Genomic DNA, 101,456 nt, shown 5'->3' on the forward strand with positions numbered 1-101,456 from the left:
TGTAGGATAAAAGGTGTTGGAGAAACACCCCCCACACCCCCACACCCCCCATCCCCAGCTCCCGGGCATTTCAGTGCATCAGAGCTGGGGGGGGCAGGCTCCCCCCGCTGCCCTGCACCCAGGGGACTTTTCCCCATCCGAAGTGGGCACAGGTGGCATCGATGCCCAGCTGGGTGTGGCGAGGTCTCCCGCAGCAGAGCATCCCCGGCCGCAGCTCTCTCCCAGCCAGCGCTGGGGCTCGGGGGGACAGGGGACCTTGGGGCTTTCCAGGGGGCTGCGGGGGGCAGCGAGGGGTCACAAGCAGGCGGGGCACAAAGCGTGCGGAAAAGCTTTAATGTCCCGCTCCACCGCCCCCGGGCCGGGGGGCGGCTCCGGCCGTGTCCCCGCGGCGGGCTGGTGGCACCGCAGGGACGGAGCGGCGCGGGGCTGGTGGCACCGCAGGGACGGAGCGGTGCGGGCGCATTTACCCCGCGCGGGGCGCTCAGAGCCGGGCGCTCGGCTGGTCATAGACGTGGTGGGTGTTGTACCGCCGCACCGTCACCGACTCCGGCTTGCTGAAGGTGCTGCTGCCGCAGGAGTCCGAGCTGGGGAGGGAAGGCGGGCCGAGGGATGAGGGTGGGGACCAGGGGGTGACGGCGTCACCCTCCGCCGCCGGTCCCCGCACGCCCAGCTGGCGGCACTCACCCGCAGAAGACGAGCATGGCCACCAGTCCGGCCAGGAGGATGGCGAAGAGGATGGAGAGGATGGTGGTGATGGCGATCATGCCGGCGCTCTGCCCGCTGCCCGTGGAGAGGCTGCTGGCTGGCTTGGCTGGGGAGAGAGCAGGAGGAGAGGGAGCAGGATGCAGGGATCACACCCCGGCGTGGCTCAGGGGTCTGGATGGTGACGGTGTGTTCGTGTGTGCCATCCCAATGTGCCATCACACGGTGCCACCGTACACGAGTGAGACCCGCGGCAGAGCCCTACCTCAGTTTCCCCAGCTGCTCACAGGACCCCTCACCCCAAATCACTGTTGCTCAGCATTCAGCCCCCAGGGACCACCCCACACGCCCAAGGCCACCCCACATTGCCCTGGACGGCTCTGGGCTGGGTGTGGGGGCAGGACGAGCACTGGTACCTGTCCTCAGCACGATTGGCATTGACCAGTTTGTCTCAGCCACGGGCTTAGAGTCCTCCAGGGCGAGGAACTTCACCCTAAGATGGGAAGGGAGGTTGGCCACAGCCCTGTGAGCCGGGGGGCTGCTGGCGGCCCTTGAGGGGGGCCGGTCCCAGAGCAGGCTCACCAGTACGGCCCGGGGCCGGGCAGGGGGCCATTGCACGTGGGTCTCGTCTCATCCATTGCACAGCTGGTCTCGCTGCCCACGCGCAGCACCGTGATGTCCCCAGGGGCTTTGGGGCAGGGGTAGCTGTCCAGGGTGACATTGAGGGTCATGTAGGCAGAGGCCTTGTCAGGGAACTTCTGGAATGCGATCTCGGGAGTCCCCGGTATCAAGCTGTTGTTGAAGGCATCTGCAGGGATGGGGATGGGGGTGAGGAGGGACTTGGTGGGGGATACAGGGACCCCTGCACACCCCCTGCCCTGGGCTGCTCCCACCTACCCTTGTCCATGGACACCACCAGCCAGACGACGGCGTTGCTGTAGTTTTCGAAGACGCAGCGGGGCTGGTCCAGCACGAAGGTGGAGGTGGTCGTCACCCCCTCCAGCGGGGGATCCTTGGCCAGGGTTGGCTCGGGCCCCACCACATCTGCGGTGAGAAGCCAAGGGGGTGCGGTGGAGGGTGTGGATCCCGCGCTGCAGCCCCGGAACGGAGGCTCCGAGCGGCGGCCGCAGTGCCGGGGATCGGAGCGGGGACAGGGGCAGGAGGCAGCTGAACCCTGGCATCCCGGCAGTGCGGCCTCTGCTCCCCTGCCACCCCCAGCCTGGGCTCAGACACGTATTTCGTTAAAAGAGGAAGCAAAGACACTCCATGTTCCCTTTGGCGGGGGGAACACCCGTGCGGGACTCCCTCACCAGAGGACTAGGGTGGGTGACACCAGGGACACTTGGGGTGGCACCAAGAATGGGGGGGCATCAGCTGCCCTACACCTCCAGGCTCAGGGGAGTCCTGGTGGACTCCAGTGGGGACCCCACACTGTGCCAGTCAGCCAATATCAGTGACAGCAGAGACTGGAGGTGACACCCAAACGCGACCCAGAATTGGGGGGCATCAGCTGCCCTACACCTCCAGGCTCAGCGGGGTCCTGGTGCCTGTGCACGGGGGGACCCCGCAGTGCCGAGGGGAGCCCCGAGCCCATCCCGGTGGCGTCCCGGACTCACCTGTGCCGCGGGCCGCGGGCAGGAGCAGGAGCAGCAGCGGGAGCATGGTGCGGGCGCCTTGGTGCCGAGGGCGGGAGTGCGGCTGCTGGAGCTCCGCGTCCCCTGGGACCCGCCTGTGGTCACCATCCGCCCACATTCCTGCAGCGGCCGCAGCCCCGTGGCAAACAGGTTGGGCTCGTTTCCCCGGGAGCTTTTGTTATTTTTGAGCGCCCGCCGGCGAGGCGTGCTGAGTGAGAACCGCTGAGTTTGTGGCATGGCTGGGTGACAGCTTCACCCGTGGTGATGCGCCCCACAGACCCCACCAGCGCTACCAAGTGCCCCCCACACCGACACCGAGTGCCATCAAAACCAGGGCCCACGTGGGTCTTGAGGTCGCCCACCTTCCCAGTCCCGCCCTGCATGGCCAAAGACCAGGAGGAGACAGCTGCAGTTGGAAAATCAGATTTTAATTGACAGGACAGTTCATGTCTATTGGAAGGTGGCCCTGCCTGTGGCAGGGGGGTTGAAACGAGGTGGTCCCTTTATGGTCCCGTCCAACCCAAACTGTTCCATGATTCTCTGACACGGAGCAGGGGCTTGGGGGACAGAGCAGCACAGCCCTGGGGGGCTACACCCGCCGCCGGGGGGCAGGGGCAGGCCCGGGGGGATGTGGTGGGTCCGGTAGGATCTGCGGATGAAGGAGTCGGTCCCCAAGCCCGGGTGGCACAGGGAGCTCCACACCTTGGCACTGCAGGGAGACGGAAGCAGAGGCATCAAGTGGGGTCTGTGGGGCTCTGCACCAGCCACCCCCAAGGAGCCCTTTCTCTTGCAAACTATGGCAACCCCCCAATTTAGGAATAAAAATACTTTTTCATTGTTAAAAAGATTTCTTTGCTGACGGGGTTGCCACGTTGGGGTGTTCTCCTGAGGCCCTGTAGACACTGCCCCCCCATAGCCCCCCGTACCCCAGGGCTCCGAGCACGGCGGTGGCCAGCACGGCCCCCAGGCTGGCCAGGATGGAGGCGATGACCACCACGGCACTGCCACGGCGAGCGGGCACAGGCTCGATGGTGCTCGGGCTGACGGCTGGAAGGAGGCGGGATGGGGGATATGGGGTGGATGTGGGATCGGGGATCACTTCATCCCGCAGGTTTTGGGGTGATGGCACGGGGCTGATGCTGTGCCACGTGCCAGCACCCCAACCAGGCGGGTGCCGGGGACCCGCGGGGGGGGTGGCAGTGCCACAGGTACCTGTGCGCAGGAGGATGGGCTCGGACCACCGCGTCTCCGCTTTGGGGCCGCGGCAGCCCATCAGCAGGAACTTCACCCTGCCACGGGCACGGGGGTGGTACCGCGGGACGAGCGAGTCACCCCAGCCGGGATTTGGGGCTTCTGGCCTTACCTGTAGGGTCCCGGGGAGGGCAGGGGCCCATTGCAGGGGTCCTCCCTGCCCTGCTCCCCGCACGCCGTGTCGCTCCCGACCCGCAGCACGGGCGCGCTCGCTGCCCGGCAGGAATACGCGGCCGCCGCCGTCTCCAGCGTCATGTAGGAGCGGGCAGTGGGCAGCTGCTTGTACGGGGGCACGTCAGCCCGGGACGGGGGGTTTCGGAAGGTGCCTGATGCTGCACGGCACAGATGGAGGGTGAGCGACTGCCGTGGGGTCCCCCATGTCCCCTGCCACAGGGGGACGTGCGGGACCGGCGGGCGCTCACCGTTGGCAAAGGCCACCGCCAGCCAAACGGTGTCGGAGGCTTCGGCGTGGCCGTCAAAGACGCAGCAGGGCCTCGCCAGCGCGAAGGTGGTGGCAGTGACCTTGCCCAGCAGTGCCATGGGGGGCACGTGGGGCACGTAGGGCAGCCGGGCTGGGGGAGCGGGCAGTGAGCGAGGGACCCCCCGTTCCACACGCTCAGCAAGCGCCCGACCCCGCACCCACACCAGTGCTGGCACACGGGACTGTCACAAGGAGCCAGCACGAGGGGGACAGCACCCCCCAGCCATGCCCAGCCCCATAAACCCCTCCCTGGCACAAACGCCTCGCAGCCCCTCCAGGCCCCTGTCCCCCCTGCCCTGTCCCCCAGGGAGTCACCCAAATCCGCGGCCGCGCCCATCCCAGCCAGAGCCAGCAGCACCCACGGCAGCTCCATGGCGTCGTCCTGCTGGTGCTGGATGTGATGTCCTGCTCTGCTCACCCCGTCCCGCTGCCGAGGGGACGAACTGCCCCCAGTGCCCCCGCAGCAGGGACCGCCTGTCCTGGAGCTGGGCCCTCCCAGCCCCGCATTCCTGCACCGGCTCTGCCGGCCCGGCCGGGCCCCGCGGGCAGAGGGGACAGCTGAGCATCCCGGGCCACCCGCTGGTCCCCAATCCGCTGGGAACCGTCCTGCAGGACCCCCGAGGCACCTGCGAGGAATCAAGGCACAGGACAGTCATGTGAAAGGGGAAACTGAGGCACAGGAGGCACTGGGGCAATGTTCCAGGATGGGTTGGCAGGGTTCGGCCTTTGCTGCCGCTACGGGGGCAGCCGGGCAAGTCGTCCTGGAACCCCACTCGCCCCACCAAGACCCAACTCCTTGTGGATGCCGTGTGCCCACCAGTCCCCCGGAGCCAGGGGTGAGCCCGTGCCCGACTGGTTCGGGTGCAGCCAGCCCTGCCCCGCGGGCAGGGAAGCGCTGCGGAACATCACACCCAAACGAACCCAAATCCCAGCGTTCAGGTGAATGGTCCCACCCAACACCAGAGCCACGGAAGCCTTTTCAGCTCAGGGGCCACCCCACACGCTGACGTTTCCCCATCTCTCGTAGCCCTTCCAAGCCCTTGGGATGGGGGCAGGACACGGCCCTGGAGCGGGAGCGCCCCGCGGCCGGGAGCCCCGAGCGCCGCTCCCCCCGCAGAGGGCTCGGAGCGCTCCTTCTGCCGTGTTTGCCAAGGGGAGCGGCTGCCCACTCCTGCGTGGGAGGAGATTTCCCCCCCTTCCCAAGGGGCCGGGACCGCGCCTTCAGATTAAGTGGAAATGGGGCATTCAAAGATTACACGGTCCAGCTGCAGAGGGGAAAACCAGGCGCAGCTGCAGCCTCCCTCCCTCCCCCCTTATCCCGGCCTTATCCCCCACACCTGCCCAGCAACACTCGCCCCGGGGACCCCCCCAGGTCCCCCCGGCTCTCCCCTGGTGCTGCCCGGCCGGCAAGGTGCCAGCAGCAAGGTGAGGGGCAGGGGGTGACGCAGGGGGGTGACGCAGGGGACACTGAGTCACAGTTTCAGCTGCCGGTACCCAGCATAGCTGCGGGGTCAAGGCTGGGCTAATAATAACCACCCTGTGGCAGATGAGCCACCACCGCAGGGGCTGGGAGACACCCCCCTCTCCTCTCCCTGGGGCTCCAGCTGGGGAGAGGGGACACAAGGATTTTGGTTAAATGTGCCTGGGGGCAGCAGAAGCTTTTATCTGGGACTCTGTCCCCTCCTGGCTCCGAGAGGTTATATTTTTACGGTTATGCTTTCACCCCACCTTTCAAAGCATTTCCCTACAGCACCGTGCCTGAGCTCCTGGCTCTGCTCCCTTCCACCCCTTGGATCCCCCTGCCACAGGGGCTAGGCCACCTTGGGCCCAGCACAGAGAGGAGAAGGATTTTAGGAGATGCTTCGTGTCCAAAACCAGTCAGGGATGAGCTGCTGAGCTTGGCTGGCTCACCCAGCCCCGTGCCCCTGCCCTGGACCAGCCCAGATGCAGGGAGGCTCCAGCTGATTCACACCCAGCAGCAGCTGCTGGAGATGTCTCAAGCCAGGCTCAGCAGGAAATTCTTGCTTTGTACAGGGTTGAGTGAACCCTGCTTCAATCTTTGCTTCAATTCACTGCTTTGGTTGCAGGGACAGCATAATCCAGGGATACAAAGCTTAGGTTTGAACTCAAGACCTCTCCCTTTTGCAACCAGGGTGGGAGAAGAGCAGACAGAGCCCATTTGTGTAGAGCTTAGCAACACAGACACGTCACTGCAGCTCCCATGGAGCTGCCATTCCTGCAGCATGCCCAGATTCCACTGGATATTTGAGGGGTTTTCTTAGAGCTTGCAGGCACAAGATGGACACTGGGGAAAGCTCCACCACTCAATGGCTCAGAAAAACCGTTTATCTTCATATTGGCATGACAGGAAGCAAAGTGCCCTTTATCTGGTCCAGGATGTGCTGGTCCCAGGTAGTGCTGCCACAAAGCCCAGCCCCATCCCAGATTTCCCAGGAAGGAGGTGAAATGGCAGATGGCACCAGTGCCAAAGGGATGGATTGGATGGATTTAATGTGCAGCTGGGTCTAGTGGCTACAGGGAGAGGAAGAGCCAGAAACAACTCTTCAAAATATATCACTCCCCAGGTGACAAGAAACAGCTCTTCAGCTCCCATCTGACAAGGAGCCTGGGGACAATGTACAGCAATGTACAGGGACAATATCCCACTTGCAAGGTGCCAGCAGCCAGAGCAGGAACAGGCTCCCAGCCAGAGCATCGCTGCTGGCACCTGGGCTGTCCACCAGTGCTGCTGGGAGGAAGGTGACTGTCACCAGCTGGTGGCACCAGCATCCCTGCAGCAGCAGCACAGAGCACAGCAGCTCCTCCCTGCACAGGCTTCACTGAATTGCTGCCATTTCACCTGAGAGGAGAGGCACAGGTTCTGCCTCTCGTCCTTGGGATGAGAGAAGTGGGGCTGCAACTTCGCACATGGTGGACACTGCTAAGTCACCTCTGCTGGCACCATGGCCACAGACACCAAACTCCAGTGGCCAAGCACTGACAGGCAGGAGCCACAACCCCTAGGAGCAGTGTTCTGCCTCCACTGAGATGTGTGTCCCTCCAGCAGAGCTGAGCTTTCCCTCCTGGCTGGATTAATTGTCTGTGGCTCCATGGAGGAGGCTGGTTCCCCAAAGAGACCCACCCCAAGCCCTGAACAGCAGGAAAGCAGAGCAGGGTCTTGCTGTGAGAATGAAGAGTTTATTGGGACCCAGTAGAGATACACAGCAGGAGGGAGGCAAGAGGTGCCTCAGACAGGGAGATGATGTGTCCCAAAAGGAGGACCTTGTTTGACTTCCAGGTGGTCTACTGGAAGCAAGGCACTCTCCTCTCCCACCCTGTCCCCAGGCATAACCAAAGGAAGGGCCTGCCTTCCCCAGGGGATCTGTCACCTCAGTCCCATCCCTGCTGCTCCTGGCTGCAGCCATCAATCCCACCCAGAGACACAAGCACAGCTTCTACAAAAATATCCTTCCCTCCCCCACACCCCCCCACCAAAAAACTGTGAAGAGCGGGCAGGGCTCCCACGGAACTGTTATTGCTCAGTGTGACGGGCGCTCGGACACGGGAACTTAAGGCATCAGGAATAAGTGCACTAGGTGGCCCCTGAGGCTCACTGGCCCAGGCAGTCCTCGGTGACACCCTGGGCAGCCAGCTCTGCCAGCACATTGTCCAGGTAGTTGGGGTCAGGGTAGCCATGGCCACTGAGGTTTGAGTCCATCTCAGTCTTGTGGTGGATCTCGTTCCACACCACCGTGTTGCTCTCGCCCGTGGTGTTGGAGGTGCCCACTGTGAAAATCAGGCGTCTCTTCCAGGCCACCTTCAGGAGCTCCAGGACCTAGAGGGGGAAAGGAAAAACAAAGCTAGGAGCAGCAGCTAGGAGATTTGTGCCATGAATGCAGCTTGTCAGGAGCTTGACAGCTTAAGGGTGGTGTTATCAGGGTGTGATACCTCACCTTCCTGCCCTTCTCGTTGTCTGGTAGGTAGCAATAGCGAGGAAAGCCTCTGGCTGTGTATGGCATGCCAGGGTTGGGGTGCTCCGGGCCCTGCAAGAGATGAGACAGATTTGTCATGGACATATCCATCTTCCTGTGAATTGGACATCAGCAGCAAGATCTGACACAGGCCCATCCCAAACCAGCTCTTCCACGTAGAGGCAGCAAGGCATTGCTGGTGAGTACGTGTCTGTTGTTCTCAAGGACACATGACTATTACAGATCCTCCAAAAGCAGCTGGGATACAAAGCCAGATGTAAAATCTACCTAAATTCTGGTGAGAGACAGCCCCAAAACACTGCTTTTCCCATGTGCTCTGGTAACACCTTAAAAAGGCCACACAGCTCAAACCTTTGAAAGTTCACTCCCACCACTGAAACCAACATGAGCTGTGAAACCAGACCATGGGATGCTTCCCACCTTGTGATCATGGGCATCTCCTCCCTGCTTCAGGCAAACACCAGACTTTACTGCAGGTGAACAGCTGGGGCTGCTCAGGGAAAGATCTCTGATGGAGGAGGCCCTCACATGTTGAAGAGCAGCCAGATCAGCTGCTGGCTCCAGGAACCACAGGCTACTCAGCAAAGGGCTGCCAGCAGGTGCTGCACTGGCTCCCAGGACTTCTCTGGGAGGCTCTCCCAGCTTGTGCTGTCTGCCAGCATGCTGGGCACTCACCTGGATGCCCCTGCTGATGTGATACACAATCCGGATTGTCCCACAGTCCTTGTGTCCTGGGAGGGACTGGGGGAAAGTGGAGACCTCCATCTTCCCTTTGGGCTGGGTACCAGTTTTCTCTCCGTAGATGGTTTTACAGGAGGGGCACTGCAAACTGCCATCCTGCCAGGGGAGAGAAGCCACATCAGAGCTCCCCAGCACAGCCACCTGCAGGCAGGGCTGCTGAGATGGGCCAGCTCAGTACCTTGTTCCCGTTGGAGTACATGGCCAGCATGCAGAGCATGTGGAAGGAGTGCTGGCAGTTCCTCAGGCGGCCGACTGCCTCCGGCCTGATGGTGCTGGACTGGCAGGAGTCGCTGTAGCCCGAGGGGGAGGACAGCTTCTCCATGCAGATCATGCAGTCCTGCAGGAGAAAACACCACGTGTGTGAGCACAGGCTGGTCCTGAGGACTGGCACACCAAGGAAGCCATCAAGGAGATGCTTCAGGAAGATTTGCCTTCAGCCCTTCAGCTTTAATTGAGATTTAAGGACACAGAGACAGGTTTCCTTATATGGCTGGTATTGCTCCACTCCACTTCCTGCATTGTCCAGGAGGTGGAGAGCTGGCATCAGTCAAAGAGAACAGTATGGCTACATCCTGCTTCTCTGCAAAGGAGCTCCAATGCAGGGATTGATCTCTAGTTTTGACCTCTCAGCGCTGAGACCAAAACCAAACTCCATCCTCCAAAGGAAATGGGGGCACTGTCAGGATGAGCTATTCCACCCACACTGAGCCTTCCTCACAGTCCTCTGATGAGGACAAGTCACCTGCTGTCACATGTGAACTTCAGGCAGTGCTGAGGACTCTCCACCTCACATCAACAGTGCCACTGCAAGCAGCACCATGCACCACACCAGACACCCATGGAGGCATGGCCCTTGGGCACTGCTGTGGCTTCCTTGGCACCCCAGTGAACTGGGCAAGCTGCAGTTGCTTCACTGTCCTCTTACCTCATCAGCAGGAGCACCCTTCAGCTCTTCCAGGTATTTCTTCACCACGGATTCTGGCTCTGTTGGAGTGGCTGCACAAGGAGAGATGAGACAGACAAGTCAGAGACTGCATGGTATGATGGCCCATGTGGGGTGAGCTAGAGAGAAGGCAGACAAGCAGGTCACTGGCCAGGATGCCAAGGAGAAAGGTCAGGGTTAGAAGGGGAGAACAGAACACTCCAACAGATCCCTACAAGCCCAGCAAAGGCTTTGCTTTGAGCCATGGCTCCCACCAGGGCTGTGAGTGTAGCTGGTGTGCTCCTGTTCTTGTCACACACCCCAAGTGACACCAGGCACATCCCAGATGGACTTTCTGTGCACAGCAGAAGACAGCTGGGATCAAACCCAGCAGCCTTGATGGGACAGAGGATCACACAGTCTGTGTTGTCAAAGGAGGAAAAAAGGCATTCCCACACCACCCCAGCTGGTGCCCAGCAAGGAAACCCAGCAACACTCTGAGCTTCAGGCCCAGTTTTGAACACAGCACAATGAGCTCCACATCCTTAACATGAAACAGTGGCCTTGGTCCTGAGCTTCCACACCCTCACACCTGGCAAGACACAGCACAAGTTACCAGGTGTATAAAATAAACCAGCTTTCAACATGAACCCTATCTGCAGCATGAGACAGTATCTTTGCATCTTCCCAAATATAATCCCTGGTCCCATCCACCCAGGCACAGAGACCTGAGCAGCCCACCAGCCTGGTCCCTGGAGGCATTATGGGATGAAGCAACAAACATCACACAACACCAAGAGCAAATTACCACTGAGTGCATCCACTGTCACCTCAACTTCCAGCCCATCCTCCTGGAGCTGCCTAGCAAGGCTTGGCTTAAGCCAGGAGCACCCCATACCTCTGGCAAGGCACCTGGTCCTTACCAGGCATCAGGCCTGCCACAGGAGCTGCCAGGCTTTTCCACCAGCCTGGGAAAAGAAACATTTGCACAAGTGATGTTACAACTCGACCTGGCAGGAGGCAAAGAGAGATCAGACACTTTGCTTGGGGGAATCTCATCCTTCCTTCTTGAATCCACTTCTGGGGGACACTAGGAGAAAGCAATGCTGTGACAAACAGGCTGGCCAAGGCTTAGCTCTCCCTTCTCCAACTCCATCCTGTCCAGGAGGATGCTTTAGCATGGAGAGCACTGCTGCTCCCAACTCCATGCTCCCAGGAGGACACACGTGGACCAGCCAGGGATCAGAGCTACAGCTGAACCTGCATGACCCATCTTCAGCTCTCCCCATCCATTCTGGGGCCTTGAGGGAAGACAGAGGGTTCACAAGCACTGGCTCTGTGGTTCAAGAAGTTGCACACCAAGAGACAGCCACTGGAGCTGTTATTCCAATCCAAAAATCCACGTCTGTCACGAGCAGGAAGGAGGGGGTGCTATTTTCTGGATAACCACTTTTCATGGAGAGACAAACATGAAACAGAAGGGAAGGACTGCTCATGTGCCACAAATGGTGTTGAACCTCTGCCTGGATGGCACAGATCCTCTACCAGGTAGAAGTCCCTCATTCCCTAGAACAGCATGGAAGAGAGGAAGGCAGAGCATCAACATCCTTTAGCTAAGAAGGCTGAGGAACTGTGGGCTGGACTCTCCTAAGTGAAAACACAGTCATTAAGATGAGTTATTTTCAGAAGGGGATTCCTGGCCAACCTGAAACCCGTGATTTCTGCCAGCAGCAGCAGGAGGAAAGGATGGCTGAGCACACAGAGCAAGAAGAGGAAGCCGGAGGTGAAGGATGTTCACTCCAAGTGCCAGTGCTGGCCAGGAGGGATGCCTGACATCTCAGCCAGAGCAGGGCTGTGAGGACCAATCTCTGGAGATCCCAAGTCAGATAGGCGACAACAGGATTAAGCATTAAGCCAAAGAACAACACAGAAGCAGATGTTTTCCTCTTCAGGGGCCAAAATCCCCTGAAAATGCATTTCCAAGAACTGTCCCAAGAGCAGGAAACAGGGAGGAGCCTGGGCAAGCCTCAGGCTTCCACCTTTGAGGCCAAGGGCTCAGCAGTGCCAGGAGCTGCTTCAAGGCCTCATCACCAGATCTCACAGGGGACCTGGCTCCTTGTCTTGTCTTTTCCAAAAGAAATTCCAGGAATTCTCTGCTGGGACCTTGCTTGCATGCAGAGGATCAAGAGGTAGGAATGAGTCTGAAGGGGATGTGATCAGTCTGAGCTGTCCCAGCTCACTGTGCCTGAAACTCCCCAGCTGAGTGTTCTGTCACATCCAGCTGGCAAAGACAGGGTGGCACTTCCCACGTGTGGCACTTGGAATCAGTCCCTGGAGACCTTCATGGCCCTAGAGGAGATGGAGGTTTCAGCTTCTCCTGCTTCACAGGTTTCAGAAAGAGTGCTGTGGGCAGGACTAGCTATTATCCCCCTTAAGGCCATCCACTCCCACGATGATCACTGTGTTCTCATCCTTGTGGATCCTGTGCTGCCTGGCAGACAGACAGACAGACTGACCACCAAGTCCTTCTCCACCCAACCTGCATTTTCCAGGTGGCTCTTTCTGAAGTGACCTTCTTGTCTCCTCTGGCTTTGGGCTGGAGGAAGAAAAGCCAAAAAGATGCACAGCCAAGGTGAAGACAGCAAGGGAAGGGAGCAGGGACAAGTGTTACACCAGCAGCAACACCTGCCCAGCACTTGGCAGAAAGCCCCAGCTCACCTGCTCCCACCTGCACAGCAGATCCGAGCAGCTTTAGAGCAAGCAGTTCAGCTTGTTCAGGGTGGTGGGGGTTGCCCCTTCCACAGAATGCCTCGTGACTTTTCTTCTCTGGAGCAGCTCCAAGGAACAAAGAGATAACTGACTCAAGAACTGGCCAGGCTCATTCAAACGAAATCGATGAAAGGAGACAAAAATTCTGGTGCAGAGCTGGATGACAGTGAGACAGGAAAGGCCTTGGGATTTTGGGCATTACACCACTTCACCAGCTGGCATTAGGATGGAGCTGGGGGAACCAAACAGGCAGAAGGTGATGCAGCCCTCAGCTGCCCTGAGGAAACCCATGCCTGATGGATTTGCACTGTGGCATCTGCAATCTGTCCCTGTCTCTTTGCTGTGACGATGCTCTAATGCATTTAGAGCCACCAAAGCTGCCTGGAGAGAGAAAGGATTAGGCAGCCTGGTATTTTAGAAAAATCCCCCCCCAGCTGCAAGGATTTCAAAGTCCAGTCCCAAAGAAGGGACTTTTGATGCTGAGAGCTCTTTTTCAGGAAGGGTAGCAAAGTCCACATGGCTTTCCTTGGGCAGACCAGCTTGTCTGGCTGGCCATATCCCAGCAGCACAGGGGGAGCCAGGAGGCAGCTGGGACCATGGCACGAGCTACGTATGCTCCAACACATGAATCACTTCCTTACAGGGCTGTTTATTCCATAAAAGTGTTTGCCTCCAAATCTTTGTTCTGGCCATCCCCTGGGATCATCAAAGCTTGGTCAGTCCCCAGAGTCTTCTGGATTCAATAGTGGATTGAAAATGGACTGGAAGAATCGACCAGTGCCATTTATCACCAGCTGGCACAGAGCTGTGCTACATTTATCCAGGATGCCAAAAAATGTTTACCATTCTTTCTTTTACAAAGAGAGGAATATCAAATTGTTTTTAATGCTTCCCCTTCCTCCCTGTAGATAATTATCTGCTTGCTGCAGCAAGGGCTTTCCATGGGCAACATTTCACAGATGTGTTTTGAATCCTTGCACAGCAACCAAATACTTGCATCAGTAATATCTCCTTCTGTAGCCCAAAACAAGCCATATGGTTTCCAGCAGACTTTTTTTTATACCCTCTACAGGCCAGACACTGGTTGTTCCTAGTTATTGCCATGGACAGTCACACAGCTCCCATCACCTCTGCTCCATGGACTTGGAAAAGCTGCACCTACAGATTTCTCCATATTCAGCATTTCAGCAGGATAATCCAGTAACCAGGCTGCTCTGGTCAGAGCATCCCTGTTTCTGCAGCCTGTCTCCTTCAGCAGATGTTTCCCCATGGGAATAGCAAGATCTCCCAGCTCTGAGGGACTCCCCAGTCCCACAGGCACTGGCACAGTCTGTACATCCAGCTGCAGGTGGATGGCAAGGAAGGATGAGCATGCTCCTCTCCTTCCTCACTGCAGCACCTGCAGTGACTGCCCTTCCCAGAGAGGAGGATGTGCAGGGAAACCTCCTCACCAGGTAAAAGTGGCTAACAAGTGACACAGCAGACCCAGGCAGTCCCTGGAGGTCCTTGGAAAGGCTGGGGAGCCCTGTGGTGGCCTGCAGCATGCAGCTGCTCCAAGCAGCACTTGGAGAGAGCAGGACAAGCCACTTGTCTTCCTGCCTCCCAGCCAGCAGTCAGGTCCCAGCAGTGCTGGCACGGGGCAGCGAGTGGCTGCAGCATCCCAATCCATGGGGATGGCAGAGGCTGCCAGGCCCCGTGCCAGCATGGAGAGCACAGAACCTGCCCAGAAACTACGGCTTCCCCAAGCCCTGCAGCACCTGGCTGTGCCAGAGACATCCCTGCCAGAGCAGCAACAACGCTAACGAGTCCTGACTAATTAGCGCCTCTGTTTAACACACCCCAGCTATTGACAGAGCCAGCTGCAATTCCACCAGCCCTGCATCACCCCCTGTGGGACCAGGGCTGGCAGCAGCAGGAGGGAGGGAGAAGGGGCTCAGCAGGAGCACAGTGCACCCACCACCAGCTGGTTGTGGTCAGTGCAATGCTGGGGCTAGTCCTGGATGCAGAGCTCTTGCTTGAGCTCTCCATGATGCAAAATCCTAAAGGGAAGTGGCAAAGAACAGACCATGCAGAAATTCAGGGCATAAATGAGCCCATCTCTGTCTGTTGGCAGCATCAGGGTCTGTGAAGGGAAAGAACAGTCTGGCCAAAAGTCAGGCTCAGTACCTGCACTGCAGAATAATGTTCCTAAGCCCTGAGGGGTGTTGTACAAACACAGCTTGTTCCTAGAAGGGACTGAACACCATTATGCATCCCAGAAGTGAGGCACTCCACAGGGGCATCCCAGCGCCCACTGACAGGAATCCTGCTTTTTAAAATAAGAGGGGGGATTTTAACACCCAAAACCACTGAAAGGCTCCTCTTCTCATGGGTCAGTGTAGGAGAGGGCTGATCTCAAGCCTCCTCTGCAGCACATCCTGGGCAGGATGAGGACAGCTGGGACAAATCCTGCCATGCTGGATGGGAGAAGGAGATGCTTGATGTCCCTTTCCCATTCCATCCCTCCTGTTGGTGCTGCCTCTCTGCTCCTCCGGAGGTGTCCCAGCCCCAGCAGGTGGCATTGCAGGGCTGGCAGGGAGGTGACAGCAGCCCTGGGGCTGAGCCAGCGCTGAGGAACTGAAGAAGTGATGCTGATGGGGTGCACAGATACAGCTGCGGGACACCCAATGCGGTGTGTGCTGCTCTCACCTCCCAGCCCATGTCCCACCTTCCCATGCCCTGCATTGCTGCTGTCCCACGATGCCAGGGAGGGTCAGATGCTGGGAGCAGACAGCACCTGGACCAACAAACAGCACAGAGGAAAAGGCAGCAGCCAGCCAGGCTGTGTCTGTGGCCACCCTGTGACCTAAATACAGCTGTTTCATGTCACTAAGCCACAGCAGGTGACCAGCATCAGTGCAGGCCTGGCCCTCGTTGGTCTGGGCTCCAGTGCCTCTTGGGAGGGTCTGGCCTCCCCACAGCTCCCTTTTGGCACTGTTTCCAGGGCATCCCCACCACCCAGCCCTCACTCCTGCCCTTGCATGCTGCCCATGCCAGGAGTGAAGCACCAGGAGCCACATAACCCCAGCACACTGCCAGCTGGCTCCATGGAGCAGGATCCTCATCCAGCCCCTCTGCCACCCACCTCTGCTCAGCTCTTCTCCTTCACCTCCCATTTTCCTTTGCTCCTCCTGTTCTTTGCTGCTTCTCCTGCTGCCCCTGCTTTCTCCTCCCCCTCGATCACACATCCTACTCCACATTTGCTTTCTCACTCCTTCTCACAGCTCTCTCCATAATGCATTTCCATAAAATACCTCCCTCCTCATTTCATTTCTATTTTCCTTCCTGCCTCCTTCAGACAGCTTTGGAGCTCACATACTCCAAAGAGAGATAAAGGTACGACAAATCTCTCTAGACAGGCACATGCCTCTTCCTCTCCAGGTCTGGGCTCTTTCCTTTCTTAAATGTAGAGGTCTGTGTTGAACATCTCCAGTCCCCACCTGGCTCATCCAGAGCGGGGCATGCTGCAGGTTAGGTGGTGGTTGACACCCCTGTGCCAAGGCTGGCAAACAACCTCTACAGCTACACCAGGCTGGATTCACACCTACCCCTGCAGAGTCCCAGGCACACGGATGGGATCCAGGCTCTCAGCTGGGAGCCACAGGCTCTGTGCAGGTGAGGAGTGCCAGAGATATGAAGAGGAGAAATGAAAGCCCTGCCCTGGAGAAGACTCCACTCAGCAAGTGAGCTGAAGGAATCCATCCCTTCCTGCCAGTGCACATCCACCTGAGAATGCTCCACTTCACTCCCTTCCACCCCAGACTGAGGTGGAGAGAACAAATCCTCTGCAATTTGACCTCAAAAGGCCTGCACAACTCAGGGGTCTGCTTGTCTGGGAGGTCCTTGTCATCCCATGACTCAATCATGACAAGCATGGCTCACTAGCAAATCTTCTCTGCGGAGAACATATGGATTTGATGTTCTTCTTAATGGTTCCTCAGCTCTCAGACTCGTTCCACCGAGAATTCAGAAGGTCCTGGTATGTGGACACTCCCCATGTGGGTGTAGCAGGATCACAGGGGAGGCTGGAGTCTGACATGCAGAGCACAGATCTGTTCCAGCTTTCATTTTGTGTGGAAACAAGCTGACCACACCTTCTTTACCATGTTATTTTAGAGCCTGTCAGAGATGCTGCAGTTCAGGGGAGATGTGTCCTGCTTCTCCCCTCGCTGGGATGAACATCATCAGTCAAACCAGAAGAGCCACGAGGGTTGGGGGGGAGAGACAAGAGGAAAAGAGGGATGCAGAGAGATAAAGAAAAGGAGATGGAAGCAAATATCAGAGTTTGAGCAGGAACTACCTTTCTTGGACACTTTCCTCCCCTCCTTAACTGAGCTGTGTTTTTTAGTGGCCTTATGGGTGCTGGCAGCTTGCGGCACACGGGTGAGGTACACGGGCAGTCCGGCGGCTGACATCAGAATAGCTGTCATGCCTACAGTGGGTACGAGGTCAACATGCAGGAAGGAAACAATGGGGAAACACATTCATTAAAAAAAAAAAAAAACCTTTAACCTTTCAAAGAAAATCAAAATAAAGTAAAATAAAATAAAACCCAAGCCCTTAGTTCTGAGGGCGTAAAACATCTGAGAGGTAACAGGGTTGGAGTCAGCACAAGGAGAGGATCTGGAGGTTTTCAGAGGGAGGAGCCCAGGCAGTGAATTAAGGGGGGGAAATGTGGGCACATGTCTTGTCTGTGACCCTTTGTGCTGGTGTGTAAAGAGGACCTTCCTCTCTGGGCTTCAGGGCTCCTCAGGCACTGAGCCTGCTGTGGTGCCAAGTTCTCCTGCTGACCAGAGCCCTGGAAGCAGCCCTGAAGGATGAAGGGCATCACCTGTAACCCCTAAAGGTCCTGCTCAGCTGCTCCCCACTAAAGCCACACATTTCAACAGTGTCACACTGAACTAATCCCCCTTCAAACACCAGGGTAGAGCTGCCCCACACAGCCCCCACAACCTCTCCTCCCTGCACTCTTGTTTTCCCTTGCTCCCAGCAGCAATGCAATCCTCATCCTCCCCCATCCCAGCCAGCTGTATCCATGGGATGCAGTTTGATAAAACTAATGAATCATTAAAAAGGACAGCTATTCCCTGAAGGTAAAATTGGCACACAGAAAGCTACAGGACTGATCACGCTGATCTGAGATGATGTTTGCCTATGAAATCCAGGCTGGTTACAAATCATTACATTTCCAAGGTACCATACTGCTCTCACACTTACATCCAATAGAATACCCGATTTTGGTTTCCCAAGAGCAACTTCCCACCTGCAACCAGCACCAGAAACAAGAAAAAAAAGCTTATAGTTGCAAACCAACAGCAGAAAACCTAAAAGCTAGCATTTCCCCAGAAATCCCCTCTGAGGGCAGACACACAAACCACATCCTAATGCTACAGACATTCCTGCTCAGTAATGCATGGCCAAAGATGAGATTTCCAAGCATTTTATTTTTGCAAGCCTCTATTCAGTCATATGGAGAAAGGAAGATTCTAGAGCACATTTGTTCAGGACAAAAATGAGGCACCGTGCCCACACATGACTGAAAAATCAAGTTATGATGGGAAGCATCAGCTTTGTGTGCAAGTGGTAAGACTATTTTCTGCCTCAAATATGCAACCAGTCAAGAACGTGTGTCCTGTGACTGCAAATCCCCTGTGCAAAGTCTGTGTCAGTGCTTCACAAGCAGAATTACTCCTACACTGTGCTGACCACAATTTGTACCTCCTTTTCCTAAGGTCTGAGCACAAATATTCCAGAAGCTGTTCAACTCTTTTCTTGACAGCCACAGTTGAATGTTTTTACTAAAACTTTCCCATCTAAGGGCCAAAAGACAGAAAGGGTTTCACCAGAGAGGGAGTGGGACAGATATGGAGGAAAAAGTTTCCCCAGGGTTACCAAGAACTTCTGGAAGAGCTGGGCTGAGCACAAGACCAGGCTGCCCAATGGATGGTGAAATGCACTTCCAAATGGAAATAGGTAACCAGGCAGCAATGGATCACCCTCAGAGGGATCCGGATCTAGAGTTCTCCCAGCTCCCAGGAGCTGCAGAGCCAGAGGAGAACCTCCAAAACATACAAAGACTGGGTTAGTACCCCTTGCCCTACTGGCAGCACCAGGCACAACCAAGGAGAGTTCATCAGACCCAGAAATTTCACCACCAAAGTAACTCCCTTTAAATCCTAACTAAAGGCCACAAGCCTATTGCAAGCTCTCAACCCAAAGTCAGCAGCCCACCACTCCCAGGGAGCATTAAAGAAGAGCTTAAATGTCCCCAGAACAAAAGCTACTTGTTTTTTTCATGAGTGCAGCTGAGACCCAAAGCCCAGCAGCAGCACCAAAGCTGCCCCCTGCACCTTTCAGGTCCTTTTCCCTTCCAGCAGGGAACAGTCAGAGGTATTCCAAGAAGAGCAGCAGCTCTCCAGAGAGGCTGGAGGAACAATATTCTTGAGAGACAGGGAAGGTCTCCCTCCACAGCTGGGGAAATCATCTCATCTGACCCCACTGAGGCTGCACAATACTATTCCTAGAACTGGTGCAGAAAAGGAGCAGGAAAGTTGTCTCTAAAAAAGCTGTTTCTAAGCACTGCAACAGCGCTGATGGCACAGACTGACATTTGAAAAGCGAGTCCAAAGACTAACAGGGATTATCACCACCCACGCACAGCTGTCTGATAGGCAAATGCAAAATTAATGTGTTCTTCTGAAGAGATCAATACTGTCTTGCTAACATTAGCAGGCAGAGCCCAGAAAAAAGAGAAAACAGAAGCACAGGCTGAACAACTGGCTTCAGATTCTCAATGGCAGAGGGCAACAAAATTCAGACCAAACAAAAAGCAGGAGCCACAACCTCAGGTGAGCTCAGATAGTCTGTAACACAGCCCCCTTGTACCTAGAATAAGATGTCTAAAACTGTCTGCCAGCAACATGAATCATCACAAAACAAAAACCAATCAAAAATCCACCATTTGTTCCACAAACTTTCTTTTGTTTTTCTGAGCTGCATACCCATCTACTACTCCACACAGACCCCAACTCAACATTCTCCTATCTTACACCTTTTCTTGACCAATGTAAGTGGGAAATCACCTTTTCTTAGCCAATTTTAAACCTTCTGCTGCCTTAGGAGCTATGTGCAATGAATCATCTTCTGCAGATTCAAGTCAAGAGAGCATTCAAAAAGGTTCTGGTGCTACATTGCTCTGCTGCCTTATGTCAACCCCCAGCAGCAATGATGCCTTTAAAGTTCAAATACAATACTGGAAATCTCAGCATTATTAATCCTCCCACAAGTTTGGGGACTGCAGTCTCCAGGAAGAGACATCCTTAACCCAGGCCTTAGGCTGGACTGTGTTTTCCTACAAGGTGCCAAAATAATACAAAATAATAATAACACATCACATCTGCAAATTGAGTTGCTAATTCTCACAACAATTTCAAGTCAGAACCTGTTCCAGGCATCTGTGGAGTTATGCCAGGAGCAAGTGTAGCCCTGGACCTGGATAAATTCTTACTGAATACAAGTTGCAACATGACAAGTTTGCCCAGACCAAGATCTGCTTTGGATATGTTCCTGTGAGAGTTCCTGCTCTCACTAGCCAGTCCAGGAGCTTGAAAAATATTATTTTTTATATTCCTACTTTCCACTGGGCTCTGGGTTTCTTTTCTGCAAGGACTGCAGGAGGGAGGAGACAGAAAGCCTTACAAAGAATCCTTTGGGATCTGATCTGATTCTATGTGTGCAATAACCACATGCAGAACTGCCTTTTTTTCCTCTTGCTCAAAGCCTGTTATTTGGCCAGAAATACAACATTAGTGGCTCCTTGGGGTAAAATTATTTTCACTAGAGCTATGACAACATCCACCAACTTTTTTCAGCCTGCTGTGTAAATAAGGGACTTTTTGTAATATCCTGTGCAGAAGCTGAGCACAGGAAAAACAGCCTGACATTATGTAATGAGTGTTGGCCACGCAGTCACTCACACCCAGCCCAACATGCCCCTCTGGCCACTGACCTGGATTTGCACAGGCCTCAGACTGGTACAGGGCAGGGCTTCCCTTCAGAAAATGTGAGATCTCAGAAAAGCATTGCTAATTTGTACATTTATATCCACCAGCAAAATCAGTATGGTTAGTACATCCCCAAATGCACCAGCTCCTGGAATCATGCAAACAAGAAGCACCCAATTTTATTTAACAAAAAGCTCCTTTTCAGACTTCATCTTAAACATAGCATTAGAAGGGCCTTTATATGAGCACCTTGCCACCCCTCAGCTCCCAGGCACAGCAGCTAAAATCCATTATTCCCAGGAAATGCCAGCCCAGCTGATCCTCAAACACCAACACTGCGGTTAAACACTTTGCTTAGACCTGTTTGGCATTTCAGTGTACTGATCAAATAGTTGAGGGAAAAGAAAAAGCTTAAAAGACAAGTTTCCACATGCACTTTGAAGTATTAAAATAGCAGAAAGCAAGGAAAAATTATACTTTTTTTTTTTTTTTGGTAGAAAACATGGTTTTAAAGCCAGCTTCATGATTTCTGGGATCCCAAGAGGTGCTTTCAGATGATGTGGGGTTATCAGTGTTACAAATCCCCAAGCACCCATCACACAAACAAAACCCAGCTTCTAATTCAGACTCACAGGACTTCTCATCTCCTGTTTAGCCACCAGAAGTTCCCTTTGCATCCAAGAGATGCACCTGCAGCATTTCTCAATATCACCCATGAGATTTAGGGGTTGTATCTGCCCAGCTTCAAATCAGAGCCAAAGCTGCCGAGATGCCAGGGGATGAAGATTGAGACATTTCCCCCCCAAAAAAAAACTTCCTTCATTTACATCTGAGACTTCTCTCCCCGCCACAACATTGTCTCCCCAGCCTTCTCCACTGATGTTGTAGGAAGCAGTCATGCAGTGGGGACTGAAAAAACAAAAGGAGCCCAGTTTGTGTTAGAGAATAACCTGAATAATGAGTAACCTGGACACCATCAGCAGGATTTTAATTATGAACAAAATATCACTTCCCAGAAGAGGTTCTAAAAACAGAGAGCAGGGCATAAAGGGGAAGAAGGTGTCCCTGAAGACCCAGCCAATTAATATTTCAGCAAAACTCTTCCTTTTTACCAGAACTCCATTGCTTGCTTTTCACCAGAAATATCCCCAGAGATTTACTTTCTTCCACTCCCTAATTAACTTGTATTAATCTTTCCTCTGCTTCTATGTGACTTTGAGGACTCAAATTCAGATGTCTCTCCTCCCTTGCACATCTGAGGTGTGGGACACCTGGCAGCAGGCAGCACAGCACCCAAAGCTGTGTTGTGTGAAGACCTGGATCTGAAGGAGACCCTGGCTGCAGGGAGCTCCTAGTGCACTTCCCTACATCCCCTTGTGCCTCGTGCTGGCTGCCTCAGGGAAAAGTAAAGAATATTAAAATGAGTAATTATCCCTTCTTTTACACCCCCAGACTGCAACAACAGAGATAGCAATTACAACTGTAACCATCTTATTGTATTAAATGGTGGCAAATGGTTTATTCTGTTGGGACTTCCTGCTGCCTTTTCCATCTAAACGTGGCACCAAAGGCATGAACAGACTGCACATGGAGAATGAGATCACAGGTAACAACATTAACACAGCCTGCATTTATCAGCTTTATTTACCTTTATGTGATAATGTACCTAATTACACACAGTGCTAACAGGCAGGGCATGAAAGGCAGAGCTGTCACAAGCAAGGGGAGTTGTGCTCAGGTCACCCACCCAGACAAGGTCTGAGCTTGACTTTACACCTCGTTTCCAAAGTGATTTGCTAAGGAGGAGACAGATGGGCTGCATGCTGCATGTCAGAGGCCACCTGTGTTAGTCTTCATGCAGGGCCAGAATGGCTACAGACACGTGCAGGGCAGTTCTCAGGATGGTGCCAATATTCCCTTCCAGGTGAAGGGAAACATTAATCCTGGGGACCCTTTTTAGCCAGGGTAAAACCTGGCACTCAAGAAGAGACCAAACACCTTTTCTGGAATAAGGTGGGAACCACTGTCTCAAAAAACAAGAATGTGACTGTCTCTGCTCACTCAGGAGCAAAGTCTGGTGTCCCAGGAGCCAAGAACCTCAAGAGACCATGCATGGCCAAGTGACAGAGGAAGGAGAGGGTTAACAGACATTCTGTAGTGTCTGAAACAGAGCAAACTTCTGTTATCTGTTATTTTCTGAAGTTTAGCACTCCTCTCCCAGGTAATGATATAGTTTTGAGAGCACAGCTGGTACCAGGTCACCCAAATCCCCCAGTACCACCACACCAGGGTCGTTGGTTTGGCACTGGCTGAGCCAAAACACAGCAGAGATGCCACTGGCTTTTGGCACAGCAACTCTTCCATGGGAAGCTGACAGCACAAATTGTCATTTTCTAGGCAATGCCATTTCAACTTTAGCAGGCCAATATACTCTGAAAAGGAGCATTGAAAACTGGCACTTTCATTCCTCCCAGACATACTCCTCAGTATATTTAGTAGTGTGTCCACAGGTTTGGATAACGAGCAAACCTGTATTCTGCTGCACCAGGAGACAATGTCTGATTCAACTTCAGTCTCCATTTCCCCAAGACAAGACATCACAATCCTCTTTAAGCTAAAGACCACCTGAGCTTTTTCAATATAACCACATTGTAAAAAATCATATTAAAAACCACAAAAAAATCTCACACCATTCCCCTCCTTTGACTTTAAAAACAGCAGAAAATAGCAGCTAGCATTGAACTTGATTCACATGCCCTTTCCTTTGCTACTTGCTCATCCACACGTACAGAAGATGAACAGCCGTGCCCCAAATAATCCCAGTTATTTTGAAAGACTCAGGATGAGAAAAACAGTTAATAAGGTTTGTCTATCCCATTCTCCCCCAAATCTGCCCTCTTTGCTTTTCTGGAAAATCTTTGGGTCTAAAACCTTAAACATCATCAACATTTTTGACTCTTTCCAAAAGTCAAAAATAGAAAGTAAGTACTACAGAAAGGCAAACTTCTCATTCACCTACTCCTAAGGACTAAGCAAATATAGCACAGGGGAGTTCTTACCTGCCAGGGCCTGGCTCACCCTGCTGGGTTTGGACATCTTGACAGGCAAGGCCTGGACACTAGAGAGAAAAAAAAAACAGGTTACTTTTAACAGCAAGGATCAGAGACAAACAAAGACAATTCAGCAATGCAGTGCTCCCTCCTGAGTGCCAGGGCCCTGGATATATTAACAGGGACTAATTGCTCAGATGAGCCCCAGCTGGGACCCTCACCCCTTCTCCCACTGGTCCAGCAGCTGTACTTAAGGAGCTGTGTCTGCCAGAGCTCTCTCCTAGACTTACTTACCTGCAAGGAGTGTCTTAGAGCTATGCTACATGTAGCTGCTGCCAGCCCCATCTTCTCCTAACTCATCCATTCCTCCTGCTGGACCCTGCTCTGCTCCTGTGCTAGATCCCTGCTCTTGCCACTCCCCCACAGAGCTTCCTGTGAGCAGCCAACCTGCACTACACATCCAAGGGGATGTGGGAAGAAAGGCTGAAGGAGACCTAGAAGAGCTTGGCCTGTTTTCATTTGGAAATGAAGAGAAGATGGACACCAAACATGCCTTCCAGGTCCCTCACCTACTTGTTTTGGCAGTGCTGGCAGCTGAACTACTTCAACTTTGGAATACATGGGCAGCCAGGGTTATGCCATTAGCTGGCAGCAGGAGCTAGGGAGGAAAGAGGAGCAGCAGCATCAGTGCTGATGGGGGGTCTCTAGAGAAGAAACTGAGCTGGATCCACATTAGCAGAGCAGGAACACTTGAAATCCAAACACTGGCACAGAGAACACAACATGGATTTTGTCTCAGGTGGCTCATGTGCCTGGGATGGATGAGGCTCATGGCCCAGCAGCAGTTAATATATGGTGCATTCAGACAACAATCTCCAAGGACTCTCCAAAATTAAGCAAAGCTGGCCAGCTGCTTAGGAATTCAGAGACTAAGGTGGTCAAGAGCTTAAATCTCACCCACTATTAAGGGGAAACCTTCTTGTGTCCAGCTGGGATGCAGAGCTGCCCTGCCCAAAAAGGTACCACAGAGTTTCTTCCTTTCAATCTTACTAAGTCTCTGCTCACATTCACATAACAAGGACCAGGGCTGAAAAGATTTTTGAGTGATACAAGGCTGTTTTCCACCCTGCCTGTCCCCTCTCCTACCTGTCACAGTTTGGAATAGGCTCCCACATGTGTGCTGGCCTCCCTGAAGAAGCCTGGGCAGGACAGAGGGCTTGGTGCAGCTCTGGCAGTCTGGCCAAGTGAGATCAGCACCCCAGACCCTTATAAAGCTCTCTGGACCACAGAGATTTCCCTCCTGCCTCTTTCAAAGGCTGTGCTTTCCCTTCTGATGCCCCAAATTTTGCAATGCCTTCAAATGATGCAACAGATTCTTCTGGCAACATTTCAAACCCATCAAACACAGGGAAAATCTTCCCCATGATTTCAAAGGGCTCTGAATCAAATGTCTTTATGACTCTGTTTTCTTTCCTGATTCACCCTCTTTGTCACAGCTCTTTCTTAGGTATTTCTCTACTTTATCTCATCCTGTTGCTTCATATCTGCCCTTATGATCCTCTTCAGAAGATGGCAAGCAGCAGGACTCTTGTTCTCCAGCTGCAGACATGAAGGATATTTGAGGACCAGGCATTTGACGGAACTGCAACCCAAAAAAATCAGAGACATTTGACCTTCCCTCATTTCCTCCTGAGAAGCCAAGAAGGCTCCACTGAGCCTGGGCACCCCCTCCACCCCAGGCTGTGACTGATACAGAAGTTTGTGTTTTGTTGTCATGCCCTGAGATGAAACATCACCTTGGGTGCTTTCACTTCCCCATGGAAGGTAAAAATAAAATAAAGCAGAAAGCTAAACCTTCCACTGTACCAGGAAAAGAGATAGAGGCAGGAAATCCTTCCAATGGGCTGGAACATAGGGTCATTACACTTGTAACCATGCTTTGAAAGGATGACAGAGAAGTCCTTCACTCTTCTTACTGTGAGATTCAAATCCAAGTCATCCATGAGTTAGAACTTGTATCAAGTTGTCCTGGTTTCAGCTGGGATGAAGTTAATTTCCTTCCTAGTAGCTGGTATAGTGCTGTATTTTGGATTTAGGATGAGAATAATGCTGATAGCACAGGGATGTTTTAGCTGTTGCTGAGCAGTGTTTACACTAAGTGAGGCCTTTTCTGCTCCTTACCCCACCCCAGCACTGAGGAGGCTGGGGGGCACAAGAAGCTGGGAGGGGACACAGCTGGGACACCTGACCCCAAGTGACCCAAGGAATATTCCAGACCACAGGATGCCATGATCAGTAGCAAAACCAGGGGAAAAACTGACTGGGGGCTGCTGCTTGGGAATGACTGGGCATTGGTCAGTGAGTGTGAGCAATTGCTTAGTGCATCACTTGTTTTGTACGTTTCAATCATCATCAGCATTACGATTTTCCTTCCCTTCTCTGTCCTGTTAAACTGTCTTTGTTTTAACCCACAATTTTTACTTTTCTTTTCTTCCAATTGTCTCCCCCTTCCCCCGGTGGAGGATGGAGTGAGTTGATGGGCTGTGTGGTGATTAAATGTCTGCTGGGTTAAACCACAACAGAAGTGAGAAGAGCCCTTGAGATCTGCAGAGAGAAACAGATAAGCACTTGATGCATTTGCAAGCAATCAAGTTTGGGAAGCTGTGAGTGCACTGCAGATAAATTACCATCCATGAGCCAAGAAACAGTCACTGATCAGCTGCACTCCTGGTGTAAAGGCAAAGTGTGTCAGCTTTGGCTGCTGGAGGATTTGAGCCAACTGATGTGACGATGGAGAAATCAAATACTTGTTACTTCACTAAATACACACATTCATTAGCAGTATCTCAGCTAACAGTGCTGGGGGTTATGCTGACCCATCACTCTGCACCGTGGGAGCAGTGCTGCCACGCTCCCGGAGTTCTGTTACAACTGCAGAAAGCCCAAAGGCTGATGAAATCAAGGGAAATCCACACTGCTCTGAGGTACCACAACGCTGTCTGGGCAGGTCTGCAGTCACAGTGCGTGGGAGGAAGTGCTGCAGTGCCAAAAAAGGTGAGGAAATGCTCCTCAGAGCCTACCCTGGGATTGAAGTAGGGGTTTGAGAGGAGGAAGGGGATGAGGTAACAAGGAAGGCTATTGCTATTGTAGTGTGATGTGAACTGTGCATCCAACAATGGAACAGCACAAGCTCAAGATATTCCAGCATTGCCATATTAGTGCTGGCTTCTGGGGAGAGGTCGTGCTCATTTATTGAAAACAGCTCAGTTAGGGGAAAAAATGATGTTTTGGGAGAGGGAGATCTGGATAGCATCAGTGCAAGAGCAAGCACTGCAGTGTGGAGAAATGAGGAGCCACAGAGACACCTGCTCCTGCTGCTCACGGAGATTTCTTACCAGGCAGTGCCTTTGACTCCTGGCCAAATGTTCTTGCAGGTGCTTGCAACACCTGACAGTCAATGCCAGAATTCTCTGACTGTGTCCTGGTATCAATTCCTCCTTCCTGGTTCCATTTTTTCCTGTTGTTTGCTGCAGCTCCTGCTCTCCCACTGCTCTGTGTGCTGGATGTTTCTGAGTTTAACAGGGATCACCAGGTTGTGAATAAAAGGATGTAAAATATGACAATGTTCTCAGAGATTCAGCAAGAAGATCCTGGTAAGATTTCCTACCACTGGTTCCCAGGCAGTCTGCTACAGGAGGCAGACAGGGCAGACAGATTTCAGCATGACAAACCCACTTGCTTCTCCAGAATTTCAAGAATCTGCAGCACCAGTGAGACAGCAAAGCACAAGTCCAGCAAGGAACTGTGTCAACAGCTTGGAATCCAGGGATGCTGCCACTTCAAACGTTGGGTGGCCAGGTTGGAGCCATCACCTGAGCCATACATACACAATACCCCAACGGAGCAGAACTGGGGAAGCCTGTAGGAACTCACCCTCTCCACCTGATATGGCCTTTTCTTCCTTCCTCTCCCCTGCACACAACCAGCAGGCCACAGATATCTGTATCATGGCGTTTTTGTAACCCTCTGGGCAACAGCCAACGCTTCTCCTCACAGATCAGGGCAGCATCCAGCCCTACTTCACACTACCACAACACCTGAAGGTCCAGACCCCTTCCCAGGGCTCACTGAGTGTGAGATGACATTAATGACCACACCTGGTTTAGCCCCATGCTGGCTAAAAGGGCTGCAGGACAGCTCACAGTGGGCACAGTGGAACCAGCACCAGGAGAGCTCCTCACCACCCAAGGAGCTCATGGGAATGTCTATGGACAAAGCTGAAGGATACAAAGGTGGAGAGAAAGAAGGAAAGGCCCTAGTTAGGGTCCTTTCTGATCCTACAGAGCACTGACTGTGTGTTGTTCCCCATGGGAGATTTGGAGTGCAGCACCTAAACACCCCAATTCTGTCAGCATCCTTTTCCAGCTCCCAAGACCCCCACTCCCCCTGATTTTATACAAAATCCTGCCCCCATGAGCTGCCTGTCTTATTGGTAGGCACAACCCAGGCCAGCAGCTAAAGCCACATAAGCTCAGAGAAGCCTGCAGAACTACTGTAGGGATTTGCCTGGCTGGGACACTAATTAATATCCCTCAGAAGATTGCTTCCTGCAGCTTTACTCGCTCATATTACAAGCAGGGCACTCCTTACTGTTCTTCAGGAGTGCCTTACTCTGTAATTAGACAGCACAGTGCAGGGAACAGGGGAGCTCTTGCCCTAGGGAATTGATGCTTTCCCATGTGGGGTGGGAAGGATTTGCCAGGAGGAGGCTGGGATCCTGGTTAACAGTGCTGAGGCAAGGACAGCCCTTGCCATGGCACACTCCATGTGCAGATTCCAGCCCTGTCCATGACAGAGGCCAGATTCATTAACTGTGTTTAATCCACAAGAGGAAACTAATGCACCAAAAAGCAAAATAACTTGCCCACATGCATGTAATTTATTATAAGCGTAGCCAAGATATTAGCATCTAGTTAAGCCTTGGCACCCCTCTCTGGGTTTTCCAGTGGCTTTGACCCTCTTGAGAGCAGGAGGAAATTAAAGTGCATTTGGCAGTGCTGGAGTTCCGCCTGCTCTCACACCAGCATCCGCCCTCCAGCAAGCAGGAAATGCATTTAATCACCCTCAGTGGCACAGCAGCCTGGGCATGCCTGTTCTGGGGGCTACCCCTGCCTGCCTGCCTGCTAGAAGTAACTGCCACAGCCACACAGGGAGTCAGGCAGCTTTCCAGCACAAACTGCACCTCGTTTCAGCCCTGCAAGAGAGGTGCTGCCATTTTTAGCTGTGTTTCCTAAAGAAACTGGGTGTAAACAACTGCACCGCCTTTCAGGCTCTCTTCTGCCAGTTGCAGCTCAGCCACCTCTGCAAGTCTTATGGAGATTAGCAGTTTTGTAAAAGCAAGTAATCTGTCAGGGCTGCTTTGGAGCCAAAGCTTGTGGGGTAAACACAACACAGCCTTTAGCAGACACCAGAGGATCCACTGTGGCCCAGTGCTCCCTTCCCTTGGGTCTCTGAGCATGGGCCAGCATGGGAATTGCACATCACAGCTAAGAGAATACAGCCAGAAACCTGTAGCAGGATAATTAATGCAGGATAATTAGCCAAAATGGTTAGACTGTAGGGTGATGTGGGGCATTGACTGCAAGGGAAGGGGAGCTAACCACCATGCTGTGTCTGAGCGAGGAAGACAGGGAACCCAGTGGATAAAATAACCCAGGAATGCTCTGGGCTTAGGAATTAAATGAAACACATTGTTAGAGTTTGCTACTCAGGTTTCCTCCAATTCACAGAAATTAAAGGATTTTCTGCTGGGACATGGGTTTCATGAGCCCAAGACTGTAACTCCAGCCAGGAGCAATTACACCCACCCAGTGGCATTTCCGACTCAACGCCAGCACAGGGCTGATGAGGAAAAGCCATCCCAAGCTGTCAGCTGGGAATGAAAAAGTCCCTTTCACATATGGCACGCTGCTGGAAGACAGACTGCCCCCCTGTGTGCACTTATTGTCCTGGCAGGGATAAAGGAGAGTTGCAAAACTAATCCCAAAGGACAGGAGATCACACCCCAAGGGAAGAGACAGCAGCCAGGGGAGTGGGGCTCACTGGGGGTGGGGGTTTTACACAAGTCTGGCAGCACTCACACACTCCCAGGTATCCAAAGAGCTGCCACCTGCCCTGTGTGGCATGTCCTGCTGTCCTCAGCCTAGATTTAACTGCATAATCCCTTTGCATCCCCCAGAAAGGCTGGCTTGGCTAGGGATGATTGCCAGGACACCAGCCACATCACCCCCTCCACAACACAAACAGATGAGCTGCAAAATAGGCTCAAACAGCCCAACCTCAACCAGCCATGGGCACCTCCTGGCATCCCTTCCTCCCAGTCAGCATTGCCTGGGCCATGGGCTCAGTGCATGGTCAGGAGCCCATGGCAACCTCCTCCAAGCATCTCTCTCCCATCCTCCCTCCTTTCAGGACAGCCTGTCCCCCCACCAGTAGCACACAACATACCCAGACCCCGATCAGCTCCAGAAAGGCTTGTGGGACAACTGCTGCAGCACTTGGCTCTTCCTTTTCAAACTCCCCACCCTGAGTCACTCTGCAAATCCTCTGGGGAGGGATGGGGCTTCAGGCAGCCCAGTGGCCCCACGCACCCACCAGCAACTCCTGCAAGAAGGGGATTTTGGCAGCTTCTTCAGGGGACAGCAAGAGCCTTACTGGGGGCTCCTGCAGGCAGTGCTGAGGTCAGATTTTCAGCCCTCCTCGAAGGTGACTGGAACAGAGAAGCACTGTGGATGCCTAAGGCAACACAAAAAGTCACCAGGTGGAAAAAAAGCCCCCAAAATAAGACTGTGAGAAAGAAGAACAGGATGTGAGAAATCATTTCACTCGGATGACCCCAAAGAGGAAAAGTCCCAACACGATACTCAGAAAAACATCTCAAGATTCACAGTGTTGTCTAAAACACAAATGAGATTCAAAACAAACCTCAAACCCCAGTGCCTCGTGCAATTAGCAGAAGAGATCTCTGCTAGATCTCTTATCTCTATACTTACTTGGACAGGTAAATCAGCCCTGGCAAGTTCCCCTGCAGTTTCTCAGGGGTTCAACAGCTGGATTACTCCCAGTGAAGTGAGTGTAAGGCTCTGCCATTTCCAGCCATTCACAAACAGAGGGAGCAGTCAGCCAGCCCTTGCTGGATCACTCTGGGTGCCAGCACTGCCACAGACAGGCCACACACACCTCTGCCAGCAAGGGCTTGAGCACAGGAAGAGTTAAGATCCTGAAAGTGGAATAACCAACTGTGGCTTGCCCCAGCAGCCCATGCCATGGAGAGGAGCCGGGCTGTCGGACCACAAGCCTCTGCTCTTCATTGAGCTGGCAGCAACCAAAAGGCCTGAAGATAAGTGAGGCTCTTCCTCCCCCACCAGAAAGGTGCAAACACAGCCCTCCTTTGGCTCTAGCTGACAGGAGGTGAAATCCTGGGCTGAGAGATGCACACTTGTTCCAGCCCGGTCAGAGAAGTGCCACAGAGAAAATGAATCCAGTGGTACCTCTGCTCTTCATCACCACTTAGCCTGAAAAATAGCCTGGACACCTGATTTTGACAGAGAGGTCATGAGGTCTCAGCCACATACAATGAGACCTGTGATCCCTCCTTGAAGGGGAAGAGCTTAGAATGAACAGAGCAGTGTTCCAATCCATTTAATTTGAATTAAGTGTGTTTACACGTTCCCTTTTCCTTCCCCATGAATTCCCCTCAAAGTTGCTTTTTAACCTAACCCAAAATACCACTGCACACTATTAATTTTTTCAAACCTTCAGAATCTCAACTTGAGTGAACTGCCTTGTGGTTCAGGGAGACTGATAGACAGGGACTGTATTTAAAATGGGAAGAAATGAGGTAGAAAGTAGAGGGGAAGTCTCTTCATCCACTGCACTGGATATACAGGCACAAACCTCTCCCTCCTAGGGAGAAGACCCTTGTAAAGTCCTCTGGGACAGAGAGGCTCCTGGATGCAGACCTGAGCACAGCAAATCTCTTGGACATAGATATGGTATTTAAAGGTGAATTAGGATCTGTACCTGACTCCATTAGATGCTGCCAATGCTGCACTGAGGCTCCCAGTCTGAGCCAAAACCAAGGTGTTCTGTGCATTGAGTCTTGGTGTTGACCTTGCTCCAGTCAAAGCGGGTTTGTTATAGGGCACGAAGCCGACGTTGGAAGAACTTACTGACGCTGTCCTCCCGGGAACCTGATGAGTCGTGGAGGAGTTGGGAAAGTTTGTCATGGAGTGACGGTAGCGTGTGGTGATGGGGCCAGTCCCGCTGTTTGGCCAGCACTGCTGGCAAGAACATCCCACCCCTGTGTGAAGGGGTGTGGTGGCGGTCGTCACCGGGTACGGGGCATCCAAACGCCTCTGAACGCTGCGGCGGAACCTCGTGCTCTTGTTGGTCTGCACTTGAGCCACAAAGTCAACTTCGTAGTTGTAGCCCAAGGGCCCGAGATCCACTCGCTGGTGGTTGGTGGCACGGGCCTGCTCCAGGAACACGCAGACGTTCATCTCGTACGGGGACCACCCGCCCTCGTCGTTCTGCCACTCCCAGACAATGCCCTGCCCAGCAGCAGAGTCCCCTGGGAAGACGTGCCTGCGGACAGCCCGCATCGTCCCTGTGTGGGAGAGGAGGGGAGAAGAAACACAATTTAGCCAGCAGAGAACTAAGAGAGAGGTTGTTGCAGGGATTTGTTTCTGCACAGATCCATGCTGCCTACTTTGGGGTGGCCTTTCTCATTCTCCCTCAAGAGGGGCACTAAAAGACCGTCTCTTCCCAACAGGGTTGGGTTTGCTCATGAAGCTTAGAAAAACACATCCCTGAGATCCCTGTTCCTCTGCCAAATCTGATTGTGGGCTGGCAGCAGGTTCAAAAGCTGCAAAGAGGAAGGGTGGGAAAGGAGGGAAGGAGAGAGGATGCAGACGCAGACACACCCAAGCACAAAGGCACAGTGATCACATATGCCTCCCTGACGTTAAAAGGAGAAAAAAAGGAAAACGGGAAAAAAAATCAGGCTGAGGCACAGATCTGGTTAAAAAAAAACCCAACTCCCACAGCCTTGACAACAGAGTAACTATAGAGACAAGACACCATTGGGAAGTGCTTTGTAGGAGCACTTAAGGGGTTGAACGCCCACTTTGTTACACAAGGGTCGGGGCAATTTTGGTCTCGGGAGAGTGGGTGAAGTCCCACAAGGGGGCAAGGGCAAGGACTCTGGAGAAGGGCAAACTTCTGCAGGCTCCTGGCTGCTGGGAGAGAGAGCAAGACTAGAAAGGGGAAGACAATGAAGAAACTTGACAACAGGAGAGAGCAGCTGTCGAGACAAAGGGAGAGAAATGGAAGGAGAAACACTACTCTTGCAAGACCACCCGACAGTGACAGCTGGAGCTTGAACTCCCTGGAAGCCTGGCTTTCCAGGATGACTTCACTCCTGGGTACTTTATCCCCTGCTTCAAAAAAGCAGCAGCCTAATGAGAGGGAAGGAAGCCACCCAAAAGGACAGAAGCTCTGTAACCTTTGAAAAATGGGTTATTGCAGCAGGGTCAAAACTGCTACTGCAGGAAAAACCCTCAGCAGCATTCTGCATAGAGGAAGAGGAGAGGGAAATGCTGTGAGGAAAGCAAGTCTGGGGATGTAGGAAGGTGAGGGTGAACAGGCGAGCGAGTTGTAACAACACAGGAGGAGTTCAAAGAAGAGCACCAAGAGGAAAAAAAAAGAAAGTAAAATAAAGCCTCTAAAGAGGTCATGAGAGTTATGGCATTATGTTCCAGGACCCCAGGTGAAATCTGGCATGTTTACAAGTACCCACACCTAAAGCCTGAGGAGAACTACCCCAGAGTATCACTGGAGACTCTGTGGGGCACAAGCAGTCCAGGCAGGCTTCACACCCAACAAGTACATTCCAAAGAAGAGGGAGGACAGCCCACGTGGGACTCCACACTGCCAAAAATCCAGCTGCTGCTGCATTCAGGCTCTGCCTGACTGCATGCTGCCATGAGGATCATGCTGCTGTTATTGTACCCAATAGTTGTGAAAACTGTGTTTCCTTATCCCAGCATTGCTGAAGCTCCAGAGCTGACACAAAGGCTAAGGCTCCCTCAAAGGCACAATGTGCAGGACCAAGAAATGCCAGGACTGGTGTTTCTCCTCCAGAGCAGCACCAAGCATCCTGCTCATTGCAGAGCAGGACTCTCCAGTGACACCAGCCAACAAACAACATCTCATCAGCACACTCAAAACACTACTAGCAGCCAGTCCAACACAGCAACCTACCCAACCATGGAGCTTATGATTCCTGTGGGACCAGACCTTCCTCTGGCAGAAACTATCAGCAGAACCAAAATGACCTTCCCAGCCTGGAATTGATGTCTTGGTGGAAAAGCAGACTAAACAGCCAAAAGCAAATGACTGCTCCTATCCAGCAAGTCTTGCCAAGTTTCAGAAACACAAACAGCCTCAAAGGTGGATAACTTCAGGAATGAACCCCTGAGCAGGAGGAGGACTAGGGATGGGACTGACTGGGAATGAGATGGTGAGACATGCATTACATTTAGAAATGAGTGGAGGGAACCTGCTCTCAGAGAAAGGGGACTACTACAGGTAAGGCAAGGTGTCCAGTGGGACACATCTCAAGAGATTAACAAGGCTTCCCCTGCTCCACTGGCAGCTCAGAAGCTAAAAGCAGCACAAAGAGGACTGCAGGACTTGCAAGCAACTTGTGTTTTTAACACCCTCAAACAGCAGTAGAAAGAAGAATTTTTACGAGTCAACAAGAAGACGAATGCAATGCACTTGGAAAACATCTCCCTTCCCCCAGGCTGGCAGGGAAACAGCCATTCCTCTCCAGGGTGGGCAAACAGCTGTGGTGAGAGGACAACTCCTGCTGCTCCCCTCCACTCACTCCCAGCTAATCTGCCTTGAGCACAGCTGAAGCCCACAGCTAATCCTGCCCACAAGATCCCCCCGCACAGCTGTCATTCCCTGCTGCTGGGGACACTGCTCCCGTTAACACTGGCTTCCTGTTATTCTCCCTGGCTTCCTTTGAAGAGCCTATTTATCTGTCTAATAGCTAATGAGCAGAATACAACAGCCTATTTTTTGCACTGTTTAAAGATTTTTCATGGGGATGTTTCCTGTAGAGATTCTTTTCTCCAGCACATGACAAAGTTCAGCTGGCAGCTCGCTCAGAAAGGTTCACGTTTAAGGCAGAGCCTTGCAGAGAGAAAAAGCTTTGCTTAGAACTGGGCCATGGCAAGGGGAATTGAGAGCTTTTCCAACAGTCACGTTGCAGAGCACACAGGTATTTGTGGAGGGAGGTTCACAGCACTGGCCCCTCTGATCAGCATCACTTTGGATCAATGGGAAACACTGCAGGAGAGCTGTGGAGCAGAATCAACCTTTTTGTTATTAACAACTGAAACTCAGATCTAAACCAAGGAAAGAATGAGATCATACCAGCCAAAATAATTTCCAGAACTGAACTGGACTGTCCTCCAGAGATGAACAGCTCCAAACCACCCTCCAATGGACAATATTCACTGAGTGTTTTGAGATCTTTCAGAAGAGTCTAAAGAGAAATAAACCCTCTAAGGACAGACAGCTGCACTGGGACACATTTCTCCCACCCCACAGGCTCTCTCCTCACCTTCACCAGACAGCTTAGGACTGCTGTCTACAGGTTTGAGCACTGGCTGAAAGACCCAGAGGCTGGAAGTCTCCTTCACAAGTTTGGCATGAAAAAACCAAGAGAGAAACAGCTACTGATGCCAGCTCTGGTGGTCCACACTGTACCACTCAAACCCACAGCCTCACCTGGCCTTCCAGATGTTTAAACACGCCAAGCTGAGCACACCTGCCAGGGCATCCAGCTTAGAAAGCTCCTCACCTCACCCAGGACACCACTAGATAAACTCAGCCTAAGGTCACCAAATCAGGATAAAAACACGGATGCAGCTGTGATGACCGCTCACATTTGCTCCAACCACTTCCCTTTCCTGCCAGAATTGGCTGATCATGCAGCTGATTCAAAATATTGCTCATTTACTGTTTCAACTGGCAAGAAACCAACACATGGCCCTCTTTAAAGTTTGGGATGATGCTCAACTGCGTCCTGGAGTGATGGGAGAGACATTGACAAAGGGGAAACTGATGGTTGGAAAATTTTCCAAAGCAGCCATTCATTTGGGGTGTGTAATTTGGGATCTCCCTGGATTTTCCAGGGATGAAGTGCACGCATTCCATCCTTGCCCCTTGTCTAAGCTCCAGCTGCTCAGCACATCTGGAGCAAAAAAGGGCAGGAGTCATCTCTGCAAATTCTGAGCTGCTACTCCAAGTGACCCCAGGGGAGAGGAGAATGAAAATCAGGTCTCATTTCTGCGATTGAGCCCACCCTGCCCTTTCTCCCTGGGAGGAAGTGAGCCAGGCTCACACAGCACAAGTGGAGGGAATATTCTGCTGCAGCGTTTTGGTGTCGTGCGGGGGCCTCAGGCACTTGCAGGCAGCTTGAGCAGGGCTGCATGCCAAGGTAAAGCAGCTGGCACTCCAACTCCAGAGGGAGCAAGGGATTCAAGCAGGAGGGTTGGAATCGTAAAAAGACCTTTTTACGCAAGTGATCTTGAATGGATTGGTGGGGGGGGGGGGGGGGGGGAAGTTTCCAGCTCTGAGCTCTGGCTCACAGGCTGGGAGCTCCAGGGGTCCCATGATGATACTCCTGAAGAGATTACGGCTGTCTGCCTGCACCCAGCTCCACAGACAGCAGCAGGAGAGCAGCAGATGTGCTCACAGAGCTGCCCGGCATGGTAACAAACAGCAGAGCTTTGCAGGGCTCTTACACAGAGAACAAGGCCCTGCTTGTCCCCAAGCACATCAACAGAAGGGGTGGGGAAACTCCCTTACCTGTATCCTGCCGGAATTGTGTCAAGCTTGGAATGTCGATGACGTAGGGAGCCAAGGCGGGATCCGCGTGTCCCAAAGGGATGCTGTTGAGCAGCCCTGAGCCTGAGCGCCGGCCCTTCTGCTGAGAGGCCTGGATAACCTGCTCAATGTAGCTGCAGACATTGCCTCGGTACGGCCTCCACCTGCCAAATTCATCCTGCCATTCCCACACGGCCACTGCCGTGGAGCTGCTGCTGTGCCCCGGGGCAGAACCGGGCGGGCCGGACGGCCCGGCTGAACTGCTCCCCGCTCCCTGAGCTGCTGCCATGCTTCTCCCTGAGGTCCGGGCACGCCGCGATTGGAAGTGGCAGCTGAGCTGGCCTTACACCATTTTCTCCTGAGGACCTGCAGCAAGAAACAGAGCACAGGGAGCTGAGAATGATGTCCCAAATCGCCACACCCACTGTGGATGTCCCCAGGCACACCCACATCACACAAGCCATCTGAGAGGGAAACAAGCTCCGACTTTCACAGAGGATGTTTGCTATGGACTTAAGAGACTCCAGAGATGCAGACTGGCCTCAAAAACCTCTGGCTGAGGGTGAGTGAGGTGCCACCACTCACTCCCTGCCAGTGCTGGCAACTTCTGCTAATTGAGGGCAAACACTCTTCAGGGAGACTCTGTTTCCTATGATTTGTGGCACCAAATGCCACCTGAATCACCACAGATCTGTACCAAACCATCCCGGAGCCACTGCTGATCTGCGTCAGGCAGACCTGTAAGCCTTGGCATGAGCTCTGACAGACACTGACTAGCCAGCAGTGTGCCAAGGCAAGCTGCCATTCTGCCCCTTCCCCATGCTCAGCACTGCTCCTGGCAGCATCACACTGACCACCCCAATGTCAGCTGCCAAATGCTGGCCAAACACTCATTCACAGAAATGACTGAGTTACACAAATGGTTCCCAAACTCTTCACACTGATCTGAGCTCCAGGGCTACACCATCAGCTCCATTCAGGATTCTGACCACTTAGTTTTGGCCCAGGATCAGTCCTGTGACTCCTGTGCAGCATTACACATGCAAACAAAGCCAGAAGACAACTCTTAATTCACAGTTTGCAAATCACAGTACACGTTCTTCTTTAGTTCACTGTGATCCCAGCAAAAGAAAGAGATGGGAGGGAGTACAAGAGAACCAGGAGGAACACAGGGCATAATCAAGCTGTGCTGCCTGTGCTGAGGGCACTGATTTAGTAGGTCCTCAAGATCAAAGCACACCTATCTGCAGCTTCTCAGGTTGGAAAGAAAGGAACATCTTGAAATGAGGGACAATCAGAGACTCAAGCCCTTAAGAGATGATTTGGAGAACAGAGAAAGGGTAGGAGCCCTAAAACCAGACAAAGACACAAACTAACAGTGAATAAATTCCAACAAGAAGAGATCACTACTCTCAGCCCCCAAGGGATGTAAAATGAACAGATCCACAGGCCTCACATGATCACCCGAAAGACACCAGAGGTCTGATATTTGACATTCCTTGTCTATTGTGTCATTCCAAGGAATCCAGCCCAAACTATCTGCACACACATCTGCCCAAATGCTGGACAACCACTTGGAGAGCCCCACGTTGGTGCTCGCGTGTAGGTGGGTTTGGCTGTGAATGAATGAAACTAATTTTGTTTTAAAATAAATTCGCCTTCTCCTTTCCGAGGTCTCACGTCATTGATTGCTCGCTTAACTTCCAGCAGTCAGCAGGGAGCCATGAGCTTCCTTCCCATCCAATGGAGAAGTTCAGGTCTCCCAAGAGGCAGAGCAGCAGTGGGTGGCTTCCACTGGAGGATGCCATCTGCACAGAGAATGACATCCCTGCCGGATGGGGGAAGATCCCACGCTCCATGGAGCATCCCATCCATCATGCCCATGTGGCTTGATAGCTTAAAAAAGACAGAGGAGAGTGAGCACAGAACAGACACACCCACACGTCTGCATTTATAAGAGGAAGGCAACAATTTCCCCAGGAATTCAGTGTAAATTAGTTTTTGAGCTGCTCTGAGATTTTACACAACACCCCCAGCTCAACTGGTCCTGGTGACAAATCACTCCAGAGCACCAAGATCCTACCCTGGTCTCTGGTATTAATCTTTTCCTTGTAATCCATTCTTGCCTAACACACCAAGGACAGTTAGTTCACTGCTCAAAACAGCAAATTACGACTCAAGGTATCAAATCCAACACCTGCCTCTGCCACTTCTTTTAAGGCAGGTTTCACACCAACACTTTTCCAGCTCAAGGATCAGCAGCATCATCCATGCTCGACTCAGAGCAGGAGCCAGGCTGTGGCATTTTCTGTCCCACCCACCTGCACTAGGTGCTCTGAACCCCAAATATACAGAACCAACACTGTTTCCCCCCCCAAAGTTATTACCAAATATTCATCTGCAGCCACACGCAGAGCAGAGAAGAGGGAGGCTGTGAGAAGGGAGTCAGCGGTTCGTTTTCCTTCCTTTCTGAAACAGCAGCAGGAAGTGCAGACAAGCAGACACCGCAGCAGAAAAGCCACCTCCTTCCCGTGCCACCTTACACTCGCTGGGACAACAGCTGGGTGACAACAGCCTGTCCCTCACGCCGGGGTGGCAGCAGTGCTGTGAATCCTGGACCACATGTGAAGATACCCGGGCTGGCTGCACGAGCGTCGCGTGCTCCAACATCCACTTCCCCATCAGAGTGGAAAAATATTTCCTGTGCTGGGACTGCTGCTCCAAAGGAGGAGCGAGGGGCGTATTTCAGCCTCTTGCCAGTTCTTGCTGAAAGCTGCTGGAGCCAGCAGCTGTTTGCACAGATTGGGAAGTGAGGAATGCACGAGAGCATCAGTAAACCAGAATTACACAAGTCCTGGAGTTATGGGAAACTAAAAAGAAAAGGCCTAAAGTTACAGTTCCTGATTTCTCTTTGAGAATTCAGCAGCACACAAACAGTAAAAGCTGAGAAATTCAAAACTAGAGCTGCTTGTACAGTGTTCTGCATTACACCGCAGCAGAAAGGGTTTGGGGAAGAGTGGGATGTGGTTTGGGATGTGTTACACATCCCAGCTCACATCTTTACTCAAATCCTATGGAGTAGAACACTTCATCTCAAGCTTTAAAAATACCTTGAAAAGCTGAAATTCACATCAACCCTAAAAGCTCTAGTCATGGCTCTAGCCAGAAATCCTCTGGGCCACCCTTCCTCCAGTGAAAACAAAACCCTGGCTAATTCAAGTGCAGACTTAAATATACCCAGATGCCCTTCAGAAGGTATTTGGTAACACAGGCTCAGAGCTCGAAGATGGACTTGTTTGATTGGAACTTTATGCCCAGCACAACCTCTGAAACATTTGTCCACATGGCTTTAATTGGGGACTTGGACAGGAAAAAAACAATGCATTTCAGATGTGTTTTCCAGCAGCTTCACTCCCTGCTCTTCAAACTCCAGCAAATGGTGGTGAGAAAGCTGGAGAACAGGAATTAAAACCTTTGAAAGCTGTGTTTAATTCTCTGTTCTACTTCCAGAAAGCAGAATTTTCTTTCTCTTTAAATGCAGGATCTTAAAATTCATGGGTCTGAGATGATTTCTAAAAATGCCAACTCCTTTTGTTAAGTTTCTCAACTTGAATTGCCACCGCTGATAAAAGTTATCACAAAATGTGACATTGTACCTGGAAAAGAAAAAGAGCCTTGGGAGCTCTTTAGCTGGGCTGAATTAGAAATAAAAATCATCAGACTGGTAAAATAGAGACTTTTCAGCAGGTTGTTCAGAAAAGAGAGAGCCCAAGAAGGATCTTTAAACATCTTAGAGTCAGGACTGGGAGGGCACCAAAGATCCCATGGGAAGAGATTACACAGGGATTAGGGGAGCACATAAAGCACAGTGAGGCCACAGGGCTGCAGTAAGACGGGGCATGACTGGAACAGCATTACAAGTGCCCGGTGTCCTCCCCCGACCCCAAACCAGGGCTCCCACACCAGCTGCGCTGCACCTCCGGGCACAGCAAAACCCGATGCAACAGGGTTGGCAGCTGTTGCCAGGTAATTCATACCCAAACACTTCTTTCCTTACACAAGCACCCAGCACCAACCAAAGAGAAAGAACAGAGCTCGGCAGCAGGGAAGGGTCACAGTAATAACTCCAAGCACGCAGACCCATCCCAGTCCTGCCCTCTCCCAGCCTCTGCTGATCCTCACGGCACAAGGTGGCTGGGTTAACAGCCAAAACAACAAGAAATAAACCCGGCTGCTCCAAACCTGGACTGCTTCCATTCAAAACAAGCTTTTAAGCAAGTTCCCCTCGGAGGGGGAAAATACAGACGGCAACTGAGGCGGAACAAAGCGTTTCCCTGTCAGCTAAGCCGAGGGCTGGTTTCGGGCATGGGTGAATTGAAAAACGGAGGCAGCGAGAGGAAAGCAGCTACACTCAGACACAGGATCCCACCTGGACACGGGATCTGAGCACACTTTGCGTCCAACCCGACTACTCCTGGCTCCTTCTGGGCACCCAGGCGGGTCATTTATTCGCGGGGAGACCACTGACTAGTGAGTGAGAAGCTGGCACGATCTGGAGGGCTCCTCCAGCGCCCCAGCGCCTTCGGCCCGTGGCAGGAGCTCCGGAAGGTCCCGCCCGCGGAGCCGGCGGCTCGGGGCCCCCCGCCCCTCAGGGAGCCCCGGGCAGCACCGGCCGCCCACCGCAGCCGCCTGCTGGCTCCCGGTACCACGGACACCGTCGGACCCCACGCGTGCCGGGGGGTGTCCGGGCGACACCGAGCGCCCCGGGAGCTGCGGAGGGGCGGGGGCCTGCTGCGAGGGGAGCAGCGGCCGTGCCTCCGGGCCGCCAGGCAGGCCGGGCCCGGAGCGGCCGCAACGGCCCGGGCGGTCCGTCGCGAACGGCCCGGGCTGAGCGGCACAGAGCACGGGGTGCCGGGGGTGCCAGCCAGCGGGTGCCCGCCTCGCGAAGCACAGCACAACCCAACCCAGCCCAGCTCCCCGTCCCGGCGCCGCCGTGCCCCGGTCCCGTCGCCCCTCAGCCGCCCCCCGGCCCCTCACCCCGAGCAGGGCCCGCCGCTGCCGCTCCCGGCCCGCGGTCACGGAGCCTCTGCGCATGCGCACGCCAGCCAGCCGCGGGGCGGGCGGGGGCGGGGCCGGGGGCGGGGCCAGGCGGGGAGGGAGGGACGTGATTGGTGGAGGCGTGAGGGCGAGGAACGGCGAGCGCGAGGCGGGGTGGGACCGGGGTGGTAATGAGTGTGGTAATTAATGTGATAACGAGTGTGGTAATGAGTGTGATAACGAGTGTGGTAATGGTGTGATAGAGTGTGAGTGTGCGGGACCGAGTGAGTAATGAGTGTGGTAATGAGAGTGATAATTAATGTGATAACGAGTGTGTGGGACCGAGTGAGTAATGAGTGTGTAATGAGTGTGATAATTAATGTGATAACGAGTGTGGTAATGAGTGTGATAACGAGTGTGTGGGACCGAGTGAGTAATGAGTGTGGTAATGAGTGTGATAATTAATGTGATAATGAGTGTGGTAATGAGTGTGATAATGAATATGGTAATGAGTGTGATAATGAGTGTGATAAAGAGTGTGAGTGTGTCGTAATGAGTGTGATAACGAGTGTGGTAATGGTGTGATAGAGTGTGAGTGTGCGGGACCGGGTGTGGTAATGAGTGTGATAATGAGTGTGATTATGAGTATGGCAATGGGTGCGATAATGAGTGTGATAATGAACGTGATAGTGTGAGAGTGCAGAACCCCAGTGTGGTAATGAATATGGTAATGAATGTGGTAATGTGTGATAATTAGTATGGTAATAAGTGTGATAATGAGTATGGTAATGAGTGTGATAATGAGTGTGATAGAGTGTGAATGTGATAAAGAGTGTGAGTGTGCGGGACTGAGTGTGGTAATGAGTGTGATAGTAAATATGTCAATAAGTGATTATGGTAATAAGTGTGATAGTGTGAGTGTGCAGGACTGAGTGTGGTAATGAGCATGATAATGAATATGGGAATGAGTGTGATAATGAGTATGGTAATGAGTGTGAGTGTGCAGGACCAAGGGTGGTAATGAGTGTGTGATAATGATAATGAGCATGTGTGTTACTGTGTGACAGCACGAGTGGCAGCGTGTGAGAGTGTGACTGTGTATGTGACAGTGTGTGTGTGATATTGTGTCACAATGAGTGTGAACAGATGTGGGAAAGTGTGTAAGTGACAGTGACAGTGTGAGAGAGAACTGGCAGTGTGTATGTGGGGCAGCGAGTGTGAGAGTGTCTGTGATGGTGTGGGGTGTGTGAGAGTGTGTGTGGCAGTGTGCACGAGTGTGATACCGTCCATGTGAGTGTGATATGGTCTGTGTGAGTGTGATACCGTCTGTGTGAGTGTGATAACACCCGTGTGAGTGTGATAACACCCGTGTGAGTGTGAGCATGTGTAGTACTGGGGTGTGAGATGCTCTGTGTGTGCAGGGGATTGTGAGTGTGAGTGTGCCCGTGTGTGTGTGTGTTGCACACCACCAGTGCACCCTCTCCTCCAGTTTAGCACCTCTGGGTGCCGGGCATGGGAGCTCCTGTAGGAACGTGGGTGTGACCCTTGGAGCCACATCCAGCCTGCATGAATCAGCTGCTCAGCACCTTGAGGGTTTCCTTTACATCCAAGTAACTCCAGAGCCGAGCCGTGGAGATGCCTGCTCCCTGGCTGGGGTGAGGATGCTGGAACACAGCCCTGTGTGCCACAGATCTCTCCGAGGACATAGCGCTGCTCCTTCCCAGCTGCTGCACCTCCATCGCCACCCTTGCAAGAGCTGTGTGTTTATTTCGGGATTCCTTTGATCCTGGAGCATCTTGGAGGGTGCTGCATCACTTCTTCATGCTCTCTTAGAGGTAGGTCAGACCCCACCTGGGTTTTTCCCTTTCCTGGGACCCCCACCAAGACCTCAGCAGCAGTGGTTAAAGAACCACAGAACCAGAGAATCATTTAGGTTCAGAAAGACCCTTAAGATCACTATAATTCCTTCTGAACCAGGAAGTGTTCACCAATTCTTATCAAATTATTTGTAACCTCCCTGGACTTTACACCCAGCAGCACTGATTCACCCATGACATGATACACCTGCCCTAAAAGTCTTATAAAATAAAGAACATTATGTTTGGAGTCAATAGTTACAGCAAAAAAAATAACATACAGAACCACTACATACTGTAGGAATAGAGGGATATTATAAAACTCTTCTTCCAGGATTCAATATGTGAGACTCATCTTCACAGACCCTGAATAAAGTTGGTTTTCATCCCAAAATGTACAGTGGCAAGCACATAACCATGACAGCTCCAATGAAAACCCTCTGGAGCTGCATCCCCCCACAGCTCAGCCTTGTATGCAAATGCCCATGGATTTCTCTGCTCCAGGACGGATGAGACTGTCACACACTTGAGTTCAAAATACTCACAAAGTACTAATAATTGCCAGAAGTGATTGATAGCCTGCTTGCAATGTGTCTGCTAAAGCAATAAGTTTCACATTTACAACTCAGGTGCTTGGGATTCCTGTCTCCTGTGGCTGTAATTAGAAACTGGAGAGCAATGCAAAGGGTTTTTTTTCCTAAAAAATAGATAGGGATGCTTCATAAAGCCATGCTGGGAGCAGACTATGTGATCCATGTGGTTGCATGGGTGGGCAGGTATGAAATGTCCTATGATCCTAAATAGAAAAATGTTTCAGGGAGTTTTGAGAATGGTGAAGAAGGGTTTCTGTCCAGTCTTGCAGACCTTCATGGCATGGCTGGGAGATAAAGGGATGCTCCCAGTGAGGAATCCTGGCTGGGAGAGGATGGGTGAGGCCTCAGGGTGATGCTCCGAGGCTGAAGGTGCTACTGATATGGGCTGCAGGGTGGGGAAGAGCAGAGGTGAATTGGGTGCAGCTCCTGGGTGGAGGGAAGGGCAGTGTGGTGGAGATAAACCAGTCAGGTGGTGGCTGAGCTGTTGGAAGAGTCTTGAATTGCATTGGATTTATTTTTTTTTTCGTTTTGAGCAGGGATTCATGATCTGATCTTGCATAAGGGTCCCTGGAGGGTTTTGCCAGGCACAGAGAGTGGCTGAGGTACCTCATCTCAGCAGTACAAGTGCATGGCTGGTCCTCAGTCTCCCTTTTCTCACTCACACCTTTTCATCACTTGTCCCGCATTCCATGATGGTCCAACAACCTGAAAGGGGTTAACAGAGCCACGGGCAACATGAATCTGGGGTCTGGTGACCAGCTGAGCCTGTCAGACCCCACTGCACAACTTCCTCCAACATTTCTATCTTGTGAGGGTGACTGCAAAGATCTTCCCCGAGTCTGAAAGGTGAACCTCAATGTCCTGCTGTCCCTAAGGACCTGTGAAAACAAGGGATGCAGACCTCACAGTCCTCACTGCCTGCAAAAATATTTTATATTTTACATTATTTTTACCTTAATAATCCCCAGATTTTGTCCTTTATGCCTTTTTTTTTTTTTTTTTTTCAGCTGGATCCCTTCCTCCCCATGCTGTTCTTTCCTACACCCTTCTCTGCATGCACCCCAAATCAGTATGCAAAGCACTGAGTCCTCCAACAAGGCATCAACTCCTGTCTGATCCATCCACACACTGGGGTAACCAGCCAAATATTTGCCTTCCCCCAGCTCCTGTTCTTGCAGTGGTGCTGGAAGCCTTTTGAATTAATTTCTCTGTGGCTGCTCCCTCTCACACAAGGTCCTACACTAATGTCTACAAAATCTGATGCTTGAGGCTCTGTTAAATTGCCAGGCTTAGCCTGGTGCTCCAGGGAATAGCCTGGCCACTCAGGAAACTGCCTGTCCAAGCTCTGCTGGGATTGCTGCAGCACTTTGAATTCACAGCCCACTCGATTTCAGATTAATTTCCCTGAGCAGACAAACACAAAGTGACAGGAATTAGGAATAAATTCCTCTGCAGGCAAAGGATAATAGGTGAAATTTCATTTCATTCTCCTCTGCAGCAGCTGCTGCTGGTTCCTGCCAGGGACCCGAAAGACAAATAGGGATGGATCTGGTGTGTGCATTCCCCTCCTGCTGGGTGACTTTGCTGTCCAACCCTGGGATTTACCTGCTGAGAGGGACTTGTTCCTCATCCCTGCTGGTAGTGGGAGATGCCCCATGAGCTCAGCTCAGCTCTCTGTGTTCCACTGCCTGCCTTTTCAGAGGAAATTACAGAATCTTGAACAGTTTATGTTGGAAGGGACCAGCCCAGGTTGTTCCAACCCGCTGCTATGGGCAGGGAGACCTTCCACCATCCCAGGCTGCTCCAAGCCCCACCCAACCTAACCTTGAACACTTCCAGCATCCATATCTTCTCTGGGCAACCTGTGCCAGGGCCTCACCACACTCATCATAAAACATTCCTTCCTTATGTCAATCCTAAATTTACCATTCTCATTTGAAACCCCAGCCCCTTCTCCTGTCATCCTGACCCCAATCAAAAGGCTCTTTCCATCCCTGCCTTTGTTAAATCCAGCCAGGAAACTCTGGAGCCGAGTCCTCTGGTTTGTGTTTCTGTCTTACCTGCTCTGGCCACATTCACCTCACCACTAATGCTAATTAGGAGCAGAACTCATCCCGTTTTGCCTTCTGCCTGTTTTCCCCAGCGGAGATTTCCTTTCTCTTCCCGAATCCAAGCCTCTCCCCGCTGTCGTAAGCTCTTCTCCCTGCAGCTGCGTGCCACCTAGTGCACACTCAGCCGCGCGGCAGCCGACAGGGCCGGCGATCCATCCCTCCGGAGCTTTCCTGGAGCCAAACGAGCCTTTCAAGGTCCCTTCCAACACAAGCTGTTCAATGCAGAGTCACGCTCGGACACGGCTTCTCCATCCCACACGTGTTCCTGCACTGGCAGGCAGCGATGTCCACCCATTTCTCTTGTCAGCCTGGCTGTCCCCACACAGGTCATCACTTCCCGAATCACCCACTTTGGCACAATTTGGTCTCTCTGGAGTGAATCTAAAAGCACTGAGGCTGCAGCAGTCCCATCTCACAGCAGCGGTGCTGCAGTAGGAGTGGGATGGATGAATTCCCCAGGGCTGGCAGAGAAGCCAGCAAGTGCTGGTCCCAGTGGACAACTCATAAAAATAAATACACCTATATAAATATTTGCGCATATATATATATATATATATAACATATATATATATAACCTATATATGGCTGTTGTCCCATAGGATCCTGCTGCCAGCTGAGGTTTCACCATCATAAGTAATGGCAGGCAGAAAATACAGACATACCAGTGGGTGCCTTTGGTGACAGAGGGGACGCAGCTCCCTGTTTCCCATCCCCTATTCCCCGATGTGATCCGTTCCTGCTCCTCCCCAGCCCTGGATGGCGGCTGGAGCCCATGGCATGGGTCTGCTGCCCTCCTGTCAGCACCGCGTCCTTGGGCTGCTCCTTCCCACCTGCCTGGGGTGGTTTCTGTAGCGCGTCGGGCAGGAAGCAGATTAGGGAGGAACAAAGGGGATTTTGTCTGGGGAGGGGATGGGTACCTCTCCCCGAGCTCCAGCTTGCTGCAGCCCAGAGCAATGCTAAGCCTCTCTGGGGGCTTCCACTGCTCTTTCCTCAGCCCTGCCCTTCCTTCAGTACTTATAAACTGCCAGAAAACACCTTAAAATTAGCTCGTGGTTCCCAAATAGCACAGAGCCGTGCTGGGAGCACAGCTCCAGCTGCACTGAGGCGGGGCTTGATGGCAGGACAGGGAACCAAAATGGTCTTGTACTGCATTTCCATCTTTCCCTTCTTCAAACACAGGCTGGTTTGGGGCTGAGAACTCCCAGGATGCCACATTGGAGGATCCTATCACTGGCTGTGCCCTGGAGTAGCAGGAGAAGCAGAGGAAGGAGGGGAGGCTCCATCCTGGTGTAAATGCAGCATTTTTCATGCCAGTGTGCCCCAAAGTGAAAGCAGCCGCAGGAGCCCCCCAAATACTCGGTGAATTTAGCTCAGCAATCACATGGGGAATCCTGTCATTCTTTGTACATTGGCTAATGGCTTGAAACAGCAACTGGTGTTCTCAGCCTCTTCTTTTCCTCCTGGCAGCAAAAAGATGCCTTTTGTTTCAGCTTATGGCTTTTTCATATAGCACCAGGCTCTTCTTTACATCCCCAATGCATTTCCTGGTCATGGTATAGCCTGGACAAATGAGTTTATCTTCTCTCCTCTCTGTATTTTTCCAATTGATCAAAACAGGAAATCAGTTTGGATTTTTTGTTTTGTTTTGGGGTTTTTTTTGTTTGTTTGTTTGTTTGTTTTCCCTGGAGATCTTGTATTTTCTGCAGTTTCATGAGCCACTTGTTTCCCCCAGTTTCTACCCATGGCCAAACTGCTACCAGAAAAGGGGTCTGCTGGAGATGCCACCCACTGCCATAGGAAGCATGCTGCTCATGGCACATGGCAGCTGCTGAGTGGATGTGGGGATGGCCCTGAGTCCTCCAGAAGCTTCTCTCCCATGAGCATCTCTGGAGTGTCCTGGAGTGTCCCTGCCTGACTAAGCAGCAAGACCATCAGGAAGCACAAAAAGAGCTTCTTTTTCTCCTGGCACACAAGAGAACAGCCTTGCTGTCCTGTGGAATTTTATAATTAGCCTTTCTTATGTTGTGGCTGCTCCTTGAATAAGGCTGGCTGTGTTTTCTTTTCCTCAGAGCAGCGTAATCCCCCAGCCTGATACTGCCAAGCCACTCAAAGCACACACAGGAATGATGTAGACATGGAAAAAGGCTGAGATGCTGCTCCATTGCCCAGAGAAACCCTGGATGGGGTGGAGAGCATCTCATCCCTGCATGTCCACATTATGGTCCTGGTCTGCCAAACCTAGATGTGGATTGATGCTGGAGCCGATGATTCCCAGTCCATGGGCCCTGGCAGACAGCCAGGACAGTGGGGAGTTTGTCAAAGTTTAGGCAAAACAGACTTAAAAGGCACCTTTGAAACTTGTGCTCATGATCTGGTTAATTAGAGCTTTGCCGCTACTGGGAAATAAAACTGCCTAATTGCTAATTACTGAATCCCTGCAAGAAAGGAACAGCAGAAGCAGTTGGCAACAGTTGTCGCCAGAACTGGCTTTGTGCAGAGTTAAAATACAAAACCCAGACTTTTTAGGGCATTTAGATGTCTGGGCTTTGCAAAGGAGCAAGTGAAAAATCCAGCAGCAAAAGCCACAAGGCAAATTCTGCCTCCCATGAGAATGAGGGCAGGAATCCTGTGGCTCATAAAATCAACTTGTTCAAAGCCAAAAGCACACCAGGCTCCTAAAATTGCTAGGGAACTTAAGAATTCATATGGCTGGGAAACCCAGTAAGTTTGGTGGTTCCTTTTCTGTGGTATTCAAGGCTGCTGAGACCCAAGAATCTCACATTATCTGGCTTTTACTTGCAATTATGGTTAAAATGGTTTAAAGGCTGTAATAGTTAAAAATTATTAAATATACACAATTCTTTTTAAAATAAATAGATGCCCTGGCCAGGAGCAGAAGAAGACAACATGAATGTATAGAGCAGAAAGTGGTGGAGGTGGATGGGGAAGGTTTCCAGCCACAGGACATCCCTCACCACAGGCTCAGAACACATGGATAGGTCAGGTTCCTCTAATGTCCTCAGCAGAGATGCCTTGAATGGTCAGACCGAAAAAATCCTGTGAAAAGGGACCCCTAAGGGTAATTTCTTGCCTAGGAACAGGTAGGGAAGACCACGTTTTGCCCAAGGAACAGGTCTCCAAGGCCCCCAGGCAGGGAAGGTCAGAACCATCCCCTCCTGCTGCATCCCAGTGCTGGCTCAGGCACCGAGAGAAGTATTTTCAGCCAGATGGTTATTGCTGACTTCCTCTCCAGGTGGGCACTCAGACAGTCGAGGAGGGAGGTGGGAAGGAGCTAAAAAGCCCAAATCCTCTGAAAAAGCTTCTTCCTTCCCCTCGAGGCGTAACCCGGGCTCTGCCAGCACCCAATTTAAGGATGTGGTGTCCCTGCCTGCCTCCCTGAAACCCGAGCCATTCCCTCCCCACCATGTCTCCTTAGCGGTCTTCCCTCTCTTCTCCTCTTTCTGCTTCTTCTTCCTCCTCTTCTCCCTTCTCCTGCTCCCTCTCTTTCTCCTTTGCTTTGGGGATGATCTGTCCCAGGATGGGTTGCAGGGCTGCCATCCTGCTGTAACCCCAGCAGCAGCAGCAGCAACCCCAAAACTGCGAAGGGATGACAGGCTGGAGCTGTTCCGTTGATGGATGAGATCCATTTTCTTCCCCCTTTAAATTTTTTTAAAATTTACTAAGCAAGATCTCACCTAAAGAAAAAAAAAAATCCTGCCTTATCCCAATCCCATTTTACCAGGAATATTAATTTCAATCATTATTTTTGAATGTTTTATAACTAACTAGCCAGCTCCTTTGTTTATTTCAAAAGAGGACGGATATTTCTGGGATTCGATACACCCATCTTTATACTGGAGAGAAAATACCAAACAGGTATGTGGATTTATGATGCTTTTTTTTAGGTCAGGATGGTAATTACAAATAATGATCTGGCAGGGTGGTGGCAGCTGAAAAATTCTGATTTCTCCTGAAGTTGTTTGAATAGTCAAAAAGTGGAAGTAATAAACAGAGAACTGGGATTCACTCCAGCTGTGGCCAAGGGGTACAAAGGGGACCAAAAAGGATTAAAGGGCCTGTGGAGTCCCATGTCCAGGTAGGAGGAGGGAGTTTTCACTGAGGGCAAAGGGCTGGCTGGGCACAGTGTATGTGCTGTAGTGTGTTATTTGGGGTGAAAGCAGAGATTTTCTGTGCCCCACGTTAAAGCCCTGATCCTCCCCTGTGAGTTTTGTACCATCCCTGGTGGTCAGTCCTTGTGCAGCGTGGGGGTGATGGAGGATTTGCTCCTTCTTCCATCGGGTCCATGGTGGGGGTTGGCTTCACAGGACACCTGTCAGCTTGAAAACCTTGGGGTGAAGGCATTTCCATAAACCCACATTGAACAACACTTTAAATCATAGAATTGTCATAAAATCATAGGATGGTTTGGGTTGGAAGGGACCTTAGAGCTCATCCCATTCCACCCCTTTGCCATGGGCAGAACATCTTTCACTATCCCAGGTTTCTCCAAACCCCATCCAACATGGCCTTGGACACTTCCAGGCATGGGGCAGCCACAGCTTCTCTGAGTGATGTTAAAAGGGATGCTGGGTTTTGCTACAGTGCCATGATGACTAATTATGGCTTAAAAGCAGATTTTAATATGTGGGGATTCTGAAAGAGCCCCAACACCCCTGGGTTTAAGGAAGGGGGGTTCAGTTCTCAGCTGAATCTTGAGCGTTGGGGTGAGGATTGAGAAGCAGTTGGAAAAGCACAGATGGAGAAGGAAAGTTGGGGTTTCCCTTTTTGGGGTGAGGATTGAGAAGCAGTTGGGAAAGCACAGATGGAGAAGGAAAGTTGGGGTTTCCCTCTTTGGGGTGAGGATTGAGAAGCAGTTGGAAAAGCACAGATGGAGAATTTGGGGTTTCCCTCTTTGGGGTGAGGATTGAGAAGCAGTTGGGAAGGCACAGACGGAGAAGGAAAGTTGGGGTTTCCCTCTTTGGGGTCAGCCGTGGCACAGCACCGCAGTGGTTAATGCTCGCTGCCACTCTGCGAGGGAGCAGGAACGTGCTGGCTCCGGCACAAAAGCGGCCGGCGATGACAACGTCCCTGCGAGCAGGACGCGATGCCGGGGTTTGGCCGGGACAGGGCGGCGGAGGGGCCATCTGTCAGCCCTGCCCCGCTGGAGAGAGGGGAGGGCCCGTGGGACAAAAGGCGACATTATTCGCTGCTTCAGGAGGGATGAATGGAGTATTGAAAGCCACCACCTCAGCGAGTAGATTGGTTTTCAGCCCCCATCACTGAGCTGTCTGTCCGCTGGTGAGGCTTGGTCAGCAGGAGTCGAGCAGAGATCAGGGAGATGTAACGGGGCTGTGTCCCATCCACACCAGCTCCTTCCTGCACCTCCTTCACCTCTTGCTGGTGCACAGAAAACCCTTTGGTCCACCATCATCTCTCCCTAGTGAAGGCAACGAAGTCCAAGCTTTGGTCTGGAGGCTCTGGAGCTGCCCCAGCCCATGGTCTGGAGGAGCCTTGGCTGGGTGGAGAACAGCACATGCTCCTACCTGGGAGCTCTTCTCATGCCACACGGAAAACCAGGAGCAGGAAAAGGCTGGGTGACGGTTTCCATGGGAAGGAGTTAGTCACTGATACACTGAATTTCAATTACCTTTCCCAAGTTTCTGACCACCAGCAGATGCCTGAAGCAGCAGCAGTCATTGTGCATCCCTTCAGGAGTTGACGTGCCCCGTGCGGGCTGGAGGGACTAATTTTAGGGCTCCGCTGAGCTAAGCCTGACAGCCCAGCTTTGGAGCCGGCGTGCGGGAGCATCCTCACGATGGCACTGCTCCCTCAGCGCACGCTGCCGCCAGACCGGCTGCTGGGACAGCGGGGATGTGGGTCTGGGCACCCAGAGGGATCCCGGCCAGCAGGACCAGCACCCGTCCCCCTCCCAGAGAGCCTGCAAGTGACACAGAGCTGGAAATCCACCCCCTCGGCAGTGAGAAGTACATGAGGGGAAAATGGAATCTTAAGATACTGAATCTCTTCCTCATTTTCTGCTGACATTCCCTCTTGCTGAGTTTTACCTCGCTGGTAGGATATGGCCCTTCAGCTTCATCTTGCCACTCAAAAAAAAAAATCGCTTGTTCTCAATGAATCCAGCTGGAATTACTTTTCATGTGTCTTCTAGTCACTGCTCCTGGAAATACTGAGGAGGGGCACGTTCACAGGCCCTTGGTGACCACAGGCTCTCCTGGCCACCACTGCTAACACTGCTGTCTGCATGTTTCAGGGAAGTGACCTCTGGAAATTCACCTGCAGGAGGTCTGACAAGCAGCAATGACACTCGATCCCTGTCCAGACACCCGGCACGGCACAAGGAGGCCGGAAAACGATGTGCTGCCTCTCTCCTTGATTCCAGCTACACTCCTTATCCTCCTCGTCCTCCTCAGCCCCACCGGTGAGCTCCTGCCTGGGGCAGTGGGAGGGGTTTTAGGCACTCGTGATCCCTCTCCATCTCTCAGATTTGTGGGCAGATTTTCTCCAGGCACAGGATTATTATGATACCCCCTACAGTGCTGAATGTGCACAGGGACGGAAGGAGCAAATTCAGCTCTTCTGTCCCACTGTGACCTGGCTGTGATGGCAGGCCCAGCATGCAGGACAGGCAGGGGAATGGGGCAGGCAGCTGACAGTACTGGTGACAGAGCAGGTCTGGGCTCCCATGGGAGCAGGCAGCAGGCAGAACCCATGGGGAGATGCTGATGGCCAAGGGATGCTCCTGGAGTTGCTCCCCAGGACCTGTGGACCAGTCCTGCCAAGGAAACGGGTGGAACGAGCACCCATCTCCTGAGAACAGCAGTCTCTACTCACTCCTGGCAGGCACTGTTCCAGCCAGGATGGGAAGCATTTCAATAGACCCGGGAAAAGCCATTCGCACTCTGGAACGCGAGTCCACATGGGTGCTGTGGCAGCGGAGTTATCCCAGTGTGACTCTATCCATGGAATTACAGCCAGGCGGTGGGGAACGCGTTCCTGCCTCAACAAACCCGCGCCAAGGCACAGCCAGCCGGAAAACTGGGAATTCAGATGTAGTCAGACATCCTAATTGAGTTAAATGGGGTTTTAACTTCCCACCCCCTCAGCTGGTGCTTCCCTTCCCCCTCAGGATGTTGTGGCAGCATCCGTGCTCACACTCCGGGTGTGGGGACCTTGTCACAGTCCCCTGCATCGCCTGGTTCTCCTGGTTATCTTCTTTAATGGGCACAGATTAGTCGCTAACGAAGGGCCATTTGTCCTCTCACTTCGTGGTTTTGTTTAGCAGCGGTGTTTACTCCAGTAGTTTCCCGTTTTCTTTTGGCTTTGTGAAGCTGGATCAGAGAAACATGGAGGGCTCTATCTCTTCTCAAAAAGACAGTTCCTTATTATTGTAGACACACCAGGCATATTCTGTTCAGATCTCTCCTGACTTTGCTGGAGGATGCTCTTAAATGAATATTTCAGAGCTTTGATTTTTGACTTAAAGGGAGATGAATATTTATCAATGTCCTTTTTATCCACTGCTTTTTTGGCACTGGAGCGGACTAGGTGTTAAAAATCAATACAAGCCAGGATCAAACACTCTTCCTAGAAACCCTCGTGCCTCCCCATTTTTGGTGCAGGGGTGAGCTGAATTACCTCTACCCTGCTATGTCCTTCCCTGTCCTCTCCTGCAGAGCCTCTCTGCTCCTGTGTTTTTGCCTGTTTAATCCCTCTTGCTGGAACAACAGCATCCCTTTCCATGCCTGGTCCAGCTGAGTAGGGCAGGAGCACAGACCACGCTGCAACTCCCTGGCTGCTGATGTTCATCCCAGCATCCCTGCTAAGTCATGGATACAGCCAGACAGTTACCTTATTCTCCTTTCTCCTGGAACTTCTAGGTTTTTCTTTGACAGCCCTGATTTCTGGCTGACTTAATGGTCTCCCAGGCAACATCCTAGCAAGGAAAAGGGAGGTGGGTTCATCTGCTCCTCTGTCCCCCCAGGCTCACGCTGCTTCTCACGGCGGTGACATCCGCCTCCGGAGCGGCTGGGATTGACCTTCACGTCACTGCTTGTGGGCTGAGCGTGAAGCAAGACAGGGCTGGTCTGAGGCAGTGGGAGGAAAAGAGGCCACAGAGGCACCAGAGGTGTTGATCAGCCCTTGGGTGCTGTAATTAGCATGGAGGCATCATAGAATCATGGAATGGTTTGGGTTGGAAAGTGACTTTAAAATTTATCTCGTTCCAAGGTCACTGCCATGAGCAGTGACACCTTTCACTAGGTTTGGAAGGATTTTGGAAGGTGTCACCCACAGGAGAGGGTTGTGCAGCCAGAGCCTCAAGCCCAGGAGACCTCAGATGCCCAAGGAGATCTGTGCTGGGCTCCAGCATTGGACAAGTGCTTGTGGACTGGGGTGTCTATGAGATCCAGGCACCCATCCCCATCCACCATCCCCCAGCGCATCATGATCATGTTGCTGTGACTTCCTGGACAAGCTGGAGTCCACAGTGACCGAGGGAGGATCCCACATCACTTAGCAGAGGGATTTTGTGCCCAAATAATGCCCAGCAGTGAGAGGGGGTTCAAGAGATGAGGACATATCCTGCATCCTTCAAGTGTTCACCTCCTCTGGAGGAGGTTTCCCTCCCTCTGGATGGGGTTCACCCCCTAAGGTGGCTTCACCCCATCAGTGGGTGTGTTGGTACCTGCATGTAGGCATGGAGCTTCCAAAAAGTGGATTTTGTTGGGGAAATGAAATAAAAAAAAATCAATTAAAATGCACACAAGTTGCAGCATCTTCCATCAGGAGATCTCCAGTGGGTTTCTCAAGCTGGGCAGGATTGATTTTCTTAGTTCCCATCTCACCACCCAAGTTTTCCATGGGGGTGGTGGGGCAGGAGGATGCAGGAGCTGCCCAGGGCCCACAGCAAGGCAGCAATGGAGCCAGGGATGGACAAAAAGGTCCTCAAGACCTGGCCCAAGACAGGATCCACCTGGAGTGGCTTCTGCTAGCCATTGGGCTCATTAGGGTCACACATGTCACCTTGTGTTTCACAGTCCCACCAGAGTCACAGCTGCTCATAGCTGCCTCAGTTGCCCTACCTGTGAAGTAGATGAAGTGATGCCCTGGGGAAGGGTTTTCATTTTCCCCCACACAAACTCCAGGACTTTGCAGGAAAGGGAAAGGTCCAAGGGCTGCTGGATCCTGCCAGTCTCCACCATCCCCATCCCATCCCTGCTGCCCTCACTCTCCAAGCTGCACCTCTTCCTCTCTCAGGAGAGCTTATCCCTCCTTTTCTCCCTTGCAGGCACCACCTCTGAGCCTGAGATGTTGCCATTCCCAGGTGAGATTCTTCTCTGAAAATCACTTTTGTCCAGGAAGTCTTTTAGTTGAAAAATGCATTTTTAGATAAAAGAAGAGATTTGGGGAATTGAAAAAAGGAAAGATATTGGTTTGGAAAAAATAGCAGCAAGAAAAAGCTAAACTTCTTTTACAGAAAGAAAATAAAGATTCTTTATTATCCCTATTCCTCTAATTATCCTGAGAGGAGAATTTTGCCACCTCCTGCTGAGTCCCTGTCCCTGTGCCATGCATCACACACAAATAAATAATTTCCTTAATGTGGTAGACCCCGGGCGCTTCCAGACCTGCTCCCCATTGCCAGCAGCGAGAGATCATCTCCATACCACCAGCTCCCATGTGGGACCAGCTCTGGATGCATTCCTTGAGGCTAATAAGAATTTGCTAATTGCATCTTGTCACTTGTCACCTAAGTCAACATGTGGTGCCATGTGTCTGCTTTTCCCTTCACCCTTGGGTTTCTGTCCATTAGCAGGTGAGATGATGGGAGCATCACAGAGCCACAGAATGGTTTGGGTTGGAAGAGACCTTAAAAACCATCTCATTCCACCCCTGCCATGGGCAGGGACACCTTCCACTAGACCAGGCTGTCCAAAGCCCCATCCAGCCTGACCTTGGTGATGGTGCATCTCATTCCTGGACTGAGATGGGCTGTGTCTCCACAGCCACTGCTGCCAGCAGATGACGGGGAGCCCGTGTCCCACCAGCAGGTGGGCAGCACCAAGCCAACGACTGCACTGTGCTACAGAGAAGGGGCAGGATTTTATCTAAGGAGTAGGAGTTTGACGTAGATTTGCTCCCCGTGGCCCGTTGCCTGCTGAGGGACCTCTCTGTTGCCATCCTCCCAGAGATCCGTCTCGCCAACGGGCCCAGCCGGTGCCAGGGGCGAGTGGAGATCCTCTACAATGGCTCCTGGGGGACAGTCTGTGACGACGACTGGGACATCGTGGATGCCAACGTGGTGTGTCGCCAGCTGGGCTGTGGCCATGCCATCACCCTCCCAGCCGCCATGACCTTCGGTCAGGGGAGTGGGCCCATCTTCCTGGACAACGTGGACTGCAAGGGCTCGGAGGCAGCCCTGAGCGAGTGCTGGAGCCATGGCTGGGGCATCCACAACTGCTACCACTACGAGGACGTGGCTGTTGTGTGCAACGGTAACGAGGTTGGGTTCCTTGGGGGCAAAGACAGCATGCCCCCACTCCTGTGGAGTGCAAGACTTGGGGGTTGCAGGGGCCTTGGTAGAGCCCAGGAGTCTTATTTCAGAGGCTGGCTCTCTGACCTGGGTTAGCCAAATATCCTCTGCATCCTCCTCTCACCCCTCTCCTCAATCCAGGTCACCTCCCAGCTCCATGGGCTGGTGCTCCATAAGGTGACCAGCCTGTTTTGTGTTCCTTGTCACTCCCAGATCAGGACTTTGCGCCCTCTCCAGCATGATCCCTGGGGAAAGAGCACATGCCTACCCACGCTCCTGCCTCTGAGTCAGTTGCTGCCCAGCTGCTCTTTCCCCTTTTGACTTGTGTTTCTTTAAATTGCTGAGCTTTTCAGTAGGAGATGTTCCTAAAGGTGAGAAAAGCAGCGGAAAGTGTTTGAACTTGGCAAGTGAAAGTGGAACGGCTCCGTGACGGCCCTTATGTACCCCACACACGTTCCTCCCTCGCTGTGCAAGGTTTGCTCATCAGCCAGGCATCAGTGAGCTGTGAAAGTGAGGCTGTGCAGACCTGGAGCAGCTGTTCCGTGAATCCCCACGTCCTGCAGAAGCAGGGCTTGGAAAAGGAGGGATGGAAAGGCAGGGATGCTGGGTTGGCTGGTAGGTTGTACCGACAGCATCCAGAGAACAGAGGTTGTGGATTGAGCAGGAAACTAAATAATGGCATTGTTGGAGAGGAGAGGTGGAAGGAGTGAGAAAGGTGGTGGGGAGCTGGGTCTGAGGGCAGAAGAGAAGCTGGAGACATTGGCAGGAAGCTCTGGTGCAGCTGCAAACCCCTCTATTTTCACCTGGGGCTGGTTTGGTGCAGACCCTCTTGGAGCAGTGGGGAGGGAGGGATCCCTCCAGCTTTGAGGTGGAGAAGCAGCAGGTGCCACCTCTCCGCTTCCCTTTGCAGAGTTCTCACCCACGCAAGTCAGCGAAGGACCGACCACCAGGACCCTCACAGCCTCAGTACAGGATGGGGAAAGTAAGATGCTCAGCCATCACTGCAGGGAGGACATCCTGCCTCAGGGCAGTGTCCCCTACTGTCACCTGCTGTCCCTCTTGAAGCCTCTCAACCCTCCAGTCCTGAGATGCAGACCCCCAAACCCCATCATTGGCCATGGCCACACCCTATCCCAGAAGTTCCCAAGGTTCCCAAGCCCCATTGCTCTAAAGCTTCATTCCTTCCTTCTCTTTCTCACTCATTTCCTTAGCCATTATGGGCACAGCAAGGTCTGGGCATGGTGGCATCTTTGTGCCACGTGCAGGGACACCACATCCTTCTCACCTCATGCTGCCACCCTCCAGGTGACGGCAGCATCCGCCTGGTGAGCGGGCCCGACACCTGCCAGGGCCGGGTGGAGATCTTCTACCGTGGGAACTGGGGCACGGTCTGTGACGACGACTGGGGCCTGAGTGATGCCAGCGTGGTCTGCAAGCAGCTGGGCTGTGGGCAAGCCCTGGATTACAAGAGCAATGCCTATTTTGGCTATGGAACAGGACGTATCCTCCTGGACAACGTCAACTGCGATGGCAGTGAGCCTTTCCTGTCTGCCTGCTACAGCCTCGGCTGGGGCATCCATAACTGCGGCCACCACGAGGATGCTGGGGTTATCTGTGCAGGTACCAGGCAGGGCACTGCCCTCAGGGTGGGGAAAAACCCAGGGACATCCTGTTCTTTAAGCAGAAATGTCTCAGAGAGATGCTGAGATGCCCAAGGCCGGGCAGGGACTGGGCTCTGCACTGCGGGAGCATTCTTGTTCTTTATCCGCCCTCATCCTGGTACTCTGGAGTAGCAGCCCCACGCCAAGAGCCCGGGGCACAGCCAGGGTGGTGATTAGCAGGGGAAATGCATCTGCCATCCTGCCACTTCCCTCTGCCATTTCCCTGCTCTGCTGGCTGGAGAACAAACTGCCCACGTCCGGAAGGAGGGAGCGGCTGCCAGGGGCCAGGCACCGTGCCAGGCCCAGCCTGCCTCCCCTTCCCCTCCTGAAATGATGTATTCCTGCCATTCTCCACTGATTACTGTTTATAATCTTAATAATCCCCCTGAATTCCCTCATTACCATGGCTAATGACGGGAGCAGTAAGTTGCCAGTGCATTCCCTTTCCCACTATTAATGGACAAAGGGGATGATGTAGGACAAAAGGGACAATTTTTTCAGGCTGGTTCTTCCTAAACATCCCCATCCCCCCTGGCACCTCCTCTGGGCACAGAGTTGATGGCACCATCACGCCCAGACCTTGCTCACGTGGACAGAGGATAATGAAGCATAAATGGTAATGAATCCTGATGATAAATCTCCCAGGTGTCACCTCTATCCTTCTGTGTCACCACAGGACTGGACACATCCACCATCACATCATTCACCACCTCGGTGGCCCTGGACTCTGAGGAGACACTCACAGCCACGGCCACAGGTAGGATGTTAGTAGTCACTCATCTGAGGGAGGAAGCTGTGCCCTCTGTGTCCTCTTGTGACCCAGCCTGGCCCCCGGGGTTCTGCCATGCGTGGGTGATGCTCGAGGGGTGACACTGCCCATGGCAGGGTCTTGCCAGGGGGCAGCCATGGTGCTGGTGGTCACTGGCACCAACTGCAACAGGGGCAGAGGATGCTGGATCTGGACCCCTCAATGCTCACATGTCTCCATGCTTGTCCCAGCAGTGACAGACAGCAGGGACCAGCCCTCCCAGGCCACTGAGGTGGTCACCACCACACTCCTGACCATCGAGCAGGAAAGTAAGTATGCAGCTGCTGCTAGTCCTGCCTGGGGCTCCATGTCCCTGTAGGAGTCACTCCACATCCCCAGTGCTCACCCCATGCCCCCAGGGCTCCTTCTATGTCCCCAAAGGTCACCTCATATTCCAAGTGCTCAATCCATGCCCCAGGAATTACCTCACATCCCCAGGGCTTACATTGCATCCCTGGGATTTACTCCATGCTCACAGGTGCTCAGCCCATAACACTCAAGGGTTCATCCTACATCTCCAGGGATTGCTTCATGCTGACAGTGCTCACCCCATGCTGCTTGGGAATCACCCCATGTACCCAGTGTCACCCACATCGCCAGGACTCACTCACCCTGTGTCCCCAGGGGCTCAGCTGGCATCCCCACGGTCACACCATGCTCTCCAGATGCTCCCCCATAACCCAGAGACTCACCCCACGCCCAAAGGGGTTTGCCCCACATCCCCAGGGAGTTGCACCCATGCCCCCAGTGGTTACCCCAGAAACCGGGGGCTCACCCCACACCCTTGGAGGGACAGCAGGGGCCACCGGACCCCCTGTGGAGCCCTGGTCCCCTCGGCGTCGTGCCACGCAGGTGGCGGCTTGCGGCTGGCGAACGGGAACGGGAGCTGCCGCGGGCGGGTGGAGGTGCGGTACCGCGGCACCTGGGGCACCGTCTGCGACGACGACTGGGACTTCCCCGACGCCCAGGTGGTCTGCCGGCAGCTGGGCTGCGGCACCGCCCTCGCCGCCACCGTGCTCGGCTCCTTCGGCTACGGCAGCGGGCCCGTGCTGCTGGACAACGTGGGCTGCGGCGGCGGCGAGGCGCGCCTGGCCGACTGCTTCCACCTGGGCTGGGGACAGCACAACTGCGGCCACCACGAGGACGCCGGGGTCATCTGCCGAGGTGACAGTGGGAGCTGCGAGAAGGGGGTCTGCGGGTCTCCGGTGAAGCCCAGCTCAGTGGGAAAGTCAATGAGAGAATGGATGTAGGGAGGATTTCGGCCACGCTCAGGCTGGCTGTGGGAAATGGGGTCCTCCAAATGGGGCTGGGGGTGAAGAATGAGCCCCCACACCCCAGGGTTTCTCCTGCACGTGGGGACAGTAGTCAGTGCCATGGTGATGGCTGAAATGTGGCACCCCTGTGGTCCCCATTTGTGCACAGTGGCTGCATATCTCACCCCATTATCCTGCAGCCATTCCCAGCTATCCCACACCACTGCTGGGGGGCTCTGGCCCCACCCTGTCCCTTGAGTCACTTTTCCCACCTCTCCTCCACTGCACCAGGTGCTGATGACACTGAAGACCATTTCCAAGAGGCCACTGCTACAACCACCACATTGGCCCCAACTCGTCCCAAGGAGGGTAGGTACTGGGGTGTCACCTGGGGACACAGTGCCAGCCCTGGCTCAAGCAGAGGCACAAGATCTGTCAGTGCCTGGAGCAGCCCATGGGAGGGGGAAAAACTGATGACACTGTTAAGTCACAGCCTCTCCTGGTGCCCCCAAGGCTAGTTCAGGCAGAGGTGATGGACCTCAGGGTGAAGAGAGGAGGTGATGGACCAAAGTGGCAGAGCTGGAAACAAAGTATTGTTCCTCCAACTTAACATTCACCACAGTACTCTGAGGGTCACCCCCAGCTCTGGCAGGTGGTCACCCCCACTCCTGGCAGTGCAAAGGCAGTGGGGGAGCTCTGGGCTGACCCCAGGGCAGGCAGGGAGAGTGGAACACAGCACTGGGGTGGGCATGGGCAGGGGCTGCCTCACCCCTTTCCCTCCCCAGGCTCCTTGCGCCTGGTGAACGGCAGCCACCGCTGCGAGGGGCGCGTGGAGATGTTCTACCTGTCCCAGTGGGGCACGGTGTGCGACGACGCCTGGGACCTGCGCGATGCCAAGGTGGTGTGCAGGCAGCTGGGCTGTGGGCACGCCCTGGCAGCCTGGGGGGAGGCACGCTACGGCCAAGGCACCGGCTACATCTTCCTCGACAACCTCAAGTGCAAGGGCCACGAGCCCTCGCTGCTGCGCTGCTCCCACATCCGCTGGGACGTCCACAACTGCGACCACTCCGAGGATGCCGGTGCTGTCTGTGACATCCTATGACCCTCCCGCAGGTAAGGGGGGACAGGGATGCTGGAGGGAGTTGGTGGCAATGCCACAGAGAGGGGTTGAACCCTTGCTGATGGTCTGGACACTGCACTGGCCCTGTGAATGTTTGGGCTCTGAGGATGGGAGGAGTTGGGTGAGGACTGGGTTCTCCTCAGCTCCTGAAATAGTGGCTGAAGAAAAACACCCTCCCCCCCACCCCCAGACTGCTCCTTGGAAAAACAAAAATGCTTCTGGTGTGAAATCTGGTTGGTTTCAGCCATTTCTTTTAAGAGATGAGGAAAGAAAAATGGATTTTCTGCTGTGAAAATGATGTTAAATTATACTCAGAAAATGTAAAAAGGAGGCTGAAATCACACCAGGATGCTCCAGTGGCTCTGCAGTGAGTTACTGTTGTTCTGCAATTTGCTTTGCAAGCCCTCCAGCAATCCCAATACCAGCTTTTTATTCCCATTTTGGCATCAGAAATACCAATTCCTCCCCCATTCCCATGCAGCAGAAATGCAGGCGTTGGATCTCATGCCATCTGCAATCCTTGTGCCTATTTCACCTGTTCCTTCTGCAAACACTGTGGGGTTTAGGAGAGCTCAGATGAGATTTTCCTTCCTGGGGGGCTTCAGCACAGCCAGTCCATGCCCAAAAAATCTCCTGGGGAGTGGGAAAGGATGGGGATACCCTGCAGTCCCCCCATCCTTCTCCATCCTGTGCCACACAGACGTGCTGGCTTTGGCTGCTCTGTCCCAAAAGCTCCATGCTCCTGCTCCCAGAGCAGGCAGGGAGCTGGCAGACAGGACACAAGCAGATGGAAAACCATAGGGAAGACCCCAAATCCCTTCCCAGAGCAAAGGAAAGGACCCAGCAGCCTGCTCCTTCCCCAGTGCCCTGCCTTTGGGGTATAAAAGCTGTTTTCCTCCCAGCTCAGGTGGAAAGACCCAGCCTGCAGCACCATCACCTTCGCCACCAAGTGTTTGATTCCTACTGGAACATTGGGAAAATGACTCCCCTGTTCTCATGGATGGGGTTCAAGGGTGGGGAAGGGCTCATACAGTGGCACAGAGCTCACTTCTCTGTTTGTGCAATTCATTTGTTGATAAGACACTGCATATTCCTGGGCTGTTTTTTTTTTTTTCATTTTCCAATTTTTTTTTCTTATATGTGTGTGGGTTTGTTTTTGTGAATACATAAAAGCCCTTTGAAAGTGCTCTGAGACCTGACTTGTTTTCCTGTCATCCCCTCAAATCCCTGGGTAAAAGCAAACACCTGGAGAAGAGCCCCAAACCTGGAGGAGAGAGCTCAGTTCTTGGTGCCAAAAATTGACCCAAATCCCTGGCTTAAAATGCTCAAGCAGCCTTTAATTCCCACCCAGCTGAGAGCTCAGCTTGGACCTTTCTCCACCCCAGCTCTGGGATACAACCCTGAAGCCCACCAGGCTCAGGGGTTGAGGCTGGATCCAGCTTTGAGTTTGTTCCCAGTGGGATTTGACAGTCACGTGAACTGTGGGATGGCCCTGACCCCATAGTCAGGCTCCTGTTGGCTCCTCTTCCACTCCCCATGGACAGGCTTTTTCAGCACTTTGATCCCAGTCCAGATCTCCATCAGTGAGGAAACTGAGGCACAGAAGCATCTTCCAGGCAGGCTGTGGCAGCACAGCTGGACAAGGGCCTGGGAGAGGGCAGGGAGGTGGTGTGGGAACAAAATCCTCCTTTCCCTGTGCTCCCAGCTCCTGCATGCTCCACTGCCCCCTCACTTCCCGTCTTGCCTCCTGCCTGCAGGACAGCTGGGCAATGCTTGGGTCCTGCTGGGAGCAGGAGGGGGACAGAGCTGTCCCCAGCAGCTCCCAGGCCATCCCCACAGCCCACACCAGCTGGGGATGGCTCAGAGGGTGCTGTGAGTTCCTCCAGCTTTGCCGTCCCCTCCCTGTGCCTATGGGAGATGGGAGAGAGGCTGGTGGCCAGGAGTTGCTCTGGAAGCTGCTGCTTCTTGGGGTGTCACAGGGAGGAAGATAAGAAAGGCTGGATATGTTTTCCTTGTTTTTCTTGGGGCCTATGCCTTGAGCTGGCAAAGCTGGGCTGTGTTTTGGTTTTACTTCGCACCCTGCTCTTCTTGGCTTTGAGCTGGGAAGAGCAACTCCTGGTATCCCAGAATTTGTCCCTTTCACAGCCTACAATCCGGCAAGCAAAGGGTTTCCAGCCAGGAAGGGCAGCAGCTGCCTCCCTTTCTTCCAGCCTTTTCTTCTGCAGCCAGCTTGGGATGGGCTGAGATCCACAGGGATCCCCTCAGACACTCCACAGCCAAGCTGGATATCATCTCCTGTTCCTCTGGGAGCAGGGAATGGCAGGCAGAGTAGGAGCAGAGTACCAGCGAGAGGATGCCCTGGGGCAAGGAACAGGGCATGGAGGGTGCCCTGGTTCTGCAGCAAGGTGCAGCAGCACAAGGAATGCTGTGGAGGAGGGCAGCAGCACAGAGGATGCTCTGAAGCTCAGTAGCAGCACAGGGAATGCTCTGAAGCTCAGTAGCAGCACAGGGGATGCTCTGGAGCTCGGTAGCAGCAAAAGGAATGCTGTGGATCAGGGCAGCAGCACAGGGAATGCTCTGGAGCAGGGCAGCAGCACAGGGAATGCTCTGGAGCTCAGTACCAGCGCGGGAGGTGCCAAGGGTGTGGGAGCATCCCACCACGGGACCACAGCCAGGCTGCAGCGGCTGCGTGGGAGCCGGGATAAGCCGAGCTCCTGCCCAGTTCCCATCCTCCTGCCGACGTCAGCTGTTTCCCGGCGCCCAGAGCAGCTGCAGCTCCACACTGGTCGATGTCATCGATTAGTTCCTCTCCCCATCCTTGGAGAGGGGATGGTGAGGGGGGTAGCAGGGAGGAGAGAATAAATATTTCAGCAGGTCCAGGCAAAAGCTGGGGTTATTTTGAGGCTGGGATTTATGGGCTATTAGGAATAAGGTATGAGTCTGTGCTGGGAGAAGAGACCCATTAATCCAGGCTGAAGGAGCACAAATGAGCAAGGGGAAATGGAGGAGGCTTTAATTATTTTGCCACGTTCAGGAATAATAAATTGGCCTCTGGCTGGGGGTTGGGGTGAGGTTCAGGAGCTCTGCTGCCCGGGAACTGGGGCAGGTGAGAGGACACTCGTGATTAAATCCCCCCAGCTGTGCTGCAAGGGAGGGGCAATCCATTCTGGGACCAGTATGAGTCCAGTACAAGCAGTGCTTCTGGCTGGGACGTGCTGGAGGATGCCCTGCTTGTGGGGGGAGGCTGCAGACTGCAGGGACGGCAGGAGGGGCCCGTGGGTCAGTGCCCGGTCCCAGGGGTGGCCTTCCCGTGCTGGGTCAGCCGTGCCACCGCCGTGCCCCGTTAAGGCAATCCCGTGTGTGCCTGTAACGGAGGAGCTGTGCGCCGTCAGCCCCGGGCCGGGAGCATCCCTGGCTCTGCTGCTCCCTGCACCACCTGGGTGACCTTGGGCTCTGCTCTGTTCTCCAGCTCACTGTGCCCTCCTTGCTGCCTCTGCATCCCCCCACGTGCCTCAGTTTCCCTGGGGGACACGGGGAGGGTGGTCCTGGCTCACCCCTTGACACCCTCGGGGAGCTGCAGGGACGCACGTATCCTGGCTGGAGGGGCATTCCTCACCCCGTGGGGACACAGAGATTTGTCCCCTCGGGGCAGCCTGCCCCAGCCCTACAACCAGAGGTGCTGGGAACGCGGACACCCACGCGGCAGGGATGCAGAGCATCCATCCTTGAACCACCTCCTCCTCGGAGGGGATGAACGAGGAGCTGACCTCCCTGCGGCATCCCTGCGGCACTGCCAGCCTCGCTCCCTTGCGAGCGTGGCCCCGGTGCCAAGGTCACCCAGCGGGGGCGCGGCGGGCGCGGGAGCCGCTCCGCGGGGCGCGGAGCCGGCAGCGCGCTCGGTCCCTCCGCCGGGCCTGCCGCCGCGGCTCCCGCTGACGTCAGCCGCCGGAGCCGGCAGCTATTTTGGGAACTGCAAAGTCACTGGCGCAATTAGTCGGCTGGCAAAGGCAGCGGGGGGACCGCGGGCACGGCTGCTCCCCACGCCGCGCCGTGCCGCGCCGTGCCGGGGGATGCGCGGGCACCGCCAGCTTCCCTGCACCCGCAGGGTCCTTCCACCAGGACAAACAGCCCCGGCTGCAAATCCTCCCATCCATCATTGCCTTCTCTCTGCCTTTCTTTTACCTATTTTCTTTCTTTTTTTTTTTTTTTTTTTAATCTATTTAATTTGATGTCGCTCCCCTGGCAGGAGCCTCCCCACGTGGGCTGCTGAGCCAGCTCGCTGCCGCCTCGCTGCCACCGCTGGCGTTTGGAGAGAGGCAGGAGAGGGATTGTCTGCCAGCCGCGCTTCCCAGGGCGATGCCGCGGCCCAGGGGCTGCCCCGCGGGTGGCAGCGGGGTGCGGCTATTCCCGGGTGCTCTGCTGCCAGCTGCGCGCTTGCTTTAATCCGGTCTGCATCCTCCGGGACGCTGCCACCGCCGTGCCCCAGCTGCACGGCCGCAATGCCCTGCCGGCCCCACGGCAGCGATGGGGGTGTGGATGCGCTGCTGTGACAGTGGAGGGACGCCTGGCCCCGGGGCACAGCACAGAGAGGTGGCGATCTGCCACGCAGCGTCCTTGAGCCCGGGGATGTGGGGACAGTCGGAAGGAACAGCTGGGGATCTCAGTCCCCCTGCCCAGCGCTGTTTGGTTTCTCTGCCCACCCTCCTCACCTCCGGGTAATGGCCAGAGGAGATATGTACAGAAAGACTGGGACAAACTGATCCTGGCAGGCTCCAAACATCCCAAAAGTGATGCTCCAGAAATCCTTTAAAAATACAGACTGTTCTATGTGACCTGACATCTCTTTCAGTCCCATCCCCCAAGAAAAAAACAAAAACACCCCAAATCCTTTCTCCCAATGCCTGGAGAGGTGCCATAGCAGGAGCTGGTGCTCAGCTCCCCTGATTCCATATGGGGCTTTGGGTAGGAAGGGCCAGATCCAGATGGATCCCTGGGCACAGCAGAGGTGATGGGCGCTGGCAGACCGACCCCACCCTGCTCTCGATCGCAAACCGACCCCACCCTGCTCTCGCTCCATCGCTCGGAGCCCCGACTCGCCCTGGAGGAGGGGTCCCTGCCTGTGCTGCGGCTGGAGGAGCCGCTGGTGGTGCTGGGGTGGGGACAGACAGCGATGGGTGGGACCGCGGGGTGGCTCTGGGGCGGCAGGGGCTGCGGGAGGGCAGGGGGAAGGTGGGGAGCGTGTGTTCCCCCCGGGCTGGGGGAAGGGGGGCGGCGGTGGGGCTGGAGCGCTGAGGCTGTGCTGAGTCACGCTGCAGAGCCTGCGAGCAGGACTGCAGCAAGCGGCTCGCTGTGACAGCCCTGTCCCTCCGCCTCCGGCTCCTCGCCTCCTCCTGGGGGCCAGGATGCTGCTGGGGCTTGATGTCCAGTTTGGGGGGTCTCCCTGCTCCCCTGGTCATGGTTATGTCGGAGTTCCCAACCCTGCTTGCCCCTCCCCAGCTCCCTGCACTTCAATAGAGATGGGGCTGCTCCAGGATGGGGGTCCTGGAGTTCCTGGGCAGGGAGAGGGGAGGACTGAGCTGCCCTTGGGGGATGAGTGTCCCCGGCACCAGTGCAGGAGGGGTGTCCCTGGGTAGCTGTGACATGGGGGACAGCAAGGCCGGGGGGTCACTTGCTGCCAGCACAAACACAAAAGGGCACTCAGCAGCCACTAGAACACGGGGCAGCTTTCCCCTGGCACGGGTGGAGTGGGGTGGTGAGTGGGCAGAGATCCACCCCCAGCTCCTACCTGACACACCAACCCAGCACACAGAGCTGAGCATCCACCCCTGCTACTACACAGGAGAAAGGTTGAGGCAGGTCCCTGCTGCAGAGGGAAACTGAGGCACGGGCTGTGCCCCAGATACTGCCACCTCTCAGGCTCAGAGTCCGGGACAGCCCTGTCCCCACAGGATGCTGGTGACCACCTTGCCTGGTGCTGCCTACGAGCCCCACAGAGCTCAGAGCTGCTTCTGGAGGCACCGAGACAGGCAGGGCTTTTTTTAGGTGCTCCGTAAGTGCCGTCTGGGCGGTATTTATATCGGCTCCTTAAATAAGAGCTGCCATCTGAGCCTGACGAGCCTGCTTAATTATTAATGCCCCGCAGGGAAGCAGCACGCCTGCCTGCTCCAGGCCCACCTTCCCGCTGGGATCCTTCATCCCACCAGCACCCAGGAGGAGTTGTGACAACCTGGGCATCCCAGAGCACCCCGGCTTCCCATGGGAACGTGTCTGATGTGGGAGCATCTTCCCGAGGGCAGGGGAGAAGGCTGAGAGGGGATTTTCCAGGAGGAGGGTGCCATGGCATGGGCATTGCTGCAGTTCTCGGTGGGTGCTGGGAATAAGGGGAGAGTGGGAGGCACGGAGTGATGCTCTCCCATCCCATCTCGGTAGCTTGAGGTGGTTCCAGGGAAAATCATTCCTGGAAGCCCTGAGGGGTAAGGGCAGCCCTGCTTGGAGACAGAGCTTATGCTAAACAGCACGGGAGGGCAGCTGCTGCAGCAGAATTAATTTGAGCTTGGAAAGTGCTTTGAAAGGCTGAGATGAAAGGCCAGGGCTGGGTACAAAGCGCTGCAGCTCCACAAACAGGGGGAAGGACACTCCCAGCAAAGTACCCTCGGTCTGTCATCAGCCCCACCAGCCACAGCCCCTCCATCGCCTCCTGCCCCAGGTGAGGCACCTCTGGCTCTGGGATGTTTTGGGGAGGGTTGGTGAAGCCCTGAGCTCACCCAGCTGCTGGTTTTGGGGTCCTACCTTGGTTGGGGTGACCCCCCAGCTCTGGTTTGTGTCAGGGTGGAAGGGCTGAGGCTGCACCGTGGGGGCTGGGGAGGTGCAGGGGAGGAAGGGACAGCCTTGTCCTGCTCCTGGCCAGGCTCAGGGAAAGGGGCCAGGGTGCCACAGCTTTGGGGTGCTGGGGACAGGCAGTCTGGCCCAGTGAGGGGTCAGGCAGGGAGGACATGAGGGCACCACTGTCCTGCAACCTCAGGGAACGAGACACCGAAGCCAGAGGTTTCCTCAGCTTGTTTCTCCACCAACATAACTGCAAGAGTCACAGAAGTGCTCCCCTGGGCAGGCAGCCCCTTCCTCAGGGCAAACCAAGCAGCAGCTGCCTGGGAGTGGGACTTGGGGTGACACCCAGCCCTGGGGCTGTGCAGGAGCCTGGGCAGCATCCCAGGGATGGGACCCATCCCAGCCCACACACAGGCCTGGGAAATGCCACCCTGTGTCCCCTGGCCTTCACAGCTTTGCCACCCACCAGCTGAAGACACCAAGCACTTGTGTCACTGCTGCTGTGAGGTGTGGCAGGTGTGCTGGTGTACCTGGGGTGACAACCTCTGGGGTGGGGACAGGCTGGGAGACCTGCACACACATCTCCCATGCTGGGCATCCCCTTCCCTGGGCATCCCCTTCCCTGGGCATCCCCCTGGCTCCAAGCAAGCAGACATGGAGGGAAAAGGCACAAGGGTAGGGGCACATGACTGTCACTGTCCCATAGGAAATGAGGGGTGAGGATTTCTGGATCCATTTTCAGAGCAGTCAGCAGCTCACCCAAGCAAACCTCCAAGTCACAGAGAATTTCCTGCCTTCCCTCACAGTGTCACAAGGCATTGACAAGACGTAGCAGGGAAGGCAAGAAAATGCAAAGAGAAAGACTCTCCTTCCAAGCCACAGGAATTAACAAAGTGGCACATTTGAACGCAGAGAAGTATTTTTAATCCCGCAGGCAGAATTGAGGTTATTAGGTTTTTCTGGGACATCTGCAGAACAGACCCACATCCTTTGGGTCATTGTGATTTCCCAGCACAGCAGCTGCCCCAGCCTCTCACTGAGGGGTGTCTGCAGGCACCAGAGGAGGGAAAAGGGGATTTAGTGATGTCCAGCCAGGTAACACCTCCAGCTGCCTGTGCTGCCCACCAGAACCTTCTAACTTGGACCATCCACCACCAAACCTTCACCCCACTGCTGCCCAGGCTGTGCAGCAGAGGAATTAGGTGTTGTGAGGGGTGCTGATTTATACATCAGAGCTCAAAAAGGGGGCTGGATTCACTGCAGATAAATATTACAGCCAGCTTGCTACTCTGAAAAATTTACAGCATCATGAATATCCTGTTCTGACCTGTGATGGGGAAGGAAATCATCTGCGTTGGGAAATGTATTTATGGCTCTGGTGCTCTGACAGAAATAAATCAGTATTTGCTCGTTTTGGGGCAAAAACAGGGTCACTGTAAATCAGCAGAGCTGGGCTGGCTGAGAATGTGCCAGATTTATGGAAAATACTAGATAAAATTCCAAAGGTTTGTATGGAGAGGCAACAGTTTTTATTAGGACTGTTGATATATTTGGAGAAATCAGGGGATCCTCCAGGTGCAAAAGTACTTCTTCAGGTCTGGGCTTGTGTTCAATATTGTCCGGGAGAACCCAGGAATTGTACCCAAGGGATAATATTATTTATTTTCCAAGTTAGGGGATGCATATATCTGGCCCAAATGCAGTAGGATCACTCAGAAGGGGATGAGCAAGGAGTCTGCTCTCATTCATTCACAGACATGAGCGTGCTTGGTTCAGGTGATGCCCCACAAATATCTCCTGATTAATGAGAAGAAATGGCAGCAATAGCTGAAAAAATAATTTGGGAACCAAACTCCTTTAATATTCTCTTGCACTCTGCATTTTTTTACACATACCCTCTCCCAAAACTGGCGCTAGGGCGAAAACAACCCAGAGCCCCACTGTGGGAGCTCTCCAGAGATGACAGCGAGCCCCTGGGGAGGAAGAATGAGCCTTTATCGGGGGAGGGGAATAAATTGCCCTTGTCTGTGGCATCTGTCCTGGGGATGGCCGGGCAGTAAACAAAGGCTGGGCACAAAGCACAAAGGCTGTTCTCACTCGGGAGCCACGTGTGCCCTGCGGGGTGTGAGGCCGGGGGTGCGAGCGAGGAGACAGCGTCTGATTTTTGGGGAGGAAATGGAGAGGATCCGGTCGTGTTTCTGGTTCTGTTTATCAGAGAGGGGGATTTCTTCTGCTCTCGGAAACTGTAAACAAAGGAGGATTTTGTGCTACACAAATCCAGGCGATGCCATTCTCTGTTATTTGCAGAGCAGTGCAAAACCCACATTAAACTTGCCCCAAAAGGGTGTTGCTCACCACCAGCAGCATTCCCAAACCAGTTTGTCCCCACCCACGTGGGTGAGACCTTGGCCTTTGGCTCTGGAGAGCCACAACACTGCCCTGAGGACACCAGCACATCCCAGTGCCACCCAGGGTTCCTGTGGGAGGTTTCAGAAGGAAACCACAGGGCACAGGGACTGGCAGGTGGGATGGCTGAGTCCTCTGAGCTAATTCCCACACATCCCAAAGCACCTGTGTGGGGACAGTGGCTTTGGGAAGGGCCAGGGACATGTGGCACGTGAAGGACAGTGTTCATCTGTGCATCAGCACTGCCTGGCTCTCTCCAAGGAGGGTGAAGCGCTTTCATGGGGATCACTGTTTGTTAGACCCCTTTCCTTTTTCCCACTGCCACAGCATTGTCTCAGCACTGCTTTATCCAGAGGCTTTTGAGGAGAACAGGATCCATTAAATCCTTTCATTCCTCCCAGTGCTGTAGCCTCCTCTCAGCATCACTTCATCCATAGAGTTTTAGGAAAGTGGGATGTCTTATGACTCCCAGTGGCTCTCCCCATGTAGCAGAGCCCCACATGGATGGAGCAGACATGTTTTCATCCCATGGGTTATCCATGTGTGAGTGCACTGTGGGCCCAAGGTGGCTGTCATTACCCACTACCCAGAGCTGATCTCCAGTGCCTCTCCTCTGTGGATTGGGACCCTGGCCATGGTGGGGAAAAGGGGGCAGGGGAAAGCAGGGCACAGGGGCTCACCCCAAGATTGTCACCATGCCACAGTGTCAGAGACCCCAGGCACAGCAACACTGCCAGGGTCTCCACAGGGGAAGGATGCATGGGCTGTGAGCGGGACCAGGACAGGAGCGGGTCGGGGTTTTGAGTGGATCAGGGATTTTGGTGGGATATGGTTGTGAGTGGGTTTGGGCAGTGGGTGGGTTTGGTTGTGAGTTTGGGCAGTGAGTGGGTTTGGTTGTGAGTGGGTTTAGGTGGTGGGTGGGTTTGGGCAGTGGGTGGGTTTGGTTGTGAGTAGGTTTGGGCTGTGGGTGGGTTCGAGCTGTATGACCAGGATGTGTGTGGGTCAGGCCCGCTCGTGGGTCTGGCCATGAGTGGGACTATGCTGTGCGTGGCTCCAGGCTCTGAGAGGAGCACTGGGAGTGACCGTGGGCTCCGAGTGGGCACCGGCTGTGAGTGGACCCGGGCTGTGACCGAGTCCTCTGTGTGTGCGAGCCCAGCCTGTGGCTGTGCCGGGCCGCCAGAGCGTCCCGGAGAGTGTCCCCGCCCGGGACCGGGCCGTGACTGTGCGCAGCCCCAGGGTGCGATCCCGCCCCGCCCAGAGCCGTTTGGTGCCCAGGCCCACCCGGTGCCGCTTGGTGCCCCGGCCCGCTCGGTGCCAGGGTTCGGTACCCAGGCCCGCTCGGTGCCAGGACTCGGTACCCAGGCCCGCCCGGTGCAGGGTTCGGTGCCCAGGCCCGCTCGGTACTCAAGCCCGCCCGGTGCCAGGGTTCGGTGCCAGGGTTCGGTGCCCAGGCCCCGCTCGGTACTCAAGCCCGCCCGGTGCCAGGGTTCGGTGCCCAGGCCCGCCCGGTGCCTCCCGCGGGCCCCCCCGCGCTCCCGGCGCGAGCCGCGCCCTCCGCGGCCCACCCGGGCCGGGCTCCGGTGAATCAGCACAGGCGGGGCCTAGGGGGGCCGAGGGGGCGGTGCCTTGGCGCGGGGCACGACGGGAGATGTAGTCCCGAAGGGCGAGGCCGGGCCGCATGAACCCGGCGCCGCTGGCGCACCTGAGGACTTCATCTCCCGTCGTGCCCCGCGGGCCGGGTGTGGGCGGGGCCGCGGGGGAGGGGCGGGGCGCGCGCAGGGGGGTTGTGGTGGCCCGCGGCGCGCGCACAGCACCGGGCGCAGCCGCCGCCGCCGCCTCAGCCGCAGCAGCGCCGAGCCCGCCGCGCCCTCCTCGTCCTCCTCCTTCCTCTCCTTCCTCCTCCTCCCGGAGCCCGCAGCCTCCTCGCCCCTCTCCCCCCCGGACCCCGCGAAGATGGTGGACCGCGAGCAGCTGGTGCAGAAGGCCCGGCTGGCCGAGCAAGCCGAGCGCTACGACGACATGGCGGCCGCCATGAAGAACGTGAGTCCCGTCCCGCGGCCGCGGCGCTCCCCACACGCTCACACACACCCCCTCTCCTCCTCCTCCTCCTCCTCCTGCCCCGCCGGGGCCGCCCTCCCCGCCTGTTCCCCGCGGCGGGCGGTGGGCTCGGCCGGGGCCCGCGGGGGTGTGAGGGCCCCGCTCCCTCGCCCTCCGGCAGCCCCGCTGCCTCCCGCTCCCGCCGCTCTCCCCGATCCAGGCTTACTTTGCTTTCTCCCGACCCCCGTCCCTGCCCTAGAGCCCCCCACGCATCCTTTTCCCTGCTCTGGGGCCCCCACGCATCCTGCTGCTCTGCCCTGGAGCCCCCTCCCCGCATCTTTCGCCTGCTGTGGGGCTCGCGTCCAGCCCCACGCATCGCTCCCTCCTGCCCTAAACCCCCCCCCGCATCTTCTCCCTCATTCCGGGGCTCCCACCCAGTCGCACGCACCCCCCTGACTGCCCTAGAGCCGCCCCCCCATCCTCCCCCTGCTCTGAAGCCCCTGCCCTGCTGCCCCCACCCAGCCGCACGCATCCCCCTGCCCTGGAGCACCCCCGCACCCTCTGCTCTGCCGTGGGGCACGTTGCCTCCGCAGCCCTGCAGCCCCCCGCATCACCTTCCAGCCGCAGTTCTTCTCTCCCCCCGCCCCAGGCCCCCTCCCATGCTCCCCTCCCCAGCAGGGCACAGGAGCCAGGCGGGTGCGGCGCTGCCGGGGGGGGTCACACCGGCTCGGGGCCCCGTGGGGCGAGGCAGGGGGGGACCCGGTGTTGGGGGGGTTCGTGCACATCTCTCCCCGCTGCCGAAATACCTCCCCGTGCATCCCTTCCCACGCGTGGTCGCCGGGGCTGATGTGTGCCCCTGACCCCAAAGATCGGGAGCCCTTTCACTGTCAAAGCTCTTATTTTTACTGCTCTTGGTTGGAGATTTATGAATTGAGTCATGTTGTATTCATTTCACGCTCTTAAAATAAAGACTCTGCATATAGCAGGCTGATCTGATTTGTGACACTGAACGCTCCCCTTCAATACTGACATTTTGACAATATAAGAAGGGGAAAAAAAACATATCTCTGATCTGATCTTGCAAACAAAGCAATCGTGGGAGGCAGGATCAAGTCATTCCAGAAGATTCTGCATTTGTCATATTGCAGAGAGGCTAGACTGGGTGGAGGGAGGGAGGGGGTGCTTTAAAGGGGAAAACTGTTCTTTATGTTTGTCTTCTTAGTCAGGTCTGAACCTTTGCTGGGAGCTGGGGTGTCCTCCCCGGCTGATGAAAAGTGAATGCCGATCTGGGAATGTCGCAGTCTGCCGTGGGTGCAGCTCTGTTTGCCCATATTGCACCATTTTGTCAATAACCTTGCATTTATCAAACAGACAAAACTGTCACAGCCCGAGCCCGGGGAGGGAGGAGATGTCTTATCAAGGAATGAAATACGGATAATCGGGACGAGATATTATCACATTAAACCAGCCGGGCTGTCCCTCTGCTGCACTATGGCTTTTATACCATTTTCTGATAGCGGCGTCTATTCATTTTAAAGCAAAGCCTGCTGTGTGAGCAGATCCTACAGCTCATTTCCTACGGATAATACAGCCGCCGTGACAAAGCCAGCAGGGATATGCCCGGGACTCAGAGCGGTGTTGCACTGTGAATTTCTCTTAGCCTGCTTTCCCCGGGCTGGGTGCTCGGACCCGAGGTGCTGTTAAGAGCTCCTATGTGTGATTTTTCCTTACGGGCCCTGGTGAAACAGTAACCCGGGCTAACGCCTCTTATCAGCTGCCGGGTAGTTTGGCCGTAAGGAAACGATCCCCAGCGGGAGCGCTGCCGCCTCCCTTCACCAGCAAACAAAAGGCAGAGCTTTGTTCTTCCTTTCTGCACCCAGCTCCGGCACGGCCGGTCCGGCGGCCACGGCCGTGTCACAGCCGTGTCACAGCCGGTTATCCCCGTCCCCGTGCGCTGCCCAGCCCCCAGCCCCGGTTGTGCGGGAGGCTGATGACCTCGCACTCATTTCCGTAGCAACGCCTAGTGATGTCATATGCCATGGTCCAAGCTGCAATGCACCCAGGCGGTAGCAGAGAGCATGCGGGCTGCGCCTAGCGAAGGTGATGCAGAGCCATCCTGCCCTCCAAACCTAGCCCTGCCTAGCACCCTGCTGAGAAATGCTGGCTGGTTCTCCTCTCACACCCGTCCTGGCAATGATGGCCATAAAAGAGGCTCGTTTTCCTGCAGCTTCATCTCACCCTTGCGTTTTGGTGGCCACCTCGCATGGGGTGGGTTGTTCAGCCTCAGCCCTGTCTGCTTGGGAACCTGTGCTGAATGGCTGTGTTAGTGGTTTAAAAAGAAAATGGTGTGCTGGGGTTCTTGCTGTCTGCTGATTCATCTAGTGATGTCTGGGATCGCAGTAGTTTCTCAAAATTATTATTTATATATAATAACTGCTACCTCCTTGCTTGCAAGTGCTAGCTGCCAGTGCCTCTACCTGCAGTTGTGTTGCTGCTGCAGGAGCAGGATTGCTCCTTCAGCCCCCAAAAGGGGCAGGTTTACTGAGGGGTCTCTGAAAACACAGCAGATGGTCCCCTCACCTACCAGAGGGAGCAGAAGGTGGTGCCACACCCAGGAAGGGTGCAGGGCTGGGCCCATCGATCCAGGACATGTCTTCATGACCTTGATCATGTCCCGTGTCACCTCAGTGCTGTCTGGGGGTACCATCAACCCTGTCAGGTGTTGGGGGACAGGAAAGCTCTCTGCTGGTCCCCAGTGTGGTCAGACATTGGCCTTGGGCTAGCTTGCTGGAGTTTCACTTCCCACAGTGCTGGTGATTGGAGCAAGCTGCATTTTTGTCTGGTTGAACTTCAGGAAGAGCTTTGCTGTCTGAGCCCACGCCAGGGCTGGGGATCGATATCCATTAGCTGGGGAGAGTGATGCTGCTGGAGGCTTTCCGGAGGTGGGAGACTGCCAAGCCCCCGGCCAGCGCTGCCCAGGGAGCAGAGCACGTGCCTCCCCACAGACTTCATGTTATGGGGACGTGCAGGTGAATGAACAAGATGTTGCAATAACTTATGCAGGAAATAAGTAATCTCTTGAAAGTGTATAGGGAGGATTATTGCACCGCACCTATGTATGGTGTAGGTGTGGGGCTGTCCCCTGTGAGGGGAACACCTGACTGCTCGATTTTGGGGGGCCTAACATCTGCAGCAGGGCTGTGGCTGTGCTGTATGCAAGGACCACCAGGTGTGGGTGTGAAGGGGGGACTGTTGGAGATGCTGGAAAGCAGATGGCTGCTCCGAGCTTTAGACAGCACAGCTTGGTGCAGTAAATGGCCATTGTGGGTGGAGGAGGAGCGTGAGGATGGGGAATTGCAGGCCTTCCCTGGCACGGGGTATGTGGGCTTCTCCCGTGATGGTCACCAGCTGGGCAGGTTATCATCCTCCACATCCAGTGTATCAGTGCTGATAGCAAGGCTTCACACAGACAGCAGGCTCACCCTTGGAAAAAGGGGTAGTAACACAAATCCAGCCTGTCTGGAGAGTCCCCAGGAAGCAGAGCAGGGATGATTAGCTGCTTTCTGCTCGCAGTGTACACAGACAAAAGGGTGGTGAAGGTGGAAAGGCTTCTCCAGGAGGAGTGCTGGGCAGGCCATCTGTGATGGTGGGAGGGGACCAAGGAGTGTGAGCTGCTGTAGTAGCACTTCCCAGGGGGGCTGGGGGAAGGCTTTGAGGAAACCATTCCCAGTGCCGGGCTGGATGGTGCAGTCATTAGCTGTTGGCATCTAAAGGCAGCATTGATGCTCTTGTGCAGGCAGATTGAATTCTGCCCAGCCTCGCGGTGCCTCCAGGCCACTGGTGGACTGCAGTGGTGCCAGGGATTGGAGACAGCCTGACTCATGAGCAGGGCTTCCTTCCTGGAGGTCCATGGGGTCAGGACAGGATGGTGGCTGTCAGGAGCTCCCGTCCTTCTGACCTTGTAGAGGTTCACAGTGTGGGGTTGTGGCTGTGTGACTCAGCCTTGGGACCTCATAGCAGTAGCCTGAGTCACATGTGCACCTAAGGCACAGACAGGTAGCAGTGTGCCCTGGATGTGACTGCTGTGGACACTGCTCACAGTAACTGGCCAGTCTTCAGCAGATCAGGCTCTTAAATCTTCCTCTGTGAGCTCCTGTGAGTTCTTATTTAGTCCATTTAGGAAGAGTCACTGACTTCCAAGACCATTTCCAAGACCCATTTGGCCAAGTGGGTTTCTGAGTTGGCCAAGTGTAGCAGCCAGGGTGGATTGGACTCAAAATGGCTCTTCCTGAACTAAACAAAAGTGATATTGAGACTGTGATGGAGAATATAGCAGTTGAATTATACCTGGGGCATAGAAACAGTAAAACTTGGGCAAGGGCTCTCCATGAACCCCTGGCTTATTTGGGCTTATTCAGTAGATCTACTGGATGATGTCTAGCCATGAAAGTACAAGAAGATTGGTGGATGATGTCTAGCCATGAAAGTACAAGAAGATTGGTGGGAGTTGTCTCGATTTATTAAAATTTTTTTCAACCACCTTTATTTGCTGCTTCTTGTGTAAAAAGATGATTAGTTCACAGGAGATTCAATTGTTTTAGTACACCAAATAACCTTCATAATGTCAGTGGATAAACCCTATCTGCACCAGCTGTGTTCACCAGCTGACCCCAAAGTTACTCTCTGGAATACACTCCTTGGACACTGATGATGTGTGCTTGGACTTGCTGGAATACTCAGGAACACCAATTTAGGCACAACCACAGAACTTCAGCTCCAGAAATGTTTCTTGGGTTGAACACTCCAGCATCTAGGGGCATATACACTGTTCGTGGCAACAGGATGATGTTTTTGGCGTCCTCTTAGTGCTTCTCATGGATGATCTGGATGGTGCTTTCAAGAGGGTTGTCCACTGTTACAACTGTGGTGTATCCCTCTGGCTCCTGCAGCTGAGGTTTGGTTTCTGATCAGGGAAATGGAAAACATGGTTCTTCCTCATCTTCTACAGCTGGTAGAATTAAGATTTTCCTTAATTTGAGGATTCCCACCATACTTTTTCCTCTTCTTCATGTGTATTACCAAACTACTTTTCTTGTGCCTGAGCCAGTAGCATTAGTGCTCCTCAGGAGCATGCTCAGCTTGGCTTTCCAAGTAGGAATAAGCAGCCTCAGCTTTGCTAAGCTTAAGATCAGGGAGGTGGAATGAAAGTGACCCGATGGACCCCATTAGCCTATGGGGGGGCCTGGGTTTTGTTCTCAGGCTGCTGAGTGACCCCAAGGTCACAATCGTAAGGACAAGGATTTTTCAAAGCCTGATATTTCTACTACCTCTGCAGGCTTGTAGCTGAGGATTGGATCTGCTAGCTGTTGCTCTTGAGGACAGAAGGAGAAACATGGCTCATGGTGCAGCTGATGGAGCAGGGGCTGGGGAGGAGAGTGGTAGCCATGACCTGACACCTGGAGAAAACTCCATGGATTGTGACACATCTGGCAGGGCCTAGTGCACCAACTCTATTGACCTGAGCTTCTATTTGGAGCAGCTTCATGCCAAGTAAACCATGCACGGAAGTTGTGTGCAAGGGTACATAATTAGGAAAAAAAGAATCTAAGCTTTTGCTTGTCCCAACTGCTAGTGCTTGAGTAACCAACTGCTTTTTGGGAGGTGGCTTTGTCTGAGCTCAGACATGTCCTTGGATGTGGAGCACTTCTGAACTTGCTGGTGCTGCTTTTTCCTTGGCAGAAGTGAGTGGTGTGTAGGGAGCTCAGTTCCAGTCTGGCAGGGAAGAGCCACGAGGACTGTCAGACTAGTTCAGACCAGAGCTGGCTGCTCGGTGTCCCAGCCAAACACCAGGCTGTTCAAAGGCAGGTACAGGGAAGGAGGCATTGGAAAATGCCTCCAGTCTGTCCTGAGGGGGCTTTTCCTCAGATGGGTCAATGCCTGGGGCATTTAGGACTCTGCCTTATGCTTTTCTGCCCTGTTCATCAGCCTCCTGAGCTGCCAGCAAAATATGAATGCATATTAGAAGAACTGCAGTACAAAGCACAGTGGAACAGGATTTGCCTGGCTTCCCAAGCGTTTCTCCATTGACAGTCTTGATAGGATCCAGGCATCATCTTCCACCTCACTGTGGCAAAGCTGTGATGCAGGACTGAGGTTGTCTCTCGGTAGCTGCTGCACCCTGGATGCTTCCAGGCGTTCTCCTACGCTTCAGTGCTCAGCAGCTCATGACAGATTTTTCCAAAGCTGATACTGTGAGGAGGATTTTTGTACTAACTGGTTTGGAGCCAGCTTAGACCTTCTTTCCTTCACTGGTCAAGTCTTTGTCTTTTCCTTCTGGCAAGCTGAAAGCCTTCAACAACTTCTGCTCTTTACTGGGCAGGTAACTAGCCCAACTGGTCCTTAGCTGAAGTCTTGCTCCCAGTGTTAGATTTACGTGACTGCAGAGAAATGGGAACTGCCTTGTCTGGGAAAAGCAAAAACTGAATGAAAACATAAGTATTGACTCGATTTGACTAGTGATGGTCACTGCTGGGCAGTGATAGCCTGGAAACCAGCTAAAACAAGGGGAAGTAGCAATGGATTGGTCACTGTGTTGGATTTTTGGTGGCTTTGTCTTTCAGCCCCTGAAACCTTTGGCTTGACTTGAAGAAGCAGTCCAGATAAATGGTGGTGGCTGGTTTTATGCTGGTGGCATTGAGAAAAAATGTTCTGCCATGGCTGCTGGCTGCCAGGTCTGCCTGTGCTTCTGCCAGTGCAGCTTTCCATCACTGAACGGGGGGGAACTCTTCTTTCCTCATGCAAATGAAATGGCTTTGTGGGAATGTTTTTCCCCATGGCTGCTTGATCTAATGAGCAAAGTCCTTCCTCACAGGCTAAAATGAAGGAAAATAGGGATGACATGACTTTTATTCTGCTGTTTAAATTTATTTCTTTTCTTAAGCAAGAGGTCTGGCTCTTTGCTCCAGAATCCAGATGTCAAGATGTGGGATTCCCACCCATGGCTCTGGGTGAGGAGCGTGTCTGTGGGAGGAGCTCAGCAGTGGGATGGCTTTGTCCATCTTTTCTGACTGTGACAGTGAGGCTGAGCTGCTGCATCTTTCTGGTCCCTGCTGTGGACTGGGAGCTGCTGGGGCTGGTAAATCATAGGGGTAGATCTTCACCTTGGAGTCTCATGCTGGTTGCACTGCTGGTTATCTTGGTATAGTCTGGAAAAGCTCAGAAATGGTAAAGTCTGGAGAACAGAGCTGAAATGATGAGGCAGCAATTCTTGTGCTGCAGGAAACACTGACAAAACTGTCTCTCAAAAGCAAAGCCTTCATAGCTGGTGAAACAAAAGCCTTTGTCTGCCTATTTAAGGGCAAACTTCCCCCACTTTGAGGTTTTTCTGTGCTAACCCAGATTTAGTCACATCTTGGATATGACCCAGTACATGCTCAATTAGATATTAAACAAACCTGATTTTTGGCCCCAGGCTAGTGATCTAGTGACCAAGGGCAGTGCATTAATTAATTGCAGTAGAAGAGTAACTAGAGAACATGTCACCGATGATGGCGTGAGATTCCCTTAAAGTGATCCCCAGATTAGGGATTAGAGTACTTAATGTTTTTCTTCTGTGAAGGAGATGTTGGAATTGAGTCCGTGTATGGGTGTTTGAGACAGCTGTGCTTGGACGAGCGCAAGTCTGCAGGGATTCCAAGTGCAAACCGTTCCTTAATTGTTTGCAAATTCCCTCTGATCTCGCTAGATGGGTTGGCTTGCTTGGGATGTCTTTGCTTACGTACCAAGCAAAGCTACTTGGCGTGTCAGTGTGCTCCTGACTCCTCTCTAAGATGGTTTCAGCGAGGCTCTAGAAAAACACCAGTGAGAAGTCTCAGCCTCAGTGCTAACGAGGCTGCTGATGGACACGTTGTTTGGACAGCTGTGGTGCTCAGCAGCATCAAGTTTATTAATAGTAGGTGGAGAAGCTGTTGCTGTGCCATGTGCTAACAGACAGGCTCAACAATTGCTGTAGGAGATCTCTGCTTGTAAAAGGCTAATGCTTAGTATTCAGCAGTGAATGAGAACTTGGGGGAGATTAACAGCCTTTGATTTACACCCAGCTGGGGCAGGCGTTGGAGCTTTGCCTGTTTATGCTGTTGGGCTTTGTGACATGGGGTGAATATTTCATTACCTAGAGTTTGGGAGCTTGGCTTCTTGTGTTTGGTGGTGTCAAGATGATGTTGGCACCTGAGGAGTTCTTTCACCTGTGATGAACTGAGATCAAATATTTGGTGGGAGTCCCTTGGGCTTCAGAAGAGGCTGGGAGCCAGGCAAGGAGAATTAAACAGTTGGATCTAGGATAGTAAAGTGACTTTCCTTGTAATTTAAAATTTGTTGCAGTGCTCCAGAAAGCTGCAAAGCAAAAACTCAACTTCCTTCTTTTCTGTAAGTTCATTTTAAAAATTAAATAAAATTGTCTTTGCTAGAGGTGTGTAAGATCAAGCCCGAAATCCCCGAAGCAATGGGAGGGTAAAGTACATCTGGAGGGATAATCACCTTACTCACTGTTGCAGAAGTTAAACCTATCGTGGAGCTGGCATGCAGGAATCCACCTGGGTGTTCTGGAAAGTCTATTGCTTAATCTGGTAAAACATGTTCGAGACACCAAGGAACTGCTGGATCTGCAGACCAAGAGACCTAGAGCAAAAATCTTGTGAGGTTTTTAATATTTCCAGAATCTCACCTTGATGTGCAACAACCAGGTGTTCCCAAAGTGTTTGGGGGAGTGACATGGAGCATCTAAAATCGTGCATGCTCACTGCAGGGAGTTCTGCATGGCTGCAGCTTCTCCCATTTCACCCTTTGGAGCAGCAGCTTGCAGCTGCCATGGCAGCAGTGGCTCTGCCAAAGGAAGCCATGCCAGCAGACAGGAATTGCCCAGTTCATCCTGCTCCAGCAGACCTGGGAACAGGCTCTCCCAGCAAACCTGCTCTCAGCCTTGGGGTGGCCTGCCCTTGGCACATCATGTCTTCTCTCTTCACTTGGCTCAGCTAGGTAGAGGTCATGGGCACAGGCAGTTTTTGAGCCCCTGATTAAGGACAAGGCCTGGCATTTGACACTCTGGGGAGGATTTGATGATGTGGTGGCAGGATTCTTACTGCCTGGCAGTGGGGTTGGAGGTGAGCAGGAAAGCACTAAGATCTGAGCCAGATTAGTACCCTTGGAAGCTGTGAGGTAAATCTTTAAGCAGCTAATTCTTCCAGCAGCACTAAACACCCTCCCCACATGAAATTTGGTGCATTTATCTAGAATCCTTGAAATCTGTCTTAGCTTGGGTTTGTTTTACCATGAATTGGAAAGAAAAAAAATCTTCTGTGTGGACCAAGTCTTAAGACTCTAGAAATGTCCAGTAGCCATCCTATGAATGTCTGCTTCAGCTCAAAAGCTTGTGAGTAGATGGAATCTTCTGAGGAATAATGCCTAAAAGAAATTAAAAAACCCTGAGTCTTTAAACTTGTACAGAAATGCTTCTGAGGAAAGACTGCAGTTACTCTGGAAGAGCTCTTCAGCTCTCACCTGGAAAAGCTTAATGCAGCTCAGAAGAGCCTATAGCAACCATGAATTGTCATTCTGCTTCCAGAAGGATCAACGGATCAACTGTGAGCTCCTGAAACTTGCTGTGATCTCCAGGGCTACGTCTGAGCTCTCACAGCAGAGGCACGCTGTGGCACTGGTCTTCCACGTGCTTAGCAGAGAGCTTGGTAAACAAGCCTGTCAGCAGGGAACAGAGCAGATAATCTAGGGCAGGAGAGCTCCCCGAGCTGTTGGGTGATGGAGAGGGCTGGTGGTGATCCTGTGCTGCTGCTGAGGCACTCACAGAGCACAGCAGTGGGCAGATGATGCTGCCAGCCTGCCATATCCCGGGGAAGGAATAGCTTGGCATCCCTTCTGTTGCTTTGTAGTTAGCAGGCAAAGGTGCTGGTATCCCATCTGCCAGGATGGTGTGATGAGCCCTGAGTGACAATCCCCTGAAATGCTGAGACTGATGTGGTTGGACTTGCTGCTCTCTCCATCTGCTGGCTGGAAGGCACTAGGCCAACAGAGGTCAATCATTTTCCCCGAGAGTTTTTAATAAGTACGAGGCAGGTAGTGGCAGCAAGATGCTGAAACAAGTTGTCCTACGGCCAGTTTTCATCTTGTTTAATAGCCTGTCAGTAAGGCTGGTGGGAATCAGGGTGTTTATAAGGAAAACAAGAGAATTTGAGCATAATTCCTTCCTGGCTCAGAAAGCACATGCTGGCTAGAGGAGCAGCTCCCTGCAACAGGACTGTGCAATGCTAACTCAGAAATGATTTGTAGCTCCTTCAACATTTGTTTGTAGAGCACTTGAAAATGGACGAAACTGGGAGGTCGGGGTATTCCTTCCAGTTGGTTACTGGGATGTGTCTGGGCTCCTGTCTGCCCACAATAGCCATGGCAGGCAGATGATCCCTCATGTTTGCCTTATCTCAAGCTGCAGAAGAAGTCAGGGACACAAATCAATGGCACCAGGTGTTCTGTAGTGGAAAGAAACCCAGAGTCGTTAGACCAAGTGCTGGGACTGCAGTGCTGCAGATAAGGGCTGGTGCACAAAATGCTGCTGCCAGTCACTGAATGGAGCAGCTCAGAGCTCTGCTGCTCGTACTGGTGTTCTCACCTTGGCTCCCTTCAACTTTTCATGTGCAAAAATGACCCAAGCAGCTGAAATTTGCTTTTTCTCTAACTGAAAGCCATGATGGCCACACTGAAACTGGAGCAGGAGGTCTGCAGGCTCCAAGGACTGATCAAACCTGAATGCAGTGCAATCACATGTAGTTATTAAGCTACAAAGGCCAATAAAATAAATGAGCTCTTGGTTTCCACATCTCCCAGTTTGAAGACTTTGTCTTGGGAGGTTCAAAGTCGCCTTAAGTAATAAAGGCTGCAGAGTGGGATGAAAGTTGCTGTTAAGTGTAGGTAGAACATGCAGAAATCCTAATTGGTGTCTGGAGTGCCTGAGTAGCCTCTGAGGTGCAGTTGGGCTACAAGCAATAAACAGTTCTCTGCAGACACTGATCCTTGAGGCACCGGGAGCAATTTGAAATGTAATGGCAGAACCATCCCGTGTGCCCTCAGCTTGCTGCCCTGTGATGTGAACTGGCCCTGCCAGCTGAGAAAACTGGAACTAGGAGGTGATTATTCATAGTGAAACAGGCAGAGGAGAAGGCAGTGGGGAACTTGTGGCTGCCCACAGCCTGCACATGCTTTTTTTTCATCTTGTCTGGGATGAGAGGAAGGGTTTGACCTACAGCCCAAACCCACCCCCCCTGGCCATACTGAGTTAAAACATGAGCAGAGGACAGCAGAAGGGGTCAGCAAGGAGAGAAGCAGTTATGGTATGACTTCCACTTTGGAAGTGTGACGTGGGGGCGAAGGCAAAGCAACAAGGAAAAGAACCCAAACCAATCTGGTAACATTTTAGATTTAGGTCTGGTTTAACACACGCCTACTTTGCCAAAGTAGGACAGTGCTTAAGAAAAGCATCTTCCTGAGTGCTGTGATGGAGTTGTAGGACAGCTCTCTCTGGTGCTTGGGGAGAAGCTGCTCTTGGTGAGGCTGTGTGACATTGAGTCGTGACTCTCACCAGGCTGCTGGGTAATGGTGACAATTTCATGTGCTCGAGGGCAGCCATTTCTTCAAGTTAGGGCAAGCTGGGGACACGGAAAAACAGGCAGTCTGTCAGTCATGGCCTTCCAAAATGACAGCACTTGGGCTGCTGAAGGTGGTCTTGTCATAGAATCATTAAGGTTGGAAAAGACCTCCAAGGTTACAGAGTCCAGCCTTTAACCAGTCACCACCTTGTCAACCAGACCAGAGCACTTAGTGCCATGTCCAGTCATTTCTTGAATACTTGCAGGGATGGGGACTCCCAACTCCCTGGGCAGCCCCTTCTGATGCCTGACAACTCTTTTTGTGAAGAATTTCTTCCTGATGTCCAGCGTGAACCTGCCCTGGCACAGCCTGAGGCCGTGTCCCTGCTCATGGGTGGTGGGCAGCATGAGACAGCAGCTGGAGATGGGGGGAAGGTGGCATGTCTGCAGGTATTGTGACCTTTTTCAGCTGCTTGAGCCTGGAGGGATTTTGTGCTGGTGCTTCCCATGCCAGTGGCTACAGACCAAGAAGGAATTTCAGTGGTTGGATTTGGTCAGAACATTGTTTCAAAAGCACATTTGCCTTTCAAGAAATGAAACACAGAAGGGGGCCTTCAGGCCAGAGCTCAGACTAATGAGCTGCATGTGAAGGAAAACAAGACACTTGCTAGGCTTTGTTGGAGAGATAACAAATTTAATTACATGGTGCAGGAGCTGTAGATGGAACAGGAAGCATGAGTGCTCAAGGGGAGATGGATGTTGTGTATCCTGGTGGGAGAGGACCTCTGATGATCTTTATAAGCTTTTCTCAGTGAACAGTTTGAAGTTCTCATGTCTGTCTCTGTCTCTCCAGGAAAGCTTCACTCTTTGTAGCTGTCTGATGTCCTGAAGGACTCGAATTCTCTTTTAGGCAATAAGAACAGCAAGTGTTGAGGTTTATAGCATGGGTTAAACTGTCAGATGTTGATGGTATTCCCCAGGGAAGGATCTCTGGGTCCTGTCAGCTAGCCAGTGCTGTCTGCTTTAAGATAAGACATCAAAGCCAGGCAGAAGCTGTAAATGGGTGGGCACTTAATTATCAAACTAAGTGAAAAGTGTGCAAGAATAAACAGGTAGAACTAAGTCCTGTGATGAATCGTCACTGAGGGGACCTCAAAACAGTCATTTCCTGATGTTTGCTTAGACCTATTCATGCAGGGTGAGAAGTGGAGGATGGGAGTCCTGGAATAAGCCCCTAGCCAACCTAACTTGCTGATCTGTGGGGGCAAACCTTCCCTGTGGGTCTCACCAAAGCCTGTTAATCAGGATTCTTCCAGAAAGAAGGTGCTGTAGAACCAACCCTTGGGCTTTTGGAGTTTACATACCTTGACATTAGGGACAGGTGAAGTTGTGTTTGTTCCCTGCTTCTCCTCAAGAGGCTGAACCTTGCCTGGCTGCAATGTGATCCTCGGGCATGCCGGGAGCCTGCCAGGTTTTGGGCAGGGTGCTGAGTCAGAGCTCTAGCTGTAGTGGAGAAATCAAGAAAACCTTCTCAGAGATGGTGGTGCCTCTGCAGTGTTTTGTTGCAAATCAGAGGGCTTGAATTTGTACAACCCTCTGGTCTCCCAAGCAGTATAAACCCTAAACTTCCAGTAATTTTTGTCCAACGGGAACTCAAGGAGTTTCCCTGTGGCTTAAGGGCACTTGAGTCTTGGTGGTGCAGACACTGTGCCATCAGAGAACTGGTGAGACTGGAAGTGGCAGTGTCCTCCAGCTTGGTGATGGAACGTGCTCCCTGCACTCCCTGCCTAGGTGTCCTTGTGCAGTCTGCTCCTGGCAGGAGTGTTCTCCCTTTTTATTTTTCCAGAATAGCTGAAAGACTTTTCTTTTTCAAGTTTCCACCATGTGGATCAGCTCCTTGTCCTTGGCTGTTTATGCCACATCCAGGACTTGACACTGGCTCATGCATCTCCTGCTCCTCTCCCTAGTTTCCATGAGCACAAGAGTGAAATGAGGCTGGATAGTTACTGAGATTTGCAGAGCAAATTCTGCTGTTCTCTGCTGGCAGCCAGGGAAATTAAATCCAGACTGACTGAGCTTCCCAAAGAGCAGGTAGACTCCAGCTGGGGGCTGATGGCTTTGTGCTGCTGCCAAGCCCTCCTAATGCCAAATGAAGACTTTCACCAGTGGCTTGGTTGAACTCACTTTGTTTCGGTATCCTGCAGTGTAAAAAAAAAACCCAAGAAAACAAAAAACAGCATTTGTTTGGCCAGCACAGGCTGCAGAGAAGGCACAGCCCCACGTGCATGTGACAGGCTGGTGCAGAGGTGTTGGAGTGGTTTCTGCTGGAGATGGGCACTGGTGCAGTGCTGTGGGAAGAGCAGAGTGACAGTGACTGCACAGACTGGAAAATGCCAGCACAGGTGAGCGGGCAGCAGGCAGCTCTGGGCAGACCAAGGGCAGAGATGTCCTCAAAGGCACCTGAACCTGGGATGCAATTTCTGCCTTTTTCTGACTCTGATAAGGCTGCTCAGTGTACCCTGCTGTCTGATATGTGCGTGCTGGGCATCTTGCATTTTCTTCCTGCTGGGAATGCAGGAGCCAGATGGTTTTCTGTTCTTCCTCCCTCAGCTCAATTGTGAACTGAAATGTGTGGGACAGCAGCCTCTTCCCTCTGCAGTGCTGAGGGCTGTGGTCCTTGTCCCCACCCATGTCACATCTTGGCCATGTCTCTGCAGTGCTCTTTCCTGGGAGTCTGGGTCCTGCTAGAAAGCAGTGACATGGTTAACAAGGCTTTCTTCCTGCTTTTACAAGTTCCCTGTGAGCTCCCTAGGGGAATCTGCTGTCTCCACAGGTGTACCTTCCATCTGTCAGCCTTCAGAATGAAAGGATTTTGACAGGCAACTTTCCTCCGTAATCCTTAATAGCTTCGAATTTAAAATGTTTATGGCAAAGCTAATCCCACGGAACTCCCTGTAGTTTTAATAAATCTGTCCTCCAGCAAGACTTCTTCTGGTGAGAAGAGGTAAATCTACTTCTTCCTGCAGTGATAAGTATCTGCAGACGTGTCTGTGGGGCACCTGCTTGTTCCTCACTTCAAAACTGGTGTCTCTTCTCAGGGAGCACCTTGCTAAAAGCAAAATTTAATCTGGTGATCAATCTCCTCAACCGCTGTCAGGACAGAAGACTCTTGGAATCAGTGAGTCTCTTATATAGCTGTTGGTGTTGGACACTTCATTTACAGCTGGAAGAGAATAACTGAGGCTGGGATTTCTGGATGTTTCTATTTCCAAATCCCTCACTCAAAACAGGGCAGCTTAGGTGGAATAAGCCCTCAGGTAACCTGATGGAGTCTTTGGTAGCTCTGAGGACAGACAACCTGTAAGCTCTGGACCAGGGGAACACCTTGGTTGTGCACCCAAAGATGTCTTTAACTCACAAAATCTTTACTGTGGTTTGTGCAGGTGTCACCGAGAGGGGAGAATGAAAGGAGACATTTTGTAAAACTGCAGAGTAGAGACCTCAGTGCAGCAGGCAGGCTGGAGGCAGCATGTTAGTGTCTCCCCATGGGTATTTGGGCACCTTGTGGTTGGGCCCTGCTGCAGGAAGCAGGATATCACAGGGATCCCAGGGCCCTGTGGTTAAACAGTCACTGTTGTCTTGGCTAGGAGAAGGGTGTGAGGGTTGGCCTGGCACCGGGAGCTGCGGGATGGCCCGGGCATCGCTGCCCTGCTTACCTTGGGCGGGAGCACTGGGAGCTGCCCTGGCATCCTGCTCTGTGCTCTTTGTCCTGCGCTGCTGGTGGCTGCTGATAGTCCCAGGAGATGCTGCCCTCATCAAGGTGACACCCATTTCCCTGCTCCCTCGCTGTCTCTTACCCTGGAGCAGAAGCAGTTGTGCTGGTTTGCACAGGAAGACCCTCTTCCATGTGGAAAAGGGGTGTCCGCTGTTCCTCTGCCAGGTTCTAGAGCATCCTGTGGAGCAGCACAAATCCACACAGCAGCAGGGGTGGAAGTGGAGGGTCTGCTTGCTGTGGGGGAAACAGGCTTAGCTGTACCTGGTTTTGGGAGGGGACATTAGCCAGAGCATGCAGGAGGAGTGGATGTTCTGGAATGTGCAGGTGTGAGCAACATGGTATGAGCAACCGTGAGTCATTCCAGGCCATTCAAATGAGCCTGGGCTGGGCCTTTGGCCTCCTGATCCCCACCATAAATGTGGTTATCTGGGCCCAGAGCAAACCTTGCCCTTACAGATCCTTGTGAAAGTGACTCAGTGTTTGCAGAAGCTTTTCACATCCAAACCATTACCTAATCCTTTACTGCCGTGAGGTGGCTCACAGGTTCCTGCTTTGGTGGCCTGATTCCCAGGTGGCTGTGCCCAGGATGTGTGGTGGGGGCGTGTCCTGGGGGAAAGGGGACAGTGGCCATGCCCAGGCTCAAAGTGGCACTTGGCAGCTGTAACCCCAGGGGAGCGGCCGTGTGCAGCTGCCCCGTGGTGTCCTGTCTGCTGCAAGGGCTCCTCCTGCTCCTGGGGCTGGGAAGCTGCTGCAGTCTTGGCCAAAGGTGCTGCCTGGGTGGCTCCAGCCAGTGATGGTGTTGTGGAAGCTGGAATGGGGTTATTGTCACACTGAGTGATGCTTCCCAAGTTACTGAGGGAGCTCTGTGCTTGTCATCTCTGTAATCCCTTTGGTTTTTTTGTGGTGCATGAGGCAGGTAACACTGTTAACCTGAGTGAGGAAAATCCAGTGTGAGGGATTTCCCCTTCACCATGTGAGCTTTTAAGTCCTCATTTGTGCAGGTGCCTGAGGCAGTTGTAATTGTGTAATCTCATCTCAGAGATTCTTTGGGTGTCTCTGAAGCATACCCCATGCTTGTGGGAAGCAGAAAATAAGAACACCCTGTAGCTCTGGTGGTGTTACTGCATACAGATAGCTCATAACTCTGGACCATCTCCTCTTTGCTTTGACTGTCCCTCTCCCCTACACCACCAAGCCCAACTGTCATCCTACAGGTGAAAGGCATCTCTTTCCTAGAAGATTTTTCTTGTTCTGGAAGATGCTGATCTCTCAAATAAAACCACATGCCTGCTCCTTTTGTTGTGGGTCTGGACCACGGTATGATTTCCCAGCTGGCTCCTGCAGAGAAGAGCTGGATGACAGAGCAGGACTTGGCGAGCCAGCTGCCTCCTCCTGCCTCTCTCTAGAGATACACAGAGGAGTGATGGGATGTCAGAGGGCTGGGGCTTAACCCAAATGTCTCTTTTCTTCCCCTCTCTCCACGCAGGTGACGGAGCTGAACGAGCCCCTGTCCAACGAAGAGAGGAACCTGTTGTCCGTCGCCTACAAGAACGTGGTGGGGGCGCGGCGCTCGTCCTGGCGAGTCATCAGCAGCATCGAGCAGAAGACCTCCGCAGATGGGAACGAGAAGAAGATCGAGATGGTCCGTGCCTACCGCGAGAAGATCGAGAAGGAGTTGGAAGCGGTGTGCCAGGATGTGCTGAGCCTGCTGGACAACTACCTGATCAAGAACTGCAGCGAGACGCAGTACGAGAGCAAAGTCTTCTACCTGAAGATGAAAGGGGACTATTACCGCTACCTGGCCGAGGTGGCCACCGGGGAGAAGAGGGCGACCGTGGTGGAGTCTTCGGAGAAGGCCTATAGCGAAGCCCACGAGATCAGCAAGGAGCACATGCAGCCCACCCACCCCATCCGGCTCGGGCTGGCGCTTAACTACTCGGTTTTCTACTACGAGATCCAGAACGCGCCGGAGCAGGCCTGCCACCTGGCCAAGACGGCCTTCGACGACGCCATTGCCGAGCTGGACACCCTCAACGAGGACTCCTACAAGGACTCAACGCTCATCATGCAGCTCCTCCGCGACAACCTAACGCTCTGGACGAGCGATCAGCAAGACGACGACGGCGGAGAAGGCAACAACTAGACCCCCCCGATGGACTGGCAGCCGCACGCTGATGCTAACTACTGCAGTCTTTATTTTTTTCCCACGAGTGGGGGGGGGTCCGGGGTGGGGGAGGGAAAGGGAGGGGACACCTTCCCAGGGAGGCCCCCCACAACCTGTCTTTGATTGCCTCGTTGACATTTTTGCCAAAACACCACTAGTGGAAGTCAGGCTGGCTGTGCTGGTATGGAATAGCAGCCTCACTGGCATATGGACTGTTCTGTAGATTATTAATACAAGTGGAGCTGTCTTTAATTTAACTTTATTGCTAGAAATAAAAAAAGGGTTTGAAGACGAATTTGCGTGGATGGAATGGCCCTCATTTTTAAGGAAAGCAACGCAAAAACATTTGGGAAAAAAAAAAAAAAAGGGAGTTCTGTGGTTCCAGTAAGGCTTTGAGCGTTTGTTTCCGCAGCCCAGGTGCCGTGTGCCCACACCACGTCGCGGGGCCTCTCTCTGCATCTCTGCAGCGCTCTGCCTGCCAGGGCGCAGCTGCAAATCCCCAAAATTGAAAAGGAATTAAAAATAAAACCAACAAAACTAAAGAATTTGGGGCTTGCAAAGCCCTGGGATTTAGGCCATCCAATATTTTTTTCCTTTTTTTTTTTTTTTTTTTTTTTGGTTGAGATATTTATTAGGGTAGCTTACAGTATTAACACTAAATTGCAGTTTACAGTATTTCTACATTACAGCCATATGACATCAAGCCTTTGATTGTCTGTTTTTCTTTCTTTTGCTAGTTCTTTTGGCTTGCCTTCCTGAGCAGTCCTCGCCTGTGGACTGGCTTTAGCTATTCTGTGTCGCCCAAGGCAAGAAGACCGCCCGCCCGAGGAACATCAAAGCTGCTCTAGTTTTTTGGTCAACAGCTTAACAGGTGCTTGGCTAGCGGCTGTTTCAACTATTTTAAGTCCACAGCAAAAGGTTTAAGAACTTAATTAGACAAAAGGGGGAAGTGTTTAAACTTAAAAATGCCACTTAAATAAAAAACCAATAAAAAAATATTAAAAAAAAAGAGCATTCAGGTCTGTATGTCATGTACTGTGTTTGGTATTTCAAAAGACCATCCTGATTTAAGGTGCCACAGCTGCTTCCTCAGGGATTGCACTGCCATTTCACTCTGCCTGACTTTCTCCCACTGTACCATGAGGTTTGTCAGCAGATCTCCAGCACCCAGGGCTCCCTTGTTTGTCACCAGGGAAGCCGGGTGTGTTTTCTTTTCTCCTGGGGAAGCTTGTGGTGTAATGAGTGAACTTCAGGAGCTTAGACACTAATTTGGTAGAGAAATTCCTCGAGGGAAGAGCTACAATCATAGACATTTCTGTCCACCTTCAGGAGCCCAGGAACTTAGTTCTCTTCTTAGCAAAATCTTTTCTGAGTCTGTCTGATCCGGCCGGGGGTGGGAGTTGGGGCATCTGAATTTGCTTAGCAGGTACTACTTACCCCATTTTGAGTAAGTTTAGCTTTAATTTTGATTTTTTTCCATGGTTGTTGGAGGTTCACTGCTGTTCTCTGGCTCGCGGAGTGCTGCGCCCTGCAGCGCTTCCCCCAGCGCTGCGCAGTGAGGAGAAACCGCGCTCGTGCTTTAACTCCTTACCGTGATTGTGATGCTGATTTTGGAACCGGGCTTTCCCTGTCCCTTGCGAGAGCCAGCCCGACACGGCTGGGGGGCACACAGCACACACGGCACTGCCCAGCCCGGCCCTGCCCGCCACGGCTTTGTTCAGGCTGGGTTTGCCCAGCACAGCTTTGTCCAGGCCGGGTTTGCCCAGCACAGCTTTGTCCAGGCCGGGTTTGCCCAGCACAGCTTTGTCCAGGCCGGGTTTGCCCAGCACAGCTTTGTTCAGGCCGGGTTTGCCCAGCACAGCTTTGTTCAGGCCGGGTTTCTCAGCACAGCTTTGTCCAGGCCGGGTTTGCCCAGCACAGCTTTGTCCAGGCCGGGTTTGCCCAGCACAGCTTTGTCCAGGCCGGGTTTGCCCAGCACAGCTTTGTTTAGGCTGGGTTTGCCCAGCACAGCTTTGTTCAGGCCGGGTTTCTCAGCACAGCTTTGTTTAGGCCGGGTTTGCCCAGCACAGCTTTGTTTAGGCTGGGTTTGCCCAGCACAGCTTTGTTTAGGCCGGGTTTGCCCAGCACAGCTTTGTTCAGGCTGGGTTTCTCAGCACAGCTTTGTTTAGGCCGGGTTTTCCTGCTCTGAGCATCCTCCAGGGAATTTCATCCCCCAGGGAATTTGGGCGCAGCATCCCGCGGCGAGGGCGTGCGGTGCCGGTGCCGGTGCGTGCCGGGACCGGGAGATGCTTTAGGCTTCTGACCTCCCTCTCATCGACCCCCGTGTCCCGTGAGCAGTGTTGTCCCAGCTGTGTAATTGGAAGTGATTTACTGGAATTACAAAACCTATCTTTTTTTTTTTTTTTCGTTTTTCTCCAAATAATTACTACTCTTTTTGGCTTTTTGCTCTGGCTGCTTTAGGAAACTTATGCAGGAGAGATGGCACAAGAGGGCTAAAAACGGAGTGGGGGTCAGGGACTTGATTTTTAAGCAGCTTGAATGGTTTCTTTAATTTTTTAAGAGATGCACTTGCCTATGATACTGTCTCTCCAGTGAAATGATTACTGCTCCATTACTCTATTGATACAATATTGTGCATGCTAGTGTCGTATTTCTATACAGTAGCTTGAAATTTATTAACTTATACTGTAGATGTTATGTATTCCTATGACAAAATAGTCTTCAAAAATTTTTTAAAGTTTTTTAATTTATTTTTCTTTCCTTTTCTTTTTTTTGGGGGTAAAGTTTGCTCTACCAAATAGTGATCGTAACAAACTGATCTGTTATGGATGTTGCTATAGTGACATGCAATTATATATGATTTTGTTTTTAAAAAGGAAAAAAAAAAGCAAAAGAAAACACCAGTGTTAGCTTAATCTTAATGTCTGGTGTTCGTCATGGTGAAATTATAACTATTACAGTGTAGGAGAACAATGACTGTGTTCTTTGAATGAGCCTTTGTTTGTGCTTTTTGTCATGTTATGCAGTGAACTATTTTTAAGGTCTAATCAGTGATTATTTTTCCAACTCCGTGTTTCTGTAAGGAATTATTTCACACACGGACCATTCTTAGCAGTTTTTCCTCAGTGATGGAATATCATGAATGTGAGTCATTATGTAGCCGTCGTACATTGAGCAAATAAACTTACAGATCTGACGTCAGCGCTGCTTAATTGTTATCGCCTGTCTCGACTTTCTGGGGGGCTCCGTGGGACTCGGCTGGGGAACGGCCTGGGGTCTGCTCCAAGATCCTGCTCCTGGGTCTGCTCCAAGATCCTGCTCCTGGGTCTGCTCCTGGGTCCCATCTTGGATCCTGCTCCTGGGTCTGGTCCTGGGTCCTGCTCCTGGGTCTGCTCCTGGGTCTGCTCCTGGGTCCTTCCTGCTCCTGGGTCTGCTCCTGGGTCCCATCTTGGGTCCTGCTCCAAGATCCTGCTCCTGGGTCTGCTCCTGGGTCCTGCTCCTGGGTCTGCTCCTGGGTTTGCTCCTGGGTTCTGCTCCTGCATCCTGCTCCTGGGTCTGCTCCTGGGTCCTTCCTGCTCCTGGATCTGCTCCTGGGTCCCATCTTGGGTCCTGCTCCTGGGTCTGCTCCTGGGTTCTGCTCCTGGATCCTGCTCCTGGGTCTGCTCCTGGGTCTGCTCCTGGGTTTGCTCCTGGGTTCTGCTCCTGGATCCTGCTCCTGGGTCTGCTCCTGGGTCTGCTCCTGGGTCTGCTCCTGGGTTCTGCTCCTGGATCCTGCTCCTGGATCCTGCTCCTGGGTCTGCTCCTGGGTCTGCTCCTGGGTCCTTCCTGCTCCTGGGTCTGCTCCTGGGTCCCATCTTGGGTCCTGCTCCTGGATCCTGCTCCTGGGTCTGCTCCTGGGTCTGCTCCTGGATCCTGCTCCTGGGTCTGCTCCTGGGTCTGCTCCTGGGTTTGCTCCTGGGTTCTGCTCCTGGATCCTGCTCCTGGGTCCCATCTTGGGTCCTGCTCCTGGGTCCTGCTCCTGGGTCCTGCTCCTGGGTTCTGCTCCTGGGTCTGCTCCTGGGTCTGCTCCTGGGTCCTTCCTGCTCCTGGGTCTGCTCCTGGGTCCCACTCTTGGGTCCTGTTCCAAGATCCTGCTCCTGGGTTCTGCTCCTGGATCCTGCTCCTGGGTCCTTCCTGCTCCTGGATCCTGCTCCTGGGTCCTGTTCCTGGGTCTGCTCCAAGATCCTGCTCCTGTGTCCTGCTCCTGGATCCTGCTCCTGGGTCTTCTCCCGGGTCCCGCTCCTGGGCCGCCTCCCTTGCGCTGCTGCCGAGGATCCGCATCCCTGCGGGCAGGGCCCGGTGCCCTGCGGGGCGGTGGGAGCCGCGGGGAGGGTCCCGTGGGCTCAGCAGTGGCTGGGTGGGTGTTTCCCACCCTCGTCCTTCCCCACCTCCGTCCCTTCCCGATGGTTTTCCGCTCGCAGCCACACGCGCGGTGACTCACGCTGTAAAAATACCCCCCTCCCTCGAACCTAGAACAGAAAATGCGCCTTGACTCACAACCTGCGGGCGATCCGGGGCTGCAGCACCGACACCCCCGGCGAGGGGCTGGGAGCAGCCCCCGGGCCGTGCAGGGAGGGACTGGGGGCTCACCGAGCACCCCCACACAGAGAGGGACACCCCGACCCCACCGCAGCGCCGTGGGGCTGCCACGGCCCCGCTCCCGGCTCGGGAAATGTTTTTTTGGGGAAGAAAAAGTCACCGTGGTGCGGCCACGGGAGAGGGGAGGGGACGGGGATGCTCCTCGGGGGCTGCCCCGGGTCACGCTGGGCTGGAACAGCCTCACAGCCGGGCTCGCACACACGGGAACCCCTCCAGCACGGGCGTGACCCCCGGGGCAGGAATCGATCACCGGGATCGGGAATCGATCCCCAGGATCTGCCAAACCCATCACAGCCCAGCCCGCTGGGCAGAGGGCCGGGGGCCGGGGGTGCCTGGAGCCCCCAGAGCTCGGAGAGGGGCCCCGCAGCTGCAGGATTCCTCGCAGGTCAGCGTCTGCCAGCGGGATGACTCAGGGGGATTAGTGGGATTTGACGGAGCAGGGAACATCGGGGGACATCGAGGCCATGGGCCTGACCTCGGCCATGTAGGGCCAGTCCTGCCCGGAGCCCCGGGGGCACGGGGGGCACGGGGCCAGCGGGGGCCAAATGGCACCGGGACCCCGACCCAGCCCCACTTCAGCCCCCAGGGAGCTGTGGCCCTTGAGCTGGACCCCCAAGCAGCCCCCCAGACAACGGGGTGGAGGGAAGGGGAAGCACTGCAGGGCAGGGCTCGAGGGGCTGCACTGCTGGGTGAGTTCCTGCCCATGAAGCTCCTCTTTGCTCTCTGACACAAAGGGGTGTTTGTGCACTTGTTTTTGAAGGATGCAGCATCCCAGGATGGTGACACTGGGCTGTGGAAACCCCAAATATTCCCTGATAGGGCATGTGGAGACCCTGAGTGTGGGAGAGCAGGGATGAGGGACTCACTGTGCTGAGATGCGGGACTGGAGACACCTGGGCTGTAGGAGACCCAGATTGTGGGAAACTGGGATGCTGAGGCAGGGATGTTGGAGACCTTGCATGTGAACACCAGAGGTGTTGGAGACCCGGGATGTAAAGCCCCCAGCATGCTGGAGGTGGATATGGAGAGCTGAGATGTAGGAGACCCAGGTGTGGGATTGCCAGGGTGGGGAGACTCAGGGTCTGAAAGTTTGGGACACTGACCCCAGGATGCTGAGCCCAGGTTGTGAAGACTTGTGATGAGAACGCCTGGGATGTGGAGCCCTGGGTTACAGACCCCAGTTGCAGGCAGGGCTCAGGGACCCTCCTGCTGGCCCCTCTGGCCCCAGGCAGCCCCGTCCCGGTGCTCTGGTCCCGGTGCAGCTCCCAGCAGCGGGGCAGACACGCCACAAGGACAGGTTTCTTTCACCAGCTTTTATTCCGGCTGATTCTGTCGGTTCCTTCACATTTATTCAAGGCACTCAGTGGCAGGGCGAGTACAAAATTAACAGTAAAAAGGGGGTGGGTGTGAGGGAGCAGCTGGGGGCGGGGGGGCAGCGGCGGCTTCTCCTCTTCCTCCTCCTCCGTCTCCTCCTCCTCGGTGCCGCCTACTTCTTGGCCGGCTCCTTGGCCTGGCTCTCCACGGTGACGGGGATGGTGATTTCGGCAGACTGGATGGCGGGTTTGGGCAGGGGAGCCTCCACCGTCAGCATTCCATCGGGAGACAGCGAGGAGCGCACGGCCGTGGCTTCGACGCCAGGGGGAAGGCTGGGAGGGGAGGGAAGAGGAGGGGGAGGTAACTGCTGCAGCACCAACCCAGGGCGTGCAATGCTCAGCCCCAAATTGCTGCCTCTCCCACTCCCAGTTTGGCTGAGCAGCATTCCCAGTTTGGCCAGTGTGCTTTGGAGGGGATGGGTGGGTGGGAAAACGTCCCCAAAGACATTGGGGGCTGTATCAGGTGTCTCCCCCCCTCCCTGGTACTTACGTGTATTTTCGGGTGAAGCACCTGGAGATGAAGCCGTGCTCATCCTGCTTCTCCTCGTGTTTGCCTGGAAGGAAACAAAACCTCGCAATGGGCTGGGTGGGGACCTTCCTGCCCCACCCCAACACTTGTGTGGGGCTGATTCTGCCCATCCTGGGGCTTTTGCCATAATCTCAGCCTGGAGCAACTTGGGGAGCCCCTCTGCAGGGCCACTCCGGGTGCATCCCCCTGATTTAAGTAGAGGAAAGTGCAGTGCCAGGAGCTGGGGGTGGCCAAAGGCCACAACAGCATCCAGCTGGCCCCACAGCTTGGCAGGGCTGGAGATTGAGCAATCCCCTCTCCCTGGGCCTGAATTCATCTGGCTGGGGAATTGCCCCCATTCCCAGGCCCCCCTCACCCGGCAGGGAGCACATCCTGGCCTCGTGCCACAGATCTGGGTTTTGTCACAGCATCCAGGGTGCTGTGGGGAGCGCAGGGACAGCAGGGCTCATGACACCCCACATCACCCCCGGGGTCCCTCTGTGGCTCCAGCCAGGGGTCCCTCCCTGTATCCTTCCAGAACAGCATCAAGGGGTCAATCTATGGGGCTGGGGGGGGGGGGGGGGTGGTCTCTGCACCTGAGACTGAGCTGTAATGCTGGGCCTTCCTCCATGCCTCGATTTTCTCTTTCCCTTTCCCTTTCTCCTCCCCTCCTCCTGCTTTTCCTTCCCTCCCCTATTCCCATCCCTTATTCCACCTTTCCCCCCAGCAATCTCCAGAGCGGGGGCACCCCGCAGAGCCCCACCGCAGCACCCACCGGTTATCTCCACGATGTTATCCTTGGTCTTGACCACCAGCTCCTCGGGTGCGAAGTGGTTGACGTCCAAGGTGACCTTCCAGCTGTCGGCGGTCTGGCGGATCTCGGAGATGCCGCTGCTGAGCTGGCGGCTCAGCGCCTGCCCGAGGGCCGAGCCGGGCGCGGGCATCAGGGCGCTCTCCCGGGGCAGCAGGCGGAAATAACCGGGCCAGGCGCTGCCGCTGGGCCACTTGTACCAATCCTCGGGGATGTGGGGCATCCCGAAGGACTGGTCGAAGAGGCGGCTGCCATGGTACCAGTCGCGGAAGGGGTCCCAGCTGGGGCTGCGCAGGAAGGTGAAGGGGACGCGGCGCTCGGCCATGGCGTGCGGGGCTGCCGGCGGCGCGGCCGGCGGGGCCTTATGAAGAGGGCCCGGGGTTATTTTTAGCTGGGCAGCTCAGCTGGCTATTAATGGAAATCGCGGCAGCCCCGGGGAAGGGACGAGAAGCTGGCCCGGGGTTGGGGCGGCCGCACGCAGCCGCAGCCGCGGTGGGTGGTGTGCGGGGAGGGGGCTGGCAGCCTCCGGGGACCCCTGCCAGGGACGTGTCCGTCCTCCTTTCATCGCCACGGGCTCGGCCTGCTTGGCAGTGATGGATGGCCCTTGGAGCGGCTCCCGGCCTCTCCCGCCTGCCTGCCCGGAAAACAATCCCCGGGATGCGGCCCCGTGGCAGCGGGAGAAGGGGGCTGGGGCTGGGCCAGCCTGGGAATGGCCGGGTGAGTCAGGGCAGGAGGCCGTGAGCGGCTCTGAGCTGCGTCACCGCCGCCCAGAAGGTTCCAGAGCCCCCCCAGCTCCTGCTCACCCACCAGCCAGAAGGTTCCTGAACCCCCCAGGTCACCCAAAAGGTTCCAGAGCCCCCCAGCTCCTGCTCACCCACCAGCCAGAAGGTTCCTGAACCCCCCGGGTCACCCAAAAGGTTCCAGAGCCCCCCAGCTCCTGCTCACCCACCGGCCAGAAGGTTCCAGAGCCCCCCAGGTCCTGGTCACCCATCAGCTGGAAAGTTCCAGAGCCTCCCAGGTCATCCAGAAGGTTCCAGAGCCCTCCAGGTCACCCAGAAGGTTCCAGAGCCCCCCAGCTCCTGGTCACCCATCAGCCAGAAGGTTCCAGAGCCCCCCAGCTCCTGGTCACCCATCAGCCAGAAGGTTCCAGAGCCCCCCAGCTCCTGGTCACCCATCAGCCAGAAGGTTCCAGAGCCCCCCAGCCCTCTGGCACTCCAGTGGCTCCAGTGCTCAGCACCGTGGTAGGAAACCCCAGCACCAAGCTGGGCTGCTCCAGTCCCCATGAGTGAGGGTCCCTGAGGCCCCTTGGGGTTGCCGAGGGTTGGGGGCCAATGGGACCTGTAGGGGTTGGTGGGGGCTCACAGGACCTGAGGGGAGCCAGTGGGGTCTGGGGGCTGATTGTGATAATGGGGTTAGGGGGGCTGCAGGGGGGGAGAGGGACTGGAGGGGACTGGGGGGGCTGGAGGGGGATCCTCTCATCCAAGTCTCTCCACACACCTGGCACCCAGGAAGGGATTCCCATGTGGGGCTGGAGCCCAAGCTCCCATCCTGGGGAAGGGCTGTTTGCCAGCCCAGCGAGCCTGGCGGCTCTGGGAGCCCCTCACCTCCGCCCAGTGCCCCTCTGGCCCCACATTTGCCCTGGAGAACAGGGGGGTGGGTGGCACCTGAGCCCTGACACACCCAGTGCAGGAATTATGACCTCCAGGAGTGGGGGGGATGCAGCAGCAGCAGATTCGGGGGTGTCCTTTGCCTGGGGCAGAGCCCAGAGTGACTCTGGAATGGCGGTGAGGGGGAAGGGGCTGTGGGGAGCTGAGCCATGTGGGGCTGGGGGCTGCATCCCCTGGGGACTGCGGCCGGCTGGGGAGGAGGGAACCAGGGGAAGACGGGGCACTGCAGGGAGGAGGGAGTGGGAGGGATGCGGGGAGACGAGGGGGATGTGGGAGGGAGGGGAGAAATGCAGGCAGGGATGCAGGGAAATGGAGGGGATGCAGGGAAGGATGCAGAGGAAGATGCAGGGAGGGATGCTGGGAGGGAGGGGGGGATCAGAGGAGGGATGCGGGGAGCAATGGAAGAGTGGCAGGTGGGAATGCAGGGAGAGATGCAGGGAAATGGGAGGGATACGGGGAGGAGCAGGGAGGGATGGGAGGGATCAGGAGAGGGATGAGGCAGGGATGGAACGGATGGGAGAGTTGCAGGGATGTGGGAGAGAAGGGAGGGATGCAGGCAGAGATGCAGGTGAGGATGCAGGGAGGAATGCAGGCAGGATGGATGGGAGCTGGCCGGCGAGTGGGAGTGACGCAGGGAGGGATGCAGGGAGCCAGGAGGACGGCGAGGGGCCGGGGAGGAGGCAGAGGGTTCCCCACGGACACAGCAGGATCCCGGTGGGATCAGACACAAAACTCGCGGTGCTGCTCCACGTGGAGCCGGAGGGAAGAGCAGGATGGATCCGCAGATGAAAGGAGCGGGATAACCCTGCCGTGCTCCTGGCAGGAAGAAACCTCTCAGTGCCCAGCAGAGTAATTTACAATATATACTGTATATTTATTATAATTGCACCAGCTCACGGCATCTACAGCTGTACTCACAACCCAGAGAGAGAGCGCACGCGCGACAGGAAAATACTGAAGTATTTCTACAGAGTATTTGTTCCAGTTGGCTCCCTCCGCGGCAGGAGACAGAGACTGTAAAAGAGGAAGACTGGAATTTTTCCCTGATGTGCTGGCTGGTCCGCGGCGCCGCTGCAGTCGGGTCTCGGGTTTTTGGGAGCCGCGGCCCCACGGGGGAAATCCCCCGCTGCTGGCTTGGGTTCGGTGTTGTCGGGGGATTCCCCCATGTCCCAGCGGGGCTGGGGCTCCGGCGGCCAGTCTGAGCTTCCCGGGGGCGATGGGGGCGCGGGGGCTGCGAGGCAGCGGCTGGAATTGCTGGGATGGGTTTTGGGGCTTGCGGGGATGCTGGGGGAACTCGTGTCCTCCATCTCCCCAGGCTGGAGCAGAACCCTTTGTCTCCTCCTCCTGCCACAGTCGAGTCCAGAGCCGCCACCCTGCCCGGGGCTGGCACTTGGGGACAAGCTGTACCATGGAGTGCCACGGGTGTGTCCCCTCCTTACCTGCTCACCCCATTGCTAACACCTCTGCTTGTTCAGGTGTCTCTGCCAGCGGGTGGCTGGCACACCCAGGGGCTGGCACTGCCCAGCTCCTGGGATTTTTCTCCAAGGGCCGCTGAATCCTCAGCCTCTGGCTGAGCCTTGACATGCCAGGTTTGGGAGGCTGACCCTGAAGTGCCCTTTCGCTCCCATCTCTGTCCTCTCGGGTCCTCTGGTTCACCAGGCCACGGCTAAGGAGGCTGAGCTGGACTCCGGAGGATCCTCCCGATCCCGGCAGGCTGGAAACCAGCGCCGGAGCCTGGCTTTGCATCCAGGGGCGGCGGGTTAATCCGGGCAGCTGCTCCCGCAGCCGGGGAGGCTCATCCCCATTGTCCTGCTCCAGCCATCCGGAAAACGCGGGGCCACCGGCACTGAACACCAACCCCCCGGGGCACGACTGGCCTCAGCGCCTGGGGGCTTTTGTTTTTTTGGGAAATCAGCAAAATCCTGCAAAAGCCGGGCGGCGGGCCAAGCCCGGTACCCTCCTGCCTCTCTCTTGCCATAATTCAGTTTAAAAAGCAGCCACTTTTCCCCAGAGCAGGAGGGGGCTGGGGGCTGCGAGCCCAGAGGTGGGACATGCCAGAGGATGTT

At 54.0% G+C, this 101,456-nt stretch overlaps 5 protein-coding genes across 6 annotated transcripts; 2 read left to right on the plus strand and 3 right to left on the minus strand.

Annotated features, from left to right (window-relative positions):
- Positions 1-481: 481 nt before the first annotated feature.
- Positions 482-2,364, minus strand: LOC144247257 (uroplakin-3b-like protein 1). The gene is made up of 6 exons (XM_077787621.1): positions 2,319-2,364; positions 1,600-1,746; positions 1,285-1,510; positions 1,119-1,195; positions 685-811; positions 482-584 (listed from the first exon to the last, which is right to left on the minus strand). The coding sequence occupies exons 1-6, from the start codon at positions 2,362-2,364 to the stop codon at positions 482-484; spliced, it is 726 nt and encodes a 241-aa protein (XP_077643747.1).
- A 4,882-nt stretch (positions 2,365-7,246) lies between these two features.
- DTX2 (deltex E3 ubiquitin ligase 2) lies at positions 7,247-41,637 on the minus strand. Of its 2 annotated transcripts, XM_021550933.2 has the most exons (10): positions 41,585-41,637; positions 36,530-36,913; positions 31,667-32,252; positions 23,594-23,652; positions 16,832-16,963; positions 9,727-9,797; positions 8,980-9,138; positions 8,736-8,897; positions 8,022-8,111; positions 7,247-7,903 (listed from the first exon to the last, which is right to left on the minus strand). In XM_021550933.2, the coding sequence occupies exons 2-10, from the start codon at positions 36,834-36,836 to the stop codon at positions 7,679-7,681; spliced, it is 1,791 nt and encodes a 596-aa protein (XP_021406608.2). In that variant the 5' UTR covers positions 36,837-36,913; positions 41,585-41,637; the 3' UTR covers positions 7,247-7,678. The 2 variants fall into 2 exon arrangements, with proteins under 2 accessions (XP_021406608.2, XP_021406609.2); XM_021550934.2 differs by lacking the exon at positions 16,832-16,963.
- Positions 41,638-51,248: 9,611 nt separating this feature from the next.
- On the plus strand, positions 51,249-62,725 carry SSC4D (scavenger receptor cysteine rich family member with 4 domains). Its single transcript, XM_077787642.1, has 10 exons — positions 51,249-51,325; positions 52,416-52,583; positions 54,147-54,228; positions 55,421-55,487; positions 56,353-56,658; positions 57,607-57,678; positions 58,002-58,316; positions 59,892-60,329; positions 61,135-61,531; positions 62,712-62,725. Exons 1-9 carry the CDS (start codon positions 51,249-51,251, stop codon positions 61,518-61,520), a joined length of 1,911 nt encoding a protein of 636 aa, XP_077643768.1. The 3' UTR covers positions 61,521-61,531; positions 62,712-62,725.
- A 9,842-nt stretch (positions 62,726-72,567) lies between these two features.
- Positions 72,568-93,589, plus strand: YWHAG (tyrosine 3-monooxygenase/tryptophan 5-monooxygenase activation protein gamma). The gene is made up of 2 exons (XM_021550991.3): positions 72,568-72,809; positions 89,716-93,589. The coding sequence occupies exons 1-2, from the start codon at positions 72,723-72,725 to the stop codon at positions 90,370-90,372; spliced, it is 744 nt and encodes a 247-aa protein (XP_021406666.1). The 5' UTR covers positions 72,568-72,722; the 3' UTR covers positions 90,373-93,589.
- A 2,740-nt stretch (positions 93,590-96,329) lies between these two features.
- Positions 96,330-98,192, minus strand: HSPB1 (heat shock protein family B (small) member 1). The gene is made up of 3 exons (XM_077787622.1): positions 97,688-98,192; positions 96,895-96,958; positions 96,330-96,677 (listed from the first exon to the last, which is right to left on the minus strand). Exons 1-3 carry the CDS (start codon positions 98,046-98,048, stop codon positions 96,518-96,520), a joined length of 585 nt encoding a protein of 194 aa, XP_077643748.1. The 5' UTR covers positions 98,049-98,192; the 3' UTR covers positions 96,330-96,517.
- Positions 98,193-101,456: the final 3,264 nt, after the last annotated feature.

Source organism: Lonchura striata, chromosome 20 (assembly GCF_046129695.1).
Source record: "Lonchura striata isolate bLonStr1 chromosome 20, bLonStr1.mat, whole genome shotgun sequence".
Taxonomy (NCBI): Eukaryota; Metazoa; Chordata; class Aves; order Passeriformes; family Estrildidae; genus Lonchura; species Lonchura striata.

What these genes read in the sequence shown, in the direction of transcription:
- LOC144247257 (XM_077787621.1), bottom strand. Translation starts at nt 2,364, where the DNA reads ATGCTCCCGCTGCTGCTCCTGCTCCTGCCCGCGGCCCGCGGCACAG. An exon ending in GCCCGCGGCCCGCGGCACAG is followed by an intron (nt 1,747 to 2,318) that starts GTGAGTCCGGGA and finishes TTCTCACCGCAG; the next exon opens with ATGTGGTGGGGCCCGAGCCA. An exon ending in GCCAATCGTGCTGAGGACAG is followed by an intron (nt 812 to 1,118) that starts GTACCAGTGCTC and finishes CTCTCTCCCCAG; the next exon opens with CCAAGCCAGCCAGCAGCCTC.
- DTX2 (XM_021550933.2), bottom strand. Translation starts at nt 36,836, where the DNA reads ATGGCAGCAGCTCAGGGAGCGGGGAGCAGTTCAGCCGGGCCGTCCGGC. An exon ending in GCAGCATCTAATGGAGTCAG is followed by an intron (nt 23,653 to 31,666) that starts GTACAGATCCTA and finishes TTTTCTCTCTAG; the next exon opens with TGTCCAGGCCTTGCCTGTCA. An exon ending in AGGGTGCTCCTGCTGATGAG is followed by an intron (nt 9,139 to 9,726) that starts GTAAGAGGACAG and finishes TTTCTCCTGCAG; the next exon opens with GACTGCATGATCTGCATGGA.
- SSC4D (XM_077787642.1), top strand. Translation starts at nt 51,249, where the DNA reads ATGCCGGGGTTTGGCCGGGACAGGGCGGCGGAGGGGCCATCTGTCAGC. An exon ending in CGTGGCTGTTGTGTGCAACG is followed by an intron (nt 56,659 to 57,606) that starts GTAACGAGGTTG and finishes TTCCCTTTGCAG; the next exon opens with AGTTCTCACCCACGCAAGTC. An exon ending in CGCCGGGGTCATCTGCCGAG is followed by an intron (nt 60,330 to 61,134) that starts GTGACAGTGGGA and finishes ACCCCAGGGCAG; the next exon opens with GCAGGGAGAGTGGAACACAG.
- YWHAG (XM_021550991.3), top strand. Translation starts at nt 72,723, where the DNA reads ATGGTGGACCGCGAGCAGCTGGTGCAGAAGGCCCGGCTGGCCGAGCAA. An exon ending in TGGCGGCCGCCATGAAGAAC is followed by an intron (nt 72,810 to 89,715) that starts GTGAGTCCCGTC and finishes CTCTCCACGCAG; the next exon opens with GTGACGGAGCTGAACGAGCC.
- HSPB1 (XM_077787622.1), bottom strand. Translation starts at nt 98,048, where the DNA reads ATGGCCGAGCGCCGCGTCCCCTTCACCTTCCTGCGCAGCCCCAGCTGG. An exon ending in TAACATCGTGGAGATAACCG is followed by an intron (nt 96,959 to 97,687) that starts GTGGGTGCTGCG and finishes GTTTCCTTCCAG; the next exon opens with GCAAACACGAGGAGAAGCAG. An exon ending in TGCTTCACCCGAAAATACAC is followed by an intron (nt 96,678 to 96,894) that starts GTAAGTACCAGG and finishes CTCCCCTCCCAG; the next exon opens with CCTTCCCCCTGGCGTCGAAG.